Source organism: Zeus faber (assembly GCF_960531495.2).
Source record: "Zeus faber genome assembly, chromosome: 17".
In the NCBI taxonomy this organism is placed as follows: domain Eukaryota; kingdom Metazoa; phylum Chordata; class Actinopteri; order Zeiformes; family Zeidae; genus Zeus; species Zeus faber.
In genome coordinates, this window is record NC_137204.1 from 12,076,240 (window position 1) to 12,181,390 (window position 105,151).

The following is a 105,151-nucleotide window of genomic DNA, read 5'->3' on the forward strand; positions in this document are numbered from 1 at the left end:
TAGCCCGCGGATGTAACCGTTCAAGAGGGAAGGGTCTGTTTTTAAAAGAAAATCCTTCACGACATTTGCCATCCCTAGATATAAACTAAAGAAGACTCTTTAATCCAGTCTAACATAATCCAATCTAGTTTTTAATCCAGTCTATTATAATCCAATCTAGTTTTTAATCCAGTCTATTATAATCCAATCTAGTTTTTTAATCCAGTCTAACATAATCCAATCTAGTTTTTAATCCAGTCTATTATAATCCAATCTAGTTTTTAATCCAGTCTATTATAATCCAATCTAGTTTTTAATCCAGTCTATTATAATCCAATCTAGTTTTTAATCCAGTCTATTATAATCCAATCTAGTTTTTAATCCAGTCTATTATAATCCAATCTAGTTTTTAATCCAGTCTGATATAATCCAATCTAGTTTTTAATCCAGTCTATTATAATCCAATCTAGTTTTTAATCCAGTCTGATATAATCCAATCTAGTTTTAAATCCAGTCTATTATAATTCAGTCTAGTTTTTAATCCAGTCTAATATAATCCAATCTAGTTTTTAATCCAGTCTAATATAATCCAGTCTAGTTTTTAATCCAGTCTATTATAATCCAATCTAGTTTTTAATCCAGTCTAATATAATCCAATCTAGTTTTTAATCCAGTCTAATATAATCCAATCTAGTTTTTTAATCCAGTCTAATATAATACAATCTAGTTTTTAATCCAGTCTATTATAATCCAATCTAGTTTTTAATCCAGTCTAATATAATCCAATCTAGTTTTTAATCCAGTCTAATATACTCCAGTCTAGTTTTTAATCCAGTCTATTATAATCCAATCTAGTTTTTAATCCAGTCTAATATAATCCAATCTAGTTTTTAATCTCGTCGACCAACTTTAATGTCTGTTCATTTAGTAAGCGTGCAGGTGGCAATTATTGTCTACATTTTCATTGTGAAATGTCGCCACCCTGTGGAAGTATTTAGCCAGTTTAAATTTAAAGACAACTGTAGATTTCACCTCAAATACACTGTATATGAATCATGTATTATTAATGTATTTTCAACCTTAAAATATTGATGAATTCAAACGTTTTGATGAAACTTTCCAAAACATAAAAACAATTATCTGTCTCCCTGTCTATGGAACACCATTTGAGTCAATATCAAATAATTAGATAGACAGACAGACAGACAGACAGACAGACAGACAGACAGACAGACAGACAGACAGACAGACAGACAGACAGACAGATAGATAGATAGATAGATAGATAGATAGATAGATAGATAAATATGCCTATTAAATAAATGAGGGTTTTTTTTATTTTAAATGGCATTTCATGGCACTGTTATTTTATAATGCCACTTTTATTTACCTCATGGCGCTTTCATTTCATAATCCCACATTTCCAATCCTAAAACAGAAATGAATGGGGCGTGATTATCTCCCAGATTCAGAACCAGCAGTGGTAGGACTAGGAGTGGTTGCTCGGAGCTGGTCTTCAGCTTCCCAATACCTCCTCGGTTGGGGCCACCACCCAGTTCCGCTTGACCCACCACACCCAGTGAACACCAAGTCCGACAGCTGTTCCAGCACAGTGCAAGGGCCAGCCCACAGGCTCGACCTCTTGGAGTAGAGAGAGAGGCCCTTCTTTCTCCCCGGACAGTAGACACACCTGGGTGCCAGGTGTGTCTACTACCGTACAGTCTGACATGCCATGTTCAGACTTGTAAAAATAAATGTTAGAGTAACACACCTTTTAATTCTGGATTCTGATCCTTAATGACGGCCTGTAATTGACTGCCTATATGACTGAGGAAAGAACAAACTAGGTCAGTAAAGTTTCTATAGTACTTAGGTAGATTTATTACAGGTACAGCAATGGGGCACTCTGGTCTGATACCAAGGTATGAGCCATGGGAGGCAGTTCTGTCTTAACTTTAAAGCCCCCACAAGTGGAAACAGTGAAAAAGTACAGAGTTGTACCGAAATCAAAACCCGAAGTTATAGAGTTGCAGACTTCGAGAGAGCAAGAGAGGGAGAGAGGGAGAGAGGGGGAGAGAGAGAGAGGGGGAGAAGTTTGCTCGCAAAATAGACTTCATTAGTCACATTGTTCGTCATGCCCAAGTGTCCCATTTTTGAGACGTTTTGAAAATAAGGGGGGAGAGCCTTAGCGATCACTGAAAAATTGCACTGACACAATTAGACCACAGTCTACAGATTAGTCATTTTGGAGATCTATCAATAGAGGCCTCTATAGTACAGGACAGCGATAAGTCACTCTTAAAGACATCTACATCCAAATAACGTCATTGCGGCCATTTAGGGTGGACTGAAAATTTCAAAGTAGCCGACGTCAGCCTCGTAACAGGGCACGAGTAGGAATGGGTATCGTTAAGAGTTGAACGGTACTACTTCTCTTATCGATACTGCTTATTGATCCGGTACTTTAACGGTACTCTCTTCATTTTATTTTTATTTTTATTTTATTTTTTAAGAGAAAAACTAGAACACATTTAGAGCAGAATTAACACTGCTCAACCTCCTGCGCAGTGCGCATGGAGAGGGGGGCGATTGGGGCGCAATCTGCGCTCGCTGGCTCACAGCAGAGTCTCCTCGTGCGTGTGTGAGAGCCAGGCAGAGGAAGCCTGCACCACCCCCCCATTGTGCATATCTCCACATCTCCGCTGATGGAGAGAGAGAGAGAGAGAGAGAGAGAGAGAGAGAGAGAGAGAGAGAGAGAGAGAGAGAGAGAGCTGTCTCTAATAATAGCGAAAATCATTCTTAGACAAAGTTAGAAACAGGTTTTATAGCCTAAATAAATAGAAAATCATGTTTCTTAATTTCTCAATACAGTTTACAGTACCGGTAACATCGCAGCTTATCCATACTACGGTCTTTAATAATTCAGCCCCGACGCCTGTTTAATACCTCCTGGTTGCATTCCTCTCCTTTCCTCCCTCATTTACTGCCATAACTATGACATAGTTCTCCAAAGAGGGGGGTTGGTGGTGGTTCTCTATAACCAAAAACTGTGCTCTTGTCATCCTAAAGGTCGTCCACAGGACAAAGTTGTTGCAGCAGCTCTTGACGATTTAAGAATTAATAAAGAGTTGCATTGCAGGTTGAGAACTTGAACTCCACTTTCAGACTCACTCTGTTCTAGATGTAATGGCATACAAACACTCTGTGTTGTATGCCAAGCATGCTGACAGCACAGGTTAAAAAAAATAATATATATATATACAAACAAATCAATGAATTCACTTTACAGGGACTTTAAATATTTCTCAATCTGTTATAAACATTACAACCATTAGGCTTTACTTCTCAATTCGAGGAAAACTTGTTTTACAGGGGTGTAACCGAATAAATACATCTGTGATAAAGTGTCATGTTAGTCAGAAATTCCAACTGAATTTAACCCACACTGTAAAATGGGATGTGGCTCACATCCTAAACACCAAATGTAGAAATCATTTGGTTCATATCAAAAGGATAACAATATTGGGCTCAATCTATCTATCTACAGTATCATACCGGTCATTCATTTCGTCATGAATTTCATTTCCGCAGCTCAATGCGATTAAGACAAAGGAGCTCATAGTGGATCTGAGGAGGGCAAAAACATCCGCGACACCTGTTTCCATCCAGGGGGTCCCTCTGGACACTGTGGAGGAGTACAAGTACCTGGGGTTGTACTTCAATAACAAGTTGGACTGGACCAGAAACACAGAGGCAGTCTACAAAAAGGGCCAAAGCCGACTCTATTTCCTACGGAGGCTGAGGTCCTTTAACATCTGCCGGACGACGCTGAGGATGTTCTATGAGTCTGTTGTGGCCAGTACCATCTTCTTGGCTGTCACATGCTGGGGCAGCGGGCTGAGGGTCGCAGACGACAACAGACTAAACAAACTAATCAGGAGGGCCGGTGATGTCGTAGGAGAGGAGCTGGACACCCCGACGACTGTGGCAGAGAGGAGGATGCTGTCCAGGCCTCAGTCCATCTTGGACAATGTCTCACACCCTCTCTACGACACACTGGCCCAGCAGAGGAGCACCTTCAGCAGAAGACTCCTCTTACCCAGATGCACCACAGAGCTCCACAGGAAATCGTTCCTGCCTGTGGGCATCAATCTCTACAACGCCTCCCTCAGAGGGTCAGACAGACAGCTCTCTGGAATCTGACCTCAAAACACGGATATCCACTTCTGCACTTTCTTCTTCTTGCACATTTTTAACTTTACATTTTACACTTTACCATGTGTATATAGATATGTTTATATATATATTTATATATAAATATGTTTCTTAATAATTATTATATGTTGTATGTTAATATGTTGTACGTAAATATGTTGTATGTAGATTGGAGTTGGAACGAAAGTAATTTCCCCCTGGGATTATTAAAGTATTTCTGATTCTGATTCTGATTCTGAATACTTTAAATCAGGCATTAATACATGGCCTAATACTCTTCAACAAAAGACAGCATTGAGGGCATGAAGTGCATTATCCATTTTTAAATGTTACCCAAAGTACAACATCTTTAAACCAGAACAAAAACCATGTATTTATAAATTATATTTTTTGGGACCCAAACCCCCCCCCCACTCCTTGCAGGTGCGTGCTTAAGTTAGACCCCCCATGGCTGCTTCCATTTCACTTTCTGTGGCCTCTGAATTCCGACAGACAGACAGACAGACAGACACAAATATTTTATGAATAAACTGTACAGACCCATTTGTAAAATATGTGTTGTAATAGCAAACCTCAAATTTTAAAACACCGAATGAAATATTGAAAAGAGTGAGCAAACTGTTTAATGACATTTTTATGAATAAACTCTGTCTGTTTGTAACTTTCGAATCACTGTCAGATTATGCACCTTCATTTGATTTCCTGTCAAAGCGAAGCCTCTCGCCGATGTTCACCATTCTGTCTGCAGCCAGGTCCCGTTGGAAATTAGCGACGGGGCTAACTGTCGCCTACAACATAGCCATTACCCCTCTCGCTATGAATAAAGACGGGAAAAATAGAGAAGAATGGGTCCTAGAAATAACCAAACGTTAACAGGACGAACGCACGGGAAAGCGGCTTTGCCACCCGACTGCGTTTCGTTTTCGGGAACACACAAGCTAGCGTCCCCGCCCCCAGTTTATATGCACAAACCACCGGAAAAACAGCAATCTATGGGTGCGCCGTGTAGCCTCAAACTCAACAGTTTGGCATGCAAATGACAAAAGCATAATGTCTTTACAAATACATTCGCATTTTGAATTGGAGTGTCTTTTCCAAACTCACCCGAAGCCTCCATGTCTTGTCGAACTCGGCGTGGAACTGATATCACCTGTTTTGCGCAGGCGGTGGAGGCCAAAGGGATTACTTGTAGTGTTGGTGCGCAAGAAATAATGGTTCCTCAATGAAACTTGAGGAAATGCTGGAATAAAACACACACCTATTTTAGCCCCTATATTGGCCATGTACATGATAGCATGTTGCGTTGAGATAACGCAACATGCTATCATGAATAACACTTTTCGGCAACACAAATCATGTGTAAACACCTCTGTTCAAACTCATGTTATAAAGTTATATCGTCGTTATTTTAAAACAGTGTTTATCCGGTTAAACCACTCCAAAATACAGTTTCCTCAAAATCGCCATTCCCCTAGGACTGTTTTCAAGTCAGCAAATGAACCGAGATGAAGCCACGTTGTGGCTCCGCATCCATCCACTCCCACTGAGCGCTGTTAGCGGGTGGCGCTCTGCTGTGTTCCGCTGTGTTCTCGCTCAACACTGAGCCGTTGGATTTTATTCTTTTATGCTGCTGATTTCCAGCATAACAACCACGTGTTTGAAGTGCCGTCACCTCTGAAGATAGCAGAGAGGACGGGCGGGTGCCGGAGGGAGGTGAAGCTCCAAACCCGTCGAGTCGCTCCACGTCCGTGAAAGAATGTCTGCTTCGGCTGCTCGTGTTGTGATGGCCTCCATTCGCATCGGCATATGCATTATGGTGATTTCCACTGTCAGGTGATGTACTGGCGGTTCCCGCATTACCTATGGTTCAAAGTTCAAAGTTCAAAGTGTTTTATTTGTCAAGTGTACAGTACAACACAGGGTCGTTCGGCACCATGAAATTCTTGGGGCATGGCAGGCAACAACCGCGTCGTGGGCATTGAAAAGATGAAATAACCAGGCAAAGATAAGGAGGAAATTAAAATTTTAAATAAAATAAGTGGAGTATAAGAAGAGCAAGAGTCGAGTTACAAATACGGGCAAGAGGTCGCAGTGTATGTACATGAAATTGAAATAATAAAAAATAATCCTAGAACGGAAACGAACAAAGTTGGAACATTGAACACTGTTGCACAAGATAGAACTGTTGGTGAGTCTGGTAGTCCGTGCCCGGATGCTCCGGAAACGTTTACCAGACGGCAGCAGCGTGAACAGTCCGTAGCCTGGGTGGCTGTAGTCCTTTATGATTTTCCGTGCTTTCCTAAGGCATCAAGCATCAATCAATATATTACTGACTGCAACAGCAACTGCATCATGGCTTTAATCCCCGTTTCAATTTGATATAAGAAAAAAAGGTAACGGTTTGTTTTGTCATTTCCCGTCAGGGGTGCTGTGTTCCATGTGACGCTTTTGACGTTTTGACTGCTTATTATTAAGGGGTGTCAGGCTGTGCCCAGCAGAGAAAGTACTTCTTCTTTTTGAATTAGCGTGAGCTCATTCTCATCTCGGTCAGTCTCAGTCACCACACCACACAAAGGATGTAAACCCTTACATTGAGCGCAATAACAAAATAACATCTCTTTTACCTGCTTATATGTGGATTTAAAAAAAACAAAACAGTTCACAAGTTAATTTACAACTAAAAAACCGTGATTGACGGAGGGTTAAAAGTTTGTAATCCCTAATAGGGGATGGTTAAATGAACCCGTGGATGGGTTTCTGCCGTTTACACGACTATTATTGATTCAAGGACGACAACAACAACAAAAAAATAAGATAGCGGAGTCGCGGAGGGTATCGCTTCCTTGATCACTTCCCCGTTCCCTTTCCACAATCACTTCTCCGATCACCACCCCCTCCCCCCTCACGCACCTGCCGAAATTTGACCCAATAAGCACGTTAGCCCGCAGCAGAGAGAGAGAGAGAGTTAGGGAACAGATCGGGGACGTCACTACATGTGCTTGTTGAACGTTAGGCGCTAATATGGAGTCGGGCGGTGCTGGGCGATGGGGCCTGGCTTGCAGTCGGCGTTCCAATTCATCCCAAAAGGTGTTCAGTGGGATTCAGGTCTGGGCTATGCGCAAGCCAGTCAAGTTCTTCCACACCAGTCAGCAAGCTATTTCTTTATGGACCTCGCTTTGTGCACAGGGGCATTGTCATTCTGAAACAGAAAAAGGGCCCTCCCCGAACCGTTGCCACAGAGTCGGAAGCGCACAATTCTCCAGGATATCCTTGCGTGCGAGCATTAAAGCATTAAAGCATTAAAGCATTAAAGCATTAAAGCAGCATTATGTAACTTTTGGTTTTTGGCGCCCCCACAGTTTCTGAGTGCCATTGCACTTTCAGACCACTGTCGTAAAACTCGGCCCGGTGTATTTTCGAAAATAATTTATTTTACCGGACGCATTTGAACCTTATCAGCCACGTTTCAAAAACTGTCTATGTCCCAAACGGAAATATAATGTACACCTTGGTTACAGCAGCCCTTGCGCGGACCTTGCTGCTCCAGGGAGCAGCCAGCCCGGGAGAGCGGGTGCGGGAATCGGCCCCCTGCTTCCGGTGTAGGTACCAGATGTGCTCGGTCTGGCGGATCGGCTCGCACACGTGAGTCAGAGGGTGAAACGGACATCTGCGCCATCGGGCAGGTGGGCTACGTTTTGTATGAGCATACTACCGGGCATTTTGACCAGCAAATTTATAAATGTATTATTTTTTTTTAAATATTTTACAGGGCAAAAAAAAATAAGGAAACCGCGGAGCCGAACAGCAAGGAAGTGACGTAGTGTCCTGAAGCATAACTCACTTTTCCCGTGGTGTTGTACCAAAAACACAGAAGTTACATCGTGCAAGAACAGGGTGGGTGGGAATGAAAGAGGTGCCGACCCAATTGGCGACTTTTTAAAGACTTATTGAATTAACTCTATATTGGCCCATTTTCTAAAATCTGTATTGAATGCAAACTTCTCAATTCAAAAGATTGTTTAAAGCATTTGAGACAGTCAGCTTAATTATAAAATATATTTCTTAGGTATGAAGTTGGTATTTTTTTGTGTGTTTGTTTAATCCGCGTGCTGCTTCACAGTGAAAAAAGGACAAGACGGCCACCATCCGCGGCTGAGCTCACGTGAGTTCCTCTCAACCTGCGGAGGCGCCCGGAAGTTTCCCGAACCGATTGGTTGGAAAGGTGGCATCCTGTGACAGCGCCTCTATTTGAAGTCACCGAGCGCTTTAGCACCACCCATTCTGCAGCAAATATTTGTCGATGGAGATTTCATGGCCGTAAGCTGGATTTTATGCCACTGTTACTAATGGGTGTGACCGAACCCATGAATTAGAAGGGATGTCCACAAACCTTTGGCTAAGTAGTCAATGTCTGTGTTGGCGAGTTGAGGATCAGGACACCAGAGATGGTGGAATGCGAGGGACAGGGAGTGAGGACTTAACTAACACAGAATCTATTCACCGCCAGCTGAAACTCTTGTTCCCGATTATCCCCTTGCGTAATCGTGGCGCCTTTTAGTCGGCATAGCTCACGCACTCCTTGGCCACCGCTTCTCCCTTTCGGAGTGATCTGACCTTCCCCGCTTAACAAAAAGGGACTGGTTAGTGGTTTGGTGATGATTTGCCGCCGCCTCAGCTCCGGGTCGTGGCACGGACGACTGAGGCCGAGGCACGACTTCAGCCTGTTCTTGAACGGGCGCTGTCCGTGGCCCCGCCCCCCGGCCTCTGCGGAGCGTCCCGGCGACCCCCTGGGCTCCGCCGCGTGTGAACACAGGCCAATAAACCATCGAGCAGAACACATTTTGCCAACTAGACCGCAGACGAGAGAGCGAGGTGTCATATAAAATAAAAGAAAAATGATATACAATACAGATATTGTCTCCCGGAGAAATAGTGCCTCACAGCGCTCCGGACCAGCCCTCCTTCCAACGGGTTAGATTTTTAGCCCGCATGGCATTTAAACTAATTTATTTAGAGGCAAGTATACTTTTCCCACAAGGAGATGTTTTTAATATGGGATGCTCAACTAACCATTTCGATCCTTTAATGCGCAGTTTCCTAACTTTTTACAGTAAACAAGGAGGGTCATCAATACTTCAAGTAAGTGTTCTCTTCTTAATAAATTCGATTCAAGAGGTGTATTCGTCACATACATATACATACTTTCATACATATATGCAGTGAAATGTAATGCAACGCACCCGGTGATAACACACAATATGTCCTAGGAAAAATTTCTTTCTAATAGACCAACTGACTCCTAAAACGTAATACAGTAAGTCGAATACTTATAGAATAAAAATAAAAATATATGGAATAAACTAAAATACAATAAAATAAAATGAAATAAAATGGAATATAGATAGAGGGAATATGCTTATGTATATGGAATAGGAAATTATGTATATACAGATATGTGCATTAAAATGGCATGTAAATTAAAGTGGCATGTGAACAATTACGATAAAGCTTTTACTTTAAATGCAGGAATGATATTAATTCAGTATAGGCATTACAGGGGGGCAATCAGACAATACCATACGGGTTTAGAATAAGGAAAAAAAGAACAAAAATATTATAATAATAAAAGTTTACTCAAATAAAATGATAAAACATTCCAATTCCTTTCCCCGTCCCATTTAATCGAATTTAGCGAGAACAGAGTTGCCCATGTCAAGGGCACGCGAGTTCTTATCGGGCGCCGTCCTGGCAGCGTCCCCGGAAATAGCCTGTTTCTCTGTCCAAAGTACACTTGCCCCGGCCCCCGACGTACAGCGGATGCCCCGTCGACCTCACAGCTGGTCCATCACAGAAGACCGTACAGTCCGTACAGGTCAGCTGCTTTTATGCGGTTCTAGTCGTGGCTCCTCCCTTTGACCTCCCTTCCGTGACTCTCGTAGCTCCATCACCCCCTATCAGGCTGCCCTTCCTCAGGCCGATGTATGGGCATAGGAAATTGATTCAGAAAATGCTCAATTTGAGATCTCTCCTTACAAGGGAACCCTATATAGCTGACATTACATCGCAATGTCGTTTGTTTGCTTTTCAGGACTTCCCATGACTATCTTATACATTTCCTAAAGTCAGTTCACACAAGTTTAGTTTCCATCATCTTAAATCATGCTCCTAATCATCATATTATTATATACGTAGATTAACGCCATTAAATCATTACCTTAACCATGAATCACTTGATATTTAATCATTGCATTTTACCATGAGTCACTCGGCAGATTCAGGGCTCCAGACTGCGATCATCTAGTCGCATTTTGCGACCATTTTGGAAACAGTGCTACTAAATTTGATAACTAGGGAGCACCAGCCTGACTTGCAAATACGCCCACCGTTTTTTTCGGTTGGTTTTTTTTTCGTCATTGTATATCCTAGTCCTAGAGTCACAGAGAAAATGATCCCATTACACACGGTGCTTGTTTCCTTCCATACATAAGGGTTAAATAAAATGGCCTACATCTAAAATAAAAGCAGTTTTGGCGCACTGAGCGCGCAATCTATCGCTGGCGCGTGCATCATCAGTGCGGTCAGAGAGGGAGCGGGTGCGCAAATTGCGCCCCGATCGCTCCCTCTCCGCGCCCCCACCCCCCCCTCGGGGAGAGCCGGCCATGCCTGCAGCTGCTCAGCTGACGGATAAAAAAAATAAAAATAAAAAAATTAAATTAAAATTCACTCATTCACCTACACACACAAAAAGGATGTATGTGGATGAATGCACGCAACCTTTTTATAAAAAATAATTTAGAATGTTCATTTTCAGATTCGAACGTCATTTGTTTTTGAATTCAAATGGCATCTGATTATTGAACTATTGAAATACTGAACCATCTTCTGACAGCCTGTGTGTGTGTGTGTGTGTGTGTGTGTGTGTGTGTGTGTGTGTATGTATGTGAGAGATGGAGAGCTGATGCTCTCATCATGGTGGTTGATGACTAATGTTCCGACCTAACTTACGTTCACATTTGTTAATTTTTATTTGGTGTCTGTTTAAAGAGAGCACAATTTCACTTAATGATTTTTTCTGTTAAAACACGACTTTAAAATTGTGACTTTTTCCTTTAAAACAAAACTTGAATTGTTATTTGTGTAAATTGTATATTAATTACCAAAAGCCTATAATCAGAAATACACTTAAGATGGAAAAATATGAATGTGCTGCATTGCACGTTGATTTCAGTGGTGCTCCTAAATGTTGTGCTGGGTCTTCTAAAATTTTCAGTTGGGAGCATCAGTGCTACTAGTGGACGACTGGAGCTCCGATTTAAATGCTGTGTCTGAACAAGGGAAACAGAAAAGTCAATTATTCTGTCTAACACACACACACACAAAAAAACAATGGGTCTCCAATGGGCCAAATATATCTTAAGTTTATTCACACAGTATAAAGAAGTGTTTTCAAGCGTGTACAACATTTTAGAGTAGTTTATACACTTTTTAAACTCTTAATAAACAGAAGAAAAAATTGTCCTTGAGTTGCACAAATTTGTTTTTGTTTTGTAAATGAAGGATGAAGGAATAATTTTAACTGTTGGACCAAAGCCTTGCATGTCAAATATTTTTAAATGCTCCATTTTCAGGTTGTCCGGTGAAGTGCTTTCCAAGCTGCTCAGAAAATTCATTCAAACTTGATTCCCTGGGCCAGCGGAAGATCTTTGCTGTAGTTGATTGTGCTGAAAGAGACATTTTTAGGGACTGTCATTAAATGTCACCATGCAATGCAACCGTTTGTGTTGCAAGATTTACACGAGTGATACCAGACACTGAGTCTCAAACTGTCCAATCTGAGAATTTTCGGGGGTTCCGATTTCTGAGAACTTACATGACAGCAATACAAGAACAGAAACCGATATTTGTGCAACGCTAGTGACCGTGTAACCCCAAATTCACAGCAAGAGCAACCTTCCAATTGACGCTTGACTCTGTCTTTACTTCAGTCATTAATGTGACACTTGCTACCAGAGGCAGTACTTCCGTGACTCTCCTCACTCAAACGAAACAGTGAAATTTCACTTTCAATGTGTAAGACAATCTTTGCTTTCGTTTCTCAACCTTTTTCCTTTTCATTTTATTCACATTTGAAGTCAGTTTGTTTATTAGCCAGAAAGCCAGAAACAGATTGCTTTAATTCCCGATTGCTGGAATGAGTAATCTATAAATTGCGTTTTGGTTTTTTTTAGCACTGGGTATTAACAGGACGAAGGCGGAGGCTCAGGTTCTTCTTCTCCGCCGGCCTCGAAGGAGGAGGCAGGGGTGGCAGTGGTCAGTTCATTAACCAGAGCTTTAATAATACCTTATAAATAAAGTGACAGATTCTTTACTACAAAAATACTGCTTGACAAGTCAGTTTGACGAGGAGGACCAGGAGACTGCCGCCCTTCATGTTCACTATCCCCCCTTGATTTTTCTGTCAAAATCATAATATTTTCTTTACAAAAGTGAGGTTTGATTTGATGTGGGGGAAAGTATTAGTTTGTTGATAAAACTCAGGTCTCCACGTTAGGACCGCAAATCGGCAATATCGTATAAGTGGTTGATGCATACAATGGCTTGGTAATTAAATATTTTCAATAAAAACGTATGTTATAAATGGACCTCTATGGGGGATGACGCGCCAGTTTCAGCAAAGCGACAGAAAAATTACTTTTGTGTCCTGCGTCAACGTCGTAATCTGACTTTCAGTGCAATTCCTGGGATTGATTCATAGATATTTGATAAATATGGGCCCATATAGGTAAGGTTTGGGGGGGGATAAATATATATTTTATGTACTCCAAAAAGAACATATTTTAACTTATAAGCCAAACTGCACATTTTCTGGAGTTTATTTCTTAAAGTATATATATATATATATATATAAAAAACTTGATTAAATCGCTTTTCTGTCAACACATTCAAGCCTCTACTCACCATGTTGAGCGCCTCATATACTGCTTCCAGGAGTCGCTGCCCGATTCCCGTCCTCCCCCTGTGTGTTTCTCCCCACCTGGAAAGAACCACGCCTGCATCAGTTCATTTTAAAAGGATATCTGGACTATTTTCTTGACCAACCCAGGCCATTGTCGGATGTTGTTTCCCCGTCATGTAGGGGTTGCTTCATTACGAAACTTACCACTCTGCTGCGGCTTCTCACTGTGCTTAACTGAAACATTTAGGCCTTAAAAAAATCCCCCATTAAAACTGCCTTCTGAAAAACAGGCAACTGACAATATAAGAGTCGCACGAGTGAGTATATGAATTTCTGGATAACAGCAATATGATTTTATTCAAAACTACTTTTTGCATTAGCATTTGCAAGAGTAGGTTACCTTGACTCTTTTGCACTTTCAAGTACATGTTATTGACTTTTGTTCTCGACTCTATTCCGCCCTTTTTTTTTTTAAGACAAGAATCATTTTATTTGTCAAACAGGTGCGAGTGATACGCGCGCACGCATGCGCACGCACCATTTTCAACAGTTATGATTTTTCCATATACAATTCAGTCATATCTGATCAATAGTTATTATCTGTACCAGTCTCTGTATCTCTACTAATGTGTCTATATCCGTCTGTTTTAATATGATTTGTATTCACAATACATTTATAACTATGACATTAATGACTTGTTGCAGCAGTTTACTTGCCCAAATAAACCCAATACTTACCAAAGGCTCCTCCGATCTCAGCTCCACTGGTAGGAATGTTGACATTGACAATGCCACAATCTGATCCTTTAGGGCTGAAGAGGAGAAAAAAAGGCTTAAATCAAAATCAGTGCAGTATTCAATAAAAATCAGAGGTCGCTCAAATTTCAACGCCAGCAAAAGGTCTGCACCATCATACTGTCTAACTTCTGTTATGATTCAGGGACCTATAGTGTAGTTATGGTATAACTATCAAAACAAATAAAGTACATTTCAATAACTTTCCAACTATATTTATTGTGTTTGTTGTTCAATGTGTTTATATGAGGAAAAATGAATAAATACCCTAATCATAAATAGAAAGCATCCAAATGAGTTTTTAATTTCAAGTAAAGGGAAATGACACAGAATGTTCTGGAAAATATAAAAAATAAAAATGAAATTACAGCTTTAACGGTCATGTTTCTCTTTCCATTTCCCTTTTCTCCGACTTCACCTGTCTTTCTCGTTTAGTGAGAGAATGGTCTTCGTTTGAACAAATAACAATATTATAAATGCGGCTTCACATTTCTGGCTCTTTCACTGCCGTTGAAGTCCACATTGAGATTTGCGTGATTTTTCCCACACAACTCCTCTTTTTTATTCACCCCCAAACAATGTTTCATCAGCAGCATTCATGCACTCAAACAATTCCCGTCAGTAAATGGCTTTAAAAAACAAAAAAATTTGAAAAGTCATAAGTTTTCAGTGACTTTTCAGTTTTTCTTCCTCTTCTAGAAAGAACAAAATTCTTTCTCGACTTTGTTCTCCAGAAGGGCAAGAACATTAATTATATCCAAACCCGTGCTCTTATCTCGAAAAACTCCATAATCCACCCTCTTCAATCGGGAAAAACCTAATTAAAAATGTGTAATTTTTGTCCCGAGCCAATTTCACAAAAACCTGCATTGAACATAATAAAGGTAGAGTTGTACCACACTCAACCTTACCCCAGCCAGCGGAAAACTCGTCCCATATCTTTGGTGAAGATACTGCTGGAAAGGCCTTGCTCCACCTCGTTGTTCCAAGCGAAAGCTTCGTCTTCGCTCTGTTGAGGGGACATAAGGCCTTTCTCAATCTGCGTTCTTGTCTGTACTTGTGTTCTTGTGGACTTGTGAAACGTCATCAGTCGCAGCCCAAGTACTGTTCCAATTCACAAGTACGCATCAAGCCAAGTCCAGTCCAAATGCCCAGATGTGGACTTGCTCCGCCCGTTTTATCGAGGATGCATCGGTGGGGACTTGTGTGGAGCTGGGACAGCCAAGTATCCCAGAATGCATTTCGCACCAAGCGGTGGTCGAACTTGCCAAGTCTGAACTACCAAGTCCGCAAGTCCACACTTCGCGTACTTGGTATTGAGAAATGACCATTGTGATTTCCAAAATGGGCCGCACCATGCACATCCGCATATTTCTGGTATGAAACTCTGCGCATTGACTTTACACGTTAACAATAGACAGTAAATGCTTTGCCATTAAACGCATAGATTGTTAAGTATTTACAAGACAGACTTTACAATTTATACATTCAAAGAGACTTTGTCTTCTCCATTTGTTGACATGTAGGACGAGGCTTGAGAACAACCTACCCCAGGAAATCAGGACAGCCAAGATTCTTGCTGCGTCCGCATTGGGGCATACTTGCACATCATTTAGTTCACCAAATGAGATTTTAGTACATCCCGAGTCGTAGCGGACTCAAATTTTCGAGCCGAGATAACGGATCATAAAACGGAAATTCAAAAATGATTTTCCGTTTCAGCTCAACGTGGCCACTACCTCAAGACGATCATTTCACAGGGGACGGGCTGGTAGTTTAGCATGCAGCCTGTTGCCACCTCAGTACTGGACACGCACGCACTCATCTGTATATCTGCGTATATCTGTCGTACGTAAATGACAAATACATCACACGCTCGGAACACACTCACGTGAAAGGAGAGCTGAACATATGGACTACTGCTGCAATTTTCAGTTACCACAAAAGTGAGATTTTTGATTTTGACACTGTTGATTATTGTTATTTATTCACTATGGAACAATAATAGAACATGAAACTGTCCCTGAGTTTCAATAAAATAGAATATGGGACTGTCACCAAGTTTCAGTATAATTCAGTTTTAGTAGGACAACACACTGTATAACTAACATGGAGATGTCCAGTTCAAACTTCAAATTAAAGTCTCTTTCACTTTTAAGTGCAAATATACCTTTCTATTATATTTCTTGGGTACTTGCCATTCCAAAATAAATTGCACTCGTTACAAAAATAAAGTAATAATCAATGGACGACTCAAGTCTCAAAAAAAAAAGAGTCGAACCTTTCATCACGATCGGACCTCGTGCACAAGGAAAAAGCAGAGCAGACGCTCCGCTGTGACAGCGATAGATACTCAGTCTGCACAATGCTGGAATATTGTCAGACGATAAATTCTTTATCCAATCTTAGTTTACCTTGAAGTTCCTCCAAACAGAAATTCTCTTTCTTTCGCTCTTTTTCGAGTGTCAGCTACATAATTACTCTAAATTACGTGGGTATCAGGTTTGAGTATCAGAGCATTTTTACGAGTATGAGCCAAGTATCAGGCGTGTACATTTGAACGGCACAGAATAGGAAAAATATATCTGATCGGCCGGTCACCAGTCACGGCCGATCAAGTTGAAAAGTGGCCGATCGATCTGTGAATCTCTACTACCAACGCTTAAAATGTGAACATCACCGTCACATTTTTGTGCTTATTACTCCCCCACTACCCATTTAACCTCACAATGCAGCGTTACGCCTGGGTGGACGATAAAGTGCCGCTGCACTCAGAGGGAGGGCTTACAGCGCCACAAATTGTAGTATTTGGTCCAATCCGAGGGATGTAGTTTAAATACGCAATAAGTGTACGGAATTTTTTTATATTGATTGTTTTCCTTAATTAAAATACAATAATATTTTTTTTTTTTTTTGCGTAGTTTCAGCTGGCATTTCGTAACTGCGTATTTTGACCAATGGTAGGTATGAATAAAGTATCCTGTGCGTTTTGGATAAATGATGTCCTGGGTGCTCAGTGTGAGGCCATACCTTAAACTTGAGAACATAGAGGATAGGGACAAAGGTTTCAGTGTGGACGATGGCGGCATCGTGCGCTAGCCCGGTGATCAGAGTAGGTTCCACGTAATTGCCAGGGCGATCGATCACCTTGTTGGGGGGGGGGGGGGGGGGGGAGGATGGAAAAAAGGAGGAGAAAAAAAACAATGAATTACCTGTGATATGCGACATAAATAATCAACCTTGAAAGCTTTCAAGCCTAAGTATTAGTTTTGTAAAATATATCCTTATCGAAAACCAGAAACCACCTTATTAGTTCATTTGGACAGGTCATAAGCTCATTGGAACATCCACACGAAAACAGTGTTTTAGGTCACTGAAACGTAACGTTTTGGAAAAGGCCTTCTAGGGCGGAGATTTTTCAGTTTCTCGTGTGGACAGGTAAAACGGAGCTTCTTGAAAACGTTGACGTCATGACCTCACCTTTGGGCATTCGCACGGGCGTCGGGAACCTACGAGCGGCGGCCGACAACCATTGTGATTGTTGGTGGTGTCGCCATTAAAAGTCTCTCCGACTTTAGGAGTGGCGTCCGTATAGTGTTGTGTATGAATATTATGATCGCGGCGAAGCTCAATATGCTACCTGCTCCTAATGTTCTTCAGTGGTGTTTAACACAAACATTTATTTTTTAAGCCCAGGGAGAGAAATGCGTTTAAAAGAGAAATCTGTATACGTGCGGCTCTCAGAGTAGAGCTCACCTTTCCTCCACAAACCAGCGTTCCGCCCTGCTGCTTGGCCTGCTCCACTGCAGCCAGGTACTGCTCCACAGCTTGCTTAGTGTGGAGGGGCCCGTAGAGGGTGTTCGCTGTGGGAGGGACGAGGGGGAGAAGTGACTCATGGAGTCAGTAAACATGAACGGAGACATCTGGATTCAATCGGTGTCACACTGACTTGAATTAATATTATAAAACCGATTTAGATTCACAAGTAATTAATTATAAAACCTACAATCCCAAGGATCTCCGATGCGAATCTGTTTGTAGGCCTTGGCGACTCTTTCCACCACTGTGTCGTGGACACTCTCGTGCAGCATCTAAAGAGAGAAGGAAAAGCTATTGTGAGCAATTTCTTATGGTCGCAATAGCGTGGCTTTTGTGAGATAGGAATGGATTTCTATAATGCGGTTAATTCCACCACTGAACTAAACGGTATCCTTGTGTGTCTACATGGACCACATCACCAAAGCGATCACACCAAGTAGTATTATTAATATCCTAAAATATCTTATTTATTTTTCATCCCAGTACTGCTCTAGACTGTACAATACAACATTCTTGCTTTTGTTTACATCAAATATTGTTTATTTGATGAATAATACTTAATACTACTTGAATAGGAAAGGCCAACTGTTCATCGTTGATAGTTATTTTAAGATTACACATACATCCACAGACCTGCCAAACTTTGAAAATAACTTTGAGTACCACAATAGTGCGTTTGAGTTACTGCAGCTAAATGACTCCATCAGTAATTCACACCGTAGATGTCTCATAACGAGGCTCATCACATCGTATGCAAGCTACTACGGCTAACTACTTACAGTATACTAATTCATACCATTAGGATATAGCCCTTGAAATGCATCGTTACCGAACATGTTCACCAACTAGAGATGCACAGATTGCAATTTTCTTGGGCGATTCCTATTTCTGATTATTATTATTTTTTGAGTCTGACCTGCTGATTCAGATTTCCGATCTGCTGTACGTCAAGGACAAATGCATCCCTTGATCTGATCACGCTCATGTCATAGGACAGCTGCACATACGGACTACCACTGCAATTTTCAGTTACCACAATAGTGAGATTGCCAGACCTGCCAACCATGGGAACATATTTTGAGTACCACATTAGTGTAACGGGGAGTCTCCGTGACATAAGTTACTGCAGCTAAATGACTCCAGTTATTCACACTGTAGCCGTCTCGTAATGATGCTAATCACAATGCATGCAAGCCGCTCCTGCTAACTATATACAGTATACAAATTCAACTCATTAGGATACACCCCTTGAAATAAATCACCTTGTCAAGACACCCAACATGTTTAACAACTAAAGACACACTGACTGAATTTGTTGCAGCTATTATATTTGTATGGTATCTGTCATTCCAAAATAAATTGCAATTATTGAAAAAAAAAAAAAGTAATAATAAATGGCCGACTCCTCTCATTCACTGGAAGTCCTCCTTCGCTCACCGTGCATTGAACCATTTGAATCAAATGGAATGACTCGTTTTACTGAGTGACTCATCAAGAACCAAGTCTCAAAAAAAGAGCCAAACCAGCGATAGATAGTCTGCACAATGTGAGCATATTGTAAGGCGATAAATAAATAATTCATCTAATCTTCTTTCTTTACCTTGAAGTACCTCCAAAAGGCCGCCATTTTCTTTCTTTTGCTGTCTTTTTTGAGCGTCAACTACGTTACATTACGTTGATATTGGGCTTGACTATGGGAGCATTTTTAAGAGTATCAGTACATGAGCACAGCATAGGGCGTGTAAATTTGACCCGGACAGAATCGGATATATCTGACACCAGTGAATCCCACGTTTTCTATGCCAACACTACGGTAAACATTTGTGCTTTAGTATAACTCCCCTACTTCCCATTTTACCTTGCAATGCAGCATTACGCCTCGGTGGATAGTAAAGTACAGCTGCACTGCGTATCAGAGGATGTTGAGTGAGTGAGAGGAGAGCGAGGGCTTACAGAACCACAAGCACAAGATCGTAGCATTTGGTCCAATCCGAGGGATGCAGTTTAAATACCCAATAAATGTACGGTATTGTTTTGTGTTGATTGATTGCCATCATTAAATGACATACACTTTTTTTTGCGTAGTTCCAGCTGGCATTTCGTACCTGTGTATTTTGACTAGGAATTGCATAATTGGTACACAAAATGCACGCAGGTTGGCACTCACACACACGGCAGCAAGTGAACACTCAGTTTTTAAAGTTGATGTGTTGGAAGCAGTGTTGGATTGTTTGATTAAGAAATAGTAGTGACGAGTCGAGAGCACATGACCCTGAGATACAGACCTATTACGCCTTCGGGCGCAATAAATTTACATTTAACTTTCCAATTTTTATTACAAAATTGGTGGCGCCCAACTAAACTATACATATTAATTCTAGGTTTTTGTTATGCTACAGTAGGATTGGGTGAAAATCTACATTTTTGCAGAGGTGAGAAACATTAGGCGGCCCGATTGGATCCTTGCTAACGGACGGCTACTTGATGAAGGGAGTCAGGATATGAAAACTGGCCACAAAACTTTGAAGACCACCTCCAGCCAATTTTACATCCCAGTGTGCGGTGGAAAATGTGGGTTGGGCGTCAAAGCAGATTGTCACCAATGCTAAGCTACTAGCTAGCATCAGTACACCGAAACCAGTCAAACGTCTGGTTCCCTAAATGCCAAAATTGTTTTTATTTCCCGGTGAGAAGGCATGCCATCTTGGATAATCATACACCAATTTCTCCCCTTTTCTATGTGAGTTTAACAAAAACTTTGGCTAAAAGATCCGTCACAGACCTCTGAAATGCCAATCCTAAACATTAAAAGGTTACTCTCAGCCACACTTTCACAGCTATTCCACCTTTGAAATTTGCTTTAATGTGTTGAATGAATGCAAATCCATCTACTTATACATCTAAAGCATTGTCTCTGTTTTCCCAGGAACCCCCCAACTTTATGTAAAGAGAAATTTTCTTTCTCTCTTCAATGTCAATTCAAAAATGGAAGAACAAGATCATATTTGGTCCTGTTTACCTTGTAAAGAGATGAAGAATAACCACAGGGGAGCCTGTAGGTGCATTGTAAGGGATTGGAATTCGCGTCTGCCGGGTCATTTACAAGTTCCTGTGAGTTTACTGCTTGAGGTTGGCATCCAGGGAAACAGTTGAGGGACACAGACTTGTAAATTACTTCTGACCCAAGCCACACCCTCTGTTGTTGTATCAAGCCCACTTGATCAGAAATAAGATCAGACTGGTCTGAACACTGCTTTGGAGCAGTACTGAACCTCTCTCTTTATTCTGGAGAATCAATCATCTTGAATATTCTCAGTTTTGTTCTCTTGTAGCGGGCAGATTAACCTCACCGATCATTGCAGAAGAATTTCTTTCACAGTCCCTGGCCCTTGGGAAGTATATGCTGCAAACTGGAAACTCACCAGTCTCCTAGTTGTGGTGCATCGTTGACCGGCTGTTCCCACGGAGGCAAAGACAGCAGAAGGGACCACCAGGTTGAGGTCAGCGTCCTCAAACACTGGACAAGGCAAAAGGTTGAAGGTGTCAAACTGTGGTGGAGGTTTTCTATTGCGACTGTCGAGATTGGGCATGTCAGACATGTAGCCCGCGGGCAAGATTGGGGCCAGAGAGGTTATCCAATATAGCCCAGGAGACAGACAACATGAAAGAAATGTAATAAAAATCATCGACTTCGCTGCCATAAAGTGCTCCCTTAATATGTAACCTGGCTTCATGTCATGGAAACATATTGGCCTAAATCATACAAAGCAATCTACCCTCCGAAGTGGCTGAAACCCAGTTACATGTCTAGTTGTTGGTGTAAAAACACATCTGCGTAACAATCTAAAGAAATCCTTCAATATGATTACTCCTTGTATGGCCACGTGACATGACGATGCATATGGTAAAAACGATAGAAAAATGACTATCGTATGTATTTTTTTTTGTTGTTGATGTCGCAAATCAGAGGCAGATCTGTTTAATGGTAATATTTTTTAAGGCTAATTTGGAGGTTTTACTGTCACCTTGTCTGCACGTGGCAGCAAATGTAAACAAACATGGAGGAACGTGGCGCTTCGGGAAATTGTGCAGACTTTTTTTTTTTTAAGTGTATCAATGAAGAACAAAGGTCAACGGTTATCTTTCCTAATCTTAAGATTTGGCTCTCTGATAACCGCTTTTTTGGATCCATTTCTAACATGTTTGCAGATCATGTTTTAGTAAAAGGTTTCAAGGAATTTACATATCAAATTTTGCAAATATGTAAGTCGGATTTTGAGATATAGATAGATGGATAGAGCTTATCTTTCCACTTGCTTCCACTCCATCTTGCCTCTCCTGTGAATTTGAGATCCCTAACAAAGTGCCTTGCCGTGTTGCACAGCGTCAAACTGGTTTTACCACGTTGTTTTTTTTTTTTTTATATAAACCAATTATTAATTGAATATACAGGAAACCTCATATATACTGTATATCGTTGTAGAGATATTAAATTACCTATTTTGTGATAGATGTTGGCCATACCCTAACTATTTATTGTAAATGAATTGGAAAAAAAAGAAAAAAAAGAAAGAAAGACATCATCTTACCAATAATGGCGTTGTTTCCGCCTAGCTCCAGTAACTTGCGACCTATAATAGGGTGGACATGCATTTTAAATGTGATAGTTAACTCAAAGTGTTTATCAACAGTGAATTGTGGCTTTGAAATAAGAGGATCCACTCACCGAACCTCTCTTGCACCATCATGGCCACCATCTTGCCAACATGTGTACTGCCAGTAAACGACAACAAGTCCACCTGCTTGTCTTTGGCCATTGCCGTGCTGAAAACAAACAACATGAAGTCTAAAAGTTCACGCCAGCCTTACCAAGCAACGTAAATTTCACAAAAAGCCCATTTTCTTTTAAGAGAAGAATCATTTTATTCGTCTTACAGGTGCGAATGCAACACACACACACACACACACACACACACACACACACACACAGACACAGACACACACACGCACGCACACACACGTACGTTTCAAAGTTAGCAGTGGGCAGCCCTCACTTTGATGGCGCGGTCAGGACAGGAAAGTGTTCTGCATGTTTTGAATAGGGTCCTTTTATATTGGAAGAGACCCGTGAGCATGGGGAGAACATGGAAACTCTACACAGAAAGGACCCTTAATCGGGAGATAACTTAAAGTACGTGGAACCTAAATCTAACTGGGACCTTCTTGCTGTGAGGCACTGCACCGCACACAGTGCAGTTCACGTTGGATAAAGTAACGGATTACGTGCAAACCAATCGAACGTGGAACAAATGGCCAAAAAAAACTTTTGCTGAATAGAAAACTATCAGAAAATAGTTTTAAGCGTTTAAAGATACACCTAAGTAACTAAGCACCATGCAAAATACTAAGCAGATTCTTCTGGAGGGTTTGGTTTGTGCATCTCTAGGGGCCTTCCACTACTAGTTGTTTCTTGGGGACACACTAGCTACCTACAATAGAGTATTATTAAAAAAACAAAAAAATAAAAAACTTTCAATACAGCACAGAAACGTAAACCTTGAATTCTATTCCTAAAAAAATAACTGTTTACTTCTTATTTATACCCCATACTTTATAAGTTGTATCGTTTCTATACCGAGTCAAAAGGTCAAAAGCTGCTTTTATATGAAAAGATTGCTGCCTGAGAAAAGCATTTACAATACAGATGGGTTAAGTTTCACTTGTGGTCCACCAACACTGAAGAGAGCACTATTTATGTAGCCGATTTCAATACTGGATGAAGCAAGAGCGTTTTTCGATATGTAATACTATGGACACAATTTAGTTGATAGCATGAGGAACATTTTGATCACCTAGCCCTGCAGGTCACTGTCTCCATCCATGGCTGACTCCTCTAACAGTCATGCACCTTAGAGGGACCATACCCGATATCTGCGCCTCCGCACACCATGGAGCAGATTGCGCCAGGAAGGTTGTTCTGCTCCAGCACCTCAGCAACGATCCTGTCAAAGGACAGAACCGACTTTAACCCTTTGGCTGAACCAAAACTGCAGTTACAATGACTGTACTTGAAAGTTGGTCGGGAACTTCAAGCCTCTGTCAAGTTCCCAGTAGGAGTTGCCTTTGTGTGCTTCTGACTGAATCTTCAACGTGCTGCCAATACTTACTTGGTCACAGCCACGGTGGTGAGAGATGTGGTGGGGGCTCCTTTCCTGAAGAAACAAGACATTTTCAGTGATGCGCAACACAGACGATGCAGGTCTGGCAAGTCTTTCATTTCACACAATTGAGTTCCGTTTGGCATGAGATCAGAGGGACTGGAAAGGGTGAAATCACACAATTTGAACTGTAGCTGAATTTAGATTTAAAGGGATGTGAAATTTTGGTGTGGCTCTACATTCCTACCATCACCTAATGTCACAAAACATAAAGACTCAGAGGTACGAGTCCCTCTATAAAACCCATGTGTGGAAATGTGTGGTTTTTTGGAGAAATCCTGGGAGTACTATTCTTCTGGATTAAGAGGGGCCCGCTGAGGCGGTTCAGGCACCTACAAAAGGATGTCCACCCAGTGGGTTCCCATTGGAAATCTACCAGTCTTTGTAATATAACATGTCACACTAGCGAGAGCGACACCAGTCAAGTTTCCCCAGGAAGGCTACAGATCAACACATCAGTAATGTCAAAAAGGTAAGTACTGAGTCTTCTGCAATCCATTTACATCAGGGGTCTTCAAGTGTCAACCGCGAGAAACAGAACAGGGGCCCCCTGAGATTTTTGTCAATCACAATTTTGTGTTTATTTCCGTTTGTAGACCGATTTTAGATTATTGATATATCAATACAACTATACAAACCATTTAGCATGTGTTTTTTTATGGAAGTTCAGCCATGCACCTGTTATGTCTGTCAGAGACAGTACATTTGGCCTGTCACGATAATTACTATATGGAATTATCGTATGATAAATGGACATGATCTCGATCATTCTTCTGACCTCGATAATTGCCCATTGTGTTTACATGCGCGTTTGTCATGGAAAACACACACACACACGGTTTTATTTTATTTATGTTTTACATATTAAGGATACTTTGATACGTCTGCTTTCAGTCCCCAGAGTCAAAACTAAGCATGGAGAAGCAGCGTTCAGTTTTTATGCACCGACATATCTGGAACAAACTCCCAGAAAGCTGCAGGTCTGCTGCAACTCTCACCTCTTTTAAATCAAGGCTGAAGACTTTTATGCTGCCTTTTACTAAACCACATATTAATTTCTTGCATTGCACTGTCACTTTTACTTGATTTTATGCATTCTATTTCTTAACTTTATAATGTGCTCTTACAATGTGTTTCTTTTGCACTACGCATTCTATTTTTTAACTTCATGCATTCTATGCCCTTTTATAATGTGTTTTTTTTTGGACTTGTCTTAATCCTTTTTATTTTTTATGAAAAGTACTTTGAATTGCCTTGTTGTTGAAATGTGCTATACAAATAAACTTGCCTTGCAGTACGTTACCGAAAGTTCAGCGGTTTTTGAACGTTGCTCAAAATTCGGAGGTTTTTGAACACACCATAATGTCAGAAGCTCCGAATCCGCTCTCTTTCAGCTGATAATTGAAATAAACGCAGCTGTTCTAGTCTTAATGGTTGGAGTTCAGTTAATATTAGTACCTTCACTGACCTCCTAGGGGTCGCGGACCCCTTGTTGAAGACCACTGATATACATGATTGCATATCCTAATGTATTGCGAAAAAGCGATCATCCCATTCCCAAGTTGGAAATGGCCTCGGTTGGCACAGAGATGTCTATTCATCTTTTATCTCACGAGGGGTATCCCTTACCAGAGACAGACGTCGCCGCAAATGAGAGCGAGCGCATTGTTCCAGCCATAGACTGCCACAGGAAAATTGAAGGCGGTGATGACGCCAACTAGGCCCACTGGGTTCCACTGTTCGAGGAGGGCGTGGCCGGGCCCTAGAAAGGACACAGAACCATACCATTTCATCAGCTGAATATCCATAAGATATGAGATATCATTCAAGGAATTTAAGCGGCTGACAAACCAGCCGGTAGTAGCCTTTGTAGCCTGTTTACGAGGGCAAATAAATTGTGAGCGACACTGGATGTGGTGTACAATTCTTGGAGGCCTGGATCCAGGCTACAATGATTTTATTAACTTGGAATTAACAAATGTAAAATATGGCACAATCAAGTAACTTTGACAAAAGTTGTACAGTAAAGTAGTAGCTAGGACCCGGAGATCATTTTAATGCAGGTTTCTTACTATATGGTTCAAATTCTCCAAATCGCAAAAATAAGATCTATCATCCGTAAAATTGTCAGGGCAATGCAAAATATGTGTGCTGACTACTAAGCATGCCAAAACTCACTTTGAAACCCCATTGTGATAATTTCCCCGGCAGATATCCATCATGTACAAGATGTTTACTCACTTTCGGAAGGGAGGATGGGTCCACCAATCATCCTCGACAGGCCGACAGCGTAATCACAGATGTCTACATATTCCTGCACCTCCCCCACTCCCTCAACGTAGATCTTGCCCATTTCCAGGGACACCTGGAGAGCACAAGGTTTAAAACATTATTTTTAAATGAAGCCTGAAATTAAGTAAATACACCTTCCATCATCTCAAAAGTTGAATTATTTAAGTGATACAACATATCCCTTTAAGGCGAACAAAATTATGACATTAAAGGGATCTTAGTTGTGTTAATTGCAGCAACACTAATTGACATGACCCGATCCAATTTGAAAACAACTAGTACTCATGCCACTACCTTTTGCAAACACGGAAACTGGAAGACATTCAAAATACTGCGACATTGTAGTTTTAATTCATTTATAGTTCCACTGTGCACACACAGTACGTTAACGCACAAGAATTGTGTATTGTATCTCAGATTATTCTTTAAGAACAGGCGTCACCATTTTTTGCCAAAGGCATCTCCAATGATGTTTTCAACATGTTCGGTCTTGTGTGTAAAAAGGTGGTGCGTATTTCCTGGTCCAATTTGGAAATATTAACATGGGATAGTATAAAAGCATTTACATAAGAATCCATATTTGAGAATGGAGCTGTGAGATATTAACTTTTCTTTCTTTTTTTTTTTTTACAATTACTGCTGCCGAAAATCATTGATTAAAAAAAAATAATAATAAATAAACTGCAATTTCGTAACATTTAGAAATATAGAAAAAAATACATACCAAACTTCCGAGAACTTTAATCTTTCGCCTTAGCGCATCGCCAATTTGTCGGACGACCTCGCCTCTTTTGGGAGCGGGGATCTGTTGGGGAAAAATTGGAAAGAACACAAAATAAATACATCAATATTTTGTGAAGAAATTGAGGGGAAACCATGAATAACAGTTTAGCGTACTTACGTCAGCCCACACTTTCCACGCCTCCTTTGACTTCAGTACAGTCTCTTCATATTCAGCAAGGGTCGCCTTAAAAGCAAGAAAAAAAGAGATTAATTCTCAAGACAAATAATTGTAATGAATCATTCTAGTTGCCTTTTTTTATTTCATGCTATTATTATAGTAAAGGCCTATCAGGGCTCCAGTCTTACTTTTTATATTGGTGGTACTGGTGCGCCTAACTTTTTCATTCAGGTGCACCAGCACATCATTTATAACCCTTTCCCACTCCCAAATTTTGGCCCCTTTACTTGTGCGATGCAGGTTGAAGTTCAGGACACTGGCCCGTTAATAACAAATAACAACAACGTAAAACAACTATAAACAGTGCGGGGACTGGGCACAACTCGTAGACTCGTTAAGATTACTTTCTGAGCATAACGCATGGAGTGATGGTGATCGAGGATAGGATCACGGAGAAGGTGTCCCCATTACGCACAGCTTCGCTCCACACCCACGTGTTTCGCTCCATTAGGAGACGTAAAATAAATTAAAACACGCCGTTCTGGCTCGCCAGTTGCGGGCACTCAATCGCTGGCGCGTGCATCGTCTGTACCGCCGGAGAGGGAGACGGGTGTGCAAAATGCGCCCCGATCCCTCCCTCTGCCCAAGGCGGCCGCCTATCTTGCCTATAGGGAGAGCCGAGCTGGCCCTGCTCGCTTCCACTCCCCAAAAATGCTGAAAAGGAGCTGGTCTGTCCGCCCGCCTGTTTCATGCAGAGGGGGGGGTTGAAGTTATGTCCTGCTCAGCGTTTTATTACAGAGGAACTTACTGAATCACAATGTGTGATTACTCTCCGTGCAGGATTCTCTGAAAAGAACCTGCATATCAATATCAATAAAAACATTACCTTTTATTTGTAAACTGACTAACGACCCTGTTAATTTACAATAAAATCACCAAACGTGAATGACCTGTTTGCGTATACTATTTAGTCTCCGGGTCAAAAAGTAATCGGTAGACTTTGGATTTCACACCTGACGTGTGCTGCGGATCAGTGTCGTCCAACATATGAGAAATAAAACAGCAAAATGCGGATCTCCCATCGCTTCAAATGCATTTCCAAGGGAGGCCCACGCATAAAGTCACAGGATCTCGGAGGTGCACGACCTTGTGCGGGTCCCCGCGCGCCACAGCGTCACCCCCTGGTGACGTCAATCGCACTCCCTTGCGCTTGGGGCAAGTAAAAACCTAGCTTCATGAAGAGGCAAATTTCAGTTTTAACGCAAGCACTCAGGTTTTACCTGCCGCACTCTGGCGATGGGCTCATTATTGGCAGGGCAGTATGATGTGATGACCTTGAAGAAAAGGAAAAAAAAAAAATCAAAAAAATATTTTAGAGATAGTGTAACAGGGAGTCTCCGTGGTCTTTGAGTTACTGCAGCTAAATGACTCCATCAGTTATTCACACCGTAGCCGCCTCGTAACGTGGATAATCACATCGTATGCGAGCTACTACGGCTCACTACATACAGTATACTAATTAACCTCATTAGGATATACCCCTTGAAATCCATCATCTTGTAAAATAACCGAACATGTTTACCAACGAGAAATGCACCGATTCCATTTTTCTTGGAAGATTCCCAATTTCTTTTTTTTATTTTTCAAGTCCGACCAATTCTGATTTTCATTGAATTGCATGTTCATAATAAAACATTGACTATTAAATATGTTTTACATTGTCGCCGATCATTTTGAGTCGATATCTGTGATCGGAGAAATCAAATTCTCTCGTCATTTGGTCCCGTTGGGTATATCTGCTGCAAGTGAATGACACATGGCGTGATCTGATCACACTACAGTATAAGACAGCTGCACATAAGCGCCGCTGAAATTCTCAGTTACTACAATAGTGAGATTGCTGACTGTGTTTGTTTTTATAATTCACTATGGAACAATTATAGACGTACAATAAAATAAAATACAACATGGAACGTTCACTGAGTTCCAATAAAATGGGACTGCGATCAAGTTTCAGTGTAATGCAACCTGAAACACTCGGCCGATGACTGTGAAAAGAGAATTGTCAATACGATGGGAAGTCGTGTAATTCTTATTTAAAAGTTCATAAACTGGGTGTAGACATAATGTGCGTACTATTCACTTGATTTAGGTGTTGGACACAGCTCATAACTGCCTCTTTGAATCACAACTTTCTCATTTGGAGTGTGAGAGGAAGGCATAGGAGTAAACCCTATGCCCAACTTAATTTACTTCTCACATGCAATTTTATTCACAACTGAAGCTATATTAGATAACATCCCAGATCATGTTGCACATAGAGAGATGTCGAACGTGGCAACGAGTGTTACGTGCCAGCTTAGCGATGAAAGGTCCGACTCTTTTTTTTTTTTTTTTTGAGATTCGATTCTTGACGAGTCACCCAGTGGAGAGTCGTTATTATATATTATATATTAATATTCCGATCCTTCGTTCACTGGACTCAGTCGGTGTAACGCACGGCGACCGAGGGAGGACTTCCAGCGAGCGACAAAGTTGTCACGGGGGTCGATTTGGCTCCCGGGTCGTGGCTGGAATTCCCACAGGACTCCTTTTGATTCCATCAATGATTACTTTTTGGTGGAACGCAAAGTGTGAATCAGTCACGTTCAATACGAATGGGGACGAACGCCTGCGCCAGTTGGCCATGCACTTCGATTTAGCAGTCAGCAATTATTTTCCAGCGTGGGCCGAGAATGAACTCGCTCGCCTACACTTTTGAGCGGAGCGACCTCGCCGACGCCTCGGGTAGTTTCAAGATTCGTTCGCGACCGAGAGCTTTTGGATCACTAACTAGGCTACTAAAGGCTTTGTACTTGGGCGAGGCTTTCCTAACTTAGTTTAAAAAATTTTAAAAAAGGCCCCGCATACACCAGTGTCCGAGTTGTTGGTGCAACATTCATGCGGTGTGTGTGTGTGTGTGTGTGCACGGCGTCACTTTTTCTTCCCAGCAGCTAGGTAGGTTTCCGCGCCGCGCCGGTCCCGTTTCGCCGCTTTTCTCGTCGCACTCACCTCTCCGCCGCCTCCCCACTTCCCGTTGTACACGCCGGCGTTGTCCTCGGCCAGGCCCAGCTCTTTGAGCCAGGCGTACTTCGGCTGGTTGACCAGGAGCGTCGACATGGCCGCGGTCCTCTGGCTGTGGAAGAGAGAGCGTTTCTGTCCGAGGGCCCTGCGCCACGCCACGGAGCGTACGAGGCAACGCTGCATGGTGGCGGCGCGGGAGTGGGGTCGAGGGTCGCTCCCACGGGAAGGACGTCCAGTCACGTGGCTCTTCCCCTCCCTTACGCATGATTGGCCCTGGAGGACACCACCTCCACCTGCACCTGCTTCTGTTTTTTTTTTGTCGGTTTCTTTTTTTAACTCCACTTATAAAACGTGTAAGTATATTATAAACCTTAAAACATATGACGAAAATACAATAATAATAGAAAGATGAAATGAAAGACAATAGAAAATAACATTTAAATGACGTGAAAAAAAAAAAAAAGATAATACGACATAACTAAGCCAAAAACACGTCTTAGTTCCAGACATCTTCCTCTTGTTGACATTTCCATTCGAAATAAGAATCACAATTGTATAATAGGGTGAGAAGGACGTGACACTGAATCGCTTCAACTTCAGCCTACTTACAGTTGGCACCGCGCTCCGGCGGGTTATCTCCCAAATAGGAGCCTTTCTGTGTGGAGTTTGCATGTTCTCCCCGTGCTCACATGGGGTTTCCTCCACCTCACGTCAGTAAGGACCCCCACCAAAAACATGCACCCATCATCGTCTGACCAGCGACGGACATTTATCACCTGGTCGCCGGGCGCGTCCACGTATGCTGCCCACTGCTCCTGGCTGTGCCCCCGGAGGAAGGACAAGCCAGGATGGGTCAAAAGCAGAGGATCCATTTCACCGGCCACCATCAAAGCGTGTGTGTGTGTGTGTGTGTGTGTGTGTGTGTGTGTATGTGCAAGCATGTGTTGTAGTGTGGTGTGTTGCGTGACGAATAAAGACTGTTTCTTCTTTCTGTTTCTTAAACGTTCGACGGAAAGTCATAAGGACCACGAATTCCTTTCTGAAGCAACTTCCTCCTCACCACGGAGAAGAGGCGCTTTCATTTAAGATCCTTTCTAATAAAAAAAAAGATCTGAGTTTGTCTCTGCAGAGGACACGACTGGCTGAATACACAGATACATACCCCTTTATAATATCTTGCCGTGGGGTGTGGTATTAGCAGACTACTCCAACAAGTCGTCTGATTAATTAGTACTGTCTGCCAGACTGACTTATCTCTTTGAGAGCGGCATTGAGCGAGAACACAACGCTCAAACCACTTTTTAAACAGCCAAAACAATGTGTTGCGCTAAGTACTGCGACTTTACCACTACAGTGCGATCCTACAATGGGTTTTTTTAATTTTCAATTTAATGCAAGAACACGACCCTTAACGCCACTGCCCACAACCAAAAAAAAATTAACTTTGTAATTTCAAATTACAGTGAATTTTACATACAATTAAAAGTAAAAAAATATGTATTATATTCAAAACATATAACTGTGAATGTGTATGTTAAAGTGACTACTATACGATCTCTATACTATATTAACTGTTGAATTCATGATATCATGAATTCCGGGTCGTTATCATTATTATTTTAATTGTAAAATATCATATTCATAAAGATCAATTCTACAATTACTCTCTATAAACGTTTTTCTCATTGGATTAAAATCTCAAGTCTTTCAAATTAAAAAATACGAAAACGAATGGAAACACATTATATACAATATTACGAAGTGTTATTCAAGGAGTCAGTAATTCGTACTTATCTCCCCCCCCTTTCCTGACCTTATGCACTATATAAGAATGCACCCATCGACTTTATTATTTATAAGTGATCTGTTATTGATATGTTTATACATTCACATTTTCCATTTAAACAACTTGTAATTGTCCTTTTAAATAAAGTTCGTGTGTGTGTGTGTGTGTGTGTGTCTGTGTGGGGGGGTGTAACAAGTCTCTCCAACATGGCGGACGGGCATGGCGATAATCACGTCCCTGTTCTGCTTTCGTTCTCGGATTTCTCCCGTCCTTCGACAGTTCCCTCGGGTTCAGGACACCAAGTGCTAATGCAGAAGTTTTTGTCACTGTATGGAAACCGTGTCGACGTATCTCGCAAGTTTATTATTCAGTTTTACTCCGACGAATGGCAGCAATACGTTGATTTGCCGGAGGAATTGACGATAACAGAGAGGTGCAAGCTGCGATTGGTGCCATTGCAATCACGCGTAAGATGGAATTTTCTTATTTATTTTTTAACAGACCATAACCTAGGAAAAAAAACAAAAAAACAAGAGATTTGTCTTACGGGGATCGGATAAGGCGACAAAAGGGCCACTCACAGTGAAATGCCGCGGTGAAAGGAGACTAAACTGCAACGGATCAGAGACGTGCTTCCTCTCCGTCGTTACTTCCTGTTTACACGGGACGTCACCAAGCAACTGGCGCAAACATAATGTCATTATTATCATTTATTATCATTAATTTGGCATTGCCTTGGGGGGAGAAGAACCTTAAAAATTTAAATTCCCATTTCATAACTGTTTTGATCTCCTTTTGACAAGTATGACACATTACTATTTGTGCCCAAGCACAATCGTCTACATATTATATCAATTTGTTTTAGCACAGGATGTCTACAAAAAGGGTGTGCCATTGACCACAAAGGAAAATAATAACATTTATACTTTTCTGAATAGTAATCAACTTAAGCTGCAATATAATTGGTGCAGCCAGTTTCAACTTCAGCTCGAAGTTCTCACGTTTATTGGCAGCAACAATTGTCTATGGATGGTGGAAGATACGATAGACAGATAGACAGATAGACAGATAGATAGATAGACAGATAGATAGATAGATAGATAGATAGACAGACAGATAGATAGATAGATAGATAGATAGATAGAGAGACAGATAGATAGATAGATAGATAGATAGATAGATACTTTATTGATCCCCTGGAAGGAAATGTAAGTGTTACAGCAGCTCACATCAAAATGATAAGAATAACATGATAAGAATACAAAAAGAAAAATGAAGACGGCAATATGCAGTAAACCCGAGGATTACCAGAAAAATGGCAATATGCAGAAAAGCCAAAGATTAACTTAAGGATCAAAAATAGGGAATGTACAATATACAATAAAAAAAATAAACCTCGGAAAAACAATAAAAAAAACCAAAACATCGGCTATTACAATAACCTTCAGTAGGATATGAATAGCAAAATACACTTAACAATATATTTAATGTATATTAATTATTTCTTAATAAATGCTCCAACACCAGCATCCTCCTCATAGTGATATTCACCATTACTCTGTACTAGGGACTCATACTGTAGTTTACTTTATTCCATTGTAATTAACTCTCTCTGACCTTGTGTCATACTTAATTCATGGTCTGTCGGTCTGTAAATCATACAAACAAGATATAAACCAAAAAATAGGAAAGGGTCAATATTAACTGAACTAACATCCTGAGGTGTTGTTTTCGCTGTCTGTTTATTATTCTTTTTTTTCCCTTTGCAGGTGACAACACTAGGGAACCTTTCCACAAACACCACAGCATTTTTCTGCTGTGACTTGCAGGAGAGATTTCGGCCGGCTATCAAGTATTTCGGTGACATTATCACTGTGGGGCAGAGACTGGTAGGTCTCCTCTATAGTTAATTTGATTTTATTTTCCAAGTATATTTGAAATTCTTGTTTTCTTTGAACTGAAGGAAGGTTTGTCAGTTGTGTACCATTGGGTCAACATTTATCTTAAGTGATTGCGATCGCTGTTTTTTCCGGTAAAGTCTCAAGTATACGGCCTGCCCTAGATCCAACATGGCATACTACATACTACATGTGCATACTGTCGTCCGGCGTGATTTATTATGTGTTATTAAAAAAACAATAGACTCTCAGCCATATTAAGTCTTTGTCATGATATTCTTACCCTCACAACCGCTTGCAATAACACTGTCCTTTGGACGACCAGTGGGATGACAAGGGCACGGCTTTTCTATCATACATGACCGCCGCCAACCCCCCTCTTTGTAGAACGATCTTATCATGTTTTAATCAATAAACAACTAATCATCATTACTTCTCAAAGTGGGGGGAAATCACCACAGGTGAGACAAAAAAACCATAGAAACAAATAACATGTACTTGAAAAAACATAAAACATAGAGCGATCAGATGACATCAACACGTATTTGACAAAACATAATGAATTAAGGAGATTAAAATTAGAACATCAATTACGGCACGTGACCTCTTCCTGTGATAGTTATAGCAGGCGCAGGCTCGGTAATTATTCTTAATATTAGGATCAAGGTCTTCTGTCAACTGAACCCAAGCATACATTGTCATTGCAGTTTACTGATAATAGTTTTGAGAATTGTTGATTAGATTTGATGTCATTTGCATCCTTCAGTTATCGGTGATGCAAATCCAGCCTTGCTCAATTATTGTTGTGAAAATGACAGTCTGGTAGACCGACTTCCAATCAGAACATTTTGTTACATGTTACGATGTGGCTTATTTCGGCACATATAATGAAAAAGAATAAATAAGGACTCTTTAATAGTCATGATCTGTTTTCCTTCTAACTTTGTTAAAGGTGTTCCATCTGTCGTTTGAGTTTTTCAAAATGTTCTTGAAGAAAGATGTTCTTTAACTTTAAGGAACTGGGCGTTCCCTTCGCTGTCTCTGCCGTTGCTTTGTCCCCCAAGCTCCAGGGAGCTCGGATTTTAAACGTCCCGGTCATCGTATCGGAGCAATACCCCAAAGGTCTCGGCAGCACTGTTCCAGAGCTCGACTTGACCGCCGCTCGCCTGGTGTTCCCAAAGACCAAATTTTCCATGGTGCTTCCTGAGATGGAGAAAGCTTTGGCAGAGCTGCCGGCTGTTTGCAGTGTGGTTTTGTTTGGTGTGGAGGTACGCTGCTAATTTACCTGCACTAGACAAATGTGTTTTGTGAGTATCATTATTGAACATTTATCGACTAGATCTGTGGGTTTGAGAGGCTCGTTGCCTTAAATCCGCTGCTCCTTAAGTCCCTAGAGTGGAGATGTTGCGTGAATTTATCTTGTGGTCTTGTTCTAGAATCAAGACTACGAGGGGTCAACACGGGGACAGAGTGGAGTCCCATTACCGTGAGGGGAGGGGTTTAAAAACAATTACGAACTACGAAGGGAAAACCAGCATTGTTATGAAAGTGTCTGCAGCTCTCTCAGATGAGCACTTTTTAATTTAATTGTATTTATTTTATCTCAGGTTATGAAGGCTAAACTGTATCTACCACGGGATTGTAAAGAAAAGAAAGAACAACTCAACATGCCCATAAATCCCACTAAATATTAAAGAAAAATACCCTCCTATTAAGTCCTGGTCCCCCTGTTGCTTCACAGTCAGGACGATGGTCACAAATCCATTTCCTTCCTATTTATTTTTACCTTATTTTGACCACACTTTCCCTCCCTCCACATACAGACCCATGTGTGCATACAGCAGACTGCACTCGATCTGATCGGCCGGGGCTACGAGGTCCACGTTGTCGCCGACGCCACCTCATCCCGAAGCATGGTGGACAGGATGCTCGCTATGGAGGTGCACTTCGATCTTGTTCCAAAAACCCCAAGCCGAGGAGCTTAAAGCACCACGGGGGGGTTTTTGTAGAGCGTCTTACCGCATGCATGTCCTAACGCTCACTTTTACCAGAAGCTTCTGTGATCGCCGCAAAGAAAAAAATAATCTCTCTCTCCGTGAACTTCAACTGTCAAACAAACCAGTGGTTAAAATAGGAGGCAGGCTGAAACTTGCAACTTAAGTCTATTGGAGAAAGGTCTCTGTTGTAGAGCACCAAACTGAAAATTTCAGTTCTCCAAACAGTGGGCAAATGAACCCACTGGTGAATGTGAGTGTGAGGGTGAGCATATAGACATATCAAGGTAACAAACACAGTCAAACATAGCTGCAAGCGGTGATTTGGGGGTTCAAGCCCACATAGACCGGTTAAACCTCCTGATGCAAGGTGGCGAGAACTTCCCGGAGAGTTAAATAGGTATAGTCCTCAAGTCCTACAAGATATACCAATTCTGAGATATGGCCAACTTTGTGCTTGGACATGCCACTATCTATTGCAAATCTCTGTCACATACGATTACATGGTAAAGAGTGATGACATCTACAGCAACCTTCATAGCATTGTGGACATCTATCCAATGATCCAAAGATTTGAACAGTCATGTCCTACAGACATAATCTCTGCAGTCTGGTCACGCTTTGACTGATTTGCATAGAAGATTTGGTGTGAGTGTTCTGTAGACAGTTCTGTTAATTGAGTGTCATGGTGACTGTATAAGCCCAACGGGAATTATAAGCGATTGTGTGACACGCCAAATGTTATTACATCTAACATGGCGCTAATAATGTACCAATCACAACCAAACTGCACTGACCAATAATGGGCTATGAAGCGTTTTGAACGTAAAGAGATACAAATGGGTCAATTCTAAAATGCTTTCGGACATATTGTTTTTATTTTTATTTTGACCTCCGTTCAACATCTGCACCAAAGTGCGTGACGAAGGTACAATGCATTATGGCTGATTTGGTGTTAGACCATGCCCCTATTCAAATTTGTTGGTTGTCTGCGGCCATGTTGTTTATCCAATTGGCCTTACTTTATAGACTGTGTGTAGATAGTTGCGCTGATGCTGTGACACAAATATGGTGCAGATTTGTCAAACATAAATGCCTTGGGCAAAAAAAAAAAAAGTTTTTCGAAAAACATTTAAAATGGCGGAAAATCTAAGTAAGCAGACTTGAGTGGTCCTACCGACTTTTTTTGTCGACTGGGGTTGCCTGCATATATATACTTTAAGTTTTGTTTAATGGCCTACAAATTCTTTTAAATGTAGTTATAGCACCACCCTCACCCCATATCTGCACATTTCTGATTTGAGAAACACAGTAAATTATCCATTTGCGAGATGTCATTTCTCTATGTTTTACCATCTCATAGGAATTTGAGCCAACATTTCTGAAGAAAAACGATACAATTTCACAGTTCAGATTTTTTTTTTCACAATTTCACTCTTAAGAAACCTCCAAATCACTTTTAAGTCCTACAACAACCTGATACTGTCCCCAGCATCGTTCCAGGAACCTTTTTTGGAATCTAGGCGGGGACAATCGGGGACCTGTAAAAAGTGAGCGTCTCAACGGTTGAATTTTCATCCAGCAGAAATGCTTACTGGTATCGTACCCTTTTCTTTCACTTCAGAGAATGTCCCGCGTGGGCGTCATCATTACCACCAGCGAGGCCGTCCTCCTTCAGCTGGTGGCCGACAAAGAGCACTCCAAGTTCAAGGAGGTGCAGAATATCATCAAAACCAGCGCACCCGAGTCAGGCTTGCTGACAAAGGTGTAAACTCTCAGGCGGACTTCACATGTTAAATGTGTGCGTGGGGGGTGGGGCATAAATAAAAGTTGTAAAAGCTTTTAATTGTGATTTTTATTTTTTATTTTTTTCGTGGAATCTATTCATAGAAACGTATCGCTACACAGACACCCCTTTTGGCACGTGCGTGTGTAGGCGCGTGCGTATAGCCCTATAACATCAATACTACCTGGCAGTGATGTCACAAGGCCTATGTCATAAAGCATAGCAAAATGGACGTATTTCGTGTATCAAGAAAATGGTTCCCGAGAGACTGGGCGTGTAAAACGGGTACAGGCTGCCGTGAAGACACCAAAAAGAGAGGACTCCTTTGATTGAATTGGTCAAACCCTTGAGTGGAACGGCCACTTACATGTGAATATTGTTCCGTCGAACTTGACCGGCAAATTGACTGTGCCGTTTAAAAATATATATATATTAACGCAAGAATAAAAGAGGTAGTTCGAGCAAGAGGAAGGAACTATTATATCAAAGCGTTGTTAAAAAAAAACGTCTTATTTGGGGTCAGACACGGTGTCATATCCTGACAAATAGAATTCATATAATAGAATGCAATTTGTAAAGATTTGTAGGTTGTGCAAATGTAAAAAAAAAAAAAAAAAAAAACAAACTGATGAAACCGAAGTTTGAACTTACGTTATATCATATAAAAACACATAACTATGCATACACAGTATATTATAAAGATAAAATAAATAGATATAAAAAAAACAAAGAATAATAAAGCAAAAAAAAAAACTTTCGTAAAATAGGTTTATGGTGCTTCAGAAACGGTGTTATTAGTGTTGTTGCTTCCTTGTATCATATTCATTTGAATCCACTAAAACGTGTCCGCGCATCCAACAAAAAACACGACGGACTCCCGACGCCGAGCGACATCCACCAGGAAGTACTTCGCGCAGCCGACGTTTGACCTCGCTCGCCGCACCAGGTTTGGAGTGTGACGACGGCGGAGCGTCGCGTCGCGTCGGGCTCAGTTGGGCTGAAACGCGCACACGAAGCGACGGGGATCCAGTTACTTGACGTCATACTTAAATGAACCCCCCTGACGAAATTCCCAAAGCAACGGGTTGTCGCGCAGACGTTTTAAGTTATTTCCTTTTTTTTTTTTTTTTTTTTTGTAGGCGAGTTCGTTTGCTAGCGGAACGCGTAGCCGTCGCAAGCTAACTCAAATCTTCGTTGCGTTGGAGCGGGACTTTGTTGGCAAAGGTACGGCAAGACTTAATTCAATGATTAGTTATCACTTGTGCTTGTAATGCAATGCCATTCCTTGGATGATATGATATTGCTGCGATGTATGTCTTTTGAAGGCCAACAGCAAAGCTAGCGCAAGCTAATATGTTACTAGGCTCGTTACCAGGTGAATTATTAAATACGACCGCTCATTTTAGAACTGGCTAAACTGTAACTGTTGGCTGTTCTGTCAATGTCAAACGATTGTGTATATATATTTAAAAAATAGGCTGTTTGGTTGGGAGAGGGTAGAAGAGATTAAGAATGATGGTTCCCTTAATCCTCCCTTAATAGACGCGGATCAAAGGCACCATATCCCGTCTGTCGTGTCCTTAAACAGGGGTTTTCAATCCCTAGTTGCAGAACTAGAACATTGCAAATCAAATTTGTGGTACACCGTATTGATGCTGCAGCGAAGTATCAAGCAGAACTGTGTTATGGCTCAACTAAATAAAAGGTCAGTCGAAAAATCATTCAAATTTATTGATGTGCATTCGTAAAATAAAATCGTGCGACAATAAATGTAGGTACGCTACTTAAATCTCTTAAGTAACCGTAGGCCTGGACAAAATGATCTTTTAACTGCAGGGCCTGGCTTGTAACTGCAGGGCAAGAGTTTCTGGTTAGAGATGTAATTTAAGGGTGTCTTTATCCCATAAAATGCACCACAACATACAAGACATTTGACTCTGGCCGTTAGTGACCATTTTGTTCAAAACATAGTTAAATGTCATCCAAATCTTAGTAAAAATCGACCGTATTTTGGATTTAAGATAAACTGTATTTTCAATGAGAAATGGGGCAGTTGTAAATTTATTGTTTTAGTAGAAGCTTCTTTTGAATCATTGTCCTACTGAAGTCAATGAGGAAACTAGTCAAGGAGAAACTGCTGCATAAGTTAATCATCCATATCTCCTGCATTCCTGGCTTGATTGTAATGACCAATGGCTCCTTTTATACCTTCATTTTGACTTTCATGACTTCCACAACCATGTATTCCCTAGTGTATTTGATTATTTTACAGTTATATCTAGTCTGCAGCTGAATTCACGTTACGATGCATTGACATTCCAAGAGGTTGTGTTGTTGTCTTGTTCGAGAACATGGGTTGAGATAATGAATGTCTGCTGACGGTGACGGGTCAGTGACTTTAATCATGTCATTTTCTTTTACAGAAAGAAAATATTTATTGCAAATATGTGCAGTGTGTGTACACATTTTTGCAACCATAGTCTCTTAATTGTGCACATTTTTCTTTTGGTGATGTGTATGTTTTCCTCCAGGTAAAGAGTGCCATGTTGGGTTGCATGGAGCAGAACAGTGAGAGGGACCTCTGAGCACCTCACCTTACCCAGTTTGGAATTTTGTGCCCTGCCCTTGAGAAATGGAGGATGGGTGGTGGTGAATCCTCACCATGAGCTTGAGCTTCAAAGCTCATTAAGATGCCATAAGGGTGTCGGACAAAGAGTGACAGAAGGGCTTGTCGAGTCATGTCGGAGAAGGAGATGTCGAGAGGCGAGTCCCACGATGCCATGGAACACCCACGTTTCTTTGTGGGGTGCGAGGATGCCGAGGGAGAGGAGGTCCTGGGATACGACCGCCTCTACCAACACGTTCAGGAAGAGGAGGAAGATGAGAATGAGATGTACGACTCGGTGAGTAGGAACCTTTGCCGATGCTTATTTGCTTAAAGCGAGGTACACACTACAAGATAATCAAGCCGATTTCAGCCCCCCCTCCCCTTTCCTACAATTGCGAGCCGAGTTTTTGATGGTTCTAAAGACTATCTTGCCAGATTTTCCTGTGGGGCGCGGTATGTTACGCATGAGTATTTTTTACTTCCCCAATCTGTTTGGAAGTCTGTCCTGGCCGTACTGATCGCAAGTATTAAACATGTTCAATATTTACAATCCAATATCTGGAGAACACTGCGAAGCATAAAGTAACATGCACAGTCCATGTTCACGCCGTCTCCATCCATTGCTTTTTATTTTTTCCTTTTTGATTTTCTGTAAAAAAAAAAAAAAAAAAGGAATAGTATAGCTAGTTCTTCCTGCCCGTCGTCGGCATGTTCATTTACTCTAAAGTCATGTTTGATCTTGCAATTTTTGATATTTGCGGTTTTGAAGTCAGGACTCTGGTAATCTGGCGTAGCCTCACCCCCCTGTCAAATCTCGTGTGGCAATCTCATGTTGCCACACGAGATTTGACACGGAGGTGAGGCTACGCCTGATTACCAGAAAGTCATTATTTTCAATGCTAGACTGCTGTCTCACATGAGTTATAAATGTTTATACAATATCGCTATAAACATCTTTACTGAACCAGCATATTACTAGTACTATCGTTGCAAAATACGCAGTGCTGCTATATACTATTTTGTATTTACTTTAGCATAAATGCTGACTATCATAGTCAGCTGCACAAGTGCTACTCCCTGTTAAATTCCGTTTATAGAGCTGTAAATTTATAAAATTTTATCTCTTCTTCTGCTGTAAAACTTGATTTCCCTCGCAAGGATTAGTACATTGTTATCGTCCTTGAGGAGGAGACTTGTAGAATATTTCCTAACACAGTTACAAAGACGGTTTCCACTTGTCTTTCTGTTTTGTTTTTTTGTTTGCAGCCGCCAGAGAGGCAGATAGTCGTTGGCATTTGTGCCATGTCAAAGAAGTCCAAGTCTAAGCCCATGAAGGAGATCTTGGAGCGACTTTGTCTCTTCAAGTACATCACCGTGGTAACCTTTGAGGAGGATGTAATCATCAATGAACCTGTTGACAACTGGCCGCTCTGCGACTGTCTCATCTCCTTCCACTCCAAAGGTAGGCTTTCCCTGCATCCGAAAGAGCAGACTACATGTTTGTAGTGTCGTTCAGTGTGTTTTATTATGTGAGTGAAAAGAAGAACACTGCATAGAAACCATAGAAACCCGTCCTCTCAAAGTATTGTGGGATACGCTGACCAGTGTAGTGTGTAATGTTTGCACACTACAATATTTCACTATAGCATGTCATCCCGGTCCTTTTCGCATACTTTTTGAGCATACTTTGTTGTCGGATACTTTTCTTTAGTCGGCCTAACTTACTTTAACCTAGTAAAAACATCATGTTGAGTTATTATACGTTTTGGAACATATTCCAAACACAAAACAATTTATTACCTTGCTGGCTAGAGTTAGTGACGTACTACCAGAACCACATTCAATGTGACAAATTGAACATCAAGACAACCCTGTAACTCTCTTGGGTTGTATGTGACAAATTTACAATAAATCTCCCCTCCACAGATTAATTTATACAGGAAACTACCAGACTATGATACATCCTTTATCAACCTTTTCAGGTTTTCCATTGGACAAGGCAGTGGCATATGAGAAACTCAGGAACCCTTTTGTCATTAATGACCTTGACCTCCAGTATTGTATTCAAGACCGGTAAGTTATACCATTTACATACTTCCTTTTAAAAAAATATATATCTTGCTGCAATTGCCACTATTTTCTTAATTCATTCTTCTTATTTGAGGGTTCTATAAGTATACTTGAAGCATAATGTCATTTTATAGATGTCATTTATTTTCATTCTGTTTGTAATACATGGAGGCTCTGTGCACGACACATGCCCACCTTTGAATCTATAGAGCAATACCAATGGAGAACCATTCTCTCAAACACAAAAGGCGTTTTCACACTGAACAGTTCTGGGGACTCCCTGAAGGGAACTAGGAACTGGGGAGGTACCCCGAGAACTAGATACATCAATGGCTTTTTTCCTGTTGCATTCGCGCTGCCAATAGGAACTCTGTAGTCACGTCAGCCAATGGGGTTTTAGCATGTGTTCCGTGTTGTATTTACTATGTAACCTTCACTGATTTCACCTTATCTGTCCACCAAAATCAGTTTCTGAACAAATCTGAGGTGAGAAATAAGCTATCCAGTTGCTGAATCTTCATTCATATTAGATCTACAAGGCCTAATTTCAAAGTTTGTTCCGATTTTCGTAAGGTACGGACATGCATCGGGACACTGCACGTGGAGTTTTTGTTTCATTCAATTAACGTCATAAAATAAAATAAATACACATAATTAAAATACTGTTTTTATAGTATGTTTTTATATATGTTTTTTTTTATTTTATTGGTTATTTTTTTATATCACCTCTGAGTGTACGTGGGCTGGTCCCCACCCAGAGCGATGCGACTCGACCGGTGCCGGACTGTCCTCAGTCCGATGGCCCGGTGAGGGACCGTGGACTTACGTCACTGAAGGTTCATCTCATGCCAGTTAGTTCCTGCCCTTGAGTAGGAGCTAAATAAGTCCTCCAAGAATGGCATTCTAAGAACTACGAACAGTTCCTCCAAAAGTTCTTAGAACTAGGAAAAACGCCTAAAGACATCTGGCAGCCTGAACGGTGACAGAAACTCACCACAATCCAGCAGACCAAGCCTCAAGCCCATTAAATAGGCTTACAAACACCAAAATACAACTAAGGAAAGCAAGCAACAATCTTAACAGACAGTATCAGCAGTCAGGATCTCTATTCCCAGCAGTCAACATTGCTCAAATCACTGTGAAACATCAGTAAATGTCAAGCACATTAAGCTATAGCCGGCACAAACAATAGCATCAAGCACGCATATTTACATGTAAGCTATGTGTGTGTCTCTTGTGTTTGCGGGATAAATCGCTGGACCGGGACATGGGCAGGAAGTGTAAACAGATTTTACTTCACAAGTAACACAAACCAACAATCAAACCGTTTTCAGGCTATTAAATTAGCTTTGAAAGAAATGTCCATATCTCAATGTGTGCACCTGCATTTAATGCACTGCAACAACCCATGTAAGAGCATAATCTTATATTTTGGACCGAAAACAAGGCCTAACCTAGAACAAAATCGATATAACGATTAAATATATACTATAGCTATGCCTTGCACAAGCAGAAGAATTGGGCTATGAAGCCTCAAACTGCTCATTTGGTGTGTGGACCTTTCACTCGCTCCAAGGTGAATTGTGTGTTTTCTACTGTATCAATAACTACTGAGTATATATTTGGTGAGCACTATTCTATGTCCTTTGCAATTATTACGTAAGTACGCAAACGCAAGGCCTTATTGGACGTACCCTCCTTGGTTCCTGTGGCGTTATTACACCTGACTCCACCTGGGGGCAGTAGAGGACAGATCAGATCTGGTTAGTAGAGTAATCGCTGCACAGTGTCAGTCAATAGATAAAAATGAAATAAAATAAATGTGTCTATAAACAAACATGAACTGGTCAGCCCTAAATGGGCAGGTGGCGGGTACGTGAAAGTAATGTAGTAAAATGTAACAAGTATGAATTGTTTATAGAGCATACTATTAATATATAATCCTCAGCAATCTAACATTTAAATGTATGACGTAATGATGTATGTTCATGCCTTCTGTCTTGCAGGAGGGAAGTATACAGAATACTGAAGGCCGAGGGGATCCAGCTACCTCGCTTCGCTGTTCTAAACAGGGATCCTGCAAGACCAGAGGGTTAGTGGGGTAATAAAAGAAGATGTAGGGATTTACTACAGAAGGCAAAACACATCTATCTTAGCACAAAATAATTGAATTCTGCACAATGCAACACTCTCAACCTTATAGACCCTTGCTGTTTTGTGAGGGCTTGCTTACGAACTGATTAGCATATTACTGTTTAGGTTTTAAGGAAAGTAGAAGTGTCATTATTAAACACAAGGATTTTGTGTTTAAAAAAAAAAAAAAAAATATATATATCTGCTACGACTCCTGCTTCCTCAGAGTGTAACCTGGTGGAAGGTGAGGACCATGTCGAAGTCAATGGTGAAGTGTTCCAGAAACCTTTTGTAGAGAAGCCTGTTAGTGCCGAGGACCACAATGTCTACATTTACTACCCAACGTCCGCTGGAGGTGGCAGCCAGAGGCTCTTCAGAAAGGTACAGAACGCATCTGTGTGCTGAAAAAGGGATGTTTTTATTGAAACCACATATAGGACCAATTGGTTTCTTGACTCTTCTTGAGTCTTCAGATGCATACTGTATGTAAAAGCGTTCATACATTTTATTCAATTTTGTAAGCTCTCTCCGAAATCATGAACACAGAGGTTGACTATTTTCCAACGCAGGACTTATTAAGATGCAAAATCTGCACATGACACATGCACACTACGACAGCTGCCAAGGGCTTCCTTTTCTCTGTGAGATCAGCTTCAGAATCATTGGGAAGGAGGCTTGGAGCTCTTACATTAATTCTCTTTTCCTTCTTTTTGCATGTTTAGATTGGCAGCAGAAGCAGTGTTTACTCCCCTGAAAGCAATGTGAGGAAAACTGGATCCTACATTTACGAAGAATTCATGCCAACCGATGGCACTGATGTCAAGGTTTGTCTGAAACCATGTACAGTATATCCCAAATGCAGAGACGGGAGTAAGTCTCACATGTGCAAGTCTAAAGGCTTGGGTTTAGGTTTTGGTTTTTGGATAGGTTTAGCATTTTTCTAGCCAGGCCTTATTAAAATCTTAGTTCCCATCATTTTTAACTGTTCATAGTGCAGTAACTTACAGCTCAGTCCCATGGGGCAAACATTCGAACCATAAAAACAAAAGAATACTATGAGCTTCATGTTTTTAAACATGAAGCTAAAGTAAGAATAGGTTTGAAAGAGGAGGCTGTGCCACTTCCTACTGGCAACCTTGTGTAGCCAACATTATACTTTGAATTAACTGTGGCAATTGTAAAACGCAGTTCAAATTTAAAAATGACTGTTATCATTCGCATTTTCAAAAAATACACTTAAGGTGGCGGTACACTCAAAAATAAGTAGTTTTTGACCAAAAAGACGTCTTCAGAACATAAACAAATTGATACGGTCTTCTCAGTGCCAGCCCCCGGGGTTAAACTGTGTCTTTTGCCTTTTTCTTGCTCTGAGAGCTCCCGTTGTTGCGATTGGTCGAAATGCCGTTGCGTCATGGCAGGGGACAGACTTGAACCTCCCTTTCTGGGTCAATCTCTTCCTTTTCCCGAGTCAACAAGCTTGTTTTTTCTGGAGCCACAACATTCAGAGCATGTTTTATATATACCATATTTCCTCAAATATAAACTGGTACTCAAATAAAAGTGTGTGTGTGTGTGTGTGTGTGTGTGTGTGTGTGTGTGTGTGTGTGTGTGTGTGTGTGTGTGTGTGTGTGTGTGTGTGTGTGTGTGTGTGTGTGTGTGTGTGTGTGTGTGAGATCTTGTGCTGTTCCTGTGTCTTTATTTTAGATCTATTTGTTTTCGTAAGGTTCTACTTGTATAAAATGAACCATTTAAACCCAACTAAGGGGTCTTCCGCCTTGGATTAGGACAGTGGACTGCGTCATGGAGAGAGAGCGAACTTTGGTCCACTGTGCGTGCTGTTCCCGTGTCCGAACAAAAAAAAACCAATGCAAGCTTATTTTGAGGGACAGGGCACCCAGGCGGCAGTTGAGGTAAATAAAAGCCTCGGTCGCTATTTGAGGAAATATGGATACTATCAATAAAGGACACTTGAGTTTTATTTCACTATTTTATTTTTTCTTTTTCTTTCATCTTGATGTAAAGCAAAGCCACTGCCAAGACCTCTCGCTGTCGAGTTTGTGCTTCTTTCACCACCGAGTTCTTGTTGAGTATTCTGCTGACTGTGTTCTCCAGTGGTTTGTTCTCGCATCTTTTTAAGTTTATATCCTGCTTAACTCTGTTCTGTTTAAAAAAAAAAAAAAAATCTTTCATACAAGTCGGAAACAAGTGTAAAATAAATAGATCTAAAATAAACACATGAAAACTTGCACGGAAGTCATGAACCGGCGCACTGCACTCACACCCACACTCTCTCCCTCTCTGCTCCCACGTTAGTTTCAGAATACGGTGAACTTCACTTACACAGTACGTCGTTTCAATGCTCAGATTTTTCCTGGCGGACAAAAAAAAAAAATTGGCTGTCATTAATGTCAATTGCCATTGGATCGAGTTGATTGACGATTAAATTGTCATTCTGCCCAAGCCTAAACAGCGATTTAACCGGTGTTGCCAAAGACCATATACATTATTATATTATGACTGATTGGAATACCTTAGTTGAAATTAATGTGCAGGAGAATGAGCCCTTTATATTAGAAAACTGACAGAGCATTGCACAACATGTTCATGTGGTCAGGTTTACACAGTTGGACCCGACTACGCTCATGCTGAAGCCAGAAAGTCTCCAGCCCTGGATGGCAAGGTTGAACGGGACAGCGAGGGCAAGGAGGTGCGGTATCCTGTCATCCTCAACGCCAGAGAGAAGCTCATTGCATGGAAAGTCTGTCTGGCGTTCAAGGTAATTTGATCATCTACTGATGCATTTTCTCCTGGCGACAACTTAGTGAATGTGTTTTATGTGTAAAAGTGATGCACATTGATCTCAAAATTAACTATTTGCAAAGAATTGACACAAAATGCACAACTTTAAATAACTTATCACTGAGTGAAACTGTGGGCCGAATTCACAAAGAATGGATTGATGCTTCTAATAGCACCGTGAATTGCGCATCAATTTGCGCACGCTATCGGCGCCTCGATGCGATAAATAAGCATACCTGTCAACATTGGGATTTGAAAATAATGGAAATAGTCTGTTACGCAAGGGGACTCCCCCGACGGAGTACGTGTAACGCACAAGAGGGATTTTGCGATCAGATGCAAAATCCCCGTTGTGCGTTGTGAGTGGACACTATTTTCGGCAAATATCATTTGCATAGAAAGAGGCCAATTTTGCGCAAAATGTATGCATAATGCCTAACTTTAAAAACGCAAATAGCACTAGTGAACCAAGAGTATTTGTGTGACAACGCAGTTAGTGGTACATTTCACCATTTGTGGGTGCTTTGTGAATAAGACGCTTGCTTTTTCTGTTATTTGCGGCGGTTTAGCTGCCACAAATGCTGTTCAATCCTTTTGTAAATTCACCCCTGTCTTTTTAAAGCAATACAGCAGTTATTTTGCTCATGCTGGTAAAAGTATAGTGAAATGTTTTACTTTCTGCTGTGTACTTAAAGAATAGGTTTTAAACCTATTCATTTAAACCTATGGCAGTAAATTACCAATATCTATTTTTCCATCTGTTTTGTCTTTATCCATCGATCACTTGATGTCTGTGTTGATATTTTTGGTTGGACTCGTTGGAGAATTCTCACTGCGTGGTCGGTGAGGTTAATCTGCCCGCTACACGAAAACAAACTGGGAGTATTAAAAATATTTATTCTGCAGAATAAAGAGAAAGATACAGATATGCTTCAAAAGAGTGATCTGATCAGTCTGCCCCTGCTTCTGCTGAAGAGGCCTATATACCGATGAGAGGTTGTGTACCATTGCATAGTCCATTCACAGGGCTAATCATATCCCCAGGTGTTTCTCTCATAAAATGATTTAACAGTCAAACTCCGATCAGAGGTTCAATCTTAGTATTCTATAAAACAAACCACAATGCTCTGTCAAGCCCCCTGGGGTTATCCTTATCTCCACACAAGGTTGAATGAAGATGGAATATGATCTGGTCTTGACGATACAGTATGGCATCATCTGAAAGAAGTGTCTCTTCATATGAGCTCTAAAAACCTCAATAAAACCCCAAGGCAATGTTTTAAAAGTTATGTAACGTACAAAAAGGCTCTTTTTCGTATATAAAACGTGAACATCATTCAAAGAATTGATAATCTGCATTTTTCTCTGTCTCTGTGTTTTTTGTTCACAGCAAACAGTCTGCGGCTTTGATTTACTGCGTGCCAACGGTCAGTCGTACGTCTGTGACGTCAACGGCTTCAGTTTCGTCAAGAACTCCATGAAGTACTACGACGACTGTGCCAAAATCCTCGGGTAGGAATCTATCTCCAAATCCAAAAATCCAAAAATAAAGATGTTCTCCTGTTTGGTCTGGCCAGAGATTTATTTGTTGGACTCGATAAAACTTTTAAATTGAAACTCAACTTCAGTTTTTACCCTTTCAGCATTGTGAACTGTCTATTTTAATATCATTGATGTTTGTTTTGGACTATATGATTTATTTCAGTTCACTTTTATTATACAGAAAAGTTTTGGTGTTAGTTTTTTGATTTTAAATAAAAAACTTCTTAGAGCAAGTTTGTTACCTTTGATACATCACTTTTCAAATTAGTCGTACTTTCAATTATATTTCAATGTTTTAATTGTATTTTTATTTTAGTTTTATATTTTGTGCCAGCATCCGGATTTTATCATCTAATGTTATAAAATTGTCATAAATTTTGTTTATCCATTTTTATGGTAGAGGAGTTAGTTTGTCTGATTGCAGTCTGGAAAATATTTGTGCTTTGTTTTGACTTCTATTAAAACTTTTTTTTCCACTTTAGTTTCAGTCTTTGCCTATGATAACGACCTCGCCTCTTATCAGTGAAACCGCTTTTGACTTTGTGGCTCTGACTTCCAGTAACATCATCATGAGAGAGCTGGCTCCACTGTTCCAGATCCCTTGGTCTATACCGCTGGAGGCTGAAGACATTCCCATTGTGCCGACTACCTCTGGTACCATGTATGTATCCCTTCAGTCGTACCACCTATTAGTGCAGAACCATTACAAAGTGAAGGAGTGCGAGTTTCACATCCCAGTACCTGCCGATACGCTGCATGTACCAGAGTTTAGTTTGTGACATTTGTGTGGAGAAGTTTGCTCGGTGGACATTGGTAAAAGAGACAATATGCGACTTCATGCTCTCCGGACAACTTTCTGTGAAACTGTGATTTGAAAGTCGGTGCGTGTACGTGCACACGCACATAACCAATACAGTCCACTTAGATGCTCTTTAGGCCTCTTTTCGAATCAAGGATATGAACTGGCTACTTTTTTTCCTTATAATTTTTTTTCCAGCCTGCACTCACCTCTCTGAATTTTACAAATTTAATTTTATGACCATGGCTTTTGACTCAATTGACTGCAACTTCTATCGTAGACACCTCCACTAAGCTGCAGTCGATTGCTATATCTTTGCTAATTGCACAGATATAGATAATAACTGAATGAGACAGATTCAAGCAAAAGCTGTGTGTGTGTGTGTGTGTGTGTGTGTGTGTGTGTACTGTATATTGGTTCCAATTGTTTTTTTGTTTTTTACCAAATTGATTGGTAGGATTGGACCCCTGGACATATCACCCACCCCTCAGACCCACACCAATGAAATAAAGCTAGTCATATTCCAAAGTTATAGAAAAAGCAATGATGATAATAATGATGATCGTAATAGTAAAATAAATAAAAATATAACAGCAGGCAGCAATACACAGGGTTCAGGGTAGTTGGCCCTTCGTTAAAATTCAATGGATGAGTATGCTTTGGCTCTCTGTTCCGGTATGTTTTGTGAATGCAGAAGTTCATTTGTTCTGGCCTGGTTACAGTGTAATTCTATGATCAGGTCCGGTGTTTGCGGCTGTGGGTGAGTTTCCTACGCCGCAACTAACGGCGGTTATCATTCTGAAGTAGGGCTGTATGATTATGGCTGAAATGATCATCACGATTATTTTAGTCAATATTTTGGGTACGATTATTTATCATGAGTATAAACCATTTTGGTGAAAATAATTATTTTATGGCACTTTTTAAACAGAAAACTGTCTTCACAATAATATTGTATTTTATAAATCTATAAATAAATCAACTAAGGTAAGTGGTTTAACTCACTTCAGTTGTAGAGGATATATAATTAAATTGTGTGTAGTGGGCTACACATTTTTGTTGTTATGGTAACAAATCTCTGAGGCATCTGGAAGGGAAACCCAAAAACTATAAAAAATATATATTTCCAAACACATACGCAATAAAACTGTGTTCCTTGTATTATGTAATTTCTTATGGTTATTGTTACCAGTAATTATAATTACTAATATAATAGGCTGCGTGTTGTTTAATCCAATTGTCTTCTGGTAATACTTTGATTACAATTGTACGACGTTGCGGTGATGTTTAAAAAAAACAGAGTAAGTAGGGGGAAGAGGTTCTTTCCACTTCTACAGTATTAGTTGCCTGGCTTACGGAGTTCAAAAGGCCAGCATGTTACACTTGTAATTACAGTATGTGGTTGGAGATATGGCAGTGCAACACCAAATAATGCAATATAAGGGGAGGGGTCTATTGGCTCCTATAAAATTTGAGAGAAGGTATCAAAGATTGCCAGAAATGATGTAGTCCTGGACACATCCAAAACCTCTACCTATAACTCAAGGAATCTGCCTGTATGTATGCCCTTTGATTATCTCCAATCTATCTTATCAATTCTATCATAGCAGCATTAACTTTCACAGCAGTTTGTGCTGCAGTAGCTCTTCTGCGGGATCCAAACAGACGGGCTAGCCTTCGCTCCCCACGTGCATCAATTAGCCTTGGGCGCCCATGACCCTGTCGCAGGTTCACAGGTTGTCCACTTTTGGTAGGTACTAACCACTGCATACTGGGAACACCCCACAAGACCTGATGCTCTGATCCAATGGTCTGACCACTACAATTTGGTCCTTGTCGAAGTCGCTCAGATCCTTACGTTTGCCCATTTTTCCTTCTTCCAACACATCAACTTTGGGAACTGACTGTTCACTTGCGTCCTAATATATCCCACCCCTTAATGGGTGCCATTGTAACAAGTTGATCGATGTTATTCACTTCATCTGTCAGTGGTTTTAATGTTGAGGCTGATCAGTTTTATATTTGAAGTCTGTAACTTAACAAAATGCTCTCTACTCAGGATGGAATTACGGTGTGTCATTTCTGTCATCCGCCATGGCGATAGAACCCCCAAGCAGAAAATGAAAATGGAGGTTCGCCATCAAAGGTATTTTGCGTTGTCGAATGAACAAATATATGGACCCTTTTCACAATCTTGAGTTTTTATTATTATATCCCCTTGAGAAAAGTCCCCACGTGGTGTGAACTAAAACTTAACGCACTCTATCCACGATAAAACAGGTAGTTTGCTTAATGCTGGATTAAATCACTTTTTCAGATTATGATAATCTATTACTTACCAAAAATTATTGAAATGGTGTGACCCTCTTGTCTGTTAGCTTGGTATATTGTAAAACCAGTAACTGTCTGAAAACAAAAATACCCTTAAGGAGCTTCCAACCTTACTTGTGTTTTTGTTTTGTTTTTTAATGTTTTGATTTAATTTCTTCCTGAGGTTCTTCGATCTCTTTGAGAAATGTGATGGATACAAAACTGGAAAACTCAAGCTCAAAAAGCCAAAGCAATTACAGGTGGGTGGATATTGTTGAGAAAAAAATCCTTGATAAGTCAAACAATGTATAGTATTTACATATATCTCTCTACAGGAAGTGCTGGATATAGCCCGACAGCTCCTAGTTGAACTTGGGCAAAACAATGATTCCGAAATTGAAGAGTCCAAGGCGAAATTGGAACAACTCAAAACTGTCCTGGAAATGCAAGTATTATGTTCATTTTGAGATATTTTTTCACATTTTATTTGTTCGAATTTATTTATTTCTTTCCTTCCATCCAAACATGACCCGTTCCTCTAGGTACGGCCATTTTTCTGGCATCAATCGCAAAGTTCAGCTGACATACCTACCCCATGGTTGCCCCAAAGCGTCGAGCGAGGAAGACGGTAGTTACTTTGTCAGATGTGTTATTTTCTCCACTCTCAATCCGTTTTTCTGGTATTTGTTACAAGAGTCTCTTATACAACAGTCTATAAACTGTGGCCGCATGGCTGTTTTTCCTAGACGTGCGGCGGGACGACCCATCTCTGCTGCTCGTGCTTAAGTGGGGGGGTGAGCTGACGCCAGCAGGCAGAGTCCAAGCCGAGGAACTAGGCCGCGCTTTCCGCTGCATGTACCCTGGTGGACAAGGTAGAATGACCTTTTTTAACTTACTTTGATTTTTGTTTTTCGCTTCCATTTTCTTGACGTAAAGGTTGGCTATTTTTCAAGCCAGGCCTCATTAAAATTTTAGTTCCCATCATTTTTTGCCAACACTTTATTATTGAGAAACTTTTAAGCCTTAAAGACATTCTCCTTTTCGAAAACTGGAAGCGTACATTTGATAGGGTTGCCAGGTTTTTATCAACTCTTTTGAACGTCTCCAAATGAGCTCTTTTGGCAACACTTACTTTATGGTTTCTTTTTGTTTGTTTGTTTGTTTCCTTGGTAGGTGATTATGCAGGATTCCCAGGATGTGGCCTCCTACGTCTCCACAGCACCTACCGCCATGACCTGAAGATTTACGCCTCCGATGAAGGCAGGGTTCAAATGACAGCTGCTGCTTTTGCTAAGGTTTGAACTCACAGCTCCCATTCTATCTGTAGCCTGATATTTAAATTATTAGGCCATTATATGCAATGGAGTATTTTGGATTCACACATTGTCCTTAAAGGATAGGTTTCCTTATTTTTTCCAAGCCATTAAAATGTCTGCTCCCATCATTTATAACTGTTCACAACTTCACTTAGCGCTTTACTGTTGAGAAACATGGTGCTTTGCTGAAGCTTCTCAGTGTTTTTAATGTCTATGCCTTTATAAAAGCCTTGAAAAACATGCAAAATCTCCTTTTCAAAAATGTGAAATTTGCAGTGTAGAGAGTTAGAGTGAGTCACAGTCTTTATGTCTATATGTTATACAGGAAAGAAATTGGAGCAAATTGTGGATTTTATCTAGATTTTCTTTTATTGACCCTTTTGCGCTTTGGCAAATCAGCGCTTTGGGCTACAATAAGGCTAATGTAAAGCCCCTCTCCTACTACTCTCCTACTCCTAAATCTACTGGCAATGTTCCGTATTGGCGTCATGAGGGATCCAGTGTCGTTCCGTAAATTTCCCCACTCGACCTAGTATAATTTCTGGGAAAATGCCAGTACGGCTATGAATGAAGGTTTGGGAATGGAAGCAGTAAAATAGCAGTAAAATAGAATCCAAATTAATCCCAAATAGTGGGGGGAACAAGCGCTTTGATTGCCCGCAGACAGGGAGAGGTAGAACGGGTGGAGAACATTCCTTTCTCTCTCTCAAGGGCGGGTTATAATGTCACCTGCAGGGTCTTCTCGCTTTGGAAGGGGAACTGACTCCCATCCTGGTCCAGATGGTAAAGAGTGCCAACATGAATGGTCTGCTGGATAGTGACAGCGACTCCCTGAACAGCTGCCAACAGAAGGTCAAGGCCAGGCTCCATGACATCCTGCAGCGGGACAGGGACTTCAACATGGAAGACTATGAGAAGGTTGCTGTAAAGTAGTCCATCATCCCTGTGCCGCTGATTTAGTTTATGACTTGTAAAGAAGTGTTCTGACTTGTACACCTGTATTTCACAAGAGAAGTTCAGTCTGACTTTATAAGAAGTGCTATAGTTTTTAAATCAGTTTGGCGACAAATGTCCAAATACTTTTGTGTGTGTGTGTGTGTGTGTGTGTGTGTGTGTGTGTGTGTGTGTGTGTGTGTGTGTGTGTGTGTGTGTGTGTGTGTGTGTGTGTGTCTGTGTCTGTGTCTGTGTGTGTGTGTGTGTGTGTGTGTGTGGTGGACACATAGACGTAAGTTAATTTGAAGGGCTGCCCCCTGAAAGTCGACAAGTTGAATCATCAGTTGGAAACCCGTCAGTCAACTGAGATTCCTGGACTCTTCAAGTCGAGCAGTTGTTTTTTGTTTTCCGATCAGTGTGCATTACAGGATAAAACATATAGAAGGGATTACAGTTCAATGAGGAATTATAAATAAGGGGAATCATGTGTGAATTGTCCGGGCATGGACGGTAACATGGCTCTGCATGTGCCCTGTTCGCCATGCCCCGTTCCTCCAAATAAAACAAGAGAAAACGGTGTGGGGACGGGGCACGACTCATGGGGATGGGTATTGTGAAGATTTGAGCGGTACTACTACTCTTACCGATACTGCTTATCGATCCAGTACTTTAATGGTAATCTAATCAGTTTTAAATTTTTTTACTTTTAAGAGGAAAAAACAAATTAAGAGCAGAATTAACACTGCGTTCTTTTCTGCAAATTACGCATGGAGATGGGGTGATTGGGCTACAATCTCCACCCTCGTTTCCTCGAGCGTGTGAGACCCAGGCAGAGGGAGCGCCCCCCCCCCCCCCCCCGCATATCTCCATATCTCCGGAAATGGAGTGGGGGAGTGAGATGATAATGGCGAAAATGCTTCTTAGACTTATGTCTTTATCTTGCAAGTTAGGAACTTGTTGTATAACCTAAATAGATTTTCTTAATTTCTCCAATACCGTGAACAGTACCGGGTTATGTTGGAAGTTATCGATACTACGGTCTTGAATAATTAAGCCCGGGGACCATTTAATACAGGGTCTCATGCCCCATACCTCCGTGCCCCCCACCATGCTTGGTCATGTAGTATAATGCAGTTTTGAGAGAAATTAGGATTGGTTGTTTCAATGAAATGGATCTCCCAAATGCCCAGATTAAGCAGAATTTGTCAGGCTCTGCACCGTTATGTAGCGGGAGCAGTGAATGACATTGTATGCCCTAAGCCTAACATTTGGGTTGCTACCTAGAAGCACGCAGAAATAGTTTGTGTTCTCAGTCACATGATGAAAAAGACTTTGAACTTTGATTTTTTTATATCTTACTTTTACTTTCAAAAAGGCAATAAGCTGTGTGGTTTCACTTAAACTAACGAAAAGTAGCAAGTCTCACCACAAAAACTCACCATCAAAATCCCTATATGAAACAAAATAAATTTAGGGAAGGTTTTTTGCATCTTGCTGGAATGAACTGCAAAGAAATGTCAAACTCACCCATTCCTAGATGGTTAAAAAAAAAGAAAAAAAAGGGGGGGGGGGCATTCACCACCCAACTATGATTCTGTAACGTGCGACTGAATCAGATTCTTGTAGTGGTCATTCCTATTTTCTATTCCCAGCTCGCTCCAACAAACGGTACGTCGATCGTCAAGTCAATGGAGATGATCCAGAACCCAGTGAAGACCTGTGACAAGGTGTACTCCCTCATTCAGAACCTAACGCAACAGATTCGTCACCGGATGGATGACCCAAATTCATCTGGTACACAATCTCAAATCCAACTTGTTTCCTCATGCTTACCCTCTCTGTTTTTCAAATTATGTAAAGGACCTGTCTTCCATTCAAACTGCTCATTAAGAAGTGCCATTTATTTAATAATAAGATTTCATAAAGTCCTGCTTTAACAGTTCTGTTTTAGTTCTGTGATTTCCATCAGACCCCACCTGAGCAATGATTTTGTTAATCCCTGTGTGATCAGACAATATCTGGGGGATTCTATCATTGATATCACTGACCATTGTGCCTGAGAAACAACCTGTTTTTAACATGTGACGGAAGTGTCAGAGTTGAGGATGTTGAGATTTTCATTGGGAGTGACAAGGTTGGACAGGATTTAGAATGAGTACATTAGAGCGACAACTCAGGTTGGACAGTTTGGTGGAAAAGTGAGAGAGGCCAGATTGAGATGGTTTGGACACGTGTGTAGGAGAGATGAGAGTTACATTGGGAGAAGGATGCTGAGGATGGAGCTGCCAGGCAAGAGGAAAAGAGGAAGGCCAAAGAGAAGGTTTATGGATGGGGTGAGGGAGGACATGCAGGCGGGTGGTGTAAGGGAGGAAGATGCGTAAAACAGAAGGTATTGGAGGCAGATGATCCGCTGTGGCGACCCCTAACGGGAGCAGCCATAAGGAAAAGAAAGACCACTAATGTCTAATAGCAGACTCTCCAACGATAAGAGTGGATGCCTCACTCGCTAGATCGACGATTTAGGCCTTTGACTGGACTGCATTTCTCCCTCTCTTTGCACCATAATCTGTCCTTGTTCTCTCCTGTATATCTGTTCAGTTTCCAAGTCAAGACAAATGTATTAACTGTATACCTCTTTCGCTGTGTCTTTTCTCAGACATCCAGTTGTACCACAGCGAGACGCTGGAGCTGATGCTGCGCCGCTGGTCCAAGCTGGAGAAGGACTTCAAGATGAAGAACGGCCGCTACAACATCAGCAAGATCCCCGACATCTACGACTGTATTAAGTACGATGTGCAGCACAACAGCTCGCTCAAGCTGGACAATACCATGGAAATCTACCATCTCTCTAAGGCCTTGGCGGACATTGTCATTCCACAGGTCAGTTTCAAAGTTGAACTGAAGCGAGTGGTGTCGAAACAGTTGTGCAGTTGTCCTTCTGTCTGTCTCTTTTTTTTTTTTTTAAGAAAACCTTCATTTTGCTTTCAAATGAATTGCATGTTTATCTCTTGGTGCATTTGTGTATGTTGTTTGGGGAAATGGTCACCTCTTTGTATGTACAGGAATTCCACTGAAAAAAAACGTGATTAATATTTTATTGCTCTGTATCCTGTTTATTCAAGGAATATGGTATTTCCCAAGAGGAAAAATTGGACATTGCGAAAGGTTACTGTACACCTCTTATTCGCAAGATTCGCTCAGATCTTCAGAGGACGCAAGATGATGACACTGTCAACAAGTTGCATCCCGTGTAAGAAAGCATTTATGAACTTAGTTTCCACTAGATATAGAGATAGGTAGTTTGCTAGGGATGTAGATGCAATTCATATACAGACTTTTCATCTCCCTCACCTTTTCACTTTTGTTTACTTTGCTTACTTTCCCAATTTTCCCAATTTTTTTTCAAGTTTACCCTGCTTTTCCAAATGTTTGTAAATGTGCTTATTTTTGTATATTTTCTTTTTAACTTTATTTAAGTTACTTTAACTTGATAGGAGTCACTTTAATTTCTTTGCTACTCATGCAGTTGAGAATTGGCACGAAAAGTAAGCATGAGAACAGAAACCCTGCCCTTCTAACTAGTTTTGTTAGTACAAGTTACATTATTAGGAAGAATAAGAAACATTTAATTCTGTATTTTGCACTTTTTAAAAAAAATTTCTAGACATGCTTCATTTTTTTATCCTACACAGCCTAAAATTATGTTCTACCGAGAGAATATTTTAAGGTAACAACTTAATATAGATTTTGGTTCTTAACAAATATTTTTTAACTGTTTGACTCTCCGTAATAAGTAAACCAGATCTGTGAAAGCGATACTCCAGTTTTTTGGGAAGTTGGCTTTTTGTCTGTCTTATCCAGCTTCAGGCGAGAACGTCAATGTCAATTTTATCCTTGTGTCCCGTACCAAGATGGCAACCAGCTGCATGCTAATTATAATCTTATCAGTATAACAACAAAAGGAAATGCCTTTTTGATGGTGGAACCTCAGGTGAGCATATAGATAGAGAAAAGAGGATTGGGGCCAAAATGGAGCCCTGGGAGACACCTCAGGTGAAAGGGGCTGGTGAGGATGACAAGGCACTGATGCTGAATGAGGTTCTGTTGTTTAGGTATGAAGTAAACTATCTAAAAGCAGTTTCCTGAATGCCAACCTTATACTCTTGTGCAATGGGATGTTGTGATCGTACAATGCCCGTGTCAAATGCAGCATTGAGGTCTGATAATCAAGATGGCACAATCAAGAGAATCGCAGGACGCTTTTAATGCAGCACATTGTGTATTATGAAGTGGCCAGAATCCAGACTGAAATACTTAAAAGATTGCAATCCCCTATTGGACATTCTGTTAATAATTTTACACGGATGGTCCAATGACTTTATGAAATATGTCGTTTTTTAAATGTGAGTCTTGTGACAAACAATTTTAGATTTATGGTCCAGTAGTACTCCTGTCCAAATCTGGTTGTAATTGGAGCTATGGTGGAGGGTTAGGGTTGGACTAGGGTTAATGGTAAAAATGTATTTGGCAGTTCGGTCAGCTGAGTTTTGTTGACTGTAATGTTCTGATGTGAGGCATTGCACTTCGTATCTGGCAACCTCCAAATCAGTTGAAGTGGCTCTTCGTGTGTGTGTGTGTGTGTGTGTGTGTGTCTGTGGCGCTTCTCTGAATCTGGGTAAGATGGACAAAAAGCAAACTGACCATAATTGACCACCAATACACTGAAGGGTCTGACGGATTCAAGCAAAAGCTGTTTATTGTGGGTATTTTTTTTTTGTACATTGTCACAAATTAAAATAAGCTGAATTTTGTGCCCAATATCATAAAACTTTTTGTGGGGATATTTGTGTATGCAGATACTCCCGTGGTGTAATGTCACCAGAGCGTCATGTAAGGACCAGGTTGTATTTCACCAGCGAAAGTCACGTTCACTCCCTGCTGTCCATCCTCCGTTATGGAGCCCTCTGCGATGTGAGTCTTGGTCTTTGTTTTATGTGTTGGCACTTCCTGTTTCTAGTCTGCTATATTTGCGCAGATTTCGAGGAAAGAGTTGATTTGCAGCAATGAAACGGATTAAATTCAAACCTGATAAAATGCACCATTTGCTAGCATTTTTATATGGGACACTGGCCTGTAAGTCAATATTATATTCAGAGAGTCTATATGTTATGGCAATGACATATAGACTGACTAAAATGTTGACTGAAAGTTTCCCATCTTCAAAAAGGAGATTTAATGTTTTTATTTTATTTTTTAATTTTTTTATTTTTCCCTGGGGGCTTTCCCTTGTTAGGCTGAGGGTTAATGCTTGATTACTAGGTGAAATGTGGGTCTGTAGACAATACAATCTACATTGGAGAATGTATTGTGATTAAGGGCAATGTAAATAGAACTTCGACTTAAGTGTCTTTGGCCTAAATATGGCCTAACTATTTATTTTACAGGAAACCAAGGATGAGCAGTGGAAAAGGGCCATGGACTACCTTAAAGTTGTTAGCGAACTGAACTACATGACACAGATTGTGATCATGCTCTATGAGGATCCCAACAAGGTACCGCATCTGGTTTGACGTCTTTGTTCGCGCTTTAAATTGAATGACCTACAAGCAATTCTATCGCAGGACCCCTCCTCTGAAGAGAGGTTTCACGTGGAGCTTCACTTCAGCCCGGGTGCCAAAGGCTGTGAGGAAGACAAGAACCTGCCCTCTGGGTTTGGCTACAGGCCAGCGTCTCGAGAAGTAAGAGTTTGACGTATCAAGCTTTAGTTTTTTTAATTTAACGTAAACCATACAGGACCATAGAACGGCATGAATTCAAAACCCCAGGGGAATTACTTAATTCAGCAGACTAGATTATTAGCTTGGGACATTAATTAATATCCAAGAAACTGCTCCTGAATTGATTCAAGTTTTTGTTTATTTATATTCCACCGGAGAAGAAACATTTAACATCGGTACAATATTAACTCACACAAAATGATCCTGTACGGTTGGCGGAAACTTTCCGCTGAAGTTCCATGGGAAGTTAAGCTCAGGGATTTTGGAAACAACGCAATAAAAATGCGTTCAAAGTAAAATGTTTTATTTCAAGAGAATGAAAGCAAGTAACTAAATAAAATTACAACAACTTGAAGCTTAATTAATTTTTTGAATAAAATATTTGGTCGCGCTTTAAGATTACAAAGCGCAAATTACAGGGTACTTAAGTTGTAATCAGGATGGTGGAAGTTTGCTTACAATAGGGGACTCCTTTTGTAATCATTAGTCGATCATTGACTTATTATGCACCGTGTCCTAAAAGGTATAAATGTACAGACTTGTACATTTTTACCCACGTTGATGTACTCTCTATGTAGTAAATTTGTTCAACTCAGTGATTTTGATCTTTGCTCATCGGCAGAACGAAGGCTCAAAGAAAAAGTCAGACAGTGACGAAGAGGCTGCAAAGCGGGAGGAACCAGACCGGGCTCTGGTGGCCTTCAGACCCCTGGTGTCCGATCCCATCTACATCCACAGGAAGTCCCCTCTGCCCCGGTCTAAAAAGATTGGCTCTGTGGAAGTGAGTGGCTCATCCAAAGTCTTTCTCAGTTTAAAGCCAAGTTTTCCTACTAGAGGGACGGCAGTAACACAGTAGATTGAAAGTTTACTCCGAAGAGGGAGAACACGTTCTTTTGAGTACTCATAAACAACAGCCTTGTGACGTAAGAGGTCAGTGGTATACTTGCATCAAAGTTGCTGCCAGCATAACGTCATCCTAACCATACCTGGATTAAGTTGGTAAATTAATAAGGAAGATATGGAATGGGTTACCTTGCCGACTGGGCCATATACCTTTCTTTATGGGCCTTCACAAAGGGATGGAACTCACTGATAATTTAGAGAACTCCCATGAAATTCCCATTGTCAGAGCTGTAGTTAGCAAAACCTTAGTTCCACCAGCCATCATTGCGTTAATGTAAGTACCTGTACTATTTATATCACTTGTTCAAGAGGAAGGTAAATAGATAGGTGTGCTGTTCATAATTAAACTGTATTCCTCCATGCCCACTGTGCTTCATGATACTTACATGAGACTCGCATGAGACTTTTTCCAGATGTTTGACCATTTCAATAAAAGACAACTTGAATAGGTTTGGTCAAGATAAAATCCCTATTGAATCCCTGCAGTCACATAATTAATATAGTGCCTTTGCATTGTAAAGATGACGTTATATTATCCATCAGCATTTTGCTGATTTTGGATAGGTTTCTTAAATCGTGATTTAATTATTTAAAGTCCCTGTAAAGCAAAAATAAAATTGTGTTCTGAATTTGTCACACCACAGAAAAATGTGTTCTTAACCACCCAGCCAAATTTGAAAGATAAGAAAAAATTGCCAAGTATATAAAAGTAGGTTTGATATCGTCTGCTTTGAGACACTGGGGGTGTGTCCGCTGAAGATGCTGAAATCTCGCCCAATCGCATAAAACATTTACATTGGAGTAAATTCCATGTTTAAATGTTGTGCTGAACCCAGTCCTGTGTCTCTAGCTTCTCACCTCAAAGCGCCGCTTTTTGGCTGCAGGACTCGCCGCTCTCCAGTGCCCCTTGCTCGCTCCTCCACAGGCCAGGTCAAGGTGCTGCGGCCTGCTAGCATGCAGCTAATGCTAACATGACCAAACCATGCGCTGTCAAACCGGCGGAAGGTTCTTTTTTGTTCCAGACACATAGGCCCTGATTTATATTTCTGTCGATGGGTGCTCAGGGGGGACGGCGGAGAGCAGGGCTGGTAGCTTAGCTGCTTTCAACACTCATGCTTTGATTCAACAGGTTGTTAAATGTAGGATTGAATCACCAAAACATATACGCTCATACCTAATTTATATGAATTCTTCCATTAATTGTCTTGACCACTTTTACCTAAATTACAGATTTGTATTTGTCATAAATGCCGTTCTCACATTTAGCACAAAATTATAACACTTAACTGTGTTGTTTTAACTTGGAATTACTTAAAATAGGTGCAGTTAGGGTTTAGTGTAATGACGATCATCATGATTAAGCGTTCTTTTAGGTGAAAAAATGTGTTAATCCCTTTCACTTGCCCGTTCAGGCCACCACAAAGGACAGTCCACTTGCCCGAGTGTTAATTTGACTTTATCAGGCAATCAGGCAACCCCTGAATATTACATTTTTCATCCATATGTTTTGATTTTTAGGTATGATGGTTAAGCTTTGATGAAATTTCAAACGTTTACTTTAGGCAATACTTTAGAAATGGTTATGTCGAAGTAAAGTGGACCGATGGTAGATGGCTTTGATGTGGTCAAGCTTAGGATAAGTGTCTGGGAAGGCGTTTAAGAAAACTATTTTATACCCACCTAGTGCCTGTGGGCAACACCCCGGGCATGTGTTTTGTTGGGTGTCTTTCGAATCCAACTTTTAAACACAAATTAAACTTCCACTGGTATTCCGTAATTAAAAAATTGTTGCACCATAAAAGCACCATAAGTTCTTCATCATTACAAAATTGGTACCCTATTTTGCCCAGTTCTATTCTTGTTCTCCTATAATGACATTACTGTACCCCATAGTTTTTTGTAAGTACCATGTAATTAAAAAATAATGACTTTTTAAAATACTGTTTCTTTTAACTTACAACTCTGCATCAGAGTGGTAAGTTTATCAATACTATAGCATTCAGCAAGGTTGTGCTATGACCAGTAAGAATTCATGGGAACCAACACATATTTTAATAAGGCCTGGGGTTGTAAAATGGCCGACCTATCCTTTGAATAGGGTTGGAAATTGATAAGATTATCAACTTAGATTCCTTAATAATTACCCCTCATTGATCCGATTCTTTTTATCAATTCCTTGCTTTCACATGAAGTGTCCAGAAGAGAATGCAAACCCAATGGATTAAAATTTGTGAAAATTATGTGAACGAAAAATACAATCGCTAATTAACAGCATGTACAAGTTTCATCATTTTGGATACATTTCACCTTTACTCAGAATTTTACAAATAATTTAACTTCGTTTTTGGAGTATGAATAATACTAGATGTCCAAATAGTGGCTGATTTTTGACAAGTCATTTTGAAGACCGCTAAAACATAAGAAATTCTATTATCAGGTGCCTCGGCCACATTTAATTGGTCAGAATCCAGATGTGGATTGTAACTGGCTGGATTTGGCACTACTTTGTTGAAGTTTTCTACATTTAAGAACAGTGCAACGGATGCAAGAAAAGGAGGAATACAAAGACTGTTATTGTATGCAGTATTATAAAATTATAACATTATAAAATTACCTAAAATCTCTGAATCTGTCATAGGTATCAATGAAGGAGCAGCATTTCTGTGCGGTTAGATTTCACAATTCTCGAACCAGTTCCAACAGTTCCCAACCCTACTCTTAACTCCTTGACCCGGAGAATAAATTGTGGATCTTGAATGTTCTGTGAATGACGTTTGATTTTAATAATTGCTCAGTTGTGAACTTACATATATATAGCTGCATACCTTTTTATTTCTCCTGTAATGTCGCATGACTCTGCTGTTTTTTTTTGCCCCCCTTCCAGGAAGAGAGCCCCCTGAGTGTGTCTAGCCCTGACTCAATTGGTACCTGGCTTCATTACACCTGTGGTGTTGGTACTGGGCATCGAAGACGCAGATCAGGGGACCAAATAACTTCCTCCCCCGTCTCCCCCAAATCACTGGCTTTCACATCCAGTATTTTTGGCTCATGGCAACAGGTTTTTATACCTTTATCTCATTACAATCACACACAAGCCGCCACATTTCTTGCCTGCACACACATGCTGTGTTTTGCATTTGCATACAAGTCTGGTCTTGATTTTTTTTTTTTCCCATTTCTATTTAAATATTCTTGCTTGTGTCGGTGAAGCATATTCTCATTTAAAAGTGTTTGTTATGCCCTAATTGAAGCCAGGTTTCCTGTGGAAAGTTAAACCCAAAAAGCTTCATGATGCTTCATTTTATGAGTCCCACAAATAATTGTAATAGTTAACTAATAATTTCTGATTGTTTTTTATGAAACAGCATATTAGTTCTACAACATTAAATAATCAACCTAAATTACCCTGGTTCCCCTATATTTTCCAGTTCCCCCTCATATTCCCCTTTGACTTTTCTATTGGGTCATTGAATACAGGCTGCTTGAACTGTGGCAAGGGTGCCTGCTGAGCGGGTTTTTGTGCTACACTCGGTTACGCATTTTTGCACGCATTTTTTGGTCAAAATACGTAGGTACGAAATGCCAGCTGAAACTACTCAAAAAAAAGATCATGTCATTTAATTATGGAAAACAATCAATCAATGCAACACAATACAGTACATTTATTGGGTATTTAAACTACATCCCTCAGAGTGGACCGGATGCTACAACCTTGTGCTTCTGTATTCCCTCCCCTCCCTCTCCTCTCACTCTACCCATCCATTAATATGCAGTGCAGCGTTACTTTATTATCCACTGAGGCGTAATGCTGCATTGCCTAGGTAAAATGGGAAGTGAGTAATGATCAAGCACAAAAATGTGACCGTGATGTTAAAATATAAAACACTGGTAAAAGAGATGCACCGTTCGATCGGTCCATCAGTGTCAAAAATATCCGACACTGTGCCGGTCAAATTTACACACCCAATACAGTGCTCATGTACTCATAAAAATGCTCAGATTCTCAAACCTGATACCAACATTATGTAACATAGCTGAGAAAATGTCGGCTGTTTGGAGGTACTTCAAAGTAAACAAAGAAGATAAATTATCTATCGCCTGACAATATTCCAAAATGTGCAGACTGCTTATCTATCACTGTCAGTACAGCGGAGCATCTGGTTTTTCCTAGTGCACGAGCTCTGCTCGTGATGAAAGGTTCAACTCTTTTTTGAGACTCGGTTCTTGGCGAGTCACTCAGTAAAATGAGTCGTTTGATTTGATTCAATTGGTTTGATTCGCTGTGAGGGAAGGAGGACTTCCAGTGAATGAGAGTGAGAAGAGTCGTCCATTGATTATTACTTTCTTTTTGCAATGATTGCAATTTATTTTGGAATGGCAAGCACCCTAGAAATATAATAGAAAGGTATATTTGCACTTAAAAGTGCGACTTTAATTTGAAGTTTGAACTGGACATCTCCATGTTAGTTTTACAGTATGTTGTGTCCTGCTAAAACCCAGTGAGTTACAGGTTGAGTTATAGTGAAGCTTGGTGACAGTCTCATTCTGTTTTATTGGAATTCTGTGACCATTCCATGTTGTATTTTATTTTATTGGAACTCTGGGACAGTTTCATGTGCTATTATTGTTCCAGAGTGAATAATAAACACTGTGTCAAAATCAGCCATCTCACTATTGTGGGAACTGAGAATTTCAGCAGTAGTCCGTATGTTCAGCTGTCCTTTCACGTGAGTGATCAGACAACAATGTAAAAGATATTTAACGGTCAATGGTTTATTATGAATGTACAATTGAGTGAATATTGGAATCAGCAGGTCAGACTTAAAAAAATCCGATATCGCAATCAGCCAATTACAACTTTTACAACTGTTGCATCGGTAGTTGAAAAACATGTTCGGTAACTTTATGAGATTATGCATATCTAGGGGTATATCCTAATATATTTATCCATGGTAGCTCTCGGACAATGTGATTAGCCTCTTTACGGTGTGAATCACTGATGGAGTAGTTTAGCACCACACAAGACTCCCCGTTAACACTATTGTGGTACACAAAATATTTTCCCAAGGTTGGCGGCTCTGGTACTGTTTAGAGCCCTGCTGTTGCTGAAATATAAAACGAATCCCGTCTTTTAGGTTAAAACTTTTATCTAAAAGAATTCAGGCAGGATTACGTGATATGAAATGAATATTTGTTTTCCATGTTAGCCTAATTGTACCGAGTTTATATAGTGTCTTGGAAATTTATTGTGTGAATAACAAGCTTTGTGCAACTTACTGGGAAATAGCGGAATACATTTCTAAGTAATGTGGGGTAATTTGCAGGAAATGTAATTTCCCTGCAAATTACCCCACATTGCTAATAGGAAGTAGAGTATTTTCCGGGATTTTAATGAAGTTGTGAACCACTTACCGGGAAATTGTGGACCTATCGTAAGCTTTCTGGAAATGGATTGACAATTTTCAGAAACTACTCGGTAATTCAGAGAAAAAAAATGGGAAGACATGACTAGATAATTATCACCTACCTACGAGAAAATATTAATTTTGATATTTTTCGTTTTATTATTAGTTTGTCATTGATAAATCATTTTCATTTTTATGTGTTCTTTTCCTTTTCATAATATTTTAAAGCTAACTTCATAGTTGTATTTGAACTCAGACCACCCAACCGTCCGTCCATCCTTGAAAGACAACTATTTGTCCCATATTGCTGTATCCTAATTGATAGTCACCTGTATCTGTGTGGATTCTTGAAATACTTATCATAGACTGCCTTGTGTGTGTTGGGGGGGGTTGTCTCCGCAAAATAATAACGGGTAAGATTCGCCCGGCTCCATAGCTTTTTCAGAATTCCCAGGCTACAATCAAACCTTCCACAGCTTAAAAATGCAGGCAGTTTTGTCCAGCAATGAGCCAACTTTCAATTATGCAGATTGTAGAGCCGTCTTTAGGGAAAATTAATGCTGAATTTGGAACATTTTGCTACATGTTGTGGCATATATCCATTTTGTGCATTGATTTTCACGTTTCACTTTTGTCACTGGTATTATTAATACAAGGAGTAATTTTAAGCAAATCTGATACTTTTGGTAGTAATTAATAATGTTGTACATTACTGTTTACGTTATTTTTGACTTACATTTGTTGAAAGTTTTAAAAGGGGCTCTTACTAGTGACTAGTGTTATTTACTTATTTACAATTTAGCTTAATTAGGGGGAAACAACACTGCATTTTGCTGAGCCTACTAATTACTCTCATTTCCTGTTTACTCAATGTGACATTTAGCCAATTTACACAATATTATTGGCTATTGGTGGTTTTAATGTTGTGACTGATCGGTGTATATAACTGCATTATAACTGCATATGTATGCGTTACATGTGAGGGATGGATGATGGCAGATAATTTCTCTACGTGCTTTGCTTTGGTCAAGGCAAAGGATAAAAATAAAGTAGCCAAATGCGCTTTGTGCCCTGGAGAGAGAACTTTCTTCTGCATGAAACAAAAACATGCTAAAGAAAGCGCGTTTCGCTAGCACAAAACTTTGCAACAAAAAAAATGTTGAGAACGATGGTGAAGCCACTCCACCTGAGCATTCCAGGCTTGATTTTATTAGCCCCACGTGCTGTTATGCAAGGGGGAACTGAACAAGCTTCAGATATCCAGATATGTTGTGAGTGCAACCCATTTCAACGTTAGAATCCATTGCTTTGTAGATTTCAGTGTTGTGACAACAAATTGAAGTTACAGCATGTAACATAGGCAATGGGGTGATGCACCAAGGAGAATTTCATATATTAGAGTAAGCCAATTAATGTTTCGATGGGATGGCCAAGTTGTCAAGTTGTAAAGAGTGCAGAGGTGTGTATTGAAAGGAGCAATTGTGGCAAACCGCAGAGCATATTGATAAAGAGTTCAAGGTTATGGGACTGTACCTTTTGCATGCAGATCTCTACATTGTCACCTCACTCAAACACGTAAAGGATGGTCATTTGTGGTGGAGAAAAAATAGTGTTGTCTGACAAGATGCCCAATTATTTGAAAACTCACCTGATCCAGGATAGCACACTCACTTGTTGCGTTCTGCAAATTGAACGATTGTTGGACCTGGAGGAAGCTATCCTTGGCTGACAGTGTCAGGCGATGAACCGGTAGCATAAAGGATTGTGTTTTCATCGTCTACGTGAATGGGTGAGTTACCAGCATCTTGAAGGATGTTATTGATGTATATGGAAAACAGTGTGGGACAAAGTATTGAGCCTTGCGGGATACCCTTGCTGATAGAAGGCGGTGAGATAGGTGTTACATTCTCAAGAGTTGCTTTCTGTGAGAGAGAGTTTGAAAAATGAGCAATTAGTCAGTGATTAGATCTCCCGATGCTGTTCAAACCTTTGCACAGTCAATGAATATTGCAGCACAGTGTTTCAGGTGTGTCAAGGGGGCTGCAATCTTAACCATCACGGTCAGTGCCAGCTTTCGTGGGAGAGGGGGCAATGAGAGCAGTTCCTTCACAACCTTTCACTTTGAGACAGAAAGGGAAAAAACTGTGCCTATGGGGGCAGGTCGTGGGAACAGTGCTTGAGGCTGCAGGTAGCCAGGGGGTTGTATTTAAGCATTATGGACTCTCGGGCAGCTTGTGTTTAAGGACTCAAAACCAAAATCGGACTTTGTGAAGTGTTGATTAAAGATTTCAGCCATAGAGTTCTTATTGTAAACTATAAGATCCACTTTGAGTGACAAGGGCAAACTAACTTTCAGCAGTCGTTCAGCTTGTGTTGCCTTATCACAGATCTGACTAAATAAAAGTATGCTGGGGGGGACCCGGATAGGTTTGCTCTGCGCCAGGCAGTGTTTTTCGCTGTAGCAGCACTGCCAAATCCCAATTAAACCACGGACTGGGGGGATTTTATCCACAGTTCTAAAGAAGTCTCTAAACAAAGCCATGCATCATTCACAGTGGGGATCAGGCAGACTCTACCATTTTACCTTGACCAGGTCATGTAAAAAGGCTTGAATATTGCATTTTAACCATTTATTTATTTATTTATTTATTTATTATTATTTTTATTGCTGGTGACGGACTGGTTGACAGAGAAGCTTTTAGGCACCCAGGCAATGAAACCGTGGTTGCTGTGGTCATTGCAAAACACACCAGTATGATGTGACCACACAGCTTGCTCGGAATAAGCAGTGTGAAAGCATAATAGCGTTGTTAGCATTTAGGGCCAACTTACTGTTGGAGCTCAAACAGTTCCAGTAACATCATTTAGAGCCCATTCAGTCTTAGTGAAGTCAGGATAAGACAATTGCGTTTCATGCGCACTCTCAATATTTTATGGATGCCCAGCAGTGTGCAGAGTGCTGCAGGATCAATACAGAACTTGATGTGTCTTTCACATTGTTAATGGTACAATATGAGAAATGTAAACATTATTACAAAAAAACGCACTACTATTACTTCCTTTACTATGACTATCAAGGAAGCCAGAGAAGCAGCCTGGCAATCAGTTACTGAGCGCATAAACCTGTAATTTATAATGTTGCAACAATAATGTTTATTATAAATTATACAATAATTAAATATAAATTATAGAAGTACACCAATTTGCAGTTTAAAACTCTTGTTTTTTTTAAATCAATAATGCAATTTTGAAAATGATTGCATTGATTGCAATGCTGGTAATCTATGTTTAGTCCCACTGATTGCTTATAATAATTATATATATAATATAATTATATATAATTGTGTATATATATATATATATATATATATATATATATATATCATTTTAATGAAAATAACCTGCTATTCAGTGACAATCTTGTTTGATGTGCCTTACACGTTGGTAGTCTGGGAATGTAATACTGGAACATAACATTGGGCCTTTTTAAGGGTGCAATTTGCACACTACACGCCTTTCTGTGCATTACATGTTCAGCATCTCCAACACACGAAAACCTACCGCTACCACCATTAAAGGCTCTTTATATTTATATAGGATATACCTGCACTCAATTCCCAATCCCAAGAGCACTGGAAAAATCCATACTCAATTAGGCTTCCATATTTAGGTGAATGCAATTTACTGGCATAATGAAGATTACTGGCATAACAGGAAATTTTATAAAGCTATCTCAAAATGTAACATGAGAACAGTAGTTCAGTGGGAGAGATTGTGTTTGGTGTCCTCAGCCATTAAGTAATCTGCCTCTCTTTCACATAAAAAAGAAGAAATGCATCATGCTTCATGAAATTCATTATCACACGCAGTAGATGAGGAGAACAACATGAAAAAGCAAAGCAGCTTGGGGGTAGCAAAGTTTGTTAATCCAGTAAAAAAAAACAAAAAAACAGCAACCCCGAAATATCAGGGTTCAGTCTGGGAAAGTACAGAGAAAGAAAATTGCCAGGTGTCTTGTACTAAGTACTAAGCATAAAAATAACCAAAAAGTGACAAATGGCACCTTAAATTCAATATGGCTGACTTCCTGTTGGGTTTTGGTCATGGCGGCTATATATATATATATATATATATATATATATATATATATATATATAATTATTATTTTTATTATTATTATATATTTTTTTTATCTACGGTTGTTACATGTGTATCGAATTCTGTGACTTTTTCGTGGGGAAAAAATTTAATAGGTTCTCTATCAATCTATCTATCTATCTATCTATCTATCTATCTATCTATCTATCTATCTATCTATCTATCTATCTATCTATCTATCTATCTATCTATCTATCTATCTATCTATCTATCTATCTATCTATCTAATTTTATTTATCTTTTTCTTCTGGGGCGTAGTCAGCCAGTTTGAAACACCAATGCACGGGACACGTAGAATATCAAATGACACACCGGGACTGATGAGTGTGCAAAGTTTCGTGAGTTTTTGAGTTTAAGGCCCCAAAAGTCACGTAAACAGAGCGTTTTTGTGAACATGAAATTGAACACATTGTCACGCCCACACCGTGTGACGAATCTAAGTTTTTCAGTAACTTTTACTTGTGAAGGGGTCTTGTAGACACTCACCAAGTTTGAAGTCGATCCAATAAATAGGGTTATGGCTAGGAGGAGTTCGCAACAATTACAAAGCATAAAATTGACCAAAAATTGACTGAAATTACACCTTTAATCCAATATGGCCGACTTCTTGTTGGGTTTCGTAATGGCGGCAATATTATTTTTAAAGTCTAGTGATGTTAAATATTTGTACAGAATTTTGAGCGTTTTCATGGGGGGAAAAAAAAAGTGAATAGGTTTGATGTTTTGAAATGATAAAGAGGGCATAGCGCCGTAAGACTTTTTGTGATACATTCTTTAACATGTGTAGTAAAGTATCGGGGGGGGCGTAGCTGTGGGTGACAAAACAAAGTGTATTATATAAGGCTTCACTTTTAAGAGAAATCCCCATAATTGTGAAATTTATATCTCTATGCCAGGTGTGCAACGCACAGTTAATATGATAATGACTTTGAGATTTTTTTAAATGATGTACTTTTTAAGACAACTGGGCTATAACTGGAATTTCCTATGTAGAACCCAGTGGGTTATGCAGCACTGGCTGAAGCAAGATTTGAGGGTCAGGGCCAGGGGGTTTCCTTAGCCCTTCAGGTAAGTTCTGTTAGGCAAGATGTTTTAGTTCCCTGTTGTCGTGCTATACCATTCAACATACATTCTTGGTCATATTGGGATCACTATCTAATTGAAACCTTTCCTTCGTAACTGCTTTTTGTTATCCCGCATCTGTCGAATCTCTGTGGATGTGTGTGCCCTCCCCGCCATCGCTGTGAAGTTTGCCATCATTCCCCTGGTTCACACGTCTGCATTGTACAAAAGATATTTAAAATATCTTTAAAAATTGTTTGAATATTTTTCAAACCTGGCCTTAGCAGAACCTCACTGAACGCCTTACCATTGTCAAACATACCGCTCTGCGTGAGCTTCTAATTGTACTTAAATTCAGGCCAGCGGGGCAAATGTTTAAGCCTTACAAAAAAAAACATGTTAATTCTCCTGTCATTAAAGCTCACAATACAATCAGTCGACACATGATATACTGAAAAATAATAAATAAACCCGGCATTTTATGAGGTTTTTGAGGGTTTTGTTGACCTACTATAGTCAATTTTAGTATTTGAATGTACTGTGGAAATTGGAAAAAAAAAAAAAAAGTAGTTCTAAATAAAGTGTGATATTGTTGTTATTCTGAAGAATCAGAATGGGTTCATTTTACACATATGAGGAATTTATTCTGGCTAAGTTTGGTGCAGTTCAGCCCAGACCATAAGCATTGAAAAATAAGAAGCTCCAGCAAAAAGGAGGTAAGGGAAGGGAGTCGCGCATGGTGAAGGGGGGGCTGGTTGGCCTGGCCTGGCTTCCTGAAGTCCACCACCATCTCAAATGTCTTTCAGAGCATTAAGCTCCAGGTTGTTCTGGCTGCACAAGGTGATCAGCCTCCCGTCTGTAGGCAGACTCGTCACCCTGAGGGTGGCGTCGTCTGTAAACTTCAGGGGCTTGACAGATTGATGTCTGGAGGTGCAGCCGTTGGTGTACAGTGCGAAGAGCAACGGGGGGAGAACACAGCCTTGGGGCGCGCCAGTGCTGTGCTCCTGGGGTCCGAGACACGCTTCCCCAGCTCCACGCGCCGGCGCCTGTCCTTCAGGAAGTGAGCGCTCCACCTGCAGGTGGAGTTGGGAACGCTCAGCTGGAGTAGCTTGTCCGGGAGAAGAGCTTGAGCTGGCAGTGTTGAATGCGGCGCCGAAGTCCACAAACAAGGTCCTGGTGTAAGTGCCAGGAGAGTCCAGGCGATGGATGATTAAGTGGAGGGTCATGTTGACTGCGTCGTCTACAAACCTGTTGGTTCTGTGGGCAAACTGCAGGAGTCGGTTGGTGACAGCCTTGACGTGACAGCACAAGGCGTTCAAAAGTCTTCATCACAGGGGTCAGAGTGACGGGTCTGTAATCATTGAGGCCAGTTATCCTCTGCTTTTTGGACCATGCAGGCCAGTGAGGTGTTAAAAATGTCCCGACAGTGGTCTACACAGTGGTTTCAGCATGGAGGGGGAGACAGCTTCTGGTCCAGCTGCCTTGCGGGGGTCCTGCCCTTTTTAAGGGGCTGTTGACGGCTCTCTCCTCAGTAGAGAAGAGAAGGTGTGAATGAGGGGGAGGGGTGTGCTCTGGCTGGGTGTCTCTGAAGCCCTTGGTGAGGGGTGGTTGGGGGAAGGTGCTGTTGTGCTGGGCTGGACGCAATACCATGTGCGGGACAGGATTATTTTTTATTATATCCTTGATCACTGTAAAAAAAAAACCAAAAAAATAATAATAATAAAAAATAAAATAAAAGCAGAATGCAAATCAGAAATATATATATATTAAAAAAAAAAAAAAAAAAGAGTGAAGAAAAGTAAAATAGGTATATTGTGTGCTTCTGGCTGCTGCTCAAGTGCATTCACGTCACTCCGGCTATCCTTCTCGACCCCCCCCCCCCCCTTCACCCCGTGCCTGCTCTCATTGGCTGTAGCTTGTGTCACTCCCGACACAAGCAGATATTAAACCTCCTCGATATCTCGCCAATGTCTGCAAGCACGCCGAGCAGTTTCGGCTTGTGAGCAGTTCACACCGCGCACTACGATTTTCCTCTGATCGGGGGCTTTGCTCGGCGATCTCCAAAAACGTGTTTGATGCTTGACGATCAATCACATAGTCTGAACTCCGCATTAGGGGCCGATAGGGCTGACTGGATTTAAGCACTCTTGAGAAGCTGCAGAAGAGTGGTAAGTTTGTCAATACTAAAGCATTCAGCAAGTGTGTTATGAACAGCTATAAATTATGGGAACAAACTATTTAATAACGTTATGGTGACCCTATCCTTGTACACTTGTTCAAAACTTGGTTTTGGCTCCTAGAAGCTTGAGATGCATATTGTTTGCTCTTCCAGGAGTGGTTAGTAGAGTTATTTAATGTTTTTAGCTTAAAACATTATGCCTGTGTGGAAAGTTTCATAAATTGCATTCCTTATAAAATGATTGCAGTAGCGTCATTGTGTTGTTACATGTTTACTGCCATATTTACATTGTCCTGATGCTGATCTCACATTTGATACTTTTTTTTTCCTCATCAATTAGATGTGCATCAGAAATAATCAATATTTCTTTAACTTGCTGTTTGCTGTGCTGACTCGCATTTTGCATGTGCCACTTTATTAACATTTTTCATCATGGTGAGCCATTTTAACCTTTAATCCCCTTTCAATATGTATGAAACACGATATAATAAACACCTTCAACAATTCATATGCATTTTACAATTCAGCATTTCCGAATTGTTAAAATTTTGGACATGTTTATGAATATTGTCATCGTGATATCAAATTTTGATCTCTGTTTTCAGAAATGTATTATCCGATTTTTTTTTGTCTTAATCAGTGTTTTTACCTCAGAATTACTGTTGAAGGGACAAAGTTAAGCTTAAAGGACAGGTGGGCATTCCTTATTCAAGGTTTGGGTCCCTCCATTTATTATTGCTTATAGCAAAACCTTGCCTCATGTTTTACCTCTGTATTTTTGAATGTGACATCAATGCACATTTTAATCAGTTCAGAAGCCTGCTATCAGAAAACACTATAATTTTCAACAATCTGATGTCAAGTTTGTAGCTTCATTCATACAGTGTGTGATTCGGCGTTGCTTTGGTCTGTCCATCATGTATAATGGTTCACAGCAAAACCATGTTGAATGTTAAACTTAGCTCTCTGCTCCAGCTTCTTGCTGTGCAGTTTCATGCGGCAAATGTTTGAGAATTTTGTTGAATCCATTTTCAGAAACGGCTCAGTCTTTATGGTCCTCAAAAAGGCTTCAGAACTGTGTGCGATATAATTTGACTCATTTACACTTCCACAAATGAGCTCTTTTGGCTACACCCACGTTAATGTCTGAGACGGAGATCAGGAAGTTATGGCAGTTTCTGCTGGTAAGCTTTTGTGAATGTTAACCTTTGGATGTACTGCAGAAATTGCTAAAAGTAGTTTTGAATAAAATGTGATATTATGTCCTTTTCTGTTTTCTAAAAGGAGTCTTATACGTTTGCCCCATTGCACTGCATTTAAGCAAAGGGAGAACCTGCAGGAGAGTGCCTAGTAAAGCCTTCAACAAGGTTGTGCTGTGACCTGTTATTATGATGGGAATCAACATTTCAATAAGGCCTGAAGTGGAACGTAGCCAACCTATCCTTTAATTGTCAGAGTTAAATTTTGGGGCCTGTACTTTTGTGACGTCGTGCATGAAACCATTCACACTTCTCTTCCCAGGTTCTATCTGAAAATCATGTTCACCCGCCAAGGCCGACAAGACTGCACACGGAACTGAAGCACGCTACTGGAATAGGTAAGCATGTCATGGAATTTGAACGTAGAAGTTGAGAAAAATGAAACGCCATCGCTTGATAGCATGATATCTCTCTGAACGTTGTCGTTGCTTTGTGTTAATTGTGCCTAAAACCCCCCAAATTTCCTTGCACATGCTGCACTTCTAATTATGTATGTATGACGCTGAAATATCAAGTACTGTTTGTTTGTTTGTTTGTTTTTGTTTTTTTCATGACCTTTCCTTGAGTCAGTGATACTGTTGCATTAACCAAATGTTCTGTAGGGTAAGATTTTTGCCACACAACTCACAAGGTGCTGACTCAGTCTCTCATACATGCTGGTAATGTCTTCACACTCAAAAGAATTGAATCGCATCAAAGGCTTGGTGCCATTTAAGGGAAACGCATAGCTACACTGTTTAGTTGGTTGTTTTGTTTTCGTTGAGGGGGGTTCCGGGAAGGTCGCTGAAGTCATTTGTCATATTTATTATATGTGGCACTCAGTACACTCACTACAGCCTCTGACTTGACTTTGTTACTGAACCACATGAAAAGAGTTACGCTGAGTAGGAGAACCTTAAAGAATAGGTTGTCTTTTTTTAACCCAGGCCTAAAATGTGGGATTCTGTCTTTTACGATTGGTCATTGCACGACCTCACTGCATGCTTTTACTATCAAAAAAACATTTTGCTCTCTGGCAGCTTCTCACTGTGCTTGAATGCAGTTAAATGGGGCAAAGATTTCAGGCTTAGAAAAAACCCCATTAAATCTCATTTTCCAAACAGGAAACAGACATTAGCGTCATGTGTGTTTTTGAACAACCTTGTATTGCATTTTTTTTTTTTAACTACTTTTTCCAATTTACATAACATACTTTGTCTTATTTCACATTCCAGTGTTTACCATGCAATATAAACAGCCTTCATGTCCCATAAATCTATAAACATTTCATTATTTAAATACTTTTGGACACCATATATTTCCTTTTTCTTTTTTTCCAATTTAACTCAAAAGCTGTTCTAAAAGTAGCAATTAGTAATAGATAGAAATCAGGACATGGAATCTTGGAAATAGCAGAACAAGGCAAAAAAAATCATTAAGAAAAGTATTTAAAAAATAATAATAATAAAAATATTAAATTAATAAATAAATCCATCGGAAAAGATAAATGGTTTATGTGCACATACACTCTGTCCTATGCATAAAGAGGTATACCAGACCTCCTACCAGCTCTGTGTACTTGTGTTATTATACCTCTTCATGGAGGAAGTGTCCCCGCAATTAATTGTTAAATAGTTGTCCGATTTACACATATAACTTCCTGTTTCTCGTCTCTTACGTTGACATTTATGCACTATGGCAGCTGCAAAAAGTCATTTAAAATAACATTTTATTTTGCTATTTTTCATAACACATAACTCCCGTTTTCAAAAAAGGAAGATTTAACATGTTGGGGTTTTTTTTTAATTTATTTTTATTATTATTTTTTTTTTAAAGGCTTAAGGGTTTTCCCCAATTGGATTGCATTTAAGCACAGAGAGAAGCTGCAGCAGAGTGGTATGTTTCTCAATAGTAAAGCAATCAGGGAGGTTGCGCTTTGAACAATTATGAATGGTGGGAATTAACACTTTAATTAGGTCTGGCTTGAAACACGCAAACCTAGACTGAGATACGCTTACGCATTATAAATCCCCAAGTGAAAATTCAACAAACAGTAGACCGCTTTTTAATTCAGACAGTTACGGCTGAAAGAAGAAATACGAAGTATGTAATTCCGATTATTTTGTCTCTCCAACACAATGTGAAAAGGGTTCTCCCATCTTGTTTGCTAGCTGACATTACTGTCATTATGTGAAGCCTCTTAATGAGCCCGCACGGTCTTTCTGTGGCAAGAATCCCCTGACAAAAATGCACGATGCATGCGTTCCAACAGTGCAGATTTGGCCCACAAGGTTGCTGTATGTATCTTTTCTAACTCCCATCAGGGTCTCATTGCGCTGGTCTGTTTAGCACCATGGTGCTCGGGGCTTCCTCGAGCGCACCAAACCTCCAAGATTACGCTCGTGTGCACCGCAAAACGCTGACCTCCTCTGCCTTCTTAGATGGTATGTGCAAACACGCACGCATCTTTTTTTTTTTTTTTTTTTCTTTCTTTTTTTCTCCTCCCCTCGAAGAAATCCAAAAATATCAAGTATTTTTGTTTTTAGTATTTCCTTGCGTTTTTTTTTTTTTTTAATTAAAAAGTGAAAACATTTGTGCCATAGTCTGGTTCTAGCTTCCTTATCAACCAGCTGGATTATCCAAAGATTTTTAATTTCCGACTTTGTTTGCTTCATCACCTCGAACACTTGTCTAGGGTTACTTTATTTTTAATTTATTTCCCAAGACTAATTTATTAATTAAATGATATCGTAAAATTTGTAGATTTGACAATAACAACCATTTGTGACTTTTGTTTTTTGGTTTCCCATAACTGATATCCCTTTGGTCATGTACAATTCCATTCCATCTCCAAAGGTGGGTTGCACCAACCTGGATTAAGACTAAACCTGGATTAAACAGAGCTTTAGCTATTAATCCTGTTGCACCAACCATTAATTCTCATTTTAAAATACTTAGGATTGTATTTAAACCGTCCTAACTATTTTGGTTTTAGTTGTCACACTAACCTTAGATTCACATAAATTATGTTGCTCTGCTATTTACATAACATCAGTAAGTGATTTATTTTTAAGATTACCAGTGAGGTATGTTTAAATGTCTAAGATCTCACTGTATTTTAGGACAGTAAAGATTCTGTGATGGTGTCAATGGTGATGTTGATGGGATAGACTTCAAAATGTCACTTCAGACAAAAGACATAAAACAACATAATAAACATAATAACAAAAATGGTGCCTTGCAGATTACTATTTTAACATAATAGCAATCTGTTCAAATACTTTCGGTTACCTGAAAAATGGAGCTATGAAACCACTTTTTATGTAAATACTCATTAATCATATGGATTGATTGTTGATATAAAATTCCGGGTGCTGTTCATTTACACGTTAACTTGTGGTTGCTGGAACACCTCAAAATATAACTTGAATTAAGCAAAATCATCTGCCAATGGGGCAGATACGATTTTGTAAATAAAAAAGGGAGAAATACCTTATGGCAGAAATGATCTCATAGTCTTATAAAACATCCCACAGAATTGTATTTTAAAAATTAAAGATTTAAAAAAAAAAAATTTCTTTCAGGGTGTAGAATGTCTGTTATCTCTAATAAGTTACTTATTTCTCTCAGAGAAATCCCCGGAATTGGCAATTTTTCCTAATTTAAGATAGTTGAAAGCATATTCTCCGTTCTGAATAATCGTACACAATTCAATTTATCTCATAAAAGAAATAGTTTTTGGCTTGTTAAAGGTCAATGTAGCCAAGGTGGTTTTGCAGTGTAACACTGTCTTCTAATATCTGCAAAGGATACTCCGGAAATTTTTCCTTTTCATGTTCCTTTGCGTCATGAACGTAGTAAGAACTCTTTTTGGACACATTTGGTTTCGTTTACACCGCCAACTGAAATGACCTAATTCCGAAAGGTCCAACTGCACCATCCCACCAATGTTGAGCCACACACCCCTTTGAACCCATGCAGCAAATTCCCAGGCTTCAATCTGGGCTCTCTGCTTTCTTCTTTGTTGGTAAAAATGTCTTTGATACATTGTCTACCTTTCTAAAGATGCTTCGGAAAACATTAACTTGAATTATCATTTCTATTTCACTTGCATCCATGGCAGATGGCGAATGGGCTGTGCTCAAAGGGGGATTGATTCTAAATGTTTTTTTATTCTGTCTGGTGTCTAAACACAATCGTATATTGGTCACGTGGGGAGTGGGTGTAAACAGGCGGGCAAAAATATCGGATATAGGCAACAAATGGGAACTGGGCAAAGGCCTGCGATGTAAACGCAACCTTTGGTCTAAAGGAAGGGCATCTTTTAATCATACTAAATATTGACATTCATTAGTTAATAGAAGTTAATTTTATTAAATGATTTAAATTAGACTACTTTTGTTCTGTGCAGTCTGTCCATAAACGGATAGGAAATTATCCATCCTAAAAGTCTTAGTAAATTTATTATTTTACTTCATTTTACTATTATTTCTACTTTTTTCTAAAAGCAAACTTCACAGTGAATCTGTAAGACACGGGCTCCCGGAGTCGTATTATCCATCGGTCGAATTCACAACCCCTGTTTAACTGGCCTGACCTCTTGAATCTATTACATAACCTCACCTTTGAGGACAATTGTGAAGTAGCTACAGATTGGAAAGTGGCAGGTTTCTGTGAATGCATTTCATCCTGTCTAGAAATGTAAACAGCTTGCTGGCAATATTAACTGTTATTAATTGTTTTTCGAGTTGAAAAAGCTGCACTTTTCTTGATTTGTTCTTAGATTTATAATGTCGTATGAGGGCACAATCTAGAAGCAGCACGTCGCACGAGTGCTAAATATTTTGATTTTATGGCGTCAATGCTGGTGGAGGTTGTTCCGTTAAAGGGGACCTATTATGCTTTTCCTTATTTTCTGTCATATGTATTATGTTACAATGTCAGATGTTCATATTAGACATGGCGTCAAAGTGTCAAATAATGAGGTAAAGTAATGACAAAGTAATCGCTGTGAGAAAAACGCGCAGGCTTCCGACCGCTCTGAACGCTCCGTTTTCAAAGGTTTTTTTTCCCTACTCTCTGCAGGAGCTGATGTCAGCTCGTCAGGGATTTCTTTATATGGTCATCTGCTCCATCCGACCCCCTGTGCGTTTCTCCAAACAAAACCAATAAAATGAGAGTGTTTTTATTTTATTTTTCCAAGGTTTACACGAAACAAAAAAAGCTCCCGGTGCGTCGCAGTGTGGTGTCAGTGCCTTTCACAAGCCTGGAGCACAGCAACCAAAGTGGGAACTAACTTTTATATTAGGCCATGTACATCTAACATGAGTGAAGATTCAGCAACTGGATTGCTTATTTCTCACCTCAAATTTGTCCAGAAACTGATTTTGGTGGACTGATAAGGTGAAATCAGTGAAAGTTTACGAAGTACATACAACGGAACCCATTAGTAAAGCTCAAACCCCATTGGCTCACAGAACCCGGAACTTGGGCTCAAACCCCATTGGCTCAGAACTAGGGGCTTGGCTGCTCATTCACAATTAAAGCTACACACACTAAAACAACCCGTTTTGCAGTTGTCCGGGTTTAGAGACACGTCACAATGGCTCTAATGCATAATCTGAGTGGTATCACCAAAATACATGGTTTGGGTTTTCAGAGACCTATTTTAACAGGTTTAAAAAGGAGCGTAATAGCTCCCCTTTAAGATGCTAGATCTGGTCCAGAAATGAATACTTGAATAAAAATAATCAGTGGAAAGGTACGCTTCCTTTTTTTAATTGGCTTTGGCTGAAGGTGTCTTAACACGACTCATAACTCACCACCACACACTTCCTTCGTGCTTGCAATTTAACACTTCACGTGTCTCCTCCTAATCAATTTTTGCTAGCTGTTGTACATTTCAGGTGCCTGTTTTTCTCTTTCCCAGAGGCCTCGCGTGGTTCTGGCGTAAAAAGATTTTCTATCTCATTTGCACGACACCCAACCAATGGTATGTTTTTTTTTTCTCTTGTAAAACAAGATGCGTTCTTGCCATCCCTTTTTTTGTTTTAGTTCAAATAGTTCCACTCCCCCTCCCACTTTGATCCCTGCTAACCCTTAGAGCACACAGATATCTAGCAATAAATATTTGACCCCCACACCTCAATGTTTGTGCCACCCAGATCTTTAATTCTCAGAACTCCCGACGTGTGAACTAGCTGTTCCAGTTTTAGAACTTATCGCCCATAGCTTGCATCTGATCAACGACCTTGTGAACAACTTAACTTGTTTCAGAGGTTGTTGACAAAGGCCAGTTGTTTGTTTTTGGTTGTTTACTACAACAAATACCCTCTAAAATAAAAAATGTAATAACATTCAAACTATCTATGCATATTATAGAAAACAAACCTGTTATTTAGTTTTTTACTGCTAGTATAGCTGTTTGCACATCTTGAAGTAAACAGTATCTGATCTGATTTGTGTCAAAAAAAACCTGGAGAAATAAAAACTGACAAACAATCCATATTAACTAGCTAGCTCCTTTCCGAGGAAGCAAGTTTGTTGTGCATTACATTACATTGTCATTTAGCAGATGCTTTTGTCCAAAGCGGCTTACAACTTATTCATTCACCAATATACACTGATTAGCCACAACATTAAAACCACCTGCCTAATATTGTGTACGTCCCCCTCATGCCACCAAAACAGCTCTGACCTGTGGAGACATGGGCTCCATAAGAGCTCTGTAGGTGTCCTGTGGTATCTGGCACCAAGACGTTGGCAGCAGATCCTTTAAAGCCCCTTTCCACCTGCATCAAAAGCCATAAATCTACTGACAATGCTCCGTATTGGCGTCATGTGGGAATAGGAGCCGGTGTCAATGTTCCATAAAATCGTCCTGTAAATTGCGAGGTGGGGTCACTGCCATCAGGGAATGGCTTTGCCATGAATGGGGTGTACTTAGTTTGCAGCAATGTTAATGTAGGTGGTACATGTCAAAGTAATGTCCACATGAATGTCAGGACCCAAGGTATGCAGAACATTGCCCGCAGCATCACACTGCCTCTGCCGGCTTGCCTTCTTCCCATAGTGCATCCTGGTGCCATCTCTTCCCCAGGTAAACAACGCACCCGCCCATCCACATGATGTAAAAGAAAATGTGATTCATCAGACCGGGCTACCTTTTTCCATTGCTCCATAGTCTAGTTTTGATGCTTACGTGCCCATTGTAGGTTTGGATGGTGGGCAGGAGTCAGCATGGGCACTCTGACGGTTCTGCGGCTATGCAGCCCCATACGAAGCAAGCTGTGTACACTGCGTGTTCTGACACCTTTCTATCATAGCAGCATTAACTTTTTCAGCAGTAGCTCTTCTGTGGGATCAGAACCAGATGGGCAAGCCTTCGCTCCCCCCACAATGAGCCTTTGGTGCCCATGACCCTGTTGCCAGTTCACCGGTTGTCCTTCCTTGGACCACTTTTGGTAGGTACTAACCAGTGCATACCAGGAACAGCCCACAAGACCTGCCGTTTTGGAGATGCTCTGATCCAGTCGTCTAGCATCACAATTTGTCCCTTGTCCAAGGTGCTCAGATCATTACGCCCGTTTTTCCTGCTTCCAAAACATCAACATCAAGAAGTGACTGATCACTTGCTGCCTAATATATCCCACCCCTTGACAGGTGCCATTGCAACAAGATGAGCAATTTTGTCCACTTAACCTGTCAGTGGTTTTAATGTTTTGGCTGATTGGTTGGTGGCCATGCAAGGCTCATCAGGAGCAGTTAGAGCTTCAGTGTTTTGCTCAAAGACACTTCAGCTACCAGGAGGAGCTGGGGGTCGAAGCTGCAATCTTAGGATCACTAGATGATGTGCTCTCCCTCCTGAGTCACAGCAATTGTGCACATATTTCTAAATCCTTTCAGGCAAGTATAATTGGTTTAAAGCAAAGAAAATGTTTGCACTCATAAGAAGACTGCTCTAATTTTGTAAAAAAATGTAACTATTGCAATCCGTTGCCGTTTCATCGATTTCAAATGAAAAATACTCATCCTTTTCCCTCTGACCATCGTTGGTCCTTATTTGACATCACTGAAATTGTATTGTCTTGGTTAAGATGGCACATGGCTCCAAGAAGATTATGGCTACGAATAGTGGCTGACTTTTGTATCCCAGATTAATCATAATCACCACACAACTCCACAGGTTAGACTTATCCAGACCATCCAGACCACAAGTTCAATTCAGCGATGTGCCCATTTCTTTGTAACTTAATTTATATATCTTACAAATAAACCCATGTTTTAAAATGATTTTCTCATATGCTCAAAAAAGAACTCACCTCGTAGATCTACATAAGTTGAGTGTGATGGTAGATGGATATTTGAAATTAATTTAGCTACAATTTTGATATGAGCACATAAATTGTGGTAACTGCCCTCCAATATACTTAACTACAACAAACCTACACCTAAACTTAACCATCTCTAACCTAATATCTAAACCTAACTATCTCCAACCTCATTTGTATTGAAACTTAACCATTTCTAATCTAATAACTACTCTTATAACTAAATGTTAACCGTCTCTAACCTTCAAAGCATCAGAAGGAAAATTTCCCACTCCAAAATCACTCCATGCTTATTTTGTTTTCATTAATAATTTATTGCCATTTATCTACTTTTGATTTGCCTTTGATTTGTGTTTGAACCACTTTTTTATACCTAAACATAACTTATGCCTTATGCAACGTATGCCTTAGACACAAAGGATTTTCATGCAAAGCAATTTAATGTCAATTAGAAATGTATTATCTGCATTTGATTTTATTCACTATTATATATTGTTTTGATTTGTGTTACAATTATTACTTAAGATTTTGTATATGGTCACAAATCTAGTGACACAGAAGTGTATTTAAAATGGGTTGTTTGAAATGCTGTTTTGTTACAAACACAATTTAGAAATCAAAATGTATTGTAAACCAGTAAAGTGCCTTTGTTTGCTGCTAATTAAATATATCATATTATATATTCATATCGATCTACAGGATAGTAAATTATGCCAAGGCCTGTTTTCCATAGCCATATGTCCATATTTCTGTTTTGGTTTTTTTACTTAATACTTTTAAATGCTGAACAACATTATAGAGGTTTTGAGATGTACTTTTGTTTTGTTTTGTTTTGCTCTGCTTTTCTAAATGGGTCAGTCTATTCAAGTGTGTTCTGTGGTAAGTGTTTTTTTTTGTTTTGTTTTTATCATGTTGAGTTACTCCTTCCCATTTTGTCTGTCTGGTGATATTTTGTAGCTGGAAGAGATCATCTTGTGAGCACCCTAGTTGTCTGATTTAGATATACATGTGCTTTTAAACTACCTACCCCTCTGTCCAATCTTATTGCAATAAGTTCTAGACTATATAAGAAACTGTGTGTGTGTGTGTGTGTGTGTGTGTGTGTGTGTGTGTGTGTGTGTGTGTGTGTGTGTGTGTGTGTGTGTGTGTGTGTGTGTGTGTGTGTGTGTGTGTGTGTGTGTGTGTGTGAGATTATTCAGTATTCAAACCAATTGTCTTAACCAACTGACATCTATATACAGCCATACATTAACACAGCATTCCAGACTATCAAACAATGTTGTTACTCGCCTTACAACCTGTCAGACAAACTCTTTGACAGATCTCTATAACTTAATTCATGGAAACTCAGGCAGAGCAATACAAAGACAAAAAAAAGCTGTTCATAAGTGAGATGGTGTCTGGGAAGAAACTGTTCCGATGCCTGGTTGTTTTAATGCTCCCTAACATGAAGGGTCTACTGCAGGGAGGGAATGAAGCCCCTTTTCCTTGCGCTGAAAGCCCTAAATCTACTGGCAGTGTTCGGTATTGGTGTCATGTGGGAAAGGGATCCAGTGTCGATTTTCTGTAAAAGCCATCCTATGAATTTCCCCACTCTGGACCTAGTATCATTTACGAGAAAATGAAGTGTGTGGGAATGGAAGCAGTAACATTGCTGTGAAGTAGGGGTGGAGCCGATTTCAAATGAAGCATAAATAGTGGGTTTTACAGATATTTATTTCGTACAAATATTAAAAAAACACTTTTTTTCTTCGAAAAGAAGATTAAAAACAAGTCAGAAACGTGGAGCTCGGCTGCAACGACAAGAAACGGAAACCCGTCCAGTCTCTACGGAGACGGGTCGTTGTATTCCTAAATTGTATTTTTCTTCTTAAAAAAACTCCATACGAAACTTAAAGGAGACCAATGTGGGGATGACTACCTACTGCCTTTGCCAGATATATATTTTTTTTTTATCCAGCAATGTTACGGAGTCCATGTGGGGAAGGGGCTTCAGTGGTTGCCATGGTGTGATTTTTCACAGCCTGCTCCCTGGCTCTGTTGTTTGGAGTGCAGCAGTACCGGAGTCGGTTTATTGGAACGCTGAGCCGAAATCCACAAAAAGAATCCTTGCGTAATTCCCTTAGCAGTCGAAATTTGCTCATTGATCTGTTTGCTGGCTAGGTGCAGGGTGGTCCAGCGAAGGGTCCTTCAGGTGGGCCAGCCATTGCTTTTGGCTCTCTCAGTTGTCGTCGACGTGACAACGGTCCAGTGTGTCGCCATCCCTGGCGAGGCACGTAATGTGCTGTCTGCATTTGGGCAGATACCAGCTGAGATCCGCTCTATTAAAATCCTCCAAAACAAAAACAATGTAGTCTGGGTGTAGTTGCCCCACACTGAAATTCTGGTCGGCCAAGCGCTGCGGCACCTCTGTCACACAGGCTTGGGGTGGAATGTACACACAGACCAGAATCAAGGAGGCGGCCACCACGGCTGTCAGTTTATAGAACTGACTCCCGATTTAGGCAGCAGGATATATTTAAAAGGATTTCCCAACATCAGAAGCAGGTCTTAAGCTCCCAGGCTGAATGCTGCAGTGGACAAGATGGCCTCACCTGTCAGGATCTGACTTATTATAAAACCATATTTTTTAAATATATTTTCTACATTATTACGTATTTCCGCTATGTGGTGGACCAAACAAGCAAAGCAAGATAAGAGTTAGGGGGAAAAAAAAAAAGTAAGGGTTTTATTTACCCAGAAAGGCAAAGGGTAACAAACCAGGGAAAACATAACTGTTGTGGGCCCAAAATCTAATGCAAGCAACTAACAGAAACAAGAGCTCCCCCAAATTACCAAATTAAAAGGGGGAGAGATTAATTCATCAATGAACAAAAGATGATTATTTTCAAATTAACTTAACATAGGTATTAAACTCAATTAATATAAAATATCTATTTAAATGGATTTACAACCAAGTTTTAACGACTAAATACATTTACACAACTCAAGCAAAAGTGACCCCCCCCCCCCCCCCCCCCCTTGTTCTCGGGCGCTTGTTTTGATCGGCCACCCCTCTCAGGTATAATAGTGCAGCTCAAATGGGAAGTGCGTTATTTTATGGGCGGCGATTTGGTTCAGCCGTCACACACTACAACCTTGAAAATAGCGTTTTCGATGACACTGAAAACCTAATTTAACCCATCTTATTATTGTTGCTTATTGTATTAAGTAGGGTTTTTAATATGATAATGCAATTACTATCAAAGCACTGACTTCCAAATCTGGGGAAAGATATTGATGTCAACTAAATTACCCAGTTAATATGGAAAGTTATTATTTCATCTCAGTAATGCATCTCCTCAGAAAACCATTCAGGCCCTACTTTCATTTCAGACTTGTACCTTTCATTGCATGCCAAGATCTCGATGAAAAACCTGCCCTGATTCCCCAAGTTATAGCAGCGGCATCAGTAAAAAAACGAGTATTTTCAAACAGCACACTGAACAAATAACCAAATCTATACACAATCTGACCAGTCATCAAACAAACCCAACCATTGTCAGCACCAGGATGATTGACAAACAAAATTCAGGTCTTCATGTCTACTCTACAACCACGCTATTTAACAAAAGGCAACACACTAGGTGTTTTCGCACCGCAGGATCTTTTTCATAGTTCTAAGAACTTTTGGGGGAACAGTGCTCTAGGAACTAGGAACGTTCGTCGTTCTCAGAACTCTGTTTTGAGGAACTTTTTTTTTTTTAGCCGCTACTCCAGGGCAGGGACTAATCGGCACAAATAGGAACCTTCAGTCCCAAGAACTGTTCGGTGCGAAAACGCCTATTGAGAAAAACGTAACAATAGAACATTATGCTAACAGCATGCAATGTTCCTTCCTCTTTTCCTGATGTCCCTTGTGTCTACTTACTGAACTAATGTCCTCAAATCTTGCACAAGCCATGATAATGCAGGACGGTACTCTCCTTGTGAGACACCAATAAGCAGAAAAAGTTGTGTAAAACTACCGTTTCCAAATCGAATTTACCGCTAAGGAGCTATTTTCTGTGAAAAAGAGATGAATCAGTTATTAATTAAACGTAAGGATTACTTTTATTTGAGTTCAAATTAACCAGAACATGTCAACCTCCATTAAAGGGTAGGCTCCCTATTTTTCCATCAGGCCTAATTATAATGTTGCTTCCCATCATTTATAATTGTACTTTGCATAACCTCAATGAATGCTAAGCTTCCTTCTGTGCTCAAATGCAGCATTTAGACCTCATTGTCACTTTAGACCTTTTTTTTTTTAACATGTTTTGATAATGTCACATCCTATTTAAAACTAATTATGGGGTTGCGGTATATCCAAGTGCAAGGCTGGCTGCAGTAGTTGTCAGTAGCAAGCAGCGCAACTTCCTGTTTCTACTCTTTTAGAGTGCGCTAATACAGCCAAAAGAGCTGACTTGTGGCAGTGCGAAAGCGATATGAAAACCCTGAAAACCCACAAAGAAAAGGCATGTTTTTTTTTTCATATAGACTGTGACCCTCATTTTAATAATGCCTGGGTTGGGGAAAATGGCGAACCTATCCTTAAATTGCTGCAGGGTCTAAAAGGATTAGATGTTTGTTGTGTTTTTGTTTTTGTTTTTGCAGTACTGCCTAAGCTTATCACTTGGGCTTGTTTGTATCCAGGTTTTGAGCTCTACTCCATGGTTCCATCCATATGTCCTTTGGAGACCCTGCACAACTCGCTCTCACTTAAGCAAGTTGATGACTTCCTGACTTCCATCGCAAAATCACACAACTCGGAATTGAACATCTCCGACTCTCCAGGTTGGTGTCACTGAATGCGTTGAGCTGCTACAATTGAAATGGTCAGCGTTGAACATTGATGCAGTGCATTTCATTCACAGCAGCTGCAAAGAAAGCCCCCCTCAACACTTATACTCCAGCAAAAGTCCTTCCCTGTCCTTTCACAGAAGGCAAAAGGATCCGAGAGAAGGAGACAAGTGGTAGATAAAAATGTATTATTCATTATGTTGTCATCAACTATATGACAAGCAATATATTATAAAGTGTGTGTGTGTGTGTGTGTGTGTGTGTGTGTGTGTGTGTGTGTGTGTGTGTGTGTGTGTGTGTGTGTGTGTGTGTGTGTGTGTGTGTGTGTGTGTGTGTGTGTGTGTATATTTAAGTGATACAGGAGTTTTGTAGAGCATTTGACCGTGTGTTCCTTACCTTGGTATAAGTCCATTTGTTGACCTTTACCAGAAGCCTCTGTGTTCGGTCTTTTGGAAATATTATACAATATCTTACTCAAAAACTCCTGGGTAGTGTGTCAGGCGTCACGCGTAGTTGTTGAAAATCTTTGTTCTCCACACGACTACTAGTACAGAAGCCACTGGTAAAAGTGAGTGAGCCAGCCTACGGACTTGTATCGGGTTAAGGAACGTATGTGTCGAATATTCCACAAAACCTTTAGCCTTAGCCTGATCATATTTTCTATTTTGGCATCTAGTGAGCAGTGAACTCTCAAGCAAAGACCTCTGCTGCAGCCCTGAAGTCGCTCCTGCATCAGGAAGAAGGTCCTTGGAGCCAGCGGCTATCGGTCACCCAGTCCCCCGCCAAACTGAGTGCGAACCTTCGCACAAAGACCCGGTTTCCAAGCAGACCAGTGCAAACCTTCTAGCCTCAAGCTCCGGCTCCGGGGAAGCTGAACAGCTTTTGCCCACATCAGAGCTGGAGACGCTGGAGACGCTGGAGACGCTGGAGGAGATGCCAACTGGCGCGATGGGGACAACGGGATCAACGTGCACACACTGTACATCTCTGTCCACTTGCGATTCTGTCGGAAGCGAAACCTCGCAGACGTCAACCCAGAGCACAAAGTGCGACGCGCCATCACAAACGTCTAGTTCCAAAGCGCCATGTGCCGACAACAGGAAGGACTACTCTGAGGGGCAACCGTGAAGTACCTCTGGGGATCCGGGCTCGCCTTCAACTTGCTGGCGAAGGTTCGAACATTTAAAAAAAAAAAAAAAAAACTTTGGGTTCGAGCGATTACAATTATTGGGTAATTAAAAAATCTTTGGGCGCTATTGTTTCAAGAGCAAAATACACATACTTATTCGTTACATATTTCTTATTTGCGAAGTATTTCTTAATTTGCTGAATGCCAATCGCGTCATTGGATATTATCAGATATGATGGCACATGGCAAATGATATTGTTCGGCAATAAACACTGAAGCACTGCAGTGATATATTCAATGCCCAAAAACTGAAAAAGAGTTGTTGTTCTTGGAGAATAATTGAATATATTACATGGCTGAAGCTATCCCAACATCAAATGCAGTTTAGAGTGGGTCTAACTCCATCAAAGCTATTAGCAAGAAATATAAAATCTCAACGATAAGCAACTTGATCCAATATTCCAGTGGAACCCAAGATGTTGAACTATCTGCCTAGAGTTCACCCAGGAAGAAAAATGTTGCTTGTTTTATATAAAAAATGTGTATAATGTTGCACTTTCAACACTTTCCCTTTTGATGGTATGTTAAATTAACATACCATTTAGACAAAGCCGTGTGTGTGTATATGTGTATGTATGTATATATATATATGTATATATGTGTGTGTATATATATGCATATGTTGTCAATATATGTGTGTACATCGATATAAATATTTCTGATAGCCATTTTGTATCTACTGTGTTTTGGCTCAAAATACAACATTTTGGCCATTGAGCCTATATCTGTACATAAAATTATTTTGTAATGCGTCTTTGACTGAATTTGTCGACCCTTTACGCCTGATAACCAGTACTGTATGATTGTATATTTGAAAGGAACAGCGTACTGAGTAAAATTTGGGAGGTAGGAGTCATTCATCGTTGAGTTTTGACCGAACCAAAAGATCAGTGCCTCATCCACGGTCCAATATGTTGTTTGTTTTCTATTTTCATTGAACACCCATGTCTTATTTATGAAACTAGAAATCAATGTTGTAGGTTTTTTTTTAAGGTGTGCTTTTTTTATGTATTACAAGCTTCTCAAATGTCACCCATATCAATAAAAACGATTAATGTAATGTGATGGAAGTCTTATTTCTTAGATCTTTGTTATTTATTTTACGATAGCTGAATGTTTAATTAACCTTTAATTAAAATATTGTCTGCATTACAAACAGATTTTGTGAACAGAGTTTCCTGTTTGTATGCCAACTATATAACTGTTTTGAGGGGTTGCCGCCATGGGGCGTTCAATAAAGAAGGCGTATAGTAAAGGGGGGAGCGGACATCCTCCTTGTCCGTCTGTAGAGTGAAACGCTGTGAAGTGTAACCATTGGTGATGACAGAAGCAGATAGTGAGTTGTGCAGGATTCTGATCCATTGAATGAGCCACATTTGTTGAGGGTGGAAAAGAGATTTTAACTCTGTCAAATGCTTTTTCGGCCAATAACAGTATTTAAGTTGTTTCTTTGAGACACGCTGATCAGACTGAATAAACGGCACATATTGCTGGATGAGTGTCTGCCTTTGACAAAGCCTCTTTGGTTTGGGTGGATTATAAATGGAGTTACTTTTTCAATTCTGTTGGTTAGTGTTTTACTAATAATCTTTTAATCACAATTAATTAGGCTTGTGGGTCTATAACTGGAGGTGAGGGTTGGGTACTTATTGGGTTTGAGCAAAACCGAAATTAGAGCAGTGTTCATGTGCGGAGGCATGTAGGAGATTGACATAATCTCTGTAACCATTCTGATGAATTATGGGGATATACTGTAAGTGGCCAGAAGTGTTTATAGAATTCCACTGGGTAGCCATCTGATCCAGGTGATTTATTGATGGGCATAGAGAAGAGAGCATTCTAAGTTCTTCTAGAGTCAGCGGTTGAGCTAATGTAGTAGCCTGCTCTGTGGAAAATTTAGGGATGTCGATATCATCGAGGAATGAGTTGATGTTTGATATATTCAATTCATTATCTGAGTGATATCGCTTATTATAAAAGTCTCTGAATATGTTATTGATGTCTTGCGGGGTTTGTGGATCCTACCCTGTGGATCTTTGATGGCTGTAATAAGTGTTTTTTACCCTATCGCGTTTCAATTGATCGGCAAGAAATTTACCTGATTTGTCAGTGAATTCAAAATAACTTGCTCTTGTTCGTTGCATGAGGAATTGTGTTTTTTGATGGGTGATATTAGTGAGGTGGGTTTGACGGGTGAGGTTTCATTCCAACCCGTCATCCATTCCCATGTGGTCACCCACCGTCCCTTTTCCTTTATTCCTGGTGAGTTCATGGTGCCCTTACTGTCCATCTTGGAGGTTGTTCTCATTTGGGGTGGACCTGTCGTCTGTATTTCAGATCCGAGTCTCTCAGTTGGAGGATTCCAGTTCATCAATTCCGTAACAGTGCCTTCTGGATATCCTACTCTATTTATCGCTATATGAGTGTCCTGTCACTGTCTGTGTCCTAGCTCTGCTCTTACTTCCCAAATGTGGCTCGTTGGTTTTTGTCACATTGAGATGACACTCGAGGTTAGTCGTCACCTCTGCCTTAGTTGCCTGGTCCTTAACCCATCTGCACAGCATTTCTCCTGTTTTCCTGTCTTTTACTGTCACAGATCATGTGACTTCCTGATCCAATTTTGGTGTGATTGCCATAAGTACAGTAGCTACATTCTCTCCAGTCCGATCTGTCATTCTCCTAATCCTTAGTCAGCCTTCCTCCTCTAAGCCTGTTGTGTTTTCATGTGTCTTATTGTCACCCTCCTTTGTGTTGTCTGGTCGTTGCCAGGTCGTCCATGTTGATGGTGGTGAGTTCACTGTTTCTAGCATTCCCTGACTCTCCAGGGTTGCTACTTGGGCCAATGGAAACTGCAATGCTCCGCAGCATATCAACAGCAGTTTGACCAAAGGAAGATTCTGGGGAGTGGATTAGTTCCTCCTGGATCTCCGACTCTGGATCTGGCTCCACCTGAGGTGGACCTTGCTCCTCCAGGGGTGCCTCTCCCTCTGGATCCCCAGCATCTAAACCTTCCTCATGGTCTGGTCTGATCTCTTGCTGTGGTACCCTAGTGCAGTGATTAATATGATACCAAGTGGTATGTCCTTCTACCTGAAGCAGTTGGTGTTGACCACTTTGTAGGGACTCTCCCGCCTTGGCTCATTCCACCATCTCCTTAAGAGTCTTAGATAGACAAGGTCTCCGGGTTCCACTCCCCTCGGCTGCTCCTCGTCCAGCTCTGGAACTCTGTTCTTTTCCTGTTGGTATATCACTTTATTTATAGCAGTTAATTGTCTGATATACTCTTTTATTTCTATTTCTATTTCCAATTGTTCCAAAGGTGGACCTATATATGGTCCACAAAGCACAGGTACAGGCATGGGTCGACCCGTAAGCATTTAATGCGGGGTTAGATATGTTACTCGGCTAGCTTGCATGCGGTAGCTCATTAGTGCTAATAATCGTGCAGCTGACCAGTTTATTTTTGCGCTTGCACATATTTTTTAAAATTTTGCTTTGAGTGTCCCATTTACTCTCTCAACCATTCCTTGTGGTTGTGGATTATACACACATCCTAGTCTCTGTTTTATTCTTAGATTTTGGATCACCTGTTTCATCGTTCTTTGCACAAATGGTAATGCATTGTCTGAACTTATTATTACTTATTACTATCACTACCCTAGTTGGGAATTTTATCACTGTTCCTGCGCCTTGGTCTGCTGATGGAAGTGCTTCTACCCATCTGCTGAATCTATCAATTACCCCCAGCATGTATCATTTACCTTGGGCCTTTTTGATCATATCTGCATAATCTAACACTAAGTGTTTAAAGGGTCCTTCCGGTGTTAGGATGTGTCCAAATGGTGTGGTAATGCCTTTCTGCACACAGTTTTGGGCACATATATCACACTCAACTAAGCACACATCTATCGTTATTTGGAGGTAAGGAAACCAATATCCTTGTTTTTGAATTTTCCTCATCACTCCACCCCCAGTCAAAACCATGTGCATTGTTGATGAGGATTCCTGGTCGGGCTGTAGGTGCTAATTTTTGTCCATTATGGGCCCTCCACAGGCCATTATCTGCACGCTTGGCACCTCTGTTTGTCCACATATTGTGTTCATATACTGTATGCTCGCTTTCTCCTGCATTCTTATGGTGTTGTCTTACCTTGGCAACGCTTCAGGCATGATCAACGGTGTTCAGGTGATCAGCGGTTCTGTGATTATATAATCATTTCCTTTTTAAAAAAAATTTTTTTTACCTGTGCTGTCAGAATGCTGGGCATACGACACAGAGTATTTGTATACTAATGCATCTAGGACAGAGTTAGTCTGCAAGTGGAGTTCAAGTTCTCAACCTGCACTGCAACACTTTATTAATTCTTAAATCATCAAGAACTGCTGCAATAACTCTGTCCTGTGGATGACCTGTAGAATGACAACAGCATAGTTTTTGGTTATAGAGAACCACCACCAACCCCCCTCTTTGGAGAACTTTTTATCATGTTTGGGTCTATAAACAACTGATCACTACTCCAAGAGGGGGAGAATCACCGCGGGCGAGATAAATAAACATAGAAACAAACAACATTTACACAAAAACTTGAACATTGGACGATAACATGTCACAAATCCTTCCAAACTTCCCAGCCATGTAGACACCCTACGGCTGCAGGAAAGCCCAGGGTACCCTGCCCTGCGGCCACAGAAGACCCCCGGGCCCCCAGGCCACCGGGGAGCCCATTCCATCGCCGCCAGAGGTGGAGCAAAACTCACTGCCCAGCAGACCTGTTGCAGCACCCTTAACGGAAGGGGCCCCGCCGCCTCAACCGCCGTCGATCGAGACCCAGCGAGCCATCGAAGATCTGTACCACAGAAGCTGCGAAGGACTGGATGCAGGCCAGAGAGGTCAGCTGAAAGAGTTGCTGGACCTGTCTGCTGACATCTTTGCGGCAACGCACGCCTCATCCGCCTCCACCCTCGTCGCCTGCCATTCACCAAGTGGGCTGCAGCGGAGCCGAAGATCAAAGAGATGGTGAAAGCCAGCATCATCCAAGCCTCTACGAGCCCTTGGGTGGCGCCGGTGGTCCTGGTCGGGAAAAAGGACGGCATGTGGCAGTTCTGCGTGGACTACCGCCTGCTCAACGAGGTCACCCGCAAAGACTCTTACCCGCTACCTCGAGTTGACGACGCCCTCAATTGCATCGCTGGTTCCCTCTGGTTCAGCTCCCTCGACCTGCGCAGCTGCTACTGGCAGGTAGCAGCGCTGCACCTACAGAGTGACGGATTGGTTGAACGTTTAAACCGCACCTTTGCGACCCAACTCACTATTCTGATTAGCCACCAGCAGCGAGATCGGGATCTTTATTTGCCCCTGGTCCCTTGGGCTGACGGACAGCGGTGCAAGAATCCACTAAGTGCCCTCCAGTAGCCCTCATGTTTGGATGCAAGCTCCGCACCCCTGTGGACTTGATGTTTGGCCCTCCCCCTGAACCAGAGGTGGCCGGGGAGCCGGGCGTGGACTATTTTTACCACCTGTGCAGGAACTGACCAGGCAGGCTCTCGCCAACGCTGGGTCCCGTCGGAAAAGGGCTTACGACCGGCGCGCCTAAGGGGAGGGTTTTGCCTCCGGGGCGCAGGTGTGGGTCTACAGGCCGGAGAAGAAGAAAGGCCTCTCCCCGAAGCTGATGGGCCACTTGGTGGGACCCTGTACGATCCTAGAGAGACTGTCTGATGTGGTGTACAGGGGTGCGGCTGATCAAAAGGAACCGGCTGGTGGTTCTTCATCGTGATCAGCTTGCTCCCGACCAACCCTTGGCTCCGTCTGAGGGTGAGTCAGGGGCGGAGGGGCAGCCTCCAGTCAGTGCCTTGCCACGGGAAGCAGCCGAGGGGCCCCCTGGGCGGGCCCGGCGAAAGCTTCGACCTCCCCAACACCTTAGAGACTTTGTGGTAGACACATGGGCTGCTGTGGACAGCTAACCAGCCAGGTGGGGGCAATGTAGCGTGTTGGGGAATAGAGCGGGGCGGAGGTTTCCCAGCATGCTTTGTTTGTGTGTTTTGGGGATGTCGGGGAAGGGGATTGTTTTATGTAATGTTAATTGTTAAGTAATGTTAATTGCTATGCTGTTGTTAGTGTTAGTTAGCCATGTTACATGTGTTATGATAGATTATGATCACTTTTATGTGTTAATACTGTTGCACCAGGAATGAGAGTGTGCCATGCCTGCTTAGTGACCTGCCTGCGGCGATAGCAGAGTAGAGAGTAAATGCTGAGCACTTTGAAGAGTGAGTGAGTGAGTGGGTGATTGAGTGAGTGAGTTTAATGAAGGCCGGTCTTCGTTGTGAAATCAAATCTCCTGCCTCTTCCCTGCTCGAAGGAGCCCGAAGCTCGCTATAATATATATCTATGGGGTTCTTTGTGTTCACATGCAAAAGACACTAGCTCTTCGTGTTACTGTAGATGTCAAAAGACAAAGTCAAAATTACAGTCAGCCTTAAAAGGGGAGGACCAGGATTGTGGCCAATTCCGTATTTGTTGTGGATTGGAATGTGAGCGAGCACTGACGGCATTGACACCATGCGTCATATCTTTTGTAACACTTCATGAAGGAGTCATGGGGTGCATGAACAAATGGGCCTCTCAATTGATCTTTTTGTTTGTTTATTTATTTATTTATTTATTATGATAATGGCATGATAATGGCTGCGGCTATTTTGGAATCAGAAGCAGCCGAAAATAAATATATAAACAAAACCAACAAATAAATAAATATTGTGTGACGCGTCAAAGTCTGATGGTTGATGTGACTCGTTCAGGGGTTACCAGAAGAGCAGCTCCTCCGTTTACGGCAATTTGCTCCAAATTGATTTCCCAATTTCGAGCAGGCTGCACATGGCTTTTTAAAGTGGGTGTGGTGGGTTTTTTCTCCCTCTCTCTCTCTTTACTCCGCTCGAAGTGAAGGAAGCACGTCTGGGGGAGTCACGTCTTGGGATGAGTACAAGGCGCAGGTTGCCGAACTCCGCTCCACAGATTGTTTTCGAAATTGTTCTGCGGGATCTGTGGCTGGGTTTCCTGACTGATGCACTCCTGAGCGACCGGACCCTCTGTGTGAGTTCGTTGTTAGAATAACTGGATGAAATTAATATTATTACATTATTGTTGTATTATTATAATTTTATATATGATAATATGTAATATAAAGGTAATACGTGTATTATTATTATTGCTTTATTATTATTATTTCATTATTATTATTATTATTGCATTATTGTGATCATTATATTATTATTCTATCATATATGATCATATGTAATATCATATAATAGTATTCTTTCCTGAACTTTCTCTACGGCGGAATAGTTAAGTATTATCCTAATTATCATCGTGTTATTTGGTTAAACAAATCGTCATCTTTCTTTCAACAGCATTTAAGACCTTTTTTTTTTTTTTTACTGAAGAGGGTTATAAATCATTTCAAGGACCTCGGGACTCAAACTGATTCATCCTACAGCATTAGACCTAATGGCTGTGGGTCTGATGCTCGTTTCGCTTTTAACGGCGTCGATGTCTCGGGTGGACACGCGAGAAAACGTCCAAGATGGTGAGTGTCCCTGGTTCAGGGTTGATCCAGGCGAAATGCAATGCTGGCAGGGTGGGCTGCTGTTTGTTGACTTCCACTGCTCATGGAGGCGCCTCACGTTTTCCTGATTGAGCCCAAATGTTGCGCCATTTTCCAGGGATTTAGTAAAATAACAACCCACAAAAATGCACAATTTTCACTTTTTCCCCACATATATCCATATGTTTAATCTAAATATTAAACCTAAATCCAAATCCTATATCTTAAACTTAAATCTAAATCGATGTATAATATATATATATATATATATATATATATATATATATATATATATAATTGTATTTCTGACGGACAACTCTTCAATTTAATTTAAAATGATCTTCATTTATTTATCATCGTTTGAGTTTGGGTGTCAGGGCCTTCCTACTCGTCACTCCTGGCGAGGTGTGCAGGCGTGGACACACAGGCATGGGTTAGGGTACAGGCATGCTTAGTGAGCTCGAAATATTGGAGTGATGAGCTCAAAAACACCCCATTGGATAGAAGAGCGGTGGAGGTGGTAGAGAAGGGGGAGGCAGCAGCGACGCAGCAAGCGAAGCCGACAGCAAAGCAGGAAGCAAAGCAGGTAGGGCAAGGTGGATTGGCTGCCTAAATAGACTGGCCCATGAGGGCGTGGAAGCGTGCGGTGCCGTCGAGTTGTCTGACAGAACTAGCTAAGCTACACCTCGTTGCTGGCAGACGACTCTTAGATGTAATTCAAAGCGATCTTTATTTGTTTTGCGTCGTTCGAGTTTTGGCGTCTGGGCTCTACTGCCCATCACTCCCGGCGGAGGTGTACAGAAAACTTAATGAGCTAGAAATATTTGAGTGTTGAGCTTAAATACCCAAAACGCAGAGGGAATGTGAAGTGCCCTCTCAATGTACACCTGAATGGGTACGTTAATGAATGTGTACGCGAAGGTGGAGCACCCACCTGCAGCACAAAAATGAACAAAAAGGGGGCAAAGTCAAAGAAGTTGCACATATGAAGCTAAACTAGGCCGCCCTGCATGGGGTCCCTCACTAGTGTGCCATGTAATGCCGTTTGTGTTGCCGGGCTTTGCAGGATAACTACCTGAACTCTTGTTCAGAAACATCCTCGATGGAGTCTGATTAGTGGTTGCATGTACTGCATTAAGATAGGCAAGGAGGACGTTGTCCATCTTGTGTTAAAGTGCTCAATGTTCGCTGTCCATTGCTTTAATGGCTTTTCTGAATGTCTGCTAAAATCTTTCTGCTAAAACATTGGTGGATGGATGGTGAGTGGCAGATTTAAAGTGCTTGATTCCATTGTTCTTCACTGGAATTCTTCAGAGACAAATTGTTGTCCATTGCCTGTGCAGATTTGTTCTGGTATGCCATTCCTGGTCCTCAGAACAATAATGGTCTTTTCCGATGTGGTTGTGCTTCATTGTGATGACCTCTGGCCCTTTGGAATGTGCATGGACGGCAAATAAAAAAGATAGAGTCCATGAGTGGTCCAGCAAAGTCGATGTGCACTCGTTACCATGGTGATGAGGGCCACTCCCACGGATGGAGAGGGGCTTGTGGTGGCATGTTCTGGATCTTTTGACAGAGCAGTTCTTGGCCAAGTCCTCAATGTGTTTATCGATTCCTGGCCACCACACAATGGCACGGGCAAGACTTTTCATCTTCACGGTATCCAGGTGCCATTTGTGCAGTTCCTCCAGCACTCTGGTGCGTAGCTTGGGAGAAATCACAACTCGCGAACCACACATTAGTGTTCCCTGACACGCTGACAACTGCTCAACAGTGTGTTACCATGCGCTGGCCATCACTTTATGTCATACACTTTTGACAACATATGTTCATTGAGTGTTTATCTTTCAGTAAAGCTGTTCGTCACTGGTAATTGTTCAATTATTTTTCATGAAATCTGCGTTGCCATGTTGCTTGGTCCCCTTTGTTCAATGTGATACATGTGACCTCATAAGAAAAGAGACCATCGCTGCAGCTTTTGTGCTGTAGTCACTGGAGCGCCTTTTCTTGGGTTGAGGATTGATAAGAGAGACTGATGGGCAGTCAACAGAGTAAACTTTTGACCGTACAGGTAGTGATTCAATTTCTTGACTCCACACGAGGCTTAGGGCCTCTCTGTCAATCTGTGTGTAGTTGCGTACAGCTGAAGTTAGCATTCTTGGGGCAAAGGCTATTGGTCTTTCTGAGCCATCTGGAAACTTGTGCAATAACACAGCTCCAATCCTGTGGGGTGAGGCATCACATGCCAGTCGGATTGGTAAGGATGGGTCAAAGTGCGCGAGCATCTCTTCCGAAGTTATGAGCCTTTTTGTGTCTTGAAGTGCTTTCTCACAGCTCTCAGTCCACTTTGATTGTGCCCCTGTCTGTAACAAACATTGAGTGGGTGTAGGACTGTGGATAGGAGATTTCCTTTTTGAAAAACTCACATTTCTGTTGATTAGCTCTGAGCCCAAATTCTTGTAACCTGGTGAGCACTGGTTCAAGGTTAGCAAGATGGTCGTCGTCCCCTTTGCCGGTGACAATGATGTCATCCAGGTAACACTGAGTCCCTGGAATCCCCTGCAGGACCTGGTCCATTGCCCTTTGCGAGATTGCAGCGGCTGATGCTATCCCAAACACCAACCTGTTGTACTGGTAAAGTCCTTTGTGTGTATTTATTGTCAGGTATTTCTTGGATGGATCATCGATTTCTATTTGGAGATGCCTGGACCAAATCGATTTTTGTGAAACAGTAACCCTAACTCTAACCCTCCTGACAGGGAAACAAAGATGCCCTCAATACGATGCAGAGGATACTGTACTGTGCGGAGAACTAGGTTAACAGTCGCTTTAAAGTCTCCACATACAGTATGGACACCTTGCTTGGTTTTCCTGGTTTTGTGCTGGAGGTTTTCTTCATCACTGGAACAATGGGCATGGCCCATTCACTCCAATCCACCTTTGACAGGACCCCAGTCTGCTCCAGATTTTTCAGCTCTGCTTCTACTGTGGGGTGGATTGCATTTGGCACTAGTACGGCTTTGTGAAATTTTGGACATGCAGGTGTGTTCCTATTCCTTTCATGAACACTTCCTCAGAGTCAGCGAGTATTTGTGACAGTCTCTTAGGTGTGGCCTCGCTGCCTTCCTTTGTTGACGCGGAAAGTGGCTTGATAGTGTGCCAATCCAACTGGATTTTCCTGAGCCATTCACGTCCCAGCAACGGTGGTCCTCCATTTTTCGGTACATAGAGGTTCGGCTGCTCTGTTTTGTCTCTGTCACTTTAATGTTACCTTTTGGGACACACTCTCTGTCCTGTGTAAGTCTTTAGCAGTAGTTTAGTTCGACTCAGAGGCATATGTGAAAAGAGTCGTTTGTAGTCGTGTACAGAGATCACTGTTAAAACTGAGCCAGTGTCCAACTCCATTTTCAGTCTCACACCTGCGACTTGTGGAGTGATCCATATTACTCTTCGATCATCTGTCTTTTTCACACAGTGAAGTTGCAGTCAGGACAATTCACCTTTGTCTGAGTCTTTTTCATCAGAACTGCTTTCCGTCATTTTGTGTACATTGTTGTATTTTCCTTTCTGGGGTTTCTTGTTTCTCTGTATTTTGTCCTTTTCCTGCTGTTTGCCACAGTTTCTGCATTCTTTGTCTTTAAACCCACCGGGGTCATCAGGGTCATGTGACATGTTCCCACAATGGTAACGTTTCTTTCCTTCATTTCTGTTCAGTGACATTTCATTTGTAGCGTATTCCAGCGATTTTTCAATTTAAAATTTTCAAGTCAATTTTAACTTGAAGGCTTTCGCGTTTGAATACATGTCGTATACAAACCGATCTTTCCCTTGGAGCTTCACGTTCAGCTCATTCATGTGTGCCAGTATGCCCACAGCAAACGCCAAATCACAAAGCCAGTGTGCGTCTTTCAGCTCGAGAAGGTCATCAGCTTTCCCCATTAACTCCAAAAATGAGCCAATATATCCAAAACCTTTTGCAATCCAATCTTTGTTGAAAACCCAACACTCGCAATTTTGCACTTTTTTTGTCCGTTTATGGGTGACGTATACGTAACAAGACTTGACATCAGAGAAGGCCTGGCAATGCGCCATCTGGTGGTACCATTAAGTATTACAGGAAAATAACAGTGAAATTAATAATACAAATTTGAATATATTATAGGATTGTTGTTAATGTAAATGCCTCATGGTCTGTAGTTTGCCCACCCCTGGGGTAGACCCTGTGTGCTAATGGCTTCTTGGCTGTAGATAAGAGATTGCTTTCGGGCTGGATAGACTAAAACTAGATGGCCTTGGCATACAGGCAGTATCTTCCCACAAAGACACAGTCTAGTACTGTTCCATTTGCCCTCGGTTAAAAGGTGCGGTATATTGGTAATGGCAAAACGGCTATTCCGAGGCAATATCCATGATCTGTAATAATTTGTGAGGCAATCACTATAATCTATAGTTTCTAAGGCTATGTCTATAATTTGCCACCACAACATGGTGAGGAAAAACTGAAACCTAAGAGCCCCACTTGGGGGGAAAAATGTGAGGAGAAATCTTGAGAAGGGCTCACATTTAGAGGAATTCCCTTTCCAGGACAGGCAGACTGCAATGGATGCAGGGTGGGCAACATTATTTGACGAAGCATCAGCATCTTGCAGGGAACCAGATTCTGGTCATAGGTTTGCCATTGTGCATGTAGGGCAGGGATCGGATAATTGGGCGAAGGACAGCGTGGCAGGTAGGACAGCATGGAAGAGAGGAGAGGAATAGGCCATGATGAGATAATTATCATGCGTCAATTGAATGTTAGCTTAAAGCTGCAGAGTGGGATATACATATACATATACATATACAAACATGCTTACATATTCCGGCCCATAAGGGCGTAGAAGTGTGTGGCACCGTCAAGTTGTCTGACAGAACTAGCCCAACAAGCTATGACTCATTCAATAGGTTCAGGGTATTTTAGAATGCATGTTTTCATCCATTCATCCACCTATTTATCTCTGGGCATGTCTATCTATAAGTTTGCAAAACTCTCTGCGCCTGTCTCCATGTCAGAATCAGAATCAGAATCAGCTCTATTCGCCAGGAACATTTACATATACAAGGAATTTCTTCTGGTGAGTTTTGGTGCATTTCACTCCAAACCACTCGCATTTAAAAAAAAATGAAACAGCTGAACTGTACGAAAAATATGGAGAATAAAAATAATAACAAAATAGAATAAAATATAACAAGTAAAAAGGGACGTATATAAATTGTCAAATATATACTAGCCGAAAAAACCCCACAAACAGAAATAATTATATATATAAAGATATACAAATATACAAAATGCGATACTATGCACAGGATAAATTATTGTTATGAGTATATAGGGTATAAATTATACATTTAAATGATTACTACTCTAACTAGCTTATTACAGTATGTACAGTGTAATACCAGTGTTATTGCACATATATTATTACACAGGTTGTATGTGAGTGAGAAAGTCAGTGGGGGTTCAGAGAGAGCGAGAGAGAGAGAGAAAGAAAGATGGGGGGTTATATATTTTATAATACATTTGTAATTAAAATAACATTTCTATGAAGCAGCCTCAAATATATTGATCCCAACAAAGTGTTTTTAGTTCCTGCAACTTCTCATGGTTGAACTTGTGGTGAAATGTACAGACGTCCTGCGGTGTGGACCACAGGATGTGGCGGTGAATGGCAGCTTCTCCGACCAGAAGGTCCTCCTAACGTGGGAGGATGAGCCGTTGTGCTCCGCGATGCAAGACGTGCTCATCTACGACATCCACATTCTATCAACGCACGACATGAAGGAAGTGCACACAGTAAGAGGACTGAATACATTTCCATTTATTGCATTTGTAACCCCGGCGACTTGCCATGAGTCAGTAGCAGTGATGAAGGGTTCGACCCTTTTTCTAAAGATTTGGTTCCTGACGAGTCACTCTGCAAAAGTGACTCTTCTGATTCGTTGGATTGAGTCAGTGTAATACCAACGAGTCAGAGGACTCGTTTCAAACGTCAAAATATTTAATTCTGTCAAAATCACAGATTTAAGAGGTTATTGTTATTTTTTGTTATTTCAAGGATTCATTTCCACAGGAGCAAGTTCAGCCAAGTTGAATTGCAAATGAAATATTTAACACGGTCATTCCTATTTCCAGGATGAAGTTGTTGTTCGACAAGACCAGACAGGCTCCACACATCACTGGAATTGGACGTCACCTTTGGCGTTAGAGTGCGCCTCCTACTCGCTCAGAATCCGTTGCCGATACAAGAACCTCACTGGCCGTTGGAGTCCTTCAGAGGCCATTCCAGGTCGATAACACATAAATATTTTAAGTTAATCTAACAACAGTGTATTTACCAATCGTGTGTGTGTGTGTGTGTGTGTGTGTGTACTTTCCATCCTGTATTGACATTTATTTCTACGCTGTGCTCTTCAGGAGTCGCTTTATCCGACAAACTGCAGGTTTTTCCAAAGGACAGAGTGGTCGAGGTCGGCAGCAATTTCACTTTCTGCTGCATTTTGGGGCCCGGAAAACGATTTGACCAAATGAGTGTAACAGGCTACGACAAATCCGACACGATCATCACTAAGATCAGTGCTCAGGTGTACACCATGACTGTTCACCTGCACACCCCGTCTCCATTCAGTCCCTATGACGTCAAATGCAACAAAAACTACGGGACTTGTGTTTATGTGGGATGTAAGTATGATGGTGACGTGCCTTCACGTTGAACGTTATAGTGGTTTTCAAACTGATTTGCATAATTTGACACGCAGGCCTCCTCTCTTCTCCTTTTTTTTTGGAATGAAACGTGTCCTCTCCTCAGACCGCCCCGCAGATCATGGTCTTCAATGTGAGACCGATGATCTGGAGTCAGTGGAATGCCGGTGGACAGTGGGGAGAGACACACACTTATATAGAAAGAGTCAGACGGTTTACGAGTTCCTTGGAAGGTACAATGACCGAGCCCTTGTTATAGTAATAGCTATATCTGCCTATATACTGTATAATATAGTTGGTTATATAGTTAGTTCTTGTTATGGCCTACGTGGTGATGTACCACTCACGAACGATCCCATCCTTCGTAGCGAACAAATCTTTTAAATGTGGCCGTTGTCTGGAGTCACTTTGGCAAAAGAGTCTTCGACTTACAAACTGAAAATAATCACTGAGGACTCAATTAAAGTCCAGGGCATTAAAAAAGGTCTTGGCATTTGGCATGATTCATATTGAATGTAGTCTCACAAATCAGACTAATTTTAGACTCTTTAGCTTCCTATATGTTTGGACCAGTCATGAGTCCCTACTGGAAACAACCTGACCCGACACCATTACAATATTTTACTTATGTTGCTTTTCCCATATCTAAATATTACGTATTGTACATATTGCAACAGTGTGCACTTCATCGACGGCCATCCCCACGAGTCTTCTTCTGTAAAGCGGTGTTTACAAACAAAGAGTTGGGAAGTTGAACGACTTGTCGCTCTTCAGTGAGCGTCGAGAGCTGAATCTCGTAAAAAAAAGTCGAACCTTTCATCGTCATTTTGAGCGGAGTTTGAAACAACGGGGCGCGCACGAATCCAAGTGCGCCCTGAGAAAAACACTCCCTTCAACGCTTAAATTTGTCTCAACTGCGCTTTCCATTTTTTTTCCAGAAAATATAAGATTCTTACAGTTTGCGACAAATCGACCAGGACGTGCAGACTTCGGCAACCTTTTAACGTGACTGTCGGAGAGAGGCTTTGGACACTGAAAGCCCAGAATCCGCTCGGTATGATAGAGCTGACAGAAACCGCAGACCTTACTGAAAGAGGTAGAGAAACCGCCGCTTCTGTACTGACACAATTTTCAAAATCGTTAGACCAACCAACGAGCAACAGGGATGCAGCCACACTGATCCTGGATCCACCAATTTCCTTGATCCAGGTCAGGTGTGGCTGCTCAAACCACACCATCCCCACACCACTGGGGACCATTGGTATGATGAATTGTGACCGTCTGAAAATGTAAATCTCGTCTTCAGTGCACATTCAAGCTCCTCACCATGTGAAAACTTCAAGCGTGAATGCCAGGAACGCCAGTCTGGAGTGGCAGTGGACAGCACCGCAGTACAACAACTTATCTATTTTATGCCAAATCGAGCTCAGTCATAATGGAGTAAAAGATCTAGTGAGTAAAAAAAAACATGTATTGTACCATGTTAGTAATCCATTCATAAAAACGAACATCATATACCCACGTGTCTGTTTTGTTT

General features: G+C 40.9%; 3 protein-coding genes across 7 annotated transcripts; 2 read left to right on the plus strand and 1 right to left on the minus strand.

Moving 5' to 3' along the window:
- Positions 1-11,592: 11,592 nt before the first annotated feature.
- On the minus strand, positions 11,593-30,473 carry aldh7a1 (aldehyde dehydrogenase 7 family, member A1). The gene is made up of 18 exons (XM_080017309.1): positions 30,227-30,473; positions 28,456-28,509; positions 27,176-27,241; positions 26,999-27,079; positions 26,224-26,347; positions 25,612-25,744; positions 23,932-23,976; positions 23,689-23,766; positions 22,491-22,588; positions 22,354-22,395; positions 21,187-21,281; positions 17,952-18,036; positions 17,702-17,808; positions 16,976-17,092; positions 14,857-14,954; positions 13,889-13,962; positions 13,153-13,228; positions 11,593-11,915 (listed from the first exon to the last, which is right to left on the minus strand). The coding sequence occupies exons 1-18, from the start codon at positions 30,419-30,421 to the stop codon at positions 11,861-11,863; spliced, it is 1,623 nt and encodes a 540-aa protein (XP_079873435.1). The 5' UTR covers positions 30,422-30,473; the 3' UTR covers positions 11,593-11,860.
- Positions 30,474-32,092: 1,619 nt separating this feature from the next.
- On the plus strand, positions 32,093-37,757 carry isoc1 (isochorismatase domain containing 1). Its single transcript, XM_080017537.1, has 5 exons — positions 32,093-32,491; positions 33,794-33,913; positions 34,987-35,190; positions 35,746-35,862; positions 37,541-37,757. Exons 1-5 carry the CDS (start codon positions 32,114-32,116, stop codon positions 37,685-37,687), a joined length of 966 nt encoding a protein of 321 aa, XP_079873663.1. The 5' UTR covers positions 32,093-32,113; the 3' UTR covers positions 37,688-37,757.
- A 1,002-nt stretch (positions 37,758-38,759) lies between these two features.
- On the plus strand, positions 38,760-90,026 carry ppip5k2 (diphosphoinositol pentakisphosphate kinase 2). Of its 5 annotated transcripts, none has more exons than XM_080018148.1 (30): positions 38,760-38,926; positions 40,234-40,605; positions 41,577-41,772; positions 42,293-42,383; positions 44,387-44,472; positions 44,740-44,894; positions 45,236-45,337; positions 47,128-47,289; positions 48,703-48,824; positions 49,414-49,515; positions 51,713-51,799; positions 52,148-52,223; positions 52,299-52,408; positions 52,506-52,591; positions 52,710-52,835; positions 53,137-53,258; positions 54,015-54,197; positions 55,865-56,006; positions 56,869-57,092; positions 57,335-57,462; positions 59,069-59,183; positions 59,657-59,764; positions 59,834-59,950; positions 60,612-60,770; positions 63,777-63,950; positions 75,218-75,293; positions 77,259-77,378; positions 87,939-88,079; positions 88,160-88,258; positions 88,762-90,026. In XM_080018148.1, exons 2-30 carry the CDS (start codon positions 40,441-40,443, stop codon positions 89,211-89,213), a joined length of 4,026 nt encoding a protein of 1,341 aa, XP_079874274.1. In that variant the 5' UTR covers positions 38,760-38,926; positions 40,234-40,440; the 3' UTR covers positions 89,214-90,026. The 5 variants fall into 5 exon arrangements, with proteins under 5 accessions (XP_079874274.1, XP_079874275.1, XP_079874276.1 ...); XM_080018149.1 differs by lacking the exon at positions 77,259-77,378 and adding an exon at positions 80,864-80,926; XM_080018150.1 differs by lacking the exon at positions 77,259-77,378.
- The last annotated feature ends 15,125 nt before the right edge of the window (positions 90,027-105,151 follow it).

What these genes read in the sequence shown, in the direction of transcription:
- aldh7a1 (XM_080017309.1), bottom strand. Translation starts at nt 30,421, where the DNA reads ATGCAGCGTTGCCTCGTACGCTCCGTGGCGTGGCGCAGGGCCCTCGGA. An exon ending in CGTGGAAAGTGTGGGCTGAC is followed by an intron (nt 27,080 to 27,175) that starts GTAAGTACGCTA and finishes TTTCCCCAACAG; the next exon opens with ATCCCCGCTCCCAAAAGAGG. An exon ending in CGAGTTTTCCGCTGGCTGGG is followed by an intron (nt 13,963 to 14,856) that starts GTAAGGTTGAGT and finishes TCTCCTCTTCAG; the next exon opens with CCCTAAAGGATCAGATTGTG.
- isoc1 (XM_080017537.1), top strand. Translation starts at nt 32,114, where the DNA reads ATGTTTATACATTCACATTTTCCATTTAAACAACTTGTAATTGTCCTT. An exon ending in TCACTGTGGGGCAGAGACTG is followed by an intron (nt 33,914 to 34,986) that starts GTAGGTCTCCTC and finishes TTGTCCCCCAAG; the next exon opens with CTCCAGGGAGCTCGGATTTT. An exon ending in TGGTTTTGTTTGGTGTGGAG is followed by an intron (nt 35,191 to 35,745) that starts GTACGCTGCTAA and finishes CTCCACATACAG; the next exon opens with ACCCATGTGTGCATACAGCA.
- ppip5k2 (XM_080018148.1), top strand. Translation starts at nt 40,441, where the DNA reads ATGTCGGAGAAGGAGATGTCGAGAGGCGAGTCCCACGATGCCATGGAA. An exon ending in CAGCTGCTGCTTTTGCTAAG is followed by an intron (nt 53,259 to 54,014) that starts GTTTGAACTCAC and finishes TGTCACCTGCAG; the next exon opens with GGTCTTCTCGCTTTGGAAGG. An exon ending in GGATGACCCAAATTCATCTG is followed by an intron (nt 56,007 to 56,868) that starts GTACACAATCTC and finishes GTCTTTTCTCAG; the next exon opens with ACATCCAGTTGTACCACAGC.